Here is a 121,896-nt window from a genome sequence, read left to right on the forward strand (position 1 = left end):
TCTTTGGTGCGCAGGATTCAGTTCCCCACGCCTGCTGCCGCCAATCGCGGCAGAGGCAGAGGCACCGTTAGGGCTGTGGCGGGTCCCTCCTCGCCGGCGGCACCAGGTGCTGCTGAGCTACCGCCAGTTGTTGAGGTGGAGGAGACTGTGGAGTTGGAAGAGCAGGTAGAGGGCGGTGAGGACCGTGCGGCTGGCAGCGATGCAGCCAGGTTCTCCCTCCCTCTGGGGCCCCTTCCCCCTATCCTTTCGCCGCTCAGTGGGGCCCCCCCTCGTGAAGCCCGACACTCTGGTGGGGAGCGGTCTGGCGAGGTGGTGGAGGAGAGGCCTGCCTCTCCGATGCCAGTTGAGCCGGGCCCTTCCTCCGCTGTGGAGGGCGGAAGGGGCGGGTTGGGTGGCAGCAGTGGGCAGGCAGCGGCAGCCCCCCCCCCCCAGGACTGCAGCCACCCTGCGAGAAACGGCCTAGGACGGCGCCCAGGGCTCAGGAGGCCAAGGGCAGTGGTGCATGGGTGCATTTTGAGGTCCCTCAAGATTACCCATTCCACGCCCGCTGTGTCCACTACAGGATGCTTGTCAGCCGTGGAAGGGACCCTGCGCACCTGGGTACGACGCCTATGTGGAGACACCTAGAGCGTCACCACCCAGGTCTCAGGGGACAGGCTGGCAGCGCTAGTGCGCCTTGTGCATCTGCCACTAGGGCGGGCAGCGGCAGTGTGCCAGCCAGCAGGCAGGCTACACTGCCCGTCCAGCGGTGGACGCAGTCCTCGGGCAGCCAGCGTATTGTTCGCGTGGACCATCATCACCTCACCCGCCTCATAGGGGAGATGATTTCCACCGATGACCAGCCGTTTCAGGTGGTCGAGAACAACGGCTTCCGCCGTATTCTCCAATACCTGGCTCCCGAATACGTCATCCCCTCAAGGACGACGTTCAGCCGGAACGTGGTCCCCTCCCTGTACCGCCGGTGCAGGGAGCTCGTGTCGGCCGAGCTGCGTGCAGCTCCGGCCGGGACAAGCGTGCATTTCACGACTGACCTCTGGACCAGTGTCAGTGGGATGCACGCTTCTTTCCTGGCCCTCACTGCCCACTGGTGGGGACCGGAGAGTGAGGGGACCTCCGCGGGCGATGCTTCCGGGTCCGGCGCAGCTCCCGCTGCACTACGGCACAGGTGGGCCGTCCTGCACGTGGAGACGATGGACACGAGGCACACCGCGGAGGAGGTGGCGGCCGTACTCGACCGCCAGATAGAGGAGTGGATTGGCGGGTGTCCACACCTCTCCCGCGGCTTCATTGTCACCGACAATGGAGCCAACGTTACCGCCGCTGTCGAGACAGTCATGGACTGTGTGAACATACGGTGTATGGCACACACGCTCCATCTGACCGTCAGGGACGCCCTTGGCCTTAAGGAGCTGAAGGCGTGCCAGGAGAAGGGGGCCCGCCCCATCGCAGCTGCTGTTTCTGCCACGGCCACGCTTGTGGATAAGTCCCGCAAGCTGGCCGCCCACTTCCACCGCAGCGAGAAGTCCAGGAGACTGCTTCGCCAGAAGCAGGATGACCTTGGCCTTCCTCGCCATCTCATCCCTACGGATGTGGAGACGCGGTGGAACTCCACCTTCCTCCTGTTCCAGCGCCTGTTGGAGCAGGAGAGAGCCCTTGTCGCCCTGGCGAGGGACGAGTCCTTGGATGTCTGCGACTTCTCGAACGCAGAATGGAAGCAGATGTCCGAGGCGGTGTCGGCACTCGAGCCCTTCCAGCTTGCCACGAAGGGCTTGTGTGGCGACACCACTCCCTTGAGCCAGGCGCTGCCCACAGCTGTTGGTCTCGAGAAGCTGATGGGTGAACTCCATATCTCTCTGACCACGCCAGAGGGTCGTGCTCTGGCTGGGAGGCTGAGGTCTGGGGTTGACAAGCGGCTCGTTGATGTGCTGGGAGACAGGGAGGAGTATGTCCTCGCTTGTCTCTGTCACCCAGCCCTCAAGGGCAATGCCGTGAGTGCCGACGACTTGCCCAGGTGGAAGGGCATCCTGGTCGAGAAGGTTAGGGAGGAGGAGGCCGCTAGGGCCCGTAGAGACCAGGGTGTTGGTGGTGGTGCGGGGGCAGCCCTCGCGGGGGCAGCCCTCGCAGCAGCATGGGCGGCCAGCCGGCGTCAGCTTCCCCTTCCCCTCCCTCTTCCCAGTCCAGCAGCGCGGCATCCCAGGCGGCGCCATCGCAGCAGCCATTTGCTACCGACTCGAGATCCGCCCAGTGGTTTCAGCGGTTCTGCTATGGCGCCATGCCTGGTATGCGGGAGGCTCGACCTGCCAGGCCCCCCTCCAGTGCTGAGCAATGCGTTGCGCAGTACTTGGAGGAGCCTGTGGAGGGAGACGGCGTGGACTGCGCACAGTTCTGGGCGAGCCGCCGCCAAGTCTGGCCGGACCTGGCGGTGGTGGCTGTGCGCCTCCTCTCCTGCCCCCCAACCAGTGTCCAGAGCGAGCGGGTGTTTTCACGTGCCGGGGACGTGGTGACACCCTCTCGCTCCCGCTTGGACCCTGGTCTGGTGGAGCAGCTGTTCTTCCTTAAGGTGAACCTCCCCCTGTTGCGCTACCCCAAGCTGCAGTTTGAGACGGGCGAGTGATTACCGTGGGTTGCCCCATGGTTGGTCACCTGCCTGGCTCGACCTCTGCTTATCCCTACCCTCCCCCCTTCCACCTCTAGCTGAGCTGACGTGACAGATGCTGAGCCGTGCCAGCCAGTCGCAGCGTGTAGTGTGCCCACACAGAGATGCAGTTGTAGTAGTAGTTGTAGTGCTGCAACTGGCCAGATGTTTACAATGCCCACGCCCACCTAAAAAGAAACCCAATGCTGACCAGCACAGGCCCTTTATCTATCCACCTGTCAGCATTTGGGGACCTGGCGTGGGCACGGCACACCCCCACAAAGTAGCACAGCCCACGGAGTACTAGACTTAGCGGCAGCGGCGGGTATACGTTCAAAAATGCAGTGTAGATATGTAAATACTAGTAAATAAACATGTAAATGATTTTTTCTTTAAAAACCCCATGTCAAAATCAAGCCTCAAAATTATGCAAAAGAAAGAAAAAAAGGTGACAAAGGGAGAACAAAATGATGAATGCCAAATGAATTGATTTTATTGAAAATGTCACCAGAAATCATGTGTGGGGGGCTTGGTTTACATGGAGAAAATGATTGGGTGATTTTTTGAAATGAAACGAATGAATTATTATCATCTTATGTTCATCTTGATTGTGGTCACTGTTGATGTTGGCTGATGGCAAAAAACCCAAAACCATCAGAATAGCAATGAACTGGCTGCCAACACAACATATTGATTGATAACTGTGCAGGGGGGGAATCGGGTCTGTGTGTGTGTGTGTGTGGTGCAGGCTCAGTCTGTCTCTTCCTGTTGTCTGTCTGTCTGTCTGTCTGTGTGAATGGATGCCTAGCACTGTCTCTGTGTGTGGATGCTTTCTGTGTGTAGTGTGGTGTGTGTCTGTCTACATGTTTTTTTTCCTCCCCCCCATGCCTCCCTCCATCCTTCCCCTCTCATCCTCTCCCCTTCCTCTTCACCACCTTCCATCCTCCCTCCCTTCCAGCCCACCACCGCCTCACCTGCCCCCAACCCCGGTCTGGCAGATGATGAGAGTCTGGTCTCTCCCACCGAAGCACACACGTGAGCACGTGTGTGCACAAATATGTGGCTGACCAACTCTGAGCCGGACCCTCCCCCCTTCAATCCCCTCTACATCCCTCTCCCCCTCCCCTTTCCTCCCCCCTGCCTCCCTGCCTCCCTGCCTGCCTCCCTCCCCCCTCCTAGCTAGCAGCGCACACATACACACACAAAACACCTGTGGTGGCAAACACCACCAGCACACATGCACTCACACTGGTGCCACCACCACCTCTGCCTTGGGCCTCTGTGTCCTTGAGCAGATATGTGGTGGTGGACCAGAGAAGCATTTCTTTCCAGCAAGGCAAAAGGCATGCACTCACTGCACACACACACACACACACGAAGAGGTGAAGACGAGAAGAGGCAACTTCTAGGACCAGCAGCAGCAGGTGAGTGTCGTGTAATTGTGTTGCTTCCCAAGGCCACTGCCCATGCTCAATGCTCAGTCTGCTGAAACTAAAGAACTAGCTACAATCACCCTTCCTCACATGCAGCTCAGCTCAGCTCAGCTCAGCTGCACAGCACACTGACTAACTAGACACTACAGCTGGTGGTAGAAAAAACAGAAGTCTAGATTCTAGAAGATGTCCTGGTGGATTTTAAACTTTCAAATCTGTGCTAGGATTGCCTCGCCCGCCTCCTCCTCCTCCTCCTCCTCCTCCTCCTCCTCCTCCTGCCTGTAATTGTGCCCTCTCCCCTTGCAGTTGCGCCGTCGTGATGGGTTGGTGATGTGCGTGCGCTGTCTACTTGTTAGCTCTCTCCTCCTCATGTTGGCTGGGCTTGCCAGGCACTGGCTGGCAGCAGCTGTTGGCTGTGTGCTAGGCTCAGGCTGTGGCGCGCGTGACTGGACTGGGAATGTTATTGTAGCGGCAACACTGGTTGTGGTGGTAGCAGTAGTAGCTGTTGTTGTTTCTGGGCTGGTGGCTGCTGGCCTGTGCTGACTCTGCGCACTTGGTCTGGTCTGGTCTGGTCATTGGGATGCAGATGTAGGGTGTGTGTGCATCATCCATGGGGAGCATCAGAGCAGAGCAGAGCAGGTTGGCTGGCTTCTGTCTGTCGGGCCTAGTCAGTGGCAGGCACTGAGTGAGGCGGTGGTTTCTTTGGGCATCACGCCACCCATCATGCAGAGCGGCAGGTCTGCTGCTCTGCTGCTCCGCCTCCTGCTTCTTCTCTGTGTGTGCTGCTCTTGTGCTTAGTGTGCTGCTCCGCTGCTGCTGCTGTGCTGGCAGGCAGCACAGCAGTGGCCTTTTTGTTAGATCAGAGAGTGGGTGTTGTCTCTCTGAGTGTCCTCCTCTTACTTGCTTGGATAGGAGTGGTGGTAGTAGGTAGGCATTAAGATGGACTGACTAGGTGTTACGTGTTAGGGCGCCCAGAGAGAGGGGCCAAAAAGATGGGGTGGCAATTGTTGGGTTGCTCCTAGTATTATTGGTGAATTTCTGAAGAAATTTTTTTTTTCCATTGGCTAGAATGGGGGTTCGGGGCTGCCCCAGACCCGCCTCTGTGGGGTGGCAGCACCGCCAAAGTGGGTCCGGGGCCATGGCAAAAATGCCCTCAGTCCCTCCCAGCAATCCCCGTAGAGATAGGAGTGATGGTTCTGTTGTTTTTCTGAGGTGTTCTGAGTGAGTGTGGATTCTGTGATAGCAAATGAGAGTGGATTCATGGTGTCTCATTGGAAATCTCATTAGCTATCATAGAATCTACACTCAGAACACCTCAGAAAAACAACAGAACCATCACTCCTATCTCTACGGGGATTGCAGGGAGGGACTGAGGGCATTTTTGCCATGGCCCCGGACCCACTTTGGGGGTGCTGCCACCCCACAGAGGCGGGTCTGGGGCAGCCCCAAACCCCCATTCTAGGCAATGGAAAAAAAATTTTCTTCAAAAATTCACCAATAATACTAGGAGCAACCAATTGCCTTGGGATTTTTGGGGTGGAGGACACCCATGGGTGGCTACCACCCACCCCAGCTTTTTTGCCCCTAAGGGCTCCACATTGTGAGTTATGGGCAAGAATTAATTTTTTAAAAAAAATTGTAAAAAATCAGAGGAAGGTCCAATCGACTTGAAATTTGGGTGGCAGGTAGAACACAATGTCCCCTTCAAAACCAGCCACTTTTTGTGATCCGAACCGGTTCGGTTCGGATCCGAACCGGTTCGAAACCGGACCGGACCGGGGGGGTGGTCCGGCAAAACCAGAACCGAACCTCCCCGGTCCGGTCCGGACCCGGTCCGGACCCGAACCGAACCGGGAGAACCGGTTTTATGCACATCCCTATTGTGGAGCGAGCGCTCCTGCAAACCTGCTTTTTGCAATCGTGAGTAGCCGCGGCGCACCTTCGCGCCGCTCCTACTCATGAGTAGAAAGCCGCCTCCTGGCTCCGGGGGTCTCCCCAGTATGTCCTGCGCACTCGCACTCGTGCAGGGCATACTGCGGCTTGCGGGGGCCGCACGGAGTCTTGGAGCCGGCCATTGTGTGGGCGGCCGATCCGGCCACCGAGGGGTCCCTGCCTGCTCGTGAGCGGGGAGAGCAGGCTTAGCCCGCTCTTCCCACTCACCAGGAAAACCCGGGTCTCACTGATCATGAGACCCGGTCCATTGTTGCCATATCACTGCAGTACATAGAGGCTATTCACACGCTTGTAGAAAATAGGGCTGGCCTCCGCTAGCCCAATTTCCTACAACCGTGTGAACCACTGGGCTCAGCTGCGAGCCCAGTGGTTCTTGGGTGGGTAACTCGCTCAAGTAGCCCACCCCTTCAATCGGGTTTGTGGAGCAACCACTCCCCAAACCCTGTTTTTGGGATCGTGAGTAGCCGTGGCACGGCTTCGTGCCATGGCTACTCATGAGTAGACCTCTGACCGGGAGGCTTAAAAGCAGCCTCCCGGCTCGGGGGTCTCCCCAGTATGCCCTACACGCTCACACAGGGCATACTAGAGCTTCCGGGGGGCGCGCGTGAGACCTGCCTCAATGTTTTCTGTGTTGTCCTCTGGTGTATTTTCAGAATTGAACGACAATTTGGGGGGTTGTGGTAATAAAATACAATGTTTGGCACCACCAGTCAATCCAGTGTGGACAGGCAATTTAAGGCCTTTCAGAGCGTCTATGCCTTTAACACAGTACTGTACTTTCCATTACTGTACTTTCTATTTACTGGTTCATCCTGTTTTATTTCTTCCTTGTGTTCCTGACCGGGGGTGTGTGTGTGTTAGTGATAAATAGCTTATTATTTTCCCTTGAATAGCCTCTCTTAGCTTCTCCAGGCTCCAGTTCCATTCCTCCAAGGGGGGGCAGGTTCTTGCGTTCTTATTTTCGTTTTAATAGCAAAATAACACGATATTAAAGTGCATTGCAGAATGTCTGTATTAATTCTGCTTCCCAGTAACTGAAGAAACGCTTCCGTAGCACTAAAGGGTCCTAGTAGCCTTAGTCTCTGCATTTCTGAGTGGCTGAACGAAGGATAATTGATTTGGGACTGGCTTGTGTATGTCTATCCAAGGTGTGTTGTAATAGCCCGCGGTTGTACATCTTGTCAGCTTCTTCCTCTGTTTTGGTATAGTGTTGCATATGGATGAGTCAAAAGTGTATACTTCTCACATCAGTGACAAATGAGAAGTGAGCAAAAAAGCAAGGCTCTTCATTCATTTCCTTTCTGTTTTACTTGTTAGGTCAGCTTGCCATGCTGTGTGTTTAAGCAAAACAATGAATAGTAATATAGGAACATAGGAACATAGGAAACTGCCATATACTGAGTCAGACCATTGGTCTATCTAGCTCAGTATTGCCTTCACAGACTGGCAATGGCTTCGTGGTAGCAAGCATGACTTGTCCCCATAGCTAAGCAGGGTCTGCCCTGGTTGCATATGAATGGGAGACTTGATGTGTGAGCACTGCAAGATATTCCCCTCAGGGGATGAAGCTGCTCTGGGAAGAGCAGAAGGTTTCAAGTTCCCTCCTTGGCTTCTCCAAGATAGGGCTGAGAGAGATTCCTGCCTGCAACCTTGGAGAAGCCACTGCCAGTCTGTGAAGGCAATACTGAGCTAGATAATATAGCTGCTTTAAAAGACAGGATAATATGCCTAGAAAACCACAAGGCAGGTATGATACAGATGTGCTTATAAGTAATCTGCTTATAAGTAATTTCAAAGTGACTATGTTTCATGATGCCCCCTTTAAGTGTCCCTTTACGGAATGCAAATCTGGCCCATCAGAAGGCAGAGAGCGCCTTCATTACAGTGCCTGGAGCTGTTTGAAGGCCACATTTGCATAAGTTCTGGATTTTCTCTCACTCATTTGCTTTGAGTTTTTCCTTCCTTCCTTTTTTCCATTTACCCAGCTGCACTTGGTAATGAACCTGACAGCATTAAAAAGTCACTAGAAGTAACCCAGCTGCCTCAAAGTGAGTTCATAGGGAGAGTGACTTTGTAGCTCCTCTCAGTCAGTCCATTAATTGCACATAATGAGGCATTTAGTGACAGAGGGATGGTTGATGAGCCTTAGCTGAAATAACAAGGGCTTGCCAAGAGCTGCATTTTCACTGTCAAGAAGGAACTAGCAGATCCCTGATAATAACTGTGAGAAGAACAAGGCTGTTGAGTCATGGGGCTGTGCACTAACCTATTAGGACATGTCCTGCTCCATATATTGCTGAATACCAGAATGTGACCCTTGGGATTCTTTGAGGGTGCTTCTCCCTCAAAGACTCCCTCTCTGGAGACTGCACTGGGCCTCCAGTGAGATTAAGCTACTCTAATCGAGATGAAGCCATTCCTGCTGATGCCTGCCTCTTCATTGCTTTGGAAGACAATTTGTAAAGGAAAAGAGACTGCAATCTGTTCCAGTTTATGCGTCTCAAACAGCAGAACTATGTTACCACTTGGTCACATACATGTATCTATGGTCACACACATATCTATGCCTTTACATAAGAACAGCCCTGCTGGATCAGACCCAAGACCTATCTAGTTCTGCATCCTATTTCACACAGTGGCCCACCAGATGCCTCTGAGGAACCCACAGGCAGGAGGTGAGGGCATGCTGTCTCTCTTGCTGTTTCTGCCCTGCAACTGGTATTGAGAGGCATCATGCCTCTGAGGCTGGAGGTGGCTTATAGCCACCAGACTAGTAGCCATTAGAACAGCCCTGCTGGATCAGGCCCAAGGCCCATCTAGTCCAGCATCCTGTTTCACACAGTGGCCCACCAGATGCCTCTGGAAGTCTACAGGCAGGAGTTGAGGGCATGCCCTCTCTCCTGCTGTTACTCCTCTGCAACTGGTACTCAGAGGCATCCTGCCTTTGAGGCTGGAAGTGGCCCTCAGACTAGTAGCCATTGACAGACCTCTCCTCCATTAAGCTATCTAAATCCCTCTTAATAAGAACATTATAGACCTGTCCTCCGTGAATTTATCTAAGCCCTTTTTAAAGCCATCCAAACTACTGGCCATCATCCCATCCAATAGCAAAGAATTCCATAGATTAATTATGTGCTATGTGAAAAAGTACTTCCTCTTGTTGGTCCTAAATTTCCTGATCTTCAGTTTCATGTGATGACCCCTCAATGTAACACCAGTGTGCACTTCACTACAGATGTGTAGACCAGCTGTACTGTAGTGCAGGCTGCTTTCCTGTCTCTCTCTGCACACTGGTGGGGGCAGGAGAGAGAGGGAAAACATCTGCTGCTATTGGCAGTGTTTCAAACACATCCTCCCAGGCAGCAAAGCCCAGCTGGGCTCTGTTGCATGTGGAGCCACGGGACACAGACCACACAACAGTAGGGGTGTGCACAAAACCAGCTGGCCCAATTTGGTTCAAGTCCAAACTGGACAAAAGCAGGACCGGGCTGGTTCAGTTTTGCCCTTCATCGAACCCAAGCCCGGTTTGGTTGGGGGAGTCCATGAGTCACACACACACACACACATACTCTCTCTCTCTCTCTCTCTCTCTCTCTCTCTCTCTCTCTCTCTCTCTCTCAAATATATGACCCAGTCACGCAGGGGCCCATTGCGCATGCGTGGTGGCCTCAAAAATGGCTGCCACAATGGGGGAAAGGCCTGGAAAAAGCTGAAGAATGCCCAAACTGGGCCATTTTTGGCACAAGGAAGGTCGGTGAGGGGAGGGGAAACCTCCTCTTTACCAATGGAAAAGTACAAAAAAAAACCCTTCCACGTGCAGCCTACACGTGATGAGAAAACTTGGTAGAGTTGCTGTGCAATCAAACTTGAGATGTGTGTTACACCAGAGTAAACTCCTTTCTAGCCCCCACTTTTCTGAGTTAAAAATCCACTCAAAGAGACTGATTAAAATTGCAAAGAACAAAAAATGAAAAAGAAACTTTATTCAAAATACTACAGAATGTTTCCGTCGGAGGCTTTCCCAGCTTTTAGTTACAGGTAAAAGGAACACTCAGTAGCTGCAAGAACACTTCTAAAAGCATCCTCAGACGATATTGGGGTGGCACACTTTAAAAATTGTGGTCACCCAGTTGCAAAATACATAGATGTATGAAAATACAAAAAGCACTTTTTAAGAGCCAGCATGCTGTAGTGGTTAGAGTGCTGGACTAGGACCAGGGAGACCCGAGTTCAAATCCCCATTCAGCCATGATACTTGCTGGGTGACTCTGGGCCAGTAACTTCTCTCTCAGCCTAACTTACTTCACAGGGTTGTTGTGAGGAGAAAACTTAAGTATGTAAGTTCTGGGCTCCTTGGAGGAAGAGCGGTATATAAAATGTAAACAAAAGAAGAAGAAGAATTTACAGAGGCTTTTGCAACACCCTGTTGGAATGGTGAAGGCTCAGCATTTCTTTGCTTAGTTGCAATACAGATAAAACACCTATAACAGTTGCAGGTAGTATACCGCTCTGGGCTCCTTGGAAGAAGAGCGGGATATAAAATGTAAATGAAATAATAAAAAAAGAAAATACGTTTCTGATGCAAATTGACTAGCAAACTGTTCCCTAGACTAAATCCCCTTTTCCTTGAAAACTCACCCCTCACCTAATGAGCTTCAAGTATCCTGCAATCCTGTCCCTCAAGGATCTGCAGTCCTTTTCAGTAGCCAGCTCCATGGCTACCATCCTGTTGCAAGCCCAGCCTGACTTCAGCTGCCCAAAGGGAAGTTCTCTTCCTGCCACATGGCCCTCAAGGTCCCACCCACCATGTGCTGAGTGACTGATCCCTAGAGGTCAGTCAGGACAGGGTTCACTTCCAGTTCACTCTTTAAGGGAAAAGAGGGGCTGTTCATTACAGAGAGACTTTCTCCTCTCCCCCAACCCCACCCTTGCTACATCCACCACTGCCGCACCCCGGGCAAAGGGGGAAAGTTTCCCCTTAACCCACACACCCCTTCTTGCAGCCTACTGCCACACAGCAGCATTTTGGGGTGTGTGTGCTAAAAACCTTTTTGCCTACGGGCGGGAAAAAGGCTAATCCACCTTTGAATGTGCTGAGGGCTGCAGTTTATGTCCATATGCAGTATGGCACACACTCCATACATGGATGCACTTGGTATCAAGGAGGCAAGGGTGAGGGAGTATTGGGGGCTTCCCCCTGCAGGGGCAGTTGCTGCCACGGCTGCTCTTGTGGACAAGTGCTGCAAGATCACAGCCTACTTCCACCACAGCCGGAAGGGTAGGCAGATGCTCTGGAAGAGGAAGCGTGAGCTCAGTCTACCTTCTCACATTATCCCTGGGCATGCGGTGGAACTCCACTTTGCTCTTCCTCCAGTGCCTGCAGGAGCAAGAGGGAGTCATCCAGGCCCTGACCAGGAACTGTGGCTTGAGAATGTGCAACCTGTCCACTGTGAACTAGAAGCTCATTTCTGAACTGGTCTTGGCACTCGAGCCGTTCCTCCTTGTGACAAGCAGCTTGTGTGCTGAGACAGCAGCTCTGAGCCAGGCTTTGCCCTCTGCTCTTTTCCTGGAGAAGATGAAGGGACAGCTCCAGACCACCCTGACCACTGGGGAGGCAGGTCAATTGAGGCCTGGAGTTGTGAAGTGGCTCAGCACCAGGTTGGGTCAATCGGCAGAGCATGTTTTGGCATCCCTGTGTGACCCAACCATGAAGGGCAATGCCGTCACTCCTGATATGCTGCCCAAGTGAAGGGTCCTCCTGGTTCAAGAGGTCAGGCAGGCAGAGAGGAGATTGGGTCAGAACCAGAAGGAGGGTGCTGGAGAGTCTACTTCTAGTGCATAGTCCATGCCCAGCACCACCACCACTTCTCAGTCCAGCAGCGTGGTGTCCCTGACAGCATCTACGCTGCCAGTGCTTCCACCTGTTCGTTCTATCCCGTGGTTCAAATGGGGTTGGCTTTGTGCCTTGCCAGGGGTACAGGAAGCACCGACTGCTCCATGCAGTGGTGCCTAGCAGAGTGTTCTACATTACCTGCAGGAACCAGTGGTGGTGGACACAATGCCTTGCCCCAAAACGGATCTCATCCAATTTTGGGCAAGGTATCACCAAGTCTGGCCGGACATGGCAATGGTTGCTGGATGGCTTCTCTCCTGCCCCCTGACCAGTTTCCAGAGTGAGAGGTTGTTCTCCATGGCCAGGGATGTGGTGACAGCCCCATCACTCACACTTGGATGGTGGAGCTGCTGGTCTTCCTGAAGGCCAACCTCCCCCTGCTGGGCTATCCTGAGCTGGATGTGGAGGGTGAGTGACTCATGGTCACCCCCACCCACTGCAACACCAACTCATCCTGGCCAACCAACCCAAATGTGCCACAATCTGCCCATTATTGCTACTGACACACACAGACATGCACACACGCTGCCGCCACCAGGCTAGTGATGATGAACTGGTGCCTCAGGGCCAGCACCCATTGGAGGCCATGGTTGCGGCTGGGCAAGGGGTTGGCTTTGAGTTGTGTTGGCACCACCAGGCTTGTGATAATGGACTGCTGCCCCATGGCCAGAAGCCGAGATGCAGCATGGGGTGGGGGGTTGGCTTACTGGCTTTGAATTGTGTTGGTTGCTTTGGTTGGTTGTTGGTTGTTTTGTTGTTGTTTGCTTCTGCAGCACAGCTAGACACATATGCATGTGCACGCACACACATTGTCCCTTGAGGAGTTCTCTGATGTGTGTCAGCCTGCAGGCTTTCAGCACTTCTGCATCTTGCTCTTGGTTTATAAGGCATCATGTTTTACAAAACACACAGGGCTTAAGTCAGGGCTGGCTCCAGATTTCAGGGACCCTTGGCAAATTGTCCTCCATGGGCCCTGAGAGAGTTGCTCTCGTGCCATAAAGTGATCTCCGGAATCAGCAACGAGCTCAGAGCCCAAATGGCAGCTCTGGCTTCAGTCATACCATCATGGCTCTGTCCTGGACCTAATTCTGATAGCAGAATTCAAGATCTAAACATCTACATTTGTAGCTCCTGCTGGCATTTCTTATTCCTCCAGATACTGCAGCTCTCATTCTACATGTAAAGTGGGAATAGAACACATTTCCCCTGCAGATGGGTCTCAGCACTGCTCCGGAGTGCTTCAAAGACATTCACGTCTTCTTTGAAGTGGTCAGGCCATTTTCACAGTTTAGCTACAAGACAGCAACAGTTTCAGTCCGTAATTCCTTCAGGCCCTTGAATCTCTTTTTGGAAACTGGAATGAGGCCCTGAAAACTAAACCTCCCATCGCATGTATTTGTTGACGCTGTTTTTCTTTGCAGTTTGTACCTGCAGGCTAGATGGAGAGGAGGCTGCCTCAGAGCATCTGCAATGCATTTCCCTCACAAATGAGGAATCTCTCGTGTCTGGGATTAGGGGACAGCATCTGTTAATGAGCAATATTAATGGCAGCCATAGCTGGGTTTTTATATTTATACTTTGTTCCATTTCAAAATCTAAGAAGTCTAAATATTAGGGGTTTGAAAACTCTCGTCACTAATCTAAACAGCCAACCTGTATTTTAACATATATGAAGAGAAGCTGTTTAAATTAGCAGCAGCAGCAGCAAAAGACCCATGTCAGATTTCAGCATTGTGTAAGTGTGTGTGATGGGAGTGATTCCAAGGCTCCTCTTGAATATATTCATGATCAAATTGCAGGGGGAGGTGGGGAGCAACACATTTGTGATCCCCGCCCCCACCTTTATATAAATATCTCCTAGGATAACTACATAAATAAAGGGATCTCGCCTTGGTATGCATTGCTAATACACATGCCTGCATAATGGTTTGTAATGATACCTGGTTTATGTAGAAACAATGAATTAGCCTAGTGTTCCTGAGGAATAATCAGGGCTCCTAAACTGTTCTCCTGAGCTGCAGTAGCTTTAGGCCTGCAAGAATTAATAAGTTAATTTTTCTCCCATCAGTACCTTCATGGGATGGAATTGTTAGATAGGACCCAAAATTAGAAGGGTAGAAGAGACAGAATATCATAAACTAGTATGAAGAACAAAGAGCAATTTTTTGTTGGTACACTTTTCAGAAAAATTAATGGAAGAGGATTTAATCTTACACAGGTTATATTTGTATTTATGATTTGGTAATGTCATGTAAGCTGATTTGTTCTACTTTTCTTATCCCAGTTTTACAACTATGCATCTCTAATGCTTAATAAGCATTGAGATTGTCAGCTATGAAGGCAAGGTGAATGCAGCTGGAGTTCCACCTCTGTAGCTTTGAGTTGCTCCCGGCACCTGGAGTTAGAGGCTGGGCTCTCAACAGACCTTTGTGTGCCTGTTGGTTGTGTGCCTGTTGGAGGAACTCTAGAAATGTCATGAATGCTGCCAAAGCAGATGATGCACTCAGGCTGGGTATCTGCCTTCAGGGTGTGGAGAAGAGCAGCTGTTTAGAAGTGCATTTAGAATTGTTCCATTGTGATAATGAGAAACTTGTGATAATGAGTATCACAGATACCTCCCAGCCTTCTTGTGCTCAAAATGTGAGCTGTCCGCCAACCCAGATGCCTCCAAGCATCAACCAGCTGACAGCAAGCAGATGTGCTTAGGAAGCAGACAAATGGCATCTACAACCACCTGCCAACTTTACTAGGTTTGTAGAAAAGTCCTCTTAAGAATATGCATATCTACTACACAAATGGACATTAGCTGGAACTGCTTTCTTGCACACCAAGTTGTTCTTGGTGTCCAAGTAAACCACTCTGTATATGGGTTACAGCATGGAACTCAGTGCTACCAGCCAAAATTCCTTTGTTTTATTTGTATACACCGGGAGGACTGTACAACTTTGGCCCTCCAGCTGTTGTTGGACTCCAACTCCCATCATCCCTAGCCACAGTGGTCAATAGTCAGCGATGAAGGGAGTTGTGGTCCAGCAACAACTGAAAGGCCAAAGTTGTGCAGAGCTGGTATACACAATTAGAGCTGAATGTGTAATGAATACACAAAACAGGTTCCTGCTATCAGCAATTTCTAGCCAGGGCTTTATTGATAATTTCCCATTGATTTTAGGTTTCATTGACTTTAAAGGCGCTGAGGGCTCTTGGCTCATCTCATCTGTGCTGTAGGTACCTATCTCAAAAGGAGATGAGGTTTTCTATCCATGGAACTCACAAGCAGGACAGAGCATCATTCAGATGAATTTTCAGCTGGAAGAACTGTAGGAGAACTGAAGTTAAATGGTACATCCAAGTTACAGAGCAATGATGACTGTGTAAACAGTTTGTGTGCCATAATCTGCCTGGCTGTGAGGAAGCAAAAAGATCATGCACATTGTGTGGTGTAGCCACCATGACATGAAGAAGTGCAGTGCACTTTGGTGGTGGGTGCCCAGGGGCACCTGTGCTTACTGCCTCCCCCACCCCCTAGAGTCCTGGCCCCCCACTGCCACGGCTCTGCCAGGCTGTGCTTGCCCCAACTCCACAACAGCATCGCCCCAATCCCAGCAAGAATGGGTGGCCCCCTGAAGCAGGCATTTCCCAATTTGTTTCTGATTCCTTCTTAGCTGGTTGTAGCTGCTTGTTGATTTTTAGTATATTTTAAATGAAAATTTATTATCACATTATTAGTTTCTTGATTTTAATTTGTTTTCCCCTACTATGGGTTCCCAAGATGGACACTAGATAAATATAAAAAAACAAATATAAAAATGTTCAATCTTTTTTATTTACCACTGACTTCTCTCTGGCATGAACACCGTGAACAATTTCAAATTAATGTAAGCAATTAGTGCAGCACCTTGCTTAGTAATGGGTTTTATCTTGAATATATGCTCAGGAAGCATTGCAATATTAGAGTATCAATTTTCACTTTATTGTTTGTGCTCAGGTGTGTGCATACCTGAATGCAAAATACATGTTTGCCCCCATCACATGGGAAGGGCACATGTTTATAGAACTGGGAATATGTCTCTTTTAAAAGCTCAGGAATGACAGTCATCACTATGAACTAGGAGGTTAATGCAGGTCTCTCAAGTTCTACTACCTGGGGCGGTAGAATGACCTTCCTTCAATGTCAGCAGTGCGTCTTCTTCAGCAGCTTTTCAGAAAGGGTGTAAAACTCACCTTTTCTGGCTGCTGTGCAGTTCAGCAGTATTTTTTTCCTCTTTACTGTTTTGGGGGCTGTCACGTTGCTTTTTGTAGGTTGTTTTTGTTCTGTTTTTATTTTATTGGGTTCTGTAGTGTTTATGTGCTGCTCTGAGTGCTGCCTTAAAAATGGTTATAATATCATAAATCATAGCTAAAGTCAATGTTTACCTTTAGTTGTTTTCAGCCTCACTTAGGCTAGGATGTATGGGAAAGCAGACTTTCTCTTTCAAGGCTAGCGCTGGCAAGCAGCAACTAGGTGTTAACAGGTAGCCTCTTTCCCCCCCATTTTCCTCTTTGGGAAATTCTTGCTTTCTGCAGAAAGCAATAGAAACACATGACACACGAAATAATTGGCCTCTGCTTGAGCCAGTCAGCAGTGTTGTGCAGAAACTGAATCCATGAAAGCTGCCTAGCAAAAGCTGACACACCTCTTCTGAATCCTGTGCATTCTTAATAAAACCAGAGTGCCTGACACTGTTAAAGGATTAAGGCTGGAGAGCCTTTAAACCATCTAAGCACCCCAAAATACAATCAAAATCAAATCCCAAATCCATTATGCAAAGTTGGCATAATAGAGCCCTTTTACCCTGTACCTCCTCTGAGTAGCCATTGCCACACCCCCACTCTCCGTAAGCCCAGTATGATGCCTGAGTGACAGGGCCTATTATAGGGTTCTGTCCTCTGCACAGTCCCAAAGGTGGGGAAGCTTAAGGCTTCAAGGCGGATAAAAGGACTTATATGATGTGCTTATATGATGTGCAATGTTATGATACTGTAGCTCTCCACCCTGGGCTAAACGGGGGGAACTGTGGTAGTGCTGCTTGTGCAGCTGCTGGTTCCGAACAGCATTGGGGCTACTTACAAACTCACAGCAGCTTTGGAGCAGACTTTTAAAAGGACCTATCAGCCAGACATGTGTGCTGAATATTCCTGAGAAGCATCTCTGCTGCTACTGTCATGGGAGTCTGGAGATGTAAGTGCCTGCTACTGCCCAGGCTCCAGAGCCTACCAGATGAGTACCCATGGTTTACTCAAACCCTTTCCTGTCTAAGCTGAATCACTGAGCTGCTGAGCTCCAGGTTGGAGCACTGGACCATGTGGTCCAGAATTGCCTTGAGTGCTCTTTGTGTGGGCCTGCTGTGGGGAGACCTACCCTGGACTGCGCTGGACACTGTTGGAATCCAGAGTCTCTCTGTGGACTTGCCACGGGACCATCCCTGTGCCTGACTGCCTGAGTGCCTTAGTTCCCGAGCAGAACCCTAAACAGACCTGTGAGGCCAGGTCATTCCCTACATGGGCCTGTCACAGGCTAACCCCTGCACCTGAATGCCTGGGAACCCAGTGCTCCCCCTTTGCTAGCTATGGGCATGAGTAGTACCACAGACCTTGATGCCATGCTGGCATCTTGCTGACTCTCCTTGCCCTCACTTGGGCAAAAACTTTGTGAGGACCCCAACTCTTCTCCTGGTAGGAAGCCCTTCCCTTTTGGCATTACACATGAAACAGCAGATAAAGGTAGGTTATAAGCTGCTCTTTCCCCTCCATTCTCTATTCTCTATTCTCTCTCTCTCTCTCTCTCTCTTCCTTCACTTTCTGCCCACATTCCATCACTTGCCAGCCAATAGGCTATTAGAGCCTTCACTCCCCCTCCCTCCTTATCTAGTCCCTGGGAGTTGCCTTCACTTCCAATCAACTGCAACTGCATCAAGACTGCCAAATACCACTTTGTGCCTCTTCTCTATCAATACTCTTTCTTTGCTTCAAAAGCATGTTTACATACTTAAATACTTAAACAATGATTCCATTGTGCAATCTATTGTACAGTCATGGCTGCATGAGAGTTCCCCAGAGTCCTAATTTATCACCTTTAGATTCTCTTTGGAGAACAAAACAAATCCTTTTTTTTTTTAAAGTGCTATAATAATTCATGCTCAATTCAGTTTTGTTAGCACAGTGTTTTGTCAATGCACAATGGATGATACATAGCTTTGTTGTAGAATGGATAACTATGTTGTCCATGGAGCCGGGCATTGTGGAAATAACATATTCACAATTGAATAATTACCATGTGGAGATGTCAACACCATCTTTTATGAAGTCCTTCAATAAATGTCTGTATCATTGGCACATATGCAAAGTAGTTTGAAAAGGATTCTCTAGTGCATTTGAAACATTTATGAATTCTGCAATGCACACATACACAGAGATCTGAAGTGCTGATACTATGTTCCTTCTGTTCCTAATAGTCCTTGTACCACACATCAAGTGTCATGCAATCTGCATTTCCATCCTTCTAATTTGGAAATGGGAAAGAATACCTTCTTTACAGAGGGGCATTTCAGCAGCAACAACAATTTATATACCGCTTTTTAACAAAAGTTTCCAAAACGGTTTAGTTTTTTAGTGCTAACAGTAAATGAATAGCACAGAAAACTGCTATGCAGATTTGCCTATGGTCTATGTTACTAACAACAAGGTACGTGCACCATATGTTCTGCATTTCATCCTCCCTCATCCGCCAGCATGGTCCAGGGATCATATTAAAGTATTGCAGCCTAAAATGTTAAAAGCTGGGTTTGAAGCCTATCAAGAGCCTTAACACTTCAAGCTGTGAGATATCTGCTGCTGTGAGCTAGGCCTGGCCCTAAACAGCACTTTGGGATTTTATAGATGTGCAGAGCCAAAAAATAAACCCAAATGAGTTTATTCTGGAAAGATTTGGATTCCACTGTTAACAATATAAATGTGGGGGTGGATGATATCCCATGCATACTAATATCTGGCATATTTTAGGGGAAAGTTAATCAGAGAAATATGATGAAATATTGAAAGGAAGGAAGCCATTTAGTTTAGAAGGTGGTTCTAAATCATGAACATCAGGAAAAATCAAGAAGCATGGAGACACCCCGCTATTATGGGTGACCCCAGAAAAATTAGCAAAAGGATGCCAACGGCCATTATTGGGAGAGCTATGCTATATACATATTAAGTATTAATTAATATATTGGGGCTGAAAGCAAATAGCAATGATATATACTTATTATATTGGGGAGTAAATGGGGGAGCAAGAAATCTTTTAGGATGGAATTCGAAACTCCATCCTGCTCTTGTCATAACTCTGTCTTGGACAATTCTGTTGCTGCGCCTTTGTAAATACCATCTCCCCCCCCCCACACACACACTATCCAGTTCCACATTTTATATATATGTGGCCTCCTGATGAATATTTATTTGCTCAACGCATTCATGAAATGATGGAATAAATTGGCTGTGTCTTTCCCATCAGAATCTTTCCCACCAGTTGAAGACACTATAGTTTTGGAAAATTGTAAGTTCTCTGCTACTTTACTAATACCTACAAGGACTATTTGTCCTTGTTCAGATAATAGGGGGGAAGAAGGAGCAATCCTGGGAGATGCCAGTTCCATCTTTTGTTTAAAAACAATGAACAGGAAATCTCTACAGTCCAATAGTGAACCTTAATTCATGAATCTTAGTTCAGTAGCCACTTAAGTACTAATAAAGGTTTACAGTTTACAGGGAACATTTGGAAGCAGCATAAAGCATAGCATGGTTATGTTTGGTGGTGGCTGTGGCTGTTTTACCAAAGAATATACCAGACTTGGTAATAAACTTGAACTGGGAATGTGAGTTATTGGAAGCTAAGCCTGCCTGATGTAAACGTAATACTTCTTTATTCAACATACCTGTTCCAGGTGAGCCTTAAAGTAACATCTGTTTACTCAAACAAGAAGAGATGTCACAAAACACTCAAAGGTATTCTGCAGGGTGTCTGTCTTGCTATTTCAAGAAGGTTGAGATCAAATACTTTAACACCCCACTATTGTTGTTGGTTTTTAACATCTTTAAAGGCAGAACCACTGTAACTGAGGAGTTGTAGGGGCTAAAGTGGTTGGGTAGGCGACTAGAAGTGGAGAGAACTTGGTTCAAATCTGACAGGATGCAGCATGTGACCCATTTGAAGACTTATGCAATAGCGGTGCATGCAGCAAAAAAGAGATTTTGGTCTGCACGCATTGTGACTGCAGGTTCACGCTCAGCAGAGCTATCCCGGGTTGTGAGGAGTTTAGTCTTTGCTCCTTCTACTTCAAATCAGTCCCCAGGTTCATTCTGCTGTGACACTTTAAATGGGTTCTTTGCAAACAAGATCTCCTGTATTCGGGCCAACTTGGACTCCACTATTTCTGCAAGGTCTATGGAGAAGGTGTCCAGCAATCCTTCTTGCAGTATTAGCTTGGATCACTTTCAATCTGTGACTCCTTTGGATGTGGACAAGCTGCTTCGGGCGGTGCAGCCTACCACCTGTTCTCTGGATCCTTGCCCAACTTGGCTGCTTCTATCTAGCAGGGAGATTGTTGGAGGTGGCCTAGTTAATATCATAAATACATTGCTGAGGGAGGTTAGGGTGTCTCCTTGTCTGAAGGAGGTGTCAGCAATCTGGCCACCCAGAAGAGAAGTCCAGAAAGATAGTCCACAATACAAACTGGGCTGCAGAAAGGAAACATGGCTCGGAATAGTTCTTTATATCAGGCTCGGGCTGAAAGCTGTTGACATGAGGATTGACAAATGTTGTCCTCCAGCAGCTAACAGAAAGCTGCTGACGTGCTTTATAGTCCAAGCTGATAACTCTCAGCTGGCAGGGATTCAAGGCTTATCAGCCCTCTGCAAGAGGCGTTCACTCCTCCTGATAGTTTCCAGCTGTGCTCTCCACCTTGTGACACGCCATTGCTGTGGAGTCAGTGGAGGTTCCCTGCACAGCTCATCTTCTAGGCTGTCCGTCGCCGTCTCTGCTGCCTCAGACTGCTGTGCCTGCTCTGACTGCTGTGCCTACTCTGAAACATCAGCCAGACCTTCCTCAGTCGTCTCTTGGGAACTGACAGCTGGGCTCTGCCCCTCAGGAATCCCTGCATCGGCTGAAAGGCTGTCAGCTTCCCCTTCCTCCTTGCTATCTGAGATCGAGGGCGTGACAGGAGGCAATGGTTAGACCGCTCCTTAAGAAGCCTTCCCTGGACCCCTTAGCAATGAAGAGTTACAGGCCAATCTCCAATCTCCCTTGGTTGGGCAAGGTGATCGAGAGGGTGGTGGCCAACCAGCTCCAGGCAGTTTTGGAGGAAACTGATTATCTTGACCCAATTCAAACTGGCTTTAGAGCTGCCTATGAGGTTGAGACAGCCTTGGTCAGCCTGATGGATAACCTTTACCGGGGAACCAACAGAGGGAGTATGACTCTGCTGGTTCTTCTGGATCTCTCAGCGGCGCTCAATACCATCGACCATGGTATCCTTCTGGATCACCTGGGGGTGTCGGGGATAGGGGGCACTGCTTTGCAGTGGAGTTCCACTCCACTGCAAAGATTCCAGATGGTGGAGCTTGTTGACAGTTGCTCTTCAAAACAGGAGCTGTTATATGGAATCCCTCAGGCCTCTATTCTGTCACCAATGATTTTCAATATCTACATGAAACCGCTGGGTGAGGTCATCAGGGGATTTGGTGCTGGGTGTTATCAGTATGCTGATGATGCCAAAATATACTAATCCTTTTCATCTTCAGGAAATGGCACTAATTCTCTAAATGCCTGCCTATAGACAGTAATGGGCTGGATGAGGGAGAACAAATTGAAGCTGAATCCAAGCAAGATGGAGGTGCTTATTGTGGGGGTCAGAATCTGAGGGTGAGTCTTCCTGTGCTGGATGGGGTCACACTCCCCCAGAAGGAGCAGGTGTGCAGCTTGGTAGTACTCCTGGACACAGGCTTCACACTGGTATCTCAGGTGGAGGCCATGGCCAGGAGTGCTTTCTATTCGACAGCTGCGCCCATTCCTTGAAGAAGATGGCCTCAAAACAGTGGTGCATCAGCTGGTAACCTCCAGGTTTAACTATTGCAATGCGCTTTACGTGGGGCTGCCTTTGTAAGTATCTCGGAAACTTGTTAGTTCAAAATGTGGCAGCCAGATTGGTCCCTGGGGCATCCTGGAGAGACCATATTATGCCTGTCTTGAAACAATTACAACTCTGGTGACAACTCAGAGGCAGGCCTTCTCTGTAGCTGCTCCTGGGCTATGGAATGCACTCGCAGCAGAAATTCATAATTTGAGTTCATTACTGAGACGGGTCTCGCGATCAGTGAGACCCACTTTTGGCGGTTTTGCAGGGAGAGCAGGTTAAGCCGGCAATCTCTACATGGCTAAGCCCGCTCTCCCCGCAGACGATCTGGGCGGGAGTCCTGGGCAGCCGGATTGGCCTCCCACACAGTTGCCGGCTCCGTAACGGAGCCAGTGGAGGCTGCGGGGCCGATCAGCCCCTGGAAGTGCCAGCATGCCCTGCGTGAGCACGCAAGGCATGCTGGTGAGACCCCCAGAGCCAGGAGGTGGCTTTTCGCCTCCCCTCCAGGGGTCTCCTCATGAGTAGCCACGGCACAGAGCCGCACCGTGGCTACTCATGATTTTAAAAACCGGGTTTGCGGAGCACTCGGTCTGCAAAACCGGTTTTAGGGGAGGGGTATTTAAGTGGGTTAACCGCCTGGGAGCCACCGGGCTCACTTGCGAGCCCGGTGGCTCCCATGACCAGCCAAAATTGGGTTAGGCTCCCCTAGCCCGATTTTGGCTGATCATGGGAATAACTCCACTGTCTTTCAGGAGAGCCCTTAAAACCTATCTGTTTGGCCTAGCCTTCCAGGGTTTTTAAACTGCTGTAAACTGTTTTAAATTATTTTTAATGCTTGCCCTGGTTTTCCAGGGTTTTTAGGTGTTTACATAAGAACATAAGAACAGCCCTGCTGGATCAGGCCCAAGGCCCATCTAGTCCAGCATCCTGTTTCGCACAGTGGCCCACCAGATGCCATTGGGAGCCACAGACAGGAGTTGAGGGCGTGCCCTCTCTCCTGCTATTACTCCCCTGCAACTGGTACTCAGAGGCATCCTGCCTTTGAGGCTGCAGGTGGCCCACAGCCCTCCGACTAGTAGTCATTGATAGACCTCTCCTCCATGAAGTCATCCAAACCCCTCTTAAAGCCATCCAGGTTGTTGGCTGTCACCACATCCTGTGGCAGAGAGTTCCACAAGTGGATCACGCGTTGTGTGAAAAAGTACTTCCGTTTGTTGGTCCTAGACCTCCTGGCAATCAATTTCATGGAGTGACCCCTGGTTCTAGTGTTGTGTGAGAGGGAAAAGAATCTCTCTCCACTTTCTCGACGCCATGCATGATTTTATAGACCTCTATCATGTCTCCCCGCAGTCGTCTTTTTTCTAAACTAAAAAGCCCCAGGTGTTGTAGTCTGTGGAATGTTTAATTGGTTTTATTCTTTTTTTATAGTTTTGATTTTAATTGTTAACTTGTTTTAATAGTTTTTATTCTGTTGTAAACCACCCTGAGCCATTTTGGAAGGGCGGTATATAAATCGAAAAAGCAAACAAACAAACAAACTGCAGGAAAGTGAGATGGGTTCTGGGTTACTTTAACAAGGGCCAGTTAGGAAATAATTCCAGTAACTTGAGTTGCTTAAAATATACAAACATAATCGGATTTTGGGGGGAAAGTGAGATAAGACATTCATCCTTTTTTAAGATGCCCAACTGCATATTTTGGGTGCTTTCATTTACTATTCTGGATTTCTGCATTGACCTGCATGCAGAAGAGAAATCAACCTTTCATTTAAGGAGTTTTCATAGGTTTCACAGAACAAAGTGTTCTTCACCATCTTCCTGAAGGCGATGAGCAACAACATCAAGCAGACCTTCAGGGAGAGGAAGTTCCATAGTCTATGTCCAACTACCAAGAAAGCCTGATCCTAGGTATCCACAATCTTGAGGTTAGATGGTGGTGGGACCCAAAGCAGGGGCTCACCTGATGAACTCAGTTGAGATGCAGACTCGTATGGCATAAGGCTTCCAACAGTCTGGTCCAGACACTTTAGAACTGCCATGGCTACATCCTCAGGATGAAAATGATGAATCCTAGAACCACTTCCACCATTCAGGGATCTAAAGGGAGATTTAGAAAGGGAAAGTGCCTTTTAAATTGAAACCTTGGTTGAGTGCTCCCTCCAGAGTGAAGAGGACATGAGTCAGCCTATCTCCTGCATAGATAAAAGAAGGGGAAGATGAGAGGACAGGACAAGGTGGTGTTGAGGGTGATCTGACCTCATGACAGACATGTCAGGTCTGCAGCCCAACAGAACATGGCACTAGCATGAAGAGGCATATCTAGGGAAAAGAGCACCTAGGGCAAGCACTGAAATTGCAACCCCTGTCCAAACATCTGACACCCATCTTTCAGATAACTTTACTATAATATAAGCTGACAAATACAAGTCAAGCTCATTAATCTTTTAAAATTTCATAAACTATTTAGCAGTGGACGTAGCCAGACCAAAAAATGCTGGAAAACTACAAATTTCATTATGCTGGGGCTCATGAAATACCCAAATACTATGTGGAGGTGTACTTGGAAAACTAAACAGAAGTGCCTGTCTAATTCTCTACTATGCATTGTAGCATCACTATTACATAAGTTTTAAAAATCAATGGAGAATTCGACTTTTCCCTGATACTCTGAAAATAATTAAAGGATATGCCGAGTAAACTGTGTCACTGCTTGGAATAGATTCTAGTAATTCAGAAAGACAGTTAAAATGAGAGAAAGAGAGAAAGAAACTCCCAGTGGGCCTTAATACTAAGGATTTCACACTGATTCAAAGACAAACTCACCATTAATATTATTAAGACATCACTTTTAACTCACTTATCACAAGAAGCAAAGTAAGAGCAAATTAATAGAATCGTAGCACATAAGCTTCAGCTCAGTATTCACAAGCCTTGATTCTCTGTACATAGTGCCAGTCTGAATATGTGTACAGTCACTTATATTATATTAATTTTTTAAAGAAAATCTACCTGTAGACCCTTTGGGGGGCTTCCTAAAGGCCATAGAGGGGTGTCTGCAAAGTTTCCCTCTTTCCCTGCTGGCCTCTACCACCTTACAGGGACCATTTGATCATGTGTGGTGGCCATTTTAAAAAATAATTTTTAAAAAATGGCTGCTGAAAACAAAATGGCCACCGTACATGCTCAAATGGCCTCTGCGTGGCCTAGGGCCTCACAGAGTCAATTTGAGCATGTGAGGTGGCCATTTTGTTTTCGGTGGCCATTTAAAAATAAATTTAATTTTTAAAAAATGATGCCTCCCCCTTCAGGTGGCACCCAAGGCACATGCCCTGCCTGCCCTACCCTAGATACGCCCCTGCTAGCATGGTCCCTCCCTGCAGTGCAACTGTCAGGTTGAGACCATCCAACATTTTAAGCCAGGCACAGGCCTGAGCAAGATAATTTTGGATTCCATCTGTAATGAATATGATTGCATTTACTGAACAGTTTTTAACCTGATTTGGCTCAATTGGTATTCCTTTACTGTGTAACAAAGCTCTTCACTGTGCAGATGGGGGGGTCACACAAACAGGCAGCCCACACACAGCATCTCTTACTGATTTTTCACTCATGCTTTACAGGGGCATATCTAGGGGTAGGGCAGGCAGGGCATGTGCCCCAGGCACCACTTGAAGGGAGGCGCCATTTTGTAAAATTAATTTTAAAAAAATGGCGGCCAAAAACAAAATGGCCACCGTGCATGCTCAAATGGCCTCTGTGAGGCTCTAGGTCATGCCAGGCTTTGCAGAGGCCATTTGAGCATGCGCGGTGGCCATTTTGTTTTCAGTGGCCTTTTAAAAATATATATTTTTAAAAACGGCCACTGCACATGCTCAAATGGTCCCTGCGAGGCCCTAGAGGCCAGCGGGGTGAGGAGGAATCTTTGTAAACCCCCCCAGCCTTTAGGAAGTCCACCAAAGGGGCTATGGGTAAAAATAATAATAATAATAATATAATATAAGACACTGTACACATATTCAGATTGGCACCACTATGTACAGAGAATCAGGGCTTGTGAATACTGAGCTGATGCGTATGAGCTAGGATTGTATTCATTTGCTCTTACTTTGCTTCTTGTGATAAGTGAGTTAAATGTGATGTCTTGCTAATATGGCTATTAATGGTGAGTTTGTCTTTGAATCAATGTGAAACCCTTAATATTAAGGCCCACTGGGAGTTTCTTGCTCTCTTTCTCTCATTTTAACTGTTTTTCTGAAATACTAGAATATATTCCAAGCAGTGACACAGTTTACTCGGCATATCCTTTAATTATTTACAGAGTATCTGGGGAAAGTCAAATTCTCCATTGATTTTTAAAACTTATGTAATGGTGATGCTACAATGCATAGTAGAGAATTAGACAGGCACTTCTGTTTAGTTTTCCAAGTACATCTCCACATAGTATTTGGGTATTTCATGAGCCCCAGCATACTGAAATTTGTAGTTTTCCAGCATTTTTTGGTCTGGCTACGTCCACTGCTAAATAGTTTTTGAAAGATTAAAAGATTAACGAGCCTGACTTGTATTTTTCAGCTGATATTATGGTAAAGTTATCTGAAAGATGGGTGTCAGATGCTTGGACAGGGGGCGCAATTTCAGTGTTTGCCCTAGGCGCTTTTTCCCCTAGATACGCCTCTGATGCTTTATGAGGACAAGCAAAGGTTGTTGTTTTTTCCCCTGTGGCAGAAGGAAGGTAATGCAAAGTGTTGCCCTTATTATTTCACGCTAAGGAGCTAAACATAAGAGCCGAGTTGTCTTTCAGCCTTGAAAAAAAGACACAGAAGAAACAATATTTTTTTTTCCAAAGGTGCATACCAAAGCTGTCTACATACAGTATCTTTCTGTTTCAACAGGCTTTGGAGACTTGACATTCCATCTGATAAAGCACTGCCTTATGACTACTAGAGACTACTAGAGAGAACCATCAATAATTGTTGGCTGTGATTAAATACTATTAATTTTAATAATTTGTTTTAATAACTTTTAATAACTATTTTATACAATTGTTTTTATTGTGTCTTGTGTATTTTAATCGGTGTTTTTGGAAGGGCAATATAGAAATTGAATTAATGATGATGATGATGATGATAATTATTAATAATAATAATAATAATAATACTTTTAAATCTTGTACACTGCCTATAGATGCATATATCAAGTGATATAAAAATATGATTAACTGATAGATAGATAACTCTTCAAAGACCTGTCCTTGAGTGTACTACACAGAAGCAGCCATGGAACATCACCAATAAGAACAATCTGTAATTAATTAAAAGTTGCCCAATGTAATCTGAAAATATGAAGCTGTTTCTACTAAGTCAGATCATTTGTCCATCTTGCTCAGTACTACCTTCTGCTCTTCCCAGAGTGGCTCCATCCCCTGAGGGGAATATCTTACAGTGCTCATACTTCTAGTCTCCCATTCCTATGCAACCAGGGTGGACCCTGCTTAGGTAAGGGGACAAGTCATGCTTGCTACCACAAGACCAGCTCTCCTCTCCTCTACTTGTCCAAAAGTAGTTCTCTGGGGTTTCAGACAGGGGTCTTGACCACGTCTACCTCAAGATGCCAAGGACTGGATCTGGGACCATTTGAATGCAAAGCAAATGCTCTGCTACTGAACTATAGCTCTTCCAATCTTAAATGTGGCTGTAAAATAGTTTAAAACTTAAGGAAACAAAATCAAGTAGATCAATTTTCTTTATAAAAGCATTCAGTGGCAGGGGAGGAAATTTGAGGGCATTTGTGGGGAAAGCTGATACAGATTTCTCAGCAGGGTAAAACAAGATTCATGAATATATGTCCATTGCTTAGTGCAAATGCAGTGGAAGGGGAGTATTTGCTGGGAGACTAGGAGGGAGGGGTGCTTAGTCTTTCCAGCCCCCATGGATTCTCCCTCTAAACATTCTGCTCCATGTTTAAGCTTGCAGCCTGTCTTCCTTCCTGCACATTTGTAGCCCATCTGGGGAAAACAGTTTTTAAAAGTTGTGGAGGGCATTTGCTGGGGAGGATAGGTTAGGTTAGGTGATGGGGGTGTCAACCCTCTTTTCCCACACATCAATTGTTCCCTGCAACACCCCCCCTCCCATTTTTCATTAGGAAGGAGTTGGAAACCCTGTGTTTCCCTTGAAATGTGTAGTTGGGGACCCCAGCTACACATTTCAAGGGATCTTGGGGATGAGACCATATAGCTCAGTAGAAGAGCATCTGCTCTAAATGCAGAGGGCCCCAGGTTCAATCCCTGGCATCGCCAAGCAGGGCTGGAAAGAAACCTGTCTAAAATCTTGGGAGAGCCCCTGCCAGCTGGGTAAACAATACCAAGCTCAATGAGCCACTGATGTGACTTGGTATAAGGCCGTTTCCTGTGTTCTGATGTTCTGGGGGGTGGGGGAGCCATAGCTCAGTCGTAGATCCCCTGCTTTACATACAGAAGAACCCAGGTCCAGTCCAGTGTTCCTTCTAAGGCAGGGCAGCTCAACTTTGGCCCTGCTGCAGATGTTGGCCTACAGTTCCCATAATCCCTGGCTACTGGCCACTATGGCTGGGGATTATGGGAGTTGTAGTCCAAAAACAGCTGGGGGGCCTAAGCTGAGCAGGCATGCTCTAAGGTGAGCACCTCATTATTTCACTCATTGTTGCTCAGACAACCTATCAGAGTAGGGTGTGTGGCCAAACCTGGAGGTCATAATCAGGGTTCCTTCTAAGGAGTGCAGGTGTGCATACACTCACATGTCTTTTGATGTCTGCTCAGTTAATTTTAGATCCCGCTCAGTTTTAACCGGGAAGGTCCCCCTCTGAGTGCATGTTTTAACTGGGAAGGTCCCACTCTGAGTTCTTTTCTGCCCGTATTGCATCTGCGAGTTCTTGTCCAGCGGAGTTGTGAGGGGTTGTGAGGGGACTAGTATCTGCCTCCCCTCCCTTGAATCAGAATTTGGAGCCTCAGTTACCCGCTGTGATGTGTTTAAAGAGTTTTTTGCAGATAAAATCTCTCGGATTCGGGCCGACTTAGATGGCGAATCCACAATTAATTCGATGTCTGAACTGGAGGTGTCTGGCAACTCCTCTTATGTGGTTCGACTGGATCGGTTTCAGTTTGTGACTCCTGAGGACGTGGACAAGCTGTTTGGAACGATGAGGCCTACCACTTGTTCTCTTGACCCTTGTCCAACATGGCTTGTTCTATCTAGCAGGGAGGCTGTTATAGGAGGCCTGGTAGAAATCATGAATGCTTCTCTAAGGGAGGGCAGGATGCCTCCTTGTCAATTATTAGAGGCAATTATTAGACCTCTTCCTAAGAAGCCTGCATTAGATCCCTCAGAGTTGAGCAACTATAGGCCTGTTTCCAACCTCCCATGGTTGGGCAGGGTAATTGAGAAGGTGGTGGCCTCTCAGCTCCAGGCAGTCTTGGGGAAAACTGATTATCTAGACCCATTTCAAACTGGTTTTCGGTTGGGCTATGGGGTGGAGACTGCCTTAGTCAGCCTGATGGATGATCTCCAATTGGGAATTGACAGAGGAAGTGTGACTCTGTTGGTCCTTTTGGATCTCTTGGCAGCTTTCGATACTATCGACCATAGTATCTTTCTGGAACGTCTGAGGGTGTTGGGGGTGGGAGGCACTGTTTTACAGTGGTTCCACTCCTACCTCTTGGACAGATTCTAGATGGTGTCAATTGGTGACTGTTGCTCTTCGAAATCTGAGCTTAAGTATGGTGTCCCTCAAGGCTCCATACTTTCTCCAATGCTCTTTACAATCTACATGAAACCGCTGGGAGAGATCATCATGGGATTTGGAGCAGGGTGTTATCAGTATGCTGATGACACCCAAATCTACTTCTCCATGTCAACTTCTTCAGGAGATGGCATAACTTCCCTAAATGCTTGCCTGGACGCAGTAATGGGCTGGATGAAGGAGAATAAACTGAAACTCAATCCAGATAAGACGGAGGTACTTATTGTGCGGGGTCAGAACTCTAGAGATGATTTTGATCTCCCTGTTCTAGATGGGGTCACACTTACCCAAAAGGAACAGGTTCGCAGTCTGGGAGTACTTCGGGATCCACACCTCTCCCTGGTTTCTCAGGTTGAGGCGGTGGCCAGGGGTGATAGAGTTACACTGGCTGCCAATAGGTTTCCGGGCAAATTACAAAATGCTTGTTAAAGCCCTAAATGGCTTAGGCCCTGGGTATTTAAAAAAATGTCTTCTTCACTATGATCCCCACCGCCCATTGAGATCATCTGGAGAGGTCCGTCTCCAGTTGCCGCCAGCTCGGCTGGTGGCCACACGGGGACGGGCTTTCCCGGTTGCTGCCCTGAGACTGTGGAATGCGCTCCCTACTGAGATACAATCCTCCCCATCTCTGACAATTTTTAGAAAGCATTTGAAAACCTACCTCTTCACCCAAGCTTTTTCTGTTCTTTAAAATTTTAAGGTTTTAATTCGTGGCTGATTTTTAAATTGTTAAATTGTTTTAAGTTTTTGTATATATTTTAACTTGTTTCATACTATTGTAAACCTCCCAGAGATGAAAGTTTGGGGCAGTGTAAAAATGTAATAATAAAATAAAATGTGCATGCACACTGCCTTGATACTTCTTCCCAGAACAAAACTCATTCCACACACAGGTGAATAAACTTAGAGAGAACACTGGTTCAGTCCCTGGCAACATCTCCATGCAGGGCTGGGAAAGACTCCTGCCTGAAATCTTGGAGAGCTGCTGCCAGTCAAGATAATACTGAACTAAGATTAACCAATGGTCTGACTTGGTATAAGGCAGCTTGCTAAATTCCTACATAGTTAAAGCCTCATTCACAAGCCCCTTACATTGTTCTTTGAATCTTCAGGACCTCTTTGAATGGTCTCTGCAGGAGGGAAGCTTTGGCTGGGCAGGTTGATAAAGTCATAAGTAGGAAAGTACTGCAATTGGATATGATTTTACTCCCGGCTTCTCAGCTGAACATGGCACCATAAAAGCCTCATGAATAAGACTGGCTAGTAGACTGGCATCCTGTTGAACAAAGAAATTGAGCAGAACAAAGGATTTCAATGTTAATCAGACAGGATTAGTACTGGGTTGATACACAGTCACTGATACAATACCGTGGCTGAATTGAGTCATTTGTCCTTTTGTCAACTACAAGAGTCTAATGAGTAAGATTGGTGGGCCTTGCATAGATAATTTCTTTTCTGAATAAGGAAGAGTTTTCCAGTTTATCTAGGTCATCCTTTTTGCTGATCTTTGTCTGGTCAGCTTTCTTGATTAGATCACCATCACAGCCTGGTTTTAAATTGTCTAAGCATCAGCCCTAAATTGTGTCTGGTTTACTTTTGGCATGTAATCCTGATTCATAGTTACACTTTACACAGCTCTATCGGAAAGAGAACTTTGCAGGTGGTCATCACTGTAATTTGAATATTTTCCCCTTACGCTCTGGGAAGACACCTCAGCATATGTTTCTATGAGGGACTGTTGGTTTTCTTTTTTTCACCCTATCCTGCAGCTGAAGACAAAGCCATTAAAAGCTGCCTCAGTACTTTGGTGATGCTCTCTGTCCCTCCCATCATTTAGCATTCACATTGTGCTCAGTTAAGTGTGGTAACACTTAATTTACCCATTTGTCATTTTCTTCAGAGTAGCTGAGATTATGAATTAGCAACTGTGAAACCAACTCATTTCAAGATTAAGCTCAATGGTGTGTTTGAGAATTTGTTCTACAGTCTAATTCAGTCCATTTAAAACATTTGTTAAATTAGACACTGTAGATTCAGTTTCTAACATTTGGGAGCCATTCTGTTTCTAGCATTGTCTTAGAGGGGCTATTCAGTAGGGGCAATATAGCAGCTCCCCTGGGCATGCAAAGCCAGCCAAATGGGCAGTCTCAACACATGGCCAAATTCTCTGCCCAGGGCTGGCCCTAGTGTTTTCGGTGCACTAGGCAAAGTTTGGTTTTGGTGCCCACCCCAGATCCCGCCGCAGCCAAGAAATGCAAAACCCTGGCTATAACTTGCCCACACTGATGACCAGCAAATGACTAGCCTGCACTGGTTTCCAGATTCAGTGGGAGAGTTTCCAGTCTGTCATGGGGGCAAAACTCTAGCACTTCAGGGAGGAAAAGAGACCACTATTAATTTGGAAATCCAGCATGAGGCAATTTCTTTTTGAAATGAATGCTGTGGCAGGCAATTCATATTCAAGAGAGGGAGTGCAGCTTACGAAGAGAGCTGGTCTTGTGGTAGCAAGCATGAGTTGTCCCCTTAGCTAAACAGAGTCCACCCTGGATGCATTTGAATGGGAGACGACATGTGAGCACTGTAAGATATTCCCCTCAAGGGATGGAGCCACCCTGGGAAGAGCAGAAGGTTGCCGCTGCCAGTTTGTGAAGACAATACTGAGCTAGACAGACCAATGGTCTGACTCAGTATACGGCAGCTTCCTATGTTCCTATGAGACTAAATGTTTACTGGGTGCTGAGGTGAAATGAGCAATGAAGACTGTGTTTTGGGGGTGTAGAATGTGCAGGCCTTTTGGGGAGCAGGGTGCAGTGTTACATATGGCATTCTTACCCCCACTGTGCAGTACCTCCTGTTTGCAATACAAGAGGGAGAGGGAGAATAATTGACAGTGCTGTATTCTGGCACTCTTTATACACCCCCCCCCCCAAGAATTGGTGCCTTAGGTGATCACTTAGGTCTGCCTAGTGGACAGGAAGCTCCTGTCTCTGCCCCACCCTAGTCTGTGTCCCTCGTGCTGGGTATGAGCTTTCTCTCCCTCCCCTTAAGGTATTGAACCCAACTTTGCCTTGGTAACAGAGCTTCTGCCCCCAACATCCCATCCTACCTTTTGCCTCTCTCTCCAACTGAGTTTAAGACTTGCAGAACTCTCCTTGTAGCAATCAGCTATCTTTGCATATCAGTTCTTGCCTACCCAAAGCTTGTTTGCTTGCATATTTGCCCCAGGCTTATTTTGGTCATTGGGGTTCTCATTTGCAAAGATCAAGCTAGAGATTATTTCTTTGTTTCCATATGCAGGAACAAACCTCACCTTTAAAAAAAAACATTTCAGGTAAAGAATGCTTATCAGAGAGCCAATGCTGATAATGATCTGGCTAGCCTTGCCTGATGGAATTTCCTCTACTTCTTGTGAAATATTGATCCTCCACCTTTGTGTTAACCCATGCTCTCACTTACTCTCTTCTGATGTTATTTGTTATATTTTGTATTATACTGTTCAGTGAACTCAGCTTTTTTTGCTGAGATACAGTTCTCCTCATGTAGTACCCTGTGCTTCCTATGACATGCCTGCTAACCTTCCAACTCTCCTCACTCAGATGCATTTCTAGCATCTGGCTGTGGCTTGCAGGTGCCAGACTATAGTACTATTCCATTTTCTAAAACGTGCTTCTGCAGTGTGCCTTTAGGGGATAATGTCATAGGCCCCATAGCTGAAACCTTGGGCAGACAAAGCTGTGGTTAATCTTTGAAGCCCGGAATCATGGACAGGCAATCCTTCAACTGTGGTTTTGCAACCTGTGGCTTCTGGGCAGAGGAACCCCTCCCTCTTCCTAGTCCACACAGCCTGCATCCCAGCAAGCTCTGTTCCACTCATGTCACCACAGTGAGGCCAAGGCATCAACATGCTAGTGAAGCTACAACCATTGACTATGATGTTAGAGCATGTGCCTTAGATGATCACTTAGGTCTGCCCAGTGGACAGGCGGCTCCTGTCTCTGCCTCACCCTGATCATGCTTTTCTGGCATTGATTGCCCACCCTTGGCAGGGCGAAGACATTTTAACCCTTTCCTCGCACCACTCATAGCACTGCCCTTGCAAAAACTATGGAACCAGACAGTCATGCACAAGCACAATAACTGAAACCACAGGATGGCAAGGGGTACTTTCAAATTGTTATGGGGTTTTGTGGGAGGGATGCTGTACAGTATCTGAGAAATGGGGGCGAGTGAGCCGTCAGCTATTGGCTTGGCGGGTGAAAGAAGGGACGGTGCCCCCTGAGAATTTATGCTGTGTGGTGTCTGCACAGCTGCTCCTGGGACCCAGGGGTGGATATGATGCAAATTAGTTGCTGCTGGTGTTTCTGGGAACTGCTATCTGCCCAGAAAGGCGGTTCCGGGTGAAGCCATTGTACCCACCACCTTTGGGCAAGAGTTACCTGCATTGCAACCCTAAGCCCAACTGGTGGAAACACATTCCACTGCTCCAGTCTTGGATACCTCCTTGTGATTCTTTAACCTCATTTCCTCAGTCAAACCCACCAAAGGACATCCCTGGTCTGTCTCCTTCTGTCCCCTCACATATCCATTTGCCAGTCCCCTCCACCTTGATTTTGGCAGCATGCTGGTGCATTGGCACATCTGACTGACCATGGTTCAATAGCACACTCAAATCGTTGTGTGCTGCCACATTGGCACTGGTACATTTGTGAAGTATCTTGAACCTGAATCCAACAGCATGTAACATGCACGTTGTGGAACATGGGTAGGACATAGGTGTAGAAGGAAGCTGCCTGCATGGAAATAAACCCCCGTGGAGGACCTCATTCTGTGCGAAACCCAGGTTACAGTGGTGGAAGAATTTGGATGCCAGCATGCTGTAGTGGTTAGAGTGCATGACCCTCGAACTCCCAAGCCCCCGCCAGCTCCGTAATGGAGCCAGCAGTCATGTGGGAAACCAATCCAGCCTCCTCACTCAGATGCAAAGTGTTGGGGACTTTCACAAGGAGTGGACTGAGGCTGGAGTTAGTGCATCAAGAGCCACCACACACAGACGGATCCCGGACATGGGCTTCAAATGTCGTATTCCTCTTGTCAAGCCGCTCCTGAACAACAAACAACGTCAGAAGCGTCTTACCTGAGCTCAAGAAAAAAAGAACTGGTCTGTTGCTCAGTGGTCCAAAGTCCTCTTTTCTGATGAGAGCAACTTTTGCATCTCATTTGGAAACCAAGGACCCAGAGTCTGGAGGAAGAATGGAGAGGCACACAATGCAAGATGCTTGAAGTCCAGTGTGAAGTTTCCACAGTCTGTGTTGATTTGGGGAGCCATGTCATCTGCTGGTGTTGGTCCACTGTGCTTCATTAAGTCCAGGGTCAACGCAGCCGTCTATCAGGAGATTTTGGAGCACTTCATGCTTCCTTCCGCAGACGAGCTGTATGGGGATGCTGACTTCATTTTCCAGCAGGACTTGGCACCTGCCCACACTGCCAAAAGTACCAAAACCTGGTTCAATGACCATGGGATTACTGTGCTTGATTGGCCAGCAAACTCGCCTGACCTGAACCCCATAGAGAATCTATGGGGCATTGCCAAGAGAAGGATAAGAGACATGAGACCAAACAATGCAGAAGAGCTGAAGGCCGCTATAGAAGCATCCTGGTCTTCCATAACACCTCAGCAGTGCCACAGGCTGATAGTATCCATGCCACGTTTGAAGGTTCGAATTCGAACCAAACCAGCCATCAGGTTCGAGCTGCAGGTTCGAATTCGAACCAAACAGGGGGTGGTTCGATTTGAACCGGTGAAAACTGGTTTGAACTGGTTAGAACCTCCAAAAGTGGGTGGGGTGGTAGCTGGCACCCATGGGTACCTACCACCCAAGCCCAAAAGCAATCGGACACTTGTACGATTTTTGAAGAATTTTTGAAATATATTTTTTTTCTCATAGGGTATAATGGGACTCGAACCAGCCCATTATTCCCTATTGTGTAGCACCCATGGGTGCCAACAACCACCCAAACCCCGAAGCATTCGGACACCCCTATGATTTTTTATGAATATTTGAAATATTTTTAATTATTTTTCTCATAGGGTATAATGGGACCCAAACCAGCCCACTATCCCCTATTTTGGAGCACCTAGGGGCAAAAATGTGGGAGAGATGGTAGGCACCCAGGGGTGCCTACCACCCACAAAACCCCAAGGCAATTGGACACTCCTCTGATTATTGGTGAATTTTTGAATTTTGTGTATTTTTGAATTCCTCATATGGAATAATGATTACAGCAAATATATAGCTTCATGTCGGGGGGAAAGGGGTGTCCTAGAGCAGAGTGTGGTGGGTGGTAGTGCCCAAACGGTGCAAGGAAGCTATCAGAATTATTTGAAAGGAATTGGGCAAAAGGCTGGTTTTTAAGTGATTTTTGAAGTTTACGCATCTTTAAGGTTTTTCTCCATAAAGAAGCATGGAGGTGTCAACAAATGTATAACTTTACATCGGGGGCAGAGGGGTGGCCTAGAGCAGAGTGTGGTGGGTGGTAGTGCCCAAGGGGAGCAAGGAAGCTATCAGAATTATTTGAAAGGAATTGGGCAAAGGGCTGATTTTTAAGTGATTTTTGAAATTTATGTGTCTTTAAGGTTAGCAATGAGAGTGGATTCATGGTTTGTCATTGAAAATCTTATATGCTACCAAAGAATCTACACTCAGAACACTTCAGAAACAACAAAACCCATTACCCCATGGATTAGCAACCGATGGGGGTAGTTAGCACCCTTGCTCTGGGCCACCCCAGCACCCCACAAGTGTAATGATGGGACTGCTGACACCTCCATTCTTCCCTATGGAGAAAAACCTTAAAGCCACTTGTGGGGTGCTGGGGTGGCCCAGAGTGAGCGGTGGTCTAGTGCACAGAGGTTGCCAACCACTCCCATGGGTTGCTAACCCATGGGGTAGTGGTTTTGTTGTTTCTGAGGGTGCCAGCTACCACCCCACCCACTTTTTGAGGTTCGAACCGGTTCAAAACTGGTTCGAATCTGAACCGAACCAGAGGGTGGTTCGAGCAAAACCAAAACTGAACCACCCCCTCCTGGTTCGAACCTGGTTCGAATTCGAACTGGGCAAATCGGTTTTATGCACATCCCTACCTTGATTTTGAATTTGGAACCATCTGTCACTCGTTGTGATATGTTTAACAACTTTTTTGCTGATAAAATATCTTGTATTCATGCTGAAGTGGACTCCACTGTTACTGCAGAGTCTATCATAGAGGTGCCCAGCAACCCCTCTTGTAGGATTGAATTGTATCATTTTCAGTTTGTTACTTCTGAAGACGTGGACAAACTGCTTCAAACTGTACACCCCACCTTGCTATCTTGACTGTTGCTCTCTTGACCCTTGCCCAACCTCTCTTGACCCTTGCTCTCTTGACCCTTGCCCAACTTGGCTTATTTGATCTGGCAGTCATATTATCAGAGAGGGTCTGGTAAATATCATAAATGCTTCTCTGAAGGAGGGCAGGATGCCTCCTTGTCTTAAGGAGGCTATTATTAGACCTTACTTGAAGAAATCTGCATTGGATCCCTCAGAGTTAGCTAATTACAGACCTGTCTCTAATCTTCCCTGGTTGGGCAACGTGATTGAGCCAGTTGTTGCTTCTCAGCTCCAGGCAGTTTCGGATTACACAGATCATTTAGATCCTTTCCAGACTGGCTTTCGGTGTTGAGACTGCCTTGGTCGGCCTGATGGATGATCTCCAATTGGCGACTGACCTAGAGTGTGTGACTGCTGATCCCTTTGGATCTCTCGATGGCTTTCAATACCATTGGCCATGGTATCCTGCTGTGTCGCTTGAATAAGGTGGGATTGGGTGGCACTGTTTTACAGTGGTTCCTTTCCTACCTCTCTGGCAAATTTCAGATGGTGTCACTTGAAGACTGTTTCTCTGAAAAGCGAGAGCTAAAGTGTGGGGTTCCACAAGGCTCCATACAGTCTCCAATGCTTTTTAACATCTACATGAAACCGCTAGGAAAGAATGTCAGGAAGTTTGGTCTGGGATGCTATAAATATGTTGATGACACCCAGATCTATCAGGAAATGGCATGACCCCCCTTCTAAGTGCCTGCCTGGAGGCAATATTGGGCTGGATGAGAGATAACAGGCTGATGTTGAATCCAAATAAGAGTGAGGTACTATCTGTAGGGGGTGAGGATCCAAGAGATGGTTTAGATCTGCCTGTTCTGGATGGGGTTACACTCCCCATAAAAAATCAGGTTCGTAGTCTGGGAGTGCTCCTGGATCCCAAACTCACCCTGGTTTCTCAGGTTGATGCTGTGGCCAGGAGTGCTTTTTATCAGCTTCTGCTGATACACCAGATACCTCAATTTCTGGAGACAAATGACCTTAAAATGGTGGTACATATTGTCCCTCCTGGCTGGTTAGAACAGCTGGTGAGAATGTTAATTCTTGGCTACAGGAGTTGGTTAACTCTTCGCTACGTAAGAGTTTCATACCAGCAGCCCTTAAAGAGGCGATAGTTTGCCCTCACTTGAAGAAACCCTCCCTGGACCCTGAGGTCCTTGACAACTATAGGCCGATCTCCAACCTCCCTTTTGTAGCAAAGGTGTTAGAGAGGGTTGTATGTGCCCAGCTTGAGAGGGTCTTGGAGAAAACTGGTTATCTTAATTCTTATCAGTCGAGTTTCAGGCCTCGGCATAGCACAGAGACAGCATTGCTCGCTCTGGTAGATGACCTTCTTCGGGACCTTGATGAGGATAGTGTCCCTCTCTCGGTCCTTTTAGATCTCTCAGCGGCTTTTGACACTATCAATCATGCTGTCCTCCTTGAACGCCTGCGTGGGTTGGGTATCGGGGGCACGGTTTTACAGTGGTTCCGTTCTTACCTTAGCGGGCATGTCCAGTCGGTATGCATTGAGGACAGATGCTCTGACTCATGGCCACTCCTTTATGGAGTTCCCCAGGTTCAGTTCTTGCCCCTGTCCTCTTTAACATCCATATGGAGCCACTGGGTCAGGTCATTTCCCAGTTTGGGATGAGATTTCATCAATATGCTGATGGTACTCAGCTGTATATTGCCATCCCAGACCATTCTGGAGATGCTGTTTCTGTGCTTACTTGATGCCTGGAAGCTGTTAAGGTCTGGATGAATCAAAATAAGCTCAGACCAAGACAGAACTACTTTTACTCAGCCCTCGTACTAGCCAACAGCTGGATGTGAACCTTGTTTTAGATGGGGAGGCGCTGCCCCTGAAGGAGCTTGTATGTGATTTGGGGGTCCTTTTGGACTCGCACCTCCTGTTTGAACAGCAGGTGGAGGCTGCAGCCAGAAGTGCGTTTGCCCAGTTCCATTCCCCTTTTTATTTTTTGTTAGTTACTTTAGTTTTATTTAGAATGTAATTTTAATGCTGTCTTGTTTTGCATGTTTTTGTACACCGCCCAGAGTCTTCGGAGTGGGCGGTATATCAAATGTTTCAAATAAATAAATAAGCAAACAAACATGCTTGTAACCTCTAGGCTTGACTACTCTAATGCACTCTATGTGGGGCTGCCTTTGTATGTAGTTTGGAAACTACAATTGGTACAGAATGAGGCAGCCAGACTGGTCTCTGGGTTTACCTGAAGGGACCATATAACACCAATTCTAAAAGAACTGCACTGGTAGCTGATGTGTTTCCAAACGAAATACAAAGTACTGGTTATTACCTACAAAGCCCTTAACGATCCAAGGTATTTAAGAGAGCACCTTCTCTGTCGTGAACCCTGTTGCCGGATGTTAAGATCATCTGGATAGGTCTGGCTGCGGTTGATGCCAACTTGTTTGGTGGTAACTCGGGACCAGGCCTTCTTTATGGCTGCTCCAGGGTTTTGGAACACGCTCCCTGCTGAAATAAGAGCATCTCCTTCTCTGTTTGTTTTTAGGAGGACCCTGAAGACATACCTATTTTCCCAGGCCTTCAACTGAGATCACATTTTAATTTTAATGTGTGTTTTTATTTATAATAATGTTTATCTTTCTATGAATTTTAAATGCTTTATATTATGTTTTAATTCTGTGCATCGCCTAGAGATTTCTATACTAGGCAGTATCTTAAATACATACATAAATACATACACACAGAGAGAGAGAGAGGGGGGGGGCGTAGCTATAATTGAGCGAAAGGGTTCAAAGAACACAGGCCCCTAGCTCCTGAGGGCCCTCCAGCTCCACCCCTCCCTATTTTCTTCATTATCTCCCTCACTCTGGGGGGCTGCCAGAGAGCGAGAGATGAACACAGGCCCCCTCTCCCCTAGCTACGCCCCTGCACACACACACACACAACACACACAACACACCATACGGTGGCGGGGGGGGGGGGAATGTCAGAGTTCTAGAGTAGCCTTCTCTCTGATAAAGTAGTTTTCAGCATGGAGGGAATTTGTTGTGTGAAGCAGTGTATTCAGCCCTATGACCTTTCCAACTGCAGTCTGAAATGGAACACAGGTTTACCTCCTCAGTGAGAACTAGACTTCCAGTGTTGGATTTGGATGAAGACAGATACAAATTCAAATATTCACTTATCTGTAACGCTTACTGGTGGGCTTGGGAAAGTGATTCCTCAGCCTAATTTATCTCATAGAACTGATGCAACTAAAATGCTGCTCTATGATTCCTAACAGAAGGTTGGGGTACAGATGTAACATTGGCCAAATAACTGTGTGTCACAACGGGTGCCCTTGGGCGCCTGTGGACCTTGCACCGGAGGAGCCTCAGAGTTAGGAGGGGAGAGGGTTCACTTTCACCCGGCTCCTGTGGCTACCTCTCTCAGGAGGACTCCACCACTCTCCCTTGATCAGCCCCTCGCTCCCTGCTACCAGTGGCTTAAATAGCTGCTGGCATCCTGCGCAACCCCAGCCCCCTCCGCTCAGGCCTCCGCCCTGCTTTATTAGTCCCTTTTCAATCACCTTGCAGGCAACTGTTCCCAATCCCCGTGTCCCCGCCTCCCTGGCTCACTCCCGCCCCTCCCTATGAGCCGCCTCTTTGACATCATCAAGAGGCGCCTTGCCAGCAGCCTGCTCAGTCAGCCACCTGACGGGAGCCTCCTGTGTCCCTGGCATCCCTATCGGACGCCGGCTGGTCCTTGCCCTGCCACCGCCATCAGGCCTTGCTGCGCCCTCCTCCGGCACAGTCATTGCCCTAGCAAAGACGGTAAGGCCAGCAGGGCCAGCCATGGAGCTGCCTGTCAGACACAGTGTAATATGACTGATATTAATTATGACACCAGTCACGCAAACTACCAACTACTGGGCTTTCTTATAGCAAGGGGGCGTCTACAAAAAATGAAGAACGACTAATTATTAGTGTAGTTACAAATTACTATTACTACTAGTGTGATCATAATTACTAATAATGACCACACTGTGGAGGGAAGTACAGTCCCAACTTCTCCGCTGTCGCAGTGCTTTAAATTATTCAGCAAGATCAGGTTATACACACAGGCTGCCTATACAATCATTTACTCTTATCCTTGCCTTTCCTTGTCTTTCTTTAAATTAGATAGATTGCAAGATTTGGGTGGCTAAGAACTATGGGTGAGATCCTGGCTGCACTGAACGCCTTGGCAACATTCCCATTTACTTGGGTAAGTTCCTGGACTTCTTTCCATGTTTTCCTGGTGTGTTTGCATAGCAGTAAACACAATGAGACCTGAATCCTGGACTATCACCATATTAACAGTAATGCAATAGGTTCCCATACGATTTCTTTCACAGAAGAGGCAGGGCTTGGCATTCAGCCAGGCCTCTGTGCTAATATGGAATGTTTCATTACTTTGTTTTGCCAAAGTAGCTTACTGTTAGCTTACATCTGATTCATGTTAGCTTACATCATGTGGCTCTCACAGCTGGGGAATTTTGTGCTGTTTATCCTCTTGTTTCCTTCCCATCTCGCCTAAGATCAATACACTTAAATAAATAAAATGACTGTGCTCCTGCTGTGTCAGGCATGGAGTTAAGCTTAGTGACCAAAGATTAGTTAAGCCATTTTCTTTATTCTTTTAAGAAATTTAGTGTCAGAGAAACATGACAGATTGGATGCCTGGGAGATGTTATTCTTCTATTTAGCCATGATAAGGAAAAGTGTAGGGGTATCGCCTCAGACTCTGGCCATATAGAACACTGCTTTGAATACCCACTTATCTCAATCATACTGAACATTGATTTTCAGATGCTGAGCACAGGCTAGCAAGCCCACTCAGTTACTGGTTTTCAGTAGTAATACCTGGCATTTGTATAGCACTTCCAAGTGTTCAAAGCACTTCATAGGTATTAACTGGTAATCGTTACAAAAACTCTGTTAAGTAAGTGCTGTTATCAGGGGTGGCTCCCCCATGAGGCAAGGTGAGGTAACAACCTCAGGTGGCAAGCGCAAAATGGGGAGGCAACTGCAGGGACCCTGCCCCACCCTCCGCCATGGGTGTCACCCATCTGGGACCACCTCCAAGCCTCACCTCAGCTGCTACTGCCACCTCCCTGCATGCTTGCCTTCTCATTCTGACTCCACCCCATCTGCCTCACCCCCTGCTTAGGTGGTCCAGATACCAACCCTATTCCCTGTGCGCTGGCCTCACCTCCCAGATGCACTCTGATGCGTCACTGTCTTGTTTGAAGATCCAGCAAGCGGCTAGCTTCTGCTGGTTGCTGCTGCTTTCTCTCCCGCTCTGTCCCTTCAGCACCAATGTTGGGTTTGGAGCAGGAGGGAAAGCTAGCAACAATGAGCCAGTGGGACACTGAAGCTGCTTCTGGATCTGCAAGCAAATATTGGCATGCCAGAGGACAGGGCATGCCTGGCAGGTGAGGCTGGCACCAGGGGAAGAGGTATGGTAGCCAGGCTGTGTAGGTGGGAGTGGGGCAGTGAGAAGGGGCAATATTAGTGCCAGTTCCAGGTGAGGGATGGGGCTAGTGAGGGTGGCTGAGTGGCAGATAGGCTTTGGTTTAAGTGGCACAGCGGAGAATTGACTTGAATAGCAAGCCAGAGGTTGCCAGTTCGAATCCCCACTGGTATGTTTCCCACACTATTGGAAACACCTATATTGGGCAGCAGTGATATAGGAAAGATGCTGAAAGGCATCCTCTCATACTGCGCAGGAGATGGCAATGGTAAACCCCTCCTGTATTCCACCAAAGGAAAACCACAGGGCTCTTTGGTCACCAGAAGTTGACATCGACTCGAAGGCACACTTTTAAGTAGCAAAGGGTGACATGCTAGCTGACTATTATGCCTCTAGAGAGTTCAAGGCAGAGAAAAGAGTCAAACTAGGGACTTCCTGATTTATAGCTCAGTCTCTTATCCACTTCTGTACACCAGCTCTCTTTTCAATGGCTACCACTCAGCAGAAGACTTTTTCATGGTGGTTTCTGCCACAGATGCTAGTGGAACTTGGAACCAGCATTAAACCACCAGCAACACTTTACTGTCACTCTCCAAGCATGAGTTAAAAGGAGAATGTGTTTGGGGTAGAGGTGGGTGTGTTCAGTAGCAGTGACCTGCAGTTGAAACGGATGTGTGCCCTCTTAGAACACTTTTCAGTCATCCAGTTCCTCACATCAAATTGTTTTAACAGTAGGGAATAACTATCATTTGGGTGTGAATAAAAGAAACTCTACTTCTGAGCTGAAGTTGCTTGCAAGAAGAAAAGGACTCTCCCGTGTGGAGTCTCCATCTCTTTAATAGGATTCTGTGGCTGGGTAAAGTCGGAAGTGCATTGCAGACCATTCCCATCAAAGAGTTGAACAGAAGCGGCAGGGAGGCGCTAGCTATTTTCAAGTGCTTAGTAGATCCTATGTTCATTGCAGATTTTCTTTCACATTCATTATACTTCTCTTTCTTTTTAAATAGCTTTTGCATTGAATGAAAAAAGGTTCTCCTACTGGAGCTAGCTACGTCTATTTTGCAAGCTAAGGCTGGAGCACAAGTCATTTTTTTTAAGGACCCCTTGTTTGTGTTGTGGGGGAAGGGGATCACAGCAGTGCTTGTATTGTTAAGACAGATGGGACAAACCTCCTTCTAACATAATACGCTCTGAACATTCTAAATGTTAATAAAACATTAACATTTTTAATTAATATTAACATTAACAAACAACTCATCCAAACTTTATCAGATTTGTCATGGAGTATCTAAGTGTTCAACAGCATAATCTGGCAAAATTTCAGATGGATACATCAAGAAATGGCCAAGTTAAAGCTGTTTTAAATGTTCCCCGTTTGGGGCATTGTCTACAGCATGCAACCTTTTTTTTTTTTTGCACACATTTAGGCTGCATTCAGATGTAATGGCTAACCACAGTTAAATGTGGCAAGGTTGTAACTCTTCTATGCCCAAACATGCAAAACCGCGGTTACAGGCCAAAAGCAACCTCCGGTTTGCCTCCCCAAACTCCAAATTGAAGCTTCAGTTTTCTCTAAGGTTCGCCGCCAACTGAGGTTTTGCCACCAAGAAATTACGTTCAAATGCTGACGCAGCTATAACTGTGGTTTTGCGCTGATTTCCAAACCGCAATCATAGAGGCAGTGGCGCAGACCCACCCAGGAATATGACTCTTCCATACTTTTGGCACTTCTCGCTGGTAGCCTCTCAGAAAACTAGCCCGGTTCCTCCTGTCTGCTGTGTGGCTATGGAGTTGCCAGGCTACAGGGACGCAACCATGCCCCATCCTGGACTGCTCAGCCTGTCAAGCTGCACAGTCGCTTGGGGGCGCCTCCGATTCCCATTCTGTCCCTTGCTCCCCCCTACCTGGCAAGTAGTAGGGCAAGGGCACAGGATGACAGGATGAGAACTAAGTGCTTTGCTCCCTGAGAAGATTGCAGCAGTCATGTATATTCACAAACACTCTAAGTGGCAACATAAGCAGGGACAGAAGTATCACAGTGCCGGGAGGGGACCATTTGGTGTGTATGTATGTGGTGGGGAAGCCGGGTTAGACAGACCTAAGCAGGGAACCTGGAGCAGCAATGTTCCATTCCCCCCCCCCCCACATATAGGTTTGGGAAGGGGGGCCCAGCCCCTTCCCCAAGTGGGGATTTTTGTTCCCTAGTCTTGCTTATAAGAAGATGGCCGTCATTGTGCTGGGGAATGAGCCGGGTATACCACAAACCGCTCTCTCACAAGAGTGGCAGACTAAGGGGAGCGATGGAGAGTGTTCTATGCCGGAAAGCTGCAGGGATGGGTACATGGGTGAGTGCTGGTCTTGGCTACTGCTGACAAGCTGCTGTCAAACCATGCACCCTGCCAGCTCACATGCCCATGTGGGGACGTGTGCCCCTGCTCGTGGCCCCCAAACGTGAGGCCAATGTCCTCGTCTAGCTGGAAATTGGGACTCTCCTTTCCCATGAATCCCCGTGTGGGGAGATCTGCATACAGCACCGTATCAAACCCAGGCCAGGAAGTATGAATGGGTTTAAAGGCCCATACCCAGCCCCTGTATCTACACCATCCACGGGTATGGGCCCCCTAATGGCATGGATAGCCAGCATGAGCAGAGCATGCCTCTCCAGCCGGGGAGCAAATATTGGGGGGGCAGGGCAGCCCCTTCCCCTTTTAGGGGTTCTTGCTCCCTGGGCTTACTCCCAGTCACCAGGGTCAGTAGTGCCCCAGTATCAGGGAAGGGTACTACTACTGTAACGAGCCACCCAACCTGGGACATAGTGCTTAGTCATGAGAGCAAAAGGCAAAAGGGACACCACACACACCGCATGAGGAGAACCATCAGAGGCGGGGGGGGAGGAAAAATTGCCAGGCTAAATTACAACTGATGGCAGAACACCCCCTTCTGCCATGGGCAGTGCTCTCATGAGCATGTCAGGCCATTGGGGCTCTAAATAGAACAAAGTGGCTTTGTGGATGGCAGCCGTGGGGAGGGGTACCCTGGAGACAGTTTTCCACATCTTGGGGACTGCAGCCAAGCTGCTGAAAAATGTGCCACCTGCCAGCCTGTCCACCCATGTGGATATGTGCCCCCCTGCCCGTGCCCCCCAGGGGCAATGCCACCAGCCCGGGGCAGCTAGTAACTGGGGATCCCCTCTCCTACTAATCCCTGCACCAGGAAATCTGCATATGGTGCCAAGCTGGGCTCCGGAATTTTGAATGGGTTTAAAGGTCCATGCCACGGCCTGGTGTCCTCTTCAGCCATGCAAGTGCAAATGCTTTGGGTTGGGGTGCTATTGGCAGGGTTTGGAAGGCAGCCCCCCAACAGAGATTCCTGAACAGTCAAGTTCTATTCTTTTCACAGAAAGGTTAGGGAAGGGGGGGCAGGCCCTTCCCCTTTTGGGGGTTTGTGCCCCCCCAAGCTTACTCATGATCAAAGCACCTGGGTCAGTACTGTGTGAACGGAAATCTTTCCCCCCCAAAGATATAGCTACTCAACCCAGGGCGAACTGGCCAGGCATGAGAGGGACAAGCCATGGGGACACCCCCATACAACTCACAAGAAGGACCATTAGAGGGGAGGGGAGAGAATTGCCCGGAGAAATCTGATATGAATACAAATGGCAAAAAAATCCCCTTCTCCCACTAACACCTCCCTCACGAGTGTGTCAGGCCATGGGTGCTCTAAATAGAGCCAGGTTGCTGTGTGCAGGTGAGCCACAGGAAAGGGTACCCTGGAGACTGTTTTCCTGGTCTTGGTGACTGCAGACAAGCTGCTGCAAAACTGTGCCCCCTGCCAGCCCACCCACCCATATGTAAATATGCACCATTGCCATTGTCTCATATTGGCTATCCCTCTGTCCCACTGTCCCGATGTGGCCAAAAAATGGGGGCTCACCTCTCCCATGATTCCCTGAGCCTGGAGATCTGCATATGGTGCAATGATGAGACGGGCCCAGAAACATGATTGCGTTCAAAGGTCCACTTGTCTGCATATGGCGTACAGATGGAGCAGACCCTGGATTTTTAAATTTGCGTAAATGTACATCCTGTTAGCCCACTCCATGGCTGCGCCATGAGGGTGTCAAGATCTCCTCTGGGGTGTGTAAAAGGCTTCAGAGGGATTTGGGGGGAGGGAGATAGTGGAGAATCAATTCTATTTTTTACCATAGAGAGTTGGGCCCCCCGCTAAAATGGGGCCTTCTTGGGTTCATTGGTGGTTAAGTGGGCTGGCTCAGCTTGTGAGCTTGCAATCTGTGGGGTGGGGATTGCCCTTCAATGGGCACAGCACAGCACAGCCATATTCCCAGTAGATGAGAGGGCCAGCCCGCTTGGCAGCAAGCTACCAAACAGCAGATTTCAGATGGTTCTGCACAGACTGCTTTGCCGGGGTCACCCCTCACTACATATTCCCTGGATATGGGACAGGTGGGACAGACCCCCCCGCCCTTTGCCCTTCTCCATCTGCTTATCCCGTACTAGCAAATATGGATTTCCCCCTCCCCTCCCACAATGAAAGCGGGGTTTCACCAATCACCAGGCCCTCAAACCACCCAAGATTTTATGCTTGTTTGGTGCTTTCGGGGTATGGGGCTACTTGGGGGGCTGGCGGTGCCATCACTGGCAGAAGAAGCACTAGCATCGCAGGACATTTAAAGGGCTCAAAATACCCTTTCCCTGTTGTGGGTGGTCATAGTGCTCCGAAAATGCACTATCACGCTCAGCACATCCTCATGGAGATTGTGGCCAATTGCAGCAGAGCCACTGATGTGGTGATGCTTTGCTCACAATCTGGCCGTGGAGCTGGCTGGGATCGACCTCGGAGGCTGAGCATCAGGGAGGGGCTCTCCTCTCCTCTAACTGGATTTTGGCCACAGACATTTGGTGAACGTCTGTGGCGCAGTTTGGAGTTAGAAATTGGAACCTCGGCTACCTTTAATTGTGGTTAGCCATTACGTCTGAACCAGGCCTTAATGTATTTTGAGTTTCTTGCCCATTTAAATGCATCCAAAAAATGGATAGGAATAACAGAGGTGTTGCCCTTGTATTTCCATGAAGTTATTCACTTTTAAAGTCCCCAGAGCATTTTTCTGATAAGAACAAACCACCAGTAATGCTAAAAATGCAAGGTTTGTGCCTGATTTGACTTTTCCCTAAACAAATTTGTGCTCTGAGATTAAGAGCCCCCCAGATTAAGAGTGGGGGGAGACAGCTTTCCAGTAATCAAAGTCTAGTGCTGGCATGTCAATAATGTATCTTAACATGTTTTTTTCTTGCAAACAATGCTACGGAGGAAGGGGCTAAAAACATTGTCAAGGGTGTAAATATTCCTTGTAGCCTCTTATTCTTCTCCAAATACTGCAGACCTCCTGTTGAAATTCTCATACCTTGGACTGCATAATAACGTCATTGAATGCTTGGAATTAATCAATGCTAATACTGTATTATTATTTGTCTAAGCAGTACCCTTCCGGGCAAATCATCCCATTTATTTCTCTCAGATTGTTTAGGGAATAAAAGTGTTTCTCATTGCAAAGGTATCAGAATCTGGTCCTTCATTTGGAGGATGCAGCAGACTGGGGGTGGGGGGAGGAGCAGACTCTGTTGACATACAGATACTTTGGCAGTCAGCAACACAAGGAAGAAGGCACAAGAAAGGACACGACAGTTACACAAACCTTTTTATGAAATATTAACAATGGTGGATTCTTTCCCCCAGAGCGTGGCAGTGCTCCTTTCAATAGGCTGACAGATTCCAACATAAAGATGCCAGTAGGTTAAAAGCTCATTTCTGCTGTTGTTGAATTGGAACCACATGAAATGAAATAAAGGAAGCAAAAGCACACTGGAGCTCCCAATCATATTGCAGCACCAAGCCAGCCTCAAATAACACAGCAAAGCTTCTCTCTGCGGATGATGTGCTGGTGAAAACTTCCAGATACATTCCCTGCTTTCCATAATGCCTGTAGGCTGCCCTGCTGCTGCCGTGCTTTCAGCCAGACCAAAGCAAAACTGCAAGAGTAAAAGGAAATGGTCGCCCTGCTACAGCTTAATTGGAGCCAGGCCTCAGGGATGAAATCTGTTGGAATGATGCCAGAACCTAGTTCTGGAATATGCCAGGTAATAAAGTATGTCTCTGAGCATGTGCAGATCACCTTCTCCTCACCACTGTATAAATACAACCAGCAGCACAGAATAAACAAATGGCAGCTGTTTACTCATATGGAATAAGTTAAAGTTGTGTGTTCAGGTACCCTACTGAGACAGAGGTCTAGAGCCTATCTCTTTCCCTAGTTACCCCAGTGTCTTGGTGCATGTGTGTGAATGCAAATGTGCATACAGACTAGGATTGCCATATTCAAGCCTCCCAAATCCGGGTGGCCTAATTTGCATATTATGCAAATTATACAGCAGCTAACGCTATTTATTTATTTATTTATTTATGCTTTCCCCTCCTTCTCTGCCCTCCCATGTGATAGGATCCAGAGTAAAATCTGAGCAATCCAGGCAGGGCATTTGAAATCCATGTAAATCTGGGTGGAATTTAGCAGCTGGGTGGAGGAGCCAAAATCTGGGGGCTACCCTAAATTCCAGGCTACATGGCAACTCTGATATAGACTGAGGCTTTCCCCACTAATATTGCTGATTGAAGCAGGCCAGGTAAGTCAGTTTTGGTGGAAGGGGGGAAAGGGAGTTTGCCCATTTCCCAACAGTCTTTCCAAGTGCAGCCTCTTTATTTTGTCCCATTCAGTGCAGCAGAAGCCATAGATACTGGCTTGGCTGTCAGGCTATATATTTCTGACTTATGCTCTAGATTCCATTTTTAAGACCCCATTTATGCATTATTTTCAGAGGCATTGTTGTCCCTGTCTCTGTGGTTATATCTGTGCTACTTATGTAATGCATATCTTTCTAATATGACCTAAGCAAATTTTATCATTGTATTATTCTTGTGCTGCCTGCCCCATTAGAAGGTATACCATGAATATGGTACGTAAGTGCAAGCCAACCCAATAACCATGTTAGTGGGAAATGCACATTATCCTAGTGCAGGGAAATCAGTCACATAGATGAGCAACAGTTACGGTAACATGTAAGACAGGCTTTAGTTTATACGGCAACTTAATGCTAGTGTGTGACAAAGGGTGGCTTCAGATGTTACTTGGAACCTTGGTTGAAACCTAACTCCAGGCAACCTCCCTCAGATCTGGGAGCTACCCTCCAATTGCTGCATGAGTGCCTACTTCCTTTCTGGGTTAGAATGCTGAGACTGGACACAATGTCTGAATCGACCAATCTCGGCTTCCTATATGCTTCATAGAACCAAATATCTGAACCTCACTTCAGCGTTGGGTTCGGATCTTGGGTTCCTTGAAGCAAATAGGTAAGGATAAGCCAAGATTGGTGAGTTTGGACATTGTGACCAATCTGGATATATTCTAATCTCGGAAGGAAGTAGGCAAGGATGGGAGGCAGAAGCATGCACTCACCGGGCTGAGGGAGGTTTCACTGGGCTTTAACCAAAGCTTCAGCTGAGGTTGTGTATGATATCTGAAGCTTGCCAAAGAGACAGAAAGTGAGAGACAGTGATCACCTAATTGCTGGGGATTTGAGATAGAAAGCCCCATTTCAAGACTCCAGTTACTTGGCTTGGTTGCATCACTGCCAAAGGCTAAAATCCTGCATCCAGGGCTAGCCCTACCATGCAGCAGAGTGAAGCAATTTGCTTTAGGTGGTGGATTTGGGGGAGCAGAAGATTTTGGGGTGTCACCCCTGCTCACTCACCTCTTTGCTCCTGCCATGTCTAGCACCATCACAGAGGTCACTCTGGCCCACATCAGTGGGTGGCACTCCTCCTCCACTCCCTGCCTTCTCCTTTTCTTCCTTTTCCTCCTTTTCTCTTTCCAAAACTGAGCACAAAAAGGGAGGCGCAGGAGCAGGTGCAGCAGCACAGCCACCTGCCTGCCTGCCTGCTAGCTGAGTGCAGCATAGCTGCCTGTCCCTGCTGCCATTGTCATCACACTGCTGCTGCTGCCAGGCAGCTGACAGAGATGCTTGCAGCACTGCAGTCAGGCACAGCAGTGTTCATGTCTGTTCTTGCCACCTGGCTGGCAGAAAAAGGCATGGGTGGCATAGCAGAAGCCGCAGCTGAACAGTGTGCAGCAGCCCCTTACCTGGCCACCCTTCAGGCCAAGCAATTACCTAGGAAGTTGCCTTCTACCACATCAGACCATTGGTCCATCTAGCTCAGTATTGTCTACACAGTCTGGCAGCGGCTTCTCCAAGGTTACAGGCAAGAGTCTCTCCCAGCCCTATCTGGAGATGCTAGGGAGGGAAATGTGAACCTTCTGCATGCAAGCCTGCAGGTGCTCTTCCCAGAGTGACCCTGTCCCCTAAGGGGAAATATCTTACAATGCTCACACATGTAGTCTCCCATCCAAATGCAAACATAAGCAGACCCTGCTTAGCAAAGGGGACAATTCATGCCTGCTGCCACAAGACCAGCTCTCCTCAGTTGCCGAACCAAGCAGCCAGGTAAGAGCAAGCATGTTACAGAGTGTGGAAGTCTTTAGAGTGTATGGGACAGAGGAGCAGCATTTGGTACTCTGATCTAGGCATCAACATCTGTGGGCCTTTAATGCTTACACCCAAAGAAAATGTGGAGTTCAACTCTGGGAGCTAACACGGCTACCTGTTTTTAAAGAGTTCCCGGAATATCAGCAGCAGGGAGTGTATATAACCCAGTCAACTCTGCAGCCCTCCCTGGGTGCTCCCTATGCCCTTTCCTGTGCTGCAGCTTACTGTGGTAATAAGAGAATTCTTCTAACTTGGGGTTGGGTTAATAAGTTAAAATGCAGAGACTTAATCCCTGCTGCTAAATCAGAATGTAATTCAGCTTATAACCAAGGCCCAATCCATGTGAATTACAATCACTTTAAATATATCCAGGAGTGGCCTGGATTTAACATCCTCCCAAGAGGCCCTAAAAAAAGAAACTGGGACACTCTGAAACACTGTGCCAGGTGAATTTGTGTGGCGAGGAAATCACATTTGCAGGTGTCAGGGCGCTTTGCACGGAGAGAGAGGTCAGAGTCAGGTTGGGTTGTTTTCCATAATCAACCTGTATGGGACGCACAGCCGGGTGAAGCGAAGGGTGCTTAGAATTCCAGAGCAAGGCATCTGTACGTCTCATGCAAGAGCTTATCCGCCAGTGAGGGGGATGCTGCTGGCATACATGCTACGGTTTTGATCTTTAATTTAGACTGTTTATCCCAAGAGGTTCCCCAAGCTTTAAAATAAAATGTTTCAGCCCCTTTGTTTGCCTTGCAGCAGCTGGTTTCTGTGAGAATGCTTGTATATTCCAAGATACAGCAGGGTTTGAGGGGTGGGGGGAAGAGGGCTCTTGACTGGCTGATAACTGCTTCAAATATTCTGAATTTTCTCTCCAGAAAGGCACTTTTGTGTAGGGAAACTGCATGTAGATCACTATGTGGGGTTTTTTTTCTATAGCACTTTTCTGTGGAGAAAATTCATAACATATGAAGTTATCCTATAATTATTGGTTGGTTACTTAGAGTTGGAATAATGACATGTAATCTACATTTCTTTCTAGTTGAACCTCACACTTTGATATGCCATGGTGTAGCAGTAGCTCTTTTCCCCATGCTGATCTTCCTAGGGTGTGGACGAGCAGTGATCAATATGCAAATTGGCCCCAATACTGTACATTATTTGTGGATACCACTTGCAGTTCATGGCCATTTGGCTTCACTGTTCATATTTTCTCTCTCCATATCTCTGTGTGCCCCAATACTGTGCATTATTTGTGGGTAATCAGTGGTCAAAGACAATCAGAGTAGCAATCACCTACAAACATGTTTGTGCAGATGCACTCTAGGTATCCAAACCAATTATTCTTGCCTAGAAGTCCATTTTTCGGCTCCTGCACAACATGGATGTACGAGAAAGACAACTTCTAGAGGAGTAGCTGTCTTAATCTGTTGCAACAGGAAGGAAGGGAAGGGAAGAAGGAAGGACGGAAGAAGGAAGGAAAGAAGATTTATAGGACATATTTATTGTGGCATACACTTTGATGGACTAGAACCCACTTCTTCAAGTGCATGAAGTGTTTCACACACACATACTAACAACATACACAAAAGAAATACAGATATGGAGGGGGGGAATATAAACAGTGAAGCCAAATGGCCATGAACTGCAAGAGGAATCAGTCCTATTTAGGCAAGAGCTTCCTTCATAAGATCCATGAAGTGGACAGGGAAGGCAGAGGGAATAAATGAGATCAGATAATGAAAAGACGTGCTGATAGCTGGGGTGTGAACCATTACAATACATTATCTAAATGTAGTCTGCATCTGCATCTGCATTTGCATTTGTATAGGTTCCGCTGAGACTGTCTCTAATTACTACAATCCTCAGCCATTTTGTAATTCTATAGTGAAGACAGGAGGGGTGGCCATAGACGCAATTGTCTATTGTTAGTGCTGACCATAAACATAAGAAAGTACTAAACTGAGAGGAATTTTGTTGCCTTTTTTTTAGTCTGCAGACTGGATTTCCTGGTTATTTCTGAAGCCTTATGGGCTCTTCCAGATGGTGATATATTCCAACTTCAGTGCAAATTATGACAATAAATAAAATGAGAAATCCACATTACATACAAGGACATTGCATAATATTCTTAGCACCATCTTCTGGCAATCTGTAGCAATCTGTGAATAAATGGTGTGTGTGTTTTTAAGTTAGAACAAACAGTGTTTGAAAAGGCACTGTTTATCAATGGATTGCTGCATACTGTCAGCAGATTGTGCTAAGAATATTACATCCTTGTATGTCATGTGGGTTTCTTGTTTTATTGATAGTCTAATTTGCACTGAAGTTGGTATATATCACCGTCAGGTACAGCCCTATCTCATATTAGTTTGGTAACACTGACAGTTGCTTATAGGAAGCCATGCAAAAAGCATGGCCTTTATCATTGCTGTGATTTTACAGCACTAGATCATTGTCACCAAAGCAGAAACAAAGACACAAGTGAATCCTCTTTCAAACTCAGGCTGTCTGATGTGTGTGGGAAGTGGGTGGGTGGGTGGGTGAGATGTTATCAAGCTTTTAAATTTTTTAATAATTGCAACAAAAATGCTTCCTGATTTAGGAAGGGAGAAATAAACTATTCAGTGTTAATCCTGAAATACAGCAGTTGGGAAAAGGTGGATATGAACGATACGTTATTCATATTGTGGAGATAGGGTACTGAAGATGAAGTAGAATAGATTTCAGTCAGGGGCATAACTGCAATTGAACAAGGGTGGGGTGCTAATGTCCCTGGACCTTGAAGGAGGGTGGGGCCTGCCAGCTGAATGATAATTTGCCATTTCCTCTCCTCCTGGTCCCTTGGAGGAGGAAGAGGAAGAGGAGGGAGGAGGCTGGAGGAGGATGTGGCGGCAGCAAGGGCCCATCTTCACTTTGTGACCCATAAAGTAAAGTTGTGCCGTCAAGTCGGTGTGGACTCCTGGCGACCACAGAGCCATGTGGTTTTCTTTGGTAGAATACAGGAGGGGTTTACCATCACCATCTCCCATGCAGTATGAAATGATGCCCACTCCAATCTTGCTATGCCCGTGGTTTCAGTAACCCTGCAATGCAACCTAATGTTGCTATTTTCCTGTTATAATGGGAGCCTAATGAAGAGAGTGGCTTACAATAACCCTGTGTTGTCGTCCAGCATCATTAGTGGTATATTGCAGGCAGAAGGGAGGCAGGCCTATGGCAGAGTGACTTATGACAAACAAACTCCAAACACATGGATTCAGTCATGTTGTGTGGTTACCACTCAGAGATGGATGGAAATACCAAATAATACCAGAAAGTGGCAGAGGGATTGGGATGTAGTGTTTTGCTGTCACTACAGTCCTGACCCTAACCCTCATGACATCTGTCTAGATTCAGAACTGAAGACTCATTTTGTTGCTGACCTGGAAAGTTTCACAAAGGATTCTACTTTGTTCCTTGGGGACAATATTTGGGAAGGAAAGTAGGCAGTAGCTCAAATAGACCGGGTTCCTTGATGACTCTTTAGGCCATGGTAAAGGAGAACTGGCAGAGTCTTGCAGCCTGTGAATTTCCTTGTTCCTTGGGGGAAAACCTGTTTTCATTTTTAGCCTAACCTTTGTAGGGTGAATAGAAGCATTCCAAATGGCTCAACATTGCATAAATGTCTTGTTCTTGGTTTCCCCCAAAAATATATTCAGACAGCAGGGTTTTTTTTAAAAAAACCAAACAAACAGGCTTCTTCTACACAGCCTTCTGGCCACTTTCCATGTCAGACAGACCTATTTATCTATTCCAGGGATTTCAACAGGGGCTACTAGTGCCCCTAGAGGCATTTGAAGGGCTCCCAGGAGGTATTCAGAGCCCTCCCCACCTCCGTCCTCCCATGCTGCAGCTGTGCTATTTTTTGCCCACCTGAGAATTGTGGGCTTGAAGCTGACATGTCCTCAGTAATTTTTCTGCCACAGAAGTGGAGGGAGGGAGATGAAGATCTTCCTCCTCTCTTCCTGATTGGCATTCCCCTCCCCTCAGTCTGATTGACAGGCTTCAGAAAATTAGCACTGAGTATTCCCATTGAAATAGGATAAGTAAACCTGTCTCATTAATTTCACTAAGACTTCTTTTCATAACTTAGTGTGGGTGTGAGCCAGTGACTGTAGTAGCCTGTCTTCCGAACTGTACCCCATAACTGTAATACTTACATTTCTGTTTTTATGTATATATTAGTACGACCTTTAAGTTTGCTAGCATTCCTCCTATACCTCAAGGTGACCATGCACTCTCCCTTCACTCCTTGCTAGCTGATGACCAGAAGAGCTGTTTTGCCTGCGTAACAAATACATATAAATACATGGGAAATGGTGCACTAAATATCTTCATTTGTCTATCTCATTCAGTATCCTTGAATTTGTATTTTTCAGGGTTCTTGGCATCCTCAAAACATGTTATAGTGTTGCTGCCAAGAACCCTGAAAAATACAAATTCAAGGATACTGAATGAGATAGTCAAATGTTTGTTTCTCCATCATCCTGTGAAAGTCTGAACCTTCTGTTTCTAATAGTATCCAAGAAAACTGCCAAAGTTCTTTGGTTGATGACCATTCTCTCTCTCTCTCTCTCTCTCTCTCTCTCTCTCTCTCACACACACACACACACACACACACACACACACACACCTCTTTATGGGATAAATGAGCTGAAGGTTTGAGATAGAAGGGGTACACCTATTAAGGAACCCCTGATGTATTTTGTCCCAGTAACTATGCTCACAGCTCATCACTAGGGCTTCAAAAACTCCAACAGCAAGTAAATATTATCATAAAGTATAGCACTGGCTTGCGAGGGTTAGAACCATGTTGGAGACAAATAATTTTACTGTATTATTGCTATAGTATGTTTGTGTGTGTGTGTGTGTGTGTGTGTTGTGTGTGTGTGTGTTCTGATAGTCGTTCCATGGTCCAGAACTGGAGGTTCTTTAATAACTGGACTGCAGGACTGCCTTCCTCAACACATTTACTGGGGAGTAATTTCCATTGAATATAATTGTACTAATTTCTGAGTAAACATGCATAAGATTGTGCTGGTAATTACAAGAGTAGTAATAAACAAACATTCATTAAAAACTGGTTATTTTGTCAATATACAGGCCTTGGTCACTGTGAATTAAATAAAAAATAAGGTTTGCCCATAGCAAGAGTCTCTTTCTTTATTATTTAGGTTGAAACTCTATTGATGGATGGGCTGCATTTCTGAGATCAAAAAATGTTCATATAAGCTACTGATATAGCATCTCAGAAACCAAATAAGCATCTCATAAAATAATCATAAAAACTGTATTATGAAATAAAATATTGCTGCCTATCTATGATGGAAGGATCTATCTCCAAACACTACATGGGCCTCCTTTGCTGCCTGAAAGTATTTGCTAAATGAGCAAAGATGACAATCATTCTGATATGTTTCTTATCCTTGGGTCCCATGAGATAAGCTATCTTTGAGGAAGAATTAGGAAACAAGTATTTTCTGTTACTGAGAGAATCCATTTATCCCTTTCTCCCCTATAAAATTCACTCTCCAGGAAATAATGTTCTAGATTTTCTATTACCCTTTTATTGCAAGGGCAGACAGAATATGAGGATGGAAGACCTTTCTACCTGCAGTCCGTTTGGATGATAAAGATAATTCAGAATCCAAGTCTGATCAGTGCAACTCTCAGAGCACACGGGAATTGACAGTATTCCCTTTCAAAAGCTGATTTAAATACTTGCAATTTTTGGATATTTTAGAAATATGGGCATAAACAAGGGACTCTTAAGCAGCTATGCCCCCGATGTATTTCATGCAGCACAACCTATGCATGATTATTCAGAAATAAATCTCACTAAGTTCAATGGGGCTTACTCTCTAATAAGTGTTTCTCTGTGTACCCTGTCTGGATGCTTTGACTGACCAAGACAATCATCTAATTTTCCATGGAGGCTTGTTTGTTTTTACATGCTGTATCCATCTTTTATTTTACAAGAAAGCTCCAGGTGGGACATGCTAAATTTAAAATTATTTGGATACATCAACAGAATAACAAAACCATGTTAATACCAGGGTAGGATTCAGGGAAACCCCGTATCAGCAGAAACACAAAGTAAAAAGAACACCATCTGCAGTAATCCATCACTAATAGCCTCTCAAAACAGTCAGGTCTTCACCAAAATGTCAACATGGATGGTGCTAGGCAAGCTTGCCCGGGGAGAAAAAGGCCTTGTCTTTCATGGCCATCCACCAAGCCTCAGTGGCTGAGGAGACCAAAACCTCTGATGATGCTGATTGGAGTATATGAGAGAGAACAACTGGAGAAGGCAGTCCTTAAATAATTAGATCTCTCTCGGTTTCGTGCCTTAAGTATAAGAACCAGCATCTGGAATTGGGCCTGGAAATTAAGAAGATGCAATGCCAGATTTATACACTGACAGCCTATGATGGGCTTGTCTTCCCAGAGGCAGGAGACACATCGTAGGAGACACACTGTGAAGACAACCGGGAAGGGGAAATACAGCCCCTTTTATTACTTCACAGAAATGTACCACTCTTTTCTCTGAGGTGAATCTTCTCAGGCTTGGCTTGTTAATTTCACAGCCATCCTCCATGGTGTCTAGAGAGAGGATCTTCATCTGTGGATGGGCACTGTCCGCCCCCTCTCTGTCACCTAGCAGATTACCTCTCCCTGTAGTATAACTCCTAGGGTTTCAGCTTGTTTTTTTAACACCAACAAAAACCTAGCCCTCTTCTACTACCAGGTTCTACCAGGGCCAGTTGTGGCCAAGCCATCACCCTTTGGGGGAATGGCCCCTAGATCCTGCTCCCCTTCCAGTTCGCTGGTTTTCTTCCTCCCACCAATCACACAACCTCACACCTGACATGTGCGCTCTCTCTTGCTCGCTCTCTCTCTCTCTCTCTCTCACACACACACACACATATCTTAGCAGGTCATTTTTTCAGGGATATTTTGGGACAATTGAAGTTTCTAGGCATTTTTCTAGGGCAGCCCCATACAGAGAGCCTTGCATAACTCAGAGAACGATCTGAGTTATTCAATGGTCTTCCACTTTTATTGCACTCAGTTTATCCCTTCCTACTTGCATTATTCTGAATTCTCCTGGTACATTATATTGCATCTTTAAATTACTCCTATTTCAGCGGTGTCTGTTCTCTGCAGGAGGGACCACTTGTTATGATCTGTACTGCTCATTTTAATCTGAAAAACAGGCTTGTAAAAGTGGGCTAATAAACACATATAAATACTGAGAAACCCCTATACAATCATGATTAGCAGCTGAAATTGTGGGTGTTGCTTAGCACTTTCTGAAATGATATTATAATATTACAGCCCTTGAAATGATGTCTTAGAAATAAGTGGGATGTTATTAATTTAATTTTGATATTTAAGGACAGCATCCCTTTATAATTGTGCATTGTTATGCATTATTTGTGTTGACATTAAATCTTAGTTGAAATACCAACTATTTATGTCAGGCTCCCATGAATTTCCATTTCACTGTATAAAATAAGGACAGATACATTTTATCTGACTTGGAGTTATCTGCCTAAAGAATGGAATCTTGAAGTAGACCAAAGACTGGTTAGTTAGGGCTGTGGTGGTTGGGAAATGCACCATTCTCAGAATCTGGAACATTTCTATTTCACAGTAAAATTTTCACCCTATTTTGAAGTCTGGCTGGGAGACATGTTAAGTATGACAGTCAAGGGGGGGGGGGACTTTTAAGGCTACATGAAACTATTTTAAAATATGGTTAATAGTTTTGGATTTATTTGAAACAATTCTGAATATTCTTGGATTCCAAGGTCAGATTGGTCAATTCCCCCTTTCCCCTTCTTCCCCTGTGGATTCTCTGTGTGTGTGTTTGGTGCATTGATCTATTGTTTATTAATTGATTAATGGAATAGTATTATAAGTTCACGAACTATAGGAGGGAGAGGTAGGAGATGGGGAATGTGGGGTTTTTGTCCATTCTGTTATTGTAATTACTGAAAAATTCAATAAAATCTAAATAGTAATGGGGAAAAGGAACATTTTTAGCCAGTGTGGTTGCAAAATAACTGAGTCGTATGCAGCATCCTACATGGATGTTGTATCACATGGGCAGCTTTGTGTGAAGCAGCTTCCCAAGCGATCTTCTGGATTATTTCACTGCAATACCAGCCAACAAGGTGGTGGATAATTGCTGCTACCTCTGTTGTTTTCCTTTTGTAGGACGAGAGGAACCGCTGCAAACAGTTTGCGGCCAGGATCATAAGAACAGATACCCAAGTGTGTAACACATGTCCGATACCAGTGTTAATAAAAGCTTGCACTAGATTCAGTGGTTAAGCAGAATTCCTGATTCTGTCCAGAATGTGCCTACAAATGGTTGCTAGTTCTTCCCACTTGCATTAGCTGGCATCAGCTAAATGGAAGCTCTTTTTGTGGCACCTTTGGCTGCCATTTCTGTGAGAGTTACGACAGTGAAAGGAGGTTTGGAACGTGTTGTGGCATTATGTCTGGTTTCCAGTGGCAGAAAACCAGGAGCTGTAATTAGCTCCCTGGCAATCCTCACTCTGATTCAAATGTCAACCAAGATAACAGAGAAAAAGAAAAGACAAATGAATCTTTTTTAGCTTAAACATGGGTTGCTACAACACCCACCACATTGCTCTTCTCTTCAGAGAAGTGTTTTGCTTGCCTTTGATCAATGCCTTGTCAGGACTGATTTGCCTCCACAGTCATCTTGCTGCCACACAATGGTGCCCTGCATAAAATTCCTTCACAATTCCAACAGTGTCTCAGGAGATAGCTAATTAACAACCCTGAGAGATATGAAAGCTCCAAAGACTGAGATAGTTATGATATGCTAGATTTATAAAGTGCCTTACATAATATATTCATTAATCAAGTTTCCACACTTTGGCAGAAAGAATTAGTTCTGTCTAATACAAGAGTGAGCAGAGGTGCCGAATAAAGTAATGTATTAAATGGCATACTTCTCAGGCCATTGGCTATGGACAAATATCTATGCCTAAATATTGACAAGATAATAGCCTCTGCCTAAAAGGTCAATTGGGCAATTTCTTCTCCCTTTCACTCAAATTTTCAGGGTGAATCATATTTAAAACTGTCCATAACCCCTAACTAGGCTGTGGGTCTATCTGCATATTCTGCATATTCAATTTCACAGAGTAGTTATCAACTGAGAAATATTTCAGATTTATTAATTATCTGCCTAGCAGATTTAGTAATCAACTTTCTAATCAAAAGAAAGGCTGACATTCTGAGCATAGAAGTGCCAGTGCAACAAGAGAGCAGCCTAACAGAACTTCCAAACTAACTGCACCAATGTTCCAGGGAAGCAGAAAGTTTTGATGCCCTCTCCTTTTCCAGGAAGCCCTCTGTGCCAGCCAAAAAATATGTCCATGAGGGCTGTGCAATCCTTCAGGCCATATTTCTGGGTGACATAGAGGGTCTTGGGGAAGGCAAGAGTGTCCAGAATTGCTGCACCAGAGTAGTTAGTCTGGAAGTGCTGCTAGACTCCTCTCTTGCTGCACCTGTCTTGCGCTGAATGTCGGCCACAGTTTACCACAAATAAAATTAAAAGACAGTGAACAATATCCATAGTCACAGACAAAGGTGTAGAAATTAAAAATCCTTTAAAAGGCACAGGAGAGTCACACGCAGAATGCAGGTTATCTAATGCAAGCAGATTACTAGCTCATGGATGACCAGTGGCAGGTCTGTACTCTCAAGAAGGGGACGCAGATGACTCAACAGTAATCTGATAACTCCTAGCCATAGTCACTGCCTAAGAGTCTAGGATCAGTGACCAAATCTAGGAGTACCTCAGACAGCACATCTGCTCATTCCAGTAGAGTATGACTCCATCATGATCTGGCAGACTGATTGGCATTTGCACTAGTGGGATTCAGCATGAGTTTGTTTACAGTCATTCAATCTGAAACAGCATGTAGACATCTATCCAGGGAATATATCATTGCTTCTAAATTTAAGGGAAAAGAATGATAAAGCTGGGCTTCAGCAGCACTCCACTCCAAACTAATGATCACTCTCTCCCAGCAGTTTGTTTGTTTGTTTATTCGATTTATACACCACCCTTCCAAAAATGGCTCAGGATGGTTTACATCAAAATAAGAACAATTAAAATCAAAAATATAAAAACAGCATAAAATCAATTAACATTTAAACATTTAAACAGTTAAAAACCCTGGAGAACCAGGCCTAACATTTACAGCAGTTTAAAAACCCTGGAAGGCCAGGCCAAACAGATAGGTTTTAAGGGCTCTCCTGAAGGCCAATAATGAACTCAAATTATGGATTTCTGTCGGGAGTGCATTCCATAGCCCAGGAGCAACTACTGAGAAGGCCTGCCTATGAGTCCAGACGAACTGGTGGTAACTGGAGACGGACCTCCTCAGTTGACCTTAACGTGCGGCGGGGCTCTTGCATTTCAACATCATATAGATGTTGAAAAATATTGGGGACAAGATGGAATCCTGCAACACTGCCAAGGAGTGGGGAAACAGTCATCAAGTACTACCTTCTGACACCAACTGTTGGACAGAAATGGAATTACAGTTGGATTACAGTAGTACTGGGATAATACAGTAGGATTACAATAACTTGCCTCTAGTGCTGATCCAGTTTAGGTTGGTTTGATGGTCTTAGGTTGATTTGATGGTCTGTATCAAAAGCCAGAAGAATCAACTGGGTTACATTTGTCTGTCACCTTCTAGATACAGATAATTGAATAAAACCAGAAAGCAGTGTTATACCCCCAAATGGAATGCTGTAGATGGGCAGATAATCATTTTAGTCCTCTGCATCCTAAAGTGTTTTTTTAATGGAGACTAAATTACAATCTCCATCAAAGGGCATGCAACTTTCCACCAAAGAGGCATTGATGATGGCAATAAATAATGCAAGGCACAAATCTTCTACTGCAAGCTTTAATAAACTTAGAGGAGCAAGGCTGACACACATAAGTTATGGACCAAATCATATCAAGCAACCTTGCCTACTTCCTCAAGGGAAACCAACTGAAACTGACCCTAGCAACGTTGAGGAAGGAGAGCAGCAAATGATTATCTTAAACAACTCTGACTAGTTGTCCTGTGACTAGGAACTAGTTTTAATTTTATTTAAGCAAAGGAAAATAACCACAAAGGGTTAAGAGGATGAAGCTTCTTTCTGTAAATTGTTGTGCTTCAATGTCTTTCTGTCATGCCCATTTTCTAATGAGAGATCCTGGATTGTCCTAGTCCTTTAATCCTAGTAGAGATTCATTTCCTTCTTTCTGAATAATGAACTCTTAGCTGATTAGCTGAAACAAGGTAGAAATTCAAGTAGAAAATGAAGAAAATATTCTCTTAGGAAGGTTGTATGTGAAATGATGCTGATTCTTACCTTTCTGATATGACCTTTCCATTTGAAATGGATCTTGGCACATATTTTGCATTAATATTGGACTATGATTGCACTGTACATTTCCTTTTTCTAACTTACCTGTCTTTGATGTGAAATAAACCCATCAGTTTCAAGGTGTCATAAAAAAGAACCTTGTGGCATCCTAAAGACTAACGGATTTATTGTTGCATAGGTTTCTGTGAACTAGAGCCCATCTGATGATGAACAAGACTCTTTTGTATTTGCTGTAACAGATTAACATATCAATCCCCCCTGGAAGCTTTTCCTACAAAACCGAAGCCCCCAGTGAATGCAGGCACATGCTCAGGGTTGCATCACTTATTATTTTTAGAAAAAGCTAGCTTGTATTTTTGCCTATATTAACTAGCTGCATACTGATCCACAACTGTCATATGGCTATCAAAAACAGATACTTGCATGCCAGGCATATGCTATAAAATACACACTTTCCCCCCAAGACAAATGAATAGCAATGTCAACAAATGTCTTGTAAGAAGTGGCCCACCGGGGTCCTTCTAAATTTCAAGAGCCAAGAATCTAGAGGCAGACTGCACTTTATGCTTGTCACAGGGATACTGACAAAATGAGAATCCTATAGCAAGTTCTCCCCATACCTGCTACAACAGCTATGAGTGAGGTTGTGATTTAACCCACCTTTGCTCCTTGCCATTGCCTGGAAGCAGGTAAGTTCACAATGTGATAATGCTATTATCACATTGACCTTATGGCAAGGATGTAGAGAACTCATTGGCAGCAGCTAATACAGGGTACCTGGAGGTAGGGATTCCACACAGGGCCGTGGCAGATCTGAGTGCAGCATTGTATCCTGAGCAGTCAGTCCTCTTTGCAGCTGCTCTAACAATTCTCTGGTCTGTAGTTAGAAGGACGTTCGTGCCCTGGGGAGTGGGGGAAGGCTTGTAAGTCTGGATTCTGTAAAAGAGATTCTCACAGGTAATTTTTTTTTTTTTTTAATGCCTAGGCTCAAAGCTGGCAGTGTGCTAATTAAAAATCTGCCGCAATGTAAATGATTTAAATATGCAGATTAGAATTTATCTGGTTCTTAAAAGGTGCTTTCCCCTAAATAGGTTTCAGGGCAGAGTCTATGATAGAAGATGCGCTTGGTGTTTCTAATATCCAAGTCACTATCAGTAGAAACTCGTAAATCAAGTCAAGGCTATATTTGAGGTACAAAGGCAGTGTAAATTTTTGCTGAGGATCATCCCTGGAGACAAATGCTTCCTGCATTATTTAAAAGCACCCCTGATGAATCCTTGTTAATAAGGCTGGATCTCTCACTCAGCCCAGCCCACCAGCCAGCAGGCAAAGCAAAGCGATTCCCCTTCTGTACTTGCAACGCTTCTGTACTCGCTGCTGTAAACTGGGCCTGTTGCATCCAAGTGCAAATGATTTCAGGTCCCATTTCTATCACAGGCTGCACTGCCCTCCAAAATCTCATAATCACCTGCCAGATATATGTCCAGTCTAAATCAGAAGATACATCAGGGATTCTAGCTGATTCAAATAGCATTTCTGAAACAATCTATAGTGAGAAATGTCATTTTTCTATTTTGTTAACTTACATGACGTTTGGTTTACAAGGAATGGATCTGGGTTAACCACTATTTAAAATCAATGTACATTCTAAGGCAGGGGTAGACAAGCTTGGTTCTAGAGCTGTTGTTGAACTATAACTCCCTTCATCCCCAACCACAATAAATTGTGGCTATGGATGATTGGATTTGTAGTTCAGCAACAGCTGCATGCCCAAGATTGTCTACCACTGTTCCAAAGCAAGGCTGCATAAACTGTCTAACAGTACTAATAGCATCATGGTAGGTATGACTTCACTTTATCTCAAGCTTCCACTAACAGGATCATTGGGTGCCTCACACAACTGACACTGGAGAGCAAGGAACTATAGTTGCATTTGCAATAGCTACTGCCTGGGAGCAATTGACTGATGTGCATAATAATATGAAAGTGGCAGAGTACCAAGCGACCTAATGAAGCAGCGGGTAAATGCTTGACTAACAATCAGAAGGTTGCCAGTTCGAATCCCTGCTGGTATCCCCACTTATATTGGGGCAGCAGTGATATAGGAAGATGCTGAAAAGGCATCATCTCATTCTATGCGGGAGGAGGCAATGGTAAACCCCTCTTGTATTCTACCAAAGAAAACCACAGGGCTCTGTGGGCACCAGGAGTCGAAATCGACTTGATGGCACACTTTACTTTACTTAGCAGAGTACCAAGCTAAAGATTCCCCTGTCCCCACATTAACAATAACAAGATGTTTTTTGCTTTCAGTTCTGGCTCCTTTTTATCAACAGTTTCCCCAGAGCATCCTGGTTCTCTAGACTAGAAATATGCCACTTCTTTGAAGGTATCTTTACTCCATAGGGGAGCTGTTACAAAGAGCAAAGACTAGCAAAGAGTTGGTGACAACTGAAGGCCTTCATGTCTCCCAAGAGCCCCCCCCCTTCTTGGACGGGAAGGGAAACCCCCCCCCCTTCTTGGACGGGAAGGGAAACCCGCTTCCTGAAGAGGTACCCAAGCCTGTCTCTCCTCCTCGTCAGGAGTGAGGCCCCAAGCAACAAGGTGTGTGCTCCACCTTCAGAGTCGGAGATCAGCCATGGCTCAGTGTCACCCCAGGGACCTGGGGGCACTGGAAGGGGCTCTAGGGAAGGGGCCAGAACACTAACAAGAGGCCCCTGATATCAGTGCTCCAGGATACTCTAAGGGAGCGGCTGACTCCAGCTCCAGTGGATCCAGGGAGCAGTCATTCAGGTAAAGGATCCAGGACGGAACAGACTCCCCCCTTCTTCTGGTTCTGTCTTCCCTAGGCTGGTGCCTGGGTGAACACACTTTAACTGTTCTAGGTTCTCTTTCTCTCCCTGTCCTGGAAGGGAAGGAGGCTCAAGAGTAAGAGGAAGTTCTGCCTCACTGTTTCCCCTGCCATAGGCGTTACTGGGGGGGCAGGCAGGGCACGTGCCCTAGGCGCCACTGAGGTGGGGGTGCCACACCAGTTCCTGCCACCCCCACCCCATTGCCCTCCTGCCCAGCCCCAGGGCCCCTCAGCCACTTGCCTACAGCTCCGGCTGATAGGCAAGGCCTAGGATCGGCAAGGCCTGCAAACTGTAGAGCTCTTCTCTCCCCGCCTCTCAGCTGATCGGCGGGTGGGCGGGGCTTCCAGAGAGGCCTCTGAGTAGGCCTCCCTGAAGCCTGTACTTGGCAGGCCCCAGCAAGCCAGGAAGGAGGAAGCAGGCAGAGTTCTCTGCAGCAGTAGCAGACCCTCTGCCCAGACCATCTAGCACAGCTTTTGCAAGGTAGGCTGTGAATTCCTTTTTTGTGGGCCCCCCCTCCCATAGGAATCTGCTTGCCATAGGGCTTTGATATGGGGGTGGGGCGAGACTGAGAAGTCTCTGAATATTTAATTTAAAAGAGACTGGAAAATGTGCTGGCTTTAAAAACAAAAACTATCTAAAAAGGCCTATAAGTGGCTTGTTTCAGGGCAGAAAATTACAAAAACTTCTGGAACAAGTATATTTTATTTATTTTCATTCATTCATTCATTCATCCTCTCTAATAAAACGCTTGGTGTCCGTCCGTGGACGGACACCAAGCGTGCGTTCGTGCCTCAACTGTTCTGAGCATGCTCAGAACAGTCCAAGAGAGACACGACCGCCAGCACCCGGCGGCCATGTTGGGCGGCCACAAACGGCCGCCCCGAAGAAGCCGGGACTGCGGAGGAGGGAGAGACTGGCTGAGGCGGCGGCAGAGCCGCCACCTCGGCCATTAGCGGCGGCAAAGGACCGAGCGCCAGGAGCCACCAAACATCTTGGGTGGCCAGAAAGAGCCGCCCCAGGAAGACAGGAATGGGCCCGGGCAGCGGAGGGCCCGGCCAGAGCCGCGGGCCGCGGCGGGTGGCGGGCCCGCCAGAGCCCTGGGTGGCTGGCCCGGCCGGAGACACGGGCCGTGGTGGGTGGCGGGAGGGGGAATGGCGGCGGGGGTCCAGACCGGCCCAGGGAGACGAAAATGCTGCCGCCGCCGAAGTCCCACCCTCCCTTCCTCCCTCCCAACTTCCGAAACCACCTTACCCCGCCCGTGACAGTTGAGGAAAGGAAGAGCTCAATTGAAGAGGGAAAGAGGAGCTCGCAAGCAGTGCTCCTCCCTCTACAAAGGCTCTGCCCGAACTGGCGCTTTAGGCGGAAAGGATGCAAGAGGCGTCCTTTCCGCCCCAAGCGCCAGTTCGGAAAGAGGCTTTGTAGAGGGAGGAGCACTGCTTGCGAGCTCCTCTTTCCCTCTTCAATTGAGCTCTTCCTTTCCTCAACTGTCACAGGCCGGGTAAGGTGGTTTCGGAAGTTGGGAGGGAGGGAGGGAGGGTGGGACTTCGGCGGCAACGGCGGCGGCAATACTTTAAAAAAAAAAGGGAGAGGAAAAGGCTAGCGCCCGTTATTATAACGGGCTTCAAAATACTAGTTCATTCATAAATGCACTTATGTTCAAGTTGTTTTGCAACCCAGAAGGTCTGAGTGAGAACTGTGAAGCATGTGTTGTGCTTTTATTTTATTTTATTTTATTTTATTTTATTTTATTTTTCTTGTGTGTGAACTGCTCCCCAATAACTTGCAGGGAATTCAGGGTAAATCTGGCCAACATGTGAATGCAGCACCTCCATTCCAGAGGAGATGTGTGTTAAAGAGCTTTAAAAGCCTTGTGTGAAAAACCTCCTGGAATCAAAATTTACTGAATTTGTTCAGAATTCTGAAAAAACAAACATAGGCTCACCCTGCATGGCTGAAAGTCTCCTTTGCTAATCTGCATTTTAATAATTAACATTGCTAGTGTGTTCTAGGCATAAAAAGTAGCACAAATATATAGTACTCAATGTATATCACTATATACTGTGAAGTGTGCATGTGTGTATTCAGTGAAATGTATTTCCAGGCAGCATACCTATTTTGAAATATCAGACTTAAATCCTTGGGGGCCTGGGGTGTGTGGAGGCCCTGGACTTTGAGTGGCTGGGCGCCCATTTTAAAATCAAATCTTGGCCCATTCCAACCTTGCTATGCCCCTGGCGGTCACTACACATGGGTTTCTGCACACCTGCACAGAATAAACTTCCATGTAGAAAATGTGTCTCTTGTAAATTGACCCTGAATTTCCCATCCATGACTGGGATATCTGAGAGTTAGAGTCAATAATAAAAGAACAGCACACTCCTTGTGACAGGAAGGGGCAAATTACAATGATTTCTTCGTCTGGCAGGGGCTGGTTTTGGCCCTGGCAGAACTTGGCTGTCTGCTCCTGTTGCAAATTCCTCTGTCTAGTGTGGCAAACTAATGTATCCTCCTCCCTCTTGGTGTCAAAGTAAGCACTAGTGTGGTGAATGCACATATACCCCATCATGAGCCAACAGTCATCATAAGACAAAGGCTGGCAGGAATCATTCACTGGTTTATAGACACACACACACCCCACCACCTTCTTCTTCCCCTATTTTGCTAGTGGCTATTTGGGCAGGTGATCCTCTAGGACAAAGTCATGTTTTTTAAAGAATGAGATGAGACAGAGAAAATGACACTTGGAATCCTCGCATAACTCCTGACTGTTGTTCTAAGTCTTTTACAGAGGTGGCTCATGTTTTCAAATTTTGATCAACAACCATGTCTAGATGGTACAGTGTTCCTTTTAACAGGGATTTCCAGATATTGTTGACTACAAGTCCCATCATTTCTGTTTGGACAGGGGCGCAATTTCAGTGCTTTCCCTAGGTGCTATTTTCCCTAGTTACGCCTCTGTCCCCTGCTCTGCCAAATCTGCCATTCCTGTTTCTAGCAGCTGTGGTTCAATACATGTCTTGTTGATGCTGCAAGGCAGCCTGGATTGTTGGAGGGAGATGGACTGAGCAAACGGATATGGGGTAAAGGGAGTGGCTGTTTGCTTTGGAACCTTGCACTTTGGTCTGTAGAATCTCATTTTCACAGACTCTGTCAGTGAAAATAATGTGAGGACACAATCTGTACCTCACACCTTTTCCTACCACTAGTTATCCCTGATTAGACAATCAATTTCCTGTTTCCCCCTCAAGGAAGTTAATGGATAATTAAAGAAGTATTAACATTCTTGCAATTAGTTTGAAGAAATGTTTTCTGAATCAGAATCAAGCTTTATTATGGTCAGAGACCAGCATAAAATTACACAAATTACATAAAATTACAGCAATAAAATTAAATGAAGGTAATACTGGAGAAAGGTTACATGTTGATGGAGGTGATTGCAAATATGATGATACCTATTGTGAAAAGGCTAAGATTTAAAATAATTACAATTTAAAAAGAGACAAGCCACTAAAAAGAACTAAAACTGCTAAACATACTTTCCCATAATAAAATGCACAGAAAAGATAGAAGGGGAATTTAAATAGTAGTAGTAATATAGCTGAAAATGATTTCATATGTGGTAAAGAGCTAGAATTAAAATTAAGAATGGTTAAAACTATAATGGTTAAATGTTTCCTTGTAAACATTGTAAATTAAGAATGGTTAAAACTATAATGGTTAAATGTTTCCTGATGTATCTCATTCACATCATTGTAAGAACCATTTTCCTTCATAGCAAAGCTTTTTCCTGCAAATAAACAAGAGTTTTGTACATAATCACCCATGCATCATAGATATATCTTCTAGTGTCCTTTGTAGAGTGGGTCTTGTGCCTGGACGTCAATAGTCCTGGCTATGGTCAGGTTTCCAAAAGCAGCAAACTTAGGTGGTTAGAATGCTGAGGTGACAGAATGACTTACTACTGCAGGATGGAGGCGGAGGAAGCCATATTTGAATGTTCCCCACGTTTTGTTTTTTAAAGCCTCAAAAATAGAAAAAAAGCAAAGGCAGTTTCTATCCTAGCCTATGTTGGATGTCTATTTGGAAGGAATTTTTAACATAGTGGGACATTTAAAACAAATAGTTTCTAGCTAGAATGAATGGATGCTCTATGTTCCACTTCTTTCAACAACCAAGTCACGCTAAAGGTTTAGAATAAACTCCATTTGATGTATTTGATTACAGTTCTTGAAAATCTCGTTTATCGACTATACTATTGTCATTACGATTTTGAAGGGGATATGCATGATTGCCATCTGTTTTCAAGAGGGGAAATTGTAATGAAAATATCTCAGTTCGGATACTGCCTTAGGGCCTCTTCCCATGTGCTATGAATTTGGTTTTTATCAGACTACTGTAAACACAATTGAGTTCTAAAAGGGTAATGTTATAACCCTCACCATGAGTCTGACCCTGAGGAGACAGAACCAGCTATAGACCCAGTCCCAGTTCCAAACACTGCCAGAGTCTGAAAGAGCTCCAGAATTAAAGCCCCTATAAACAGCAACCGCAGAGCTTTTGCCCCCAGAAATGGCACCCTCATAACCTGAGCCCCCCGGAGAGCTGGCTCTTCCCACACTGCTTCTCTCTCTGAAATCTACATTCCAGCGCTGGCTAGGGATGTGCAGGAACCTGTTTGGAAGCCCTTTAAAGAGCCCCCAAACCGGTTTGAGCAACCAGCTGTTTGGCAGGTTTGAAGGGGGGGTTGCACTTTAAGGGTGGGGGAGGGTGCACTTACCCCTCCCTCTGCTTTCCCCTGCCAGCGCTCCATTTTTTAAGGCTCCTTCAAGGTGTTAGCATACCTCCCTGTCGCCCTGTCCCCTCCTTGCCCGAAAGTACCTGGAAGTACCGGGCGTGCATACCCGCCCAACATGTTCACAAGTGAGTGAGTGCATGTGCCCGGCGTGTGCACATGTGCCCGGTACTTCCCAGCATAGAACTGAGCCAGCATAGCATAGTGGTCAGAGTGTTGGACTAGGACCGGGAAGACCCAGGTTCGAATCCCCATTCGACCATGAAACTCACTGGGTGACTCTGGGCCAGTCATGTATCTCTCAGCCTAACATACCTCACAGGGTTGTTGTGAGGATAAACAGAACCATGTTGACTGGCTACATGCAGAAGCTCAGCGTATCCCTCCCCCGAGAGAGCGTGTCCTCTCTTGCTGGACCCCCCCCCACTGCATGTTAAGCATCATCCCCCTATTCTTATCCCACATATTTATTTCTCCACTCCACCCCCCCACCCGGTTTCTAAAGCACCTGACAGGTCATAATCACACTCGGCCACCCAGCACAGTACGGACCAGCAGCTACCACTCCACTCAGGATGGACTAAAGAGGATTTGGGGGCCCGTGGGGTGAGCGGAGGCCCTGGACTTCAGCCCCGGAGTCCAAGGACAAGAGCACCACTGCCCTCCCCTCAGCCTGACTGACAGGCTTCAGGAGTACTCCTATTGAAATTAATTGGACAAGTAAACTTGTCTTATCCTCTATAATAAAGTCCCTGGTGTGCGTCCGTGTCTTCGTTGGATTGTGTGTGCCCCTGTCTCCCTCGGCTGTTCTGGGCATGCGCGGACACACCAAGGGAGACACGACCACCGGCACCAGGCGGCCATGTTGGCGGCGGCAACGCGACTGGACAAGCCGGGGGAAGGGTAGAGGCGGCGGCAACAGGACCGGCCATGCCACGGGGAGGGTAGGGGCGGGATCGGCGGACAACACTCTGGGCGGCGGCGGCGGCGGCTCCACACGACCGGACAAAACGGGGGGAGGGTAGCGGCGGCGGCTAGAAGACCGGCCATGCCGCGGGGAGGGTAGAGGCAGATCGGCGGGCAACACTCTGGGTGGTGGCAGCGGGTCCAGCCCAGCCACAAACACACCGAGGCAACACGACCGGGCAAGCCGGGGGGAGGGTAGAGGCGGCGGCAGGAGGACCGGCCATGCCGCGGGGAGGGTAGAGGTGGGATCAGCGGACAACACTCTGGGCGGCAAACACATCAAACGGCACACAAAGTAACACACAAGCACCCCCCCCCAAAACTGACCAAAGCTCCATACATACATGTGAAAAGCTACACAACCCTGCTAGCGCCCGTTATTTTAACGGGCTTAAAATTACTAATTAATTTCAATAAGACCGCTTTTGAGCAACTTTGTATGAATGTGAGCCAATGACTGGAGTAGACTTCTCTCTCTCTCATTCTCTCACACACACTCATACGCTCTCACAATGGGGTAACTGAGCTCCTGGAGGATCCTCTTTAGGTCCAAATGGAGCCAGCAAATGATTGGTCAACTTTACACTGTGAAGGCTGAGCCATGCACGCAGAAGCTAGTTGGAATATTGGGAGGAAGCAGCACATATTGAGAATAATCCACTTCTAAAGAGTGGATTATTCCCAGCTGATGGTATTCAAGGTTAGGAGGCCTAGGAGAATAGGCCTTTCTTTTCACATTTGTGTTCCAGTTAGTATTGGCAACTCCTACTGAAGCTATTCTTGGTGGATCCCCAACCTGCAATATTAACCCAGGGGAAGGGCCTGCCTGCTTCTCAAAGAAGTTTAAATAGCAAAATGAATGACAAAATGGTTCTCTGCCCCCAGATGACTCTCCTCAAGAAAGATTCTGGTTTTTCAAAAACAAAAAACCTGATCTATGCTTATAACAGTAGTACATGTATATATCATTTACACATATCTGTTTTTATAAGCTTGCAGTAGAATAAAATATCCACCTTATTTTGCTGTTTTGCAAAGGCTTATAGATTCAAAACTGAAAATTACTCATTCTCCTTTAACTCACCAATGATACATTTTTTGGTAGTCTGTCCTTTTTTGTTGTATCAAAATAAGATTTTGTAAAATGAGTCATGGGGAGTCGTTTTAAAAGATACCCTTTTGCCCTGCCACTGACGTGCTTGCTTATTCTTAAATCCTTTTAAAATGTGGTAAATCCAGGTATGGTTTGAAATCATATTGTCTGCATTTTGGTGTCTTTTCCATCTTGGAGGTTCTTTTGGCAAGGTAAACCTAATCGGTGTTTTTGTAAGGAAGAAGTTCTATTTGTCCATTTGACTGAATTTGAATAACTTCTTGATCACACTTAGTGGTATTCAAAGGTATACAACCCCTGAATCTGCATGATTCACATTACTGCCGTCATACCTAAGAGCTAACAACAGACCTCTCTTTCTCTATTAATTTGTCTAATCCATGTTTATATCCTCTAAACTGTGCTAAGTTGGTGTGCGTGTCTCCTTGGATGGACCTGCCAGTAAGGAATTATGGATCTTTGAGGAGGGTGTTAGAGACCATAGGAAGCTGTCTTCTATTGTGCTTTTGTTTTTATATTTGTGTGTATCATAGGAGAGACTTTATCTTTAGGAAATATGGGAACTGGTGTTCAATATGGAGCATAGGAAGCTGCCATATACTGAGTCAGACCATTGGTTTATCTAGCTCAGTATTGTCTTCACAGCCTGGCAGCGGATTCTCCAAGGTTGTAGGTAGGAATCTCTCTCAGCCCTATCTTGGAGAAGCCAGTGAGGGAACTTGAAACCTTCTGCTTTTCCCAGAGTGACTCTGTCCCCTAGGGGAATATCTTACAGTGCTCACACTTCTAGTTTCCCTTTCATATGCAACCAGGGTGGACCCTGCTTAGCTAAGGGAACAAGTCTTGCTTGCTATCACAAGACCTCCTCTCCTCTCCTCTCCTCCTCTCCTCTCCTCTCCTAATATTATGGAGAATAATAGTATTTCTATTATCTTTTTGAGTGTTAAAAGTACTTCAATTTCAAGAAGTACTTCCATTTCTTGAAATACAATTTCAAGAACCATGATAAAAGTTAATAACAACAACAACAACCTTATTTGTTAGCCACCCCATCATAAATTGTTCTCTGGGTGGCTCACAACAGAGGATTAATACATACAATAAAAACACATAACACATTAAATCATTAACAGACAACAAAAGTGAAAATAACCTACTGTACCTAACCTACTGTAAAGTAGGCTAGTTGAGGCAATGGAGTTAAGTGATATCAGCTGGCTACCTACAGTTCATGCAGATGCTATACTACTACCATTTGATAAAAACATAAAGACTATATTATTTTGATTCACAAATAATAATCCCAAAAAATGCAATAGTGACTCTATAGAAATATGATTAAAAATAATCAGACTTAAAAAAATATATGCATTGGCACATTTAATATAGACTGTAGATCATGTAAACACTGTTGTAGTGAGGTGACAAAAAACCCACATTGGTCCCACCAATTTCAGACTTCACCAGCCACCACTGCCTGAGCTGCTGGCTTGTGGCAGAAGAGGTACACTTGTTACAAAATGCTGGGAACCCCTGTACTAAATCATTCCACTGTGTGGGTAGACCAAGAGGTCATTCTCACATCCAGGCAGGGTGGTGAGGAAGGCTGCAGAAGCTTGCCTTCCCAACAGACGATCGCTAAAGACTGCACGAGACCTCAAAGATGATCGCCAAGGACTGTCTGGGCGCACACATCGCACATCCAGACAGTCTGCCATTGCCCCAGGGAGTACAGATGAGTGGGGACTGGGACATGTCGTCCTGGTCCCTGGAAATTCCACAATGCACTGTGCAAGTGCACAGTACATGTGGGGATCCCCCCAGCAACACTGGCACTGGCAGATGACCAAATAAACACAGTTAAGGGAGCTTGCTTTCTTAATGCCGTTTAAGAGGTGGGCTCCCTAGGTGAGTTTGCTGCTGAAGCGCCACTGAGAGCCAGTCAGCTCCTGCAGGTTCTCACAGGTAACCAAGCCCACAATTAGCTGCCCTAGCCTGGTCTTGGCTGCTCGTGATAACAGCCTCCAAGACTATTTTGCACTCCCATTGAGACATCTCAAAGTAATCTCTCCCCCCCACCACCACCACACAGATGCTCATTTTACATATGGTGCCACCTAATGGTGCACTGGGGAAATAACTTGCCTAGGGAGCAAGAGGTTGCCGATTCGAATCCCCACTGATATGTTTCCCAGACTATGGGAAACACCTATATTGGGCAGCAGCAATATAGGGAAATGCTGAAAGGCATCATCTCATACTGCGAGTGAGATGGCAACGGTAAACCCGTCCTGTATTCTGTCAAAGAAAACCACATGGCTCTGTGGTCACCAGGAGTTGACATCGACTCGATGGCATAACTATACTTTACTTTACCAAAATGTACTGTATAAGTGGCACAGCGGGGAGATGCTTGACTAACAAGCAGAAGGTTGCCAGTTCGAATCACTGCTAGTATGTTTTGCAGACCATGGGAAAACACCTATATTGGGCAGCAGCGATATAGGAAGATGCTGAAAGGCATCGTCTCATACTGTGTGGGAGGAGGCAATGGTAAACCCCTCCTGTATTCTCCCAAAGAAAACCATAGGGCTCTGTGGGCGCCAGGAGTCGAAATCGACTTGGTGGCACACTTTACCTTTACTGTATAGACATAGGGGAGTAATTATACATTATGTATGTTTTACTGGTATAGTTCCATAGTTTGGGGCTTGTCAAGATTCCACAGTATTTTGTTCAACTGCTTGTTTTCTTCCTTCTTTTCTCCCCCCGACCCCCACGCCCCATTATGGTCCTGTGACATCGTTTAGCAGACTGGTAAGTTTAAAAATAAATCAAATTCTACCCTTCTCTTTTAAAAGGGTGAAAGTGTGTGTGAAAGAGGTATTCCTGAGATTAAAAGTAATTTACATAAGTGTACCAATTCGCTTGCTACAGTCTGAATTGCACTTACTGTATAGCAAGTGTGATCCGTTATAAACAGTCCCAGCAGCAATAGTCCTGGGGCCCCATTTTAAATTCATGTTACTATTTCTGAAGGGAATATCTGTGGAGCACTAAGGTAACCCATGGCAACCATCTGTTAAACTGCAATTCACACTGCCTGGTTTTATCACAGAGGTAGTGAGTTATTCAGAGCCGTGTGTGTGTGTGTGTGTGTGTGTGTGTGTGTGTGTGTGTGTGTGTGTGCGTGCGCGCGGGGTGGGGAGAGGGAGGGAGGGAGAATGGTGGTGCAGGAGGGGAGATCAGTAATAGACTCCTCCATATGTAGGTAGCACAGTCACCATCATATAGCAACTTTGCATTTAGTTGAATGGACCCATTCATAGCTGATAGTTCACGCTGTCTTTGTTCATAATTTGCTTCTAAATATAGCCATATTTCAAAACTGTAAAATGAATTTCAAGTTTTTCTAGCTGTGTTTCCTGCTCTTTAATGAGTAGGATCCTTCTCTGAAATACTGAACAATGTGGAAAACATTGGGAGAGTACTAAATATGCAAAATTCACAAAGCACTGTTTCCACACTGATAATTATTCTTGCCTATTGTCTGTGTTTCCTCTAAGGACAAATCATCTGCAGGAGAAATGTAATGTTCCTTCAGCTTTCTAAGTCTGTGTCAATGAAAGGTTGAGATTGGGCTTCATTGTACTTGTCAATGCACCGTTCTCCACAAGATACGCAATGAGGTTGTTCACACAACCTTTGAGAGCGCCAGGGAGGGACCTACTTTCCTCCCAGATGATGTCGGATCATCTGCACTGAGGAATCCTTCCATGAGTCAGGTGCTATCGGCACCCAGTTCTTTTACCTGGGTAAAAGGGTGCGCACACGTCCTTTCACCCAGGTAAATGGTCGGGTAAAAATCTAGGGCTACCTGTGAGGGCAGCACCGGCATTGGCCTCGATCCTGGTGCTTCACACGAGCATCCCTACCCGGGTAGGGCTGCTCATATGAACAGCCTTATAGTTGTTTTTTTAATTCACCCCTCACAAATCTGGATTCAACAGAATCCTGGAAGAGGGTCAGGTAAGGATGCCTGCCTTTCCCACACTAGACCTCATTAGGCCTAGCACGCCAATATCCTCTCCTGTTGGCAGTGAAGGACAACATCAACCACATGGTCAATTAAGCCAAGTTATTGTCATGTTACTGCCCCCATGGAAGAGGGAGAACATACTTCTCTGTTCCTTTTTATTAGCAGCAGTATTGATAACTGGGGATGGGGCTGAGCCTATTGAGGAGTCCAGATTTTTCCCCACATTAGAACCAACAGAATTTGTCCATCCCTTAGTACAGGTGGCTCATTCTATGTAGAGGAATGTTGTGACAACTTGGTACCTATATTATGGGCACGATTCATTGGCACTTCCAGTCCAGCTCTAAAGCAATAAACTGCCAGCAGGGGAAGCTCCTATGCAGGCATGCCCATAAAGACAAGGGCTTCAACATATGTGACTTTTTATTCTGGCTCCTCCAGTGACCAATTTACATTAAGTGTTGCACATGGTGTAGGAATGGTTGTACCATTTCTGGCTGGAGGTAGGAACTCTGATGACTATCCCATTCCAAACATTTCAGAAAATATGCTAATATATCACATTGGATCCCCTCGGTAAAGGGCCAGCCCAATACAAAAATTTTGGAAGCACAAGACAAAATACAGCAACTAACCTAGCATAAAATCAGTACTGACACGATTATTTAAGCTTTCTGGGTTTTTTTTAATTATTTATAGCCATTTGTACATACAGAACCGCCTATCATTTCTCTTAGATGGACAAGCACAAACCCTGTGGACCATTTTGCAACCCAATGGCAATTGTAGCATCAGATCTATCCCTTTTAACAAGGCTCAGTTAAGTGGGGTTTCCTCTGTGTTTAATGCCCCTCCCTTCCTTGTAATCTACTTAAGTTCTTTCTATAAGCTCATCATTCTAGTAATATTTCAGTTACTGGCAGCATTTTATACGGGCCATACAGCGTGCTGAAGAGCAACACCCAACGGCTCTCCTCAATCTAATCCCAAACACAAAAATTAGGGGGGAAATTCAGACAAATACATGCACGGTAATCAAATCACACTTTACGAGCACCACACATGCACAGTACATAAATAAATAATTTAATTGGATTGTGTACTATGGTGCACATGCAAGATGATGTGGACTCCCCGCCCCCGCCCCCACCCCCGGGTGTTCTGGTGCAGGCAAGCAAAACAGTTTCACAGGGTTCAGTTCCTGCTTGCTGCTTCGAACAATGCTGGATTATTCCTGGGCAGTGCACATATGCAAGGAAATGTTTTCTATTTGGCATTCAATTTGTTTTCATTGCTTAAATTTCCCATTTGTTATTCATTCAATAAAATAACATTTGCTTCAAATGACACACACACACACACACACACAATTTTTCATTACCTCCTTTGTTATAATGAAGGGGAGGTGGGGGGTTTACCTTGTAGGATGGCAGAGCAGCAGGATCTTTTTAAAAAACTGTTTTTAAAGTGTAAAAGGAATGCCATAGCTCCTATTAGTGGCTTCAGTCCTGGTGGCAGCCATAGTTGTTTTTGTTTTTCCAGAATGCCCAAGAGGTTGCATCAGTCTGGGGCATTTTGTGGGGGGAGACATGATGCAAGAGGCAGCCATCAGGACAAGTGCAGATACTCCATTTGTACATTAAAAAGTGAAGGAGAAGGAGGAGAAGACTCGCTTCTGTAAAGGTAAAGTGTGCCATCAAGTCAATTTTGACTCCTGGCTCTCACAGAGCCCTGTGGTTTTCTTTTGGTAGAATAAATTATACACAATATTGCTATGTGCCTGCTTTTCACTTCCGAGTGGTTAGAAGTTTCAGAGATGAAGTGCTACACAGGCTCTGAAGACTTACAGTATAAGGGCTATGCACACCGTCATCAACATGAAGTTAGGAGGCAGCAAACCCAGTTGTTAATAATCATGAGAACCCAAGCAAAAACCTCCAACTCAGATTGTTCAAATGTGGGTATCCCAGCTTCTGTTCCTTGTTCTTTGCCAAGGTAGGAGGGCGAAAGGAACTGCTCTACCTCGTGATTGTGTGGGTCTATTTGCTGTTTCCAGGAGTCCCTGGGAGCAAACCATCATGTTTGTGAAAGAGAGCTGTGGCTAGAAGGGCTGCCATCTGTGTATGTGCCGCTCTGCACATGGTCCTTCAGTAGGGCCTTCATGACCAACCAGGGGACAGCTGATGTAATGAGGGTTCCCGGTCTCTTGGTATCACAGTGAATGCTAGGATAGCTCTTCGCATCCTCAGAGGCTTCGGCTCCTGATTTCAAATATGGGGACCACAGGTGCCTGGATCGTCTGGATGCTGAAACTGCAGATCCAAACAGTGGGTCTGCTCATCTGTGAAGACCAGGTGGGAGCTCTTCCCCCGCCCCCGCCACCCACAAACCACCCCCATATAATTGTGTGCAAGGCCCTATAGTGTCTTGGTAGTACCTTATTAATTTGCAAACATGCCTGTTGAGCATTAGATGGAGTTGAAAGAGCAGCAAACTCTTACAAGTCAGCAACAAGTTACATCAGATTCCAGAGAGCAAACCCTGCACCCTAAAGATGCTTCAGTTTTCAGCCCAGCTTTCCATTCCAGCTTCTCCAAAACTCAGTATGTGCCTGTTGTACACAGAAGCTGCCTGAGACAGCTGTTTTCTTTTCATTGACCACTCATGCACCTGTCTGGGATGGGGAAAGGAAGCCACCTCACACTCTCCCATCAGCCTCTCCCATCAATTTAAGAATGTATGCTGGATCTTTGAACCTTAAGAAACAGGAACTGGCCTCTGGAACCATGAGCCAGAGTAGGCCAGGTAATATTCATGACTGCACACTCATTCCAATATTTACCCAAACAGAGCATGCAAAAAAGAAAAAGTGCTAATGCAAACATAGTGCCACCCTTGTTCAGTCCTTTCCTTGAAACTTGGTCCCTCCTGGCTGCCCAAAAATTCAACGCCCCCCACCCCATCACCCAAGTAGATAGGAGCAGGGGTGGCCCAAGATACTACGGCAGCAGAAACAAGGCTCCAGATGTTGCCTTGGCTCTTGTCAAGTGGTGGACAGTCCTCTTTCAAAACAGATCCTGGCAACCCCTGAAAGGGGTACATGGGTGAAAAGGAGGGAGGGTTGCCAGCAGCCTTCTCTTCTCTCCTTCTGTTTCTTCCAAGGGTTACAAGGAGTGTGAGAGGCGCTAGTCTCAAGGAGCTACTCTGAGAGCAGCAGGGGGCATCGTGCCACCCTGCTGGTGCCCCAATAATCTGCTGCCCGAGGCAACTGCCTCGCCTTGCCTCATGAAAGGGCCACCTTTGGATAGGAGGCATCCACAGTCAGGGTCATCTGCCTCCCGATTTGGAAGCAGAAAGAGGGGAAGCAGCACCCTCTTAGCTTTGCTATGTTCCCCTCATCAGCATAGAACTATTTATCCTTTGCTGCCATGTCGCTTTACAGATCATGCTGGCTATCATTTGCAGGCTCCCCGTAGTCACACATTTGGCAAGCTCTTTGAAACTGGTCCTGCATGGTGAGAAGATCTAAGGGGACTGACACAGAGGAAAGTGTTAGTGTCACCAACTCCTAGGAAGTGGAAAAACACAAAACCGTAGTTCTCCTCAAAGAGCCTGCTGAGATAATAGCAGCTTTCATGGAGATGCCACAGTGAAGTGAGGTAGAAGGTTCTGTTTTAAGACTGTTTTTCATTATTTGACTACTGCTCTGTTTTGGCTGATTATATCATTAAAAACATAGGCCATGTGTGGGTGCTTTGCACAGATTATTAGTTCGCATGAGCTGGCCCTTCAGATACCATTCAGTACCCTATTTATTATTATTATTTAAATGTTTGTGTATTTCATGCCCTGTATCAAATTCGCAATGCATCCTTAGGACATTTTATCTTTTCTGCATGCTTTCTGGTTTAAATATTTCCACTCTCATGTACAGTGGCACTGAAAGGTCTTTCCTTGTGGTAGTGCAGTCTCAAAGTCATGTATGGCCTAATCTGTTCAAAACTAGCACTCTGAAATGTTCCCAGAAGATGTTGTGGAACCAGTGCAAATGTTTAAACACTATCTTGGTATGATGTGCTGAGCTGTCAGTGGACACCCCCTCCCACACTCAGGAGGTGCACTCTGTAGCCCCCAAATAGTCTGCAAAGGCAGGTTCACATAGGGCAGGTTCACACAATCACAAAAATCATGGCTGGTTGGTTACCCACATTGACTTGATCGTGTGAATCTGCGCCATACCAGGAATCTTGGTTTCCGTCCTGGGGCGAAAACCAAGATCAGGCATCTAGGATCCCAAACAGGATGACTGATCTCTGGATTCTCCAAACCACGATTCAGCTGATTATCGTTCCACTCTCCCTCCACAGGTTCAATGAACACATGGAGACTTAACTCCCATTACACACAAACATGTAACAAAAGCCAGATGAAAGTTTCAAGAGGTAGATTTAGAGCAGATGAGAGGTGGGATGGATGGAAGAAAATGCTCAACCCTTTCTCCACCCACCACTTCTCTGTTCCAAATTGCTCTCCCTTTTCCTCCCTACAGAGTTCCAAACATGTTTGGAAAAGCAGACTTATTTGGAACCCCATGGTGAGCAAAGTGGCTTGGGGCTTTGGAGAAGAGAATCAGAGTTTGAGGAAAGGATTATGAATGTCATAGGAACATAAGAAGCTGCCATATAGCAAGTCAGACCATTGGTCCATCTAGCTCAGTATTGTCTACACAGACTAGCAGCAGCTTCTCCAAAGTTGCAGGCAGGAATCTCTCTCAGTCCTATCTTGGGGATGCCAGGAGGGAACTTGGAATCTTCAGCATGCAAGCATGCAGATGCTCTTCCCAGAGTGGCTCCATCCCCTAAGGGGAATATCTTACAGTGCTCACACATGTAACCTCCCATTCATATGCAACCAAGGCAGACCCTGCTTAGCAAAGGGGACAAGTCATGCTTGCTGCCACCAGACCAGCTCCTCCTCCTCCTCACTGCTTCTCTGCTACAAATCCCTCTCCCTCTCCCAATGCCTCACATAAGGCTTCGGTTAAACACTTATGTGTAGCATGTAGTTAGGCCCTGAAGAGAATGCCATAATTTGACTAGATGTTGTAGAGCCCCAGGCCACACTGGGCAACACTGTTGACAGCCCTGATCTAAGACTGGACGACAATAGTCTGGAGAAGTCTTGAGTTCCATTCCATTTGACCACAGATTTCTAGGCTGACCTTGAGTAAATCATATTAATTCTCTCAGTGCCTCAATTGCCCTTGAAGGAACGGTGGGATAATAGGTTTCTCTCACACAGGGATAATAGGTTTCTCTCTCACTGTGCTGTTGTGAGGATAAATACATTAAAGAATAAGAGGCATTCATATATACAGCAATAATTGAGCTACAATGTGTGAGGCACAAAGGAAAGTGTACAGGAGACACTGGTACCAATCTAGAATACCCCAAAGACAGTGAAGCTAATACAGAGTATTAAGTAGTAATAGGAGATAAATGGGTACAGTGCCCTGTGGCAGCAGCACGGGAGACATAGAGGATGGCAGGGAAGGGTAGGCTGAAGGAAGCTAGAGTTTTCTAAATCTCCCGTGGATGCATGAATCTGGCTGAAAGAGTTTGAGTAGAACTGGCAGCGACAGCTGCTGCTGTGATCTTGGCTTGGCTAGTCTCTCATCCTCCAGTTGCAATCAATACCTACCCTCTCAGCATCAGAATGGAGTCGGGTGTGTTCAGCAAAACTACACATCTTCATAATAGAAGTTTGGGAACTCCTGCATTTATAGAGTGCCTGGTGTATATTATATGACTGGCTAAAGAAGTCTCATGCAGGAGATCCCTGGGATTCCGTTGCATTTTTAATACTAGAAATGGAAATGGGGAACATGATTCTCTCCCTAGGAACAGGAATGACGACGCATGGGCCTTGGGTAGAGTGTGCCTTCTTCCGCCACCCTGTGCTTGTTTCAACCCTCACCCCTAGTCCTCAGAGTAGATGGGCTGGGATCGGTGCTTTCTCTAAGAAGAGAGTGAGCATATATGCCTTATTAATTACAGTTATTGTACCAGACCAATTTGTCAGCTTAGAGTGTGTCTCAAGATCAGTCTCTTCTGTTTTCCAAATAACCATTAATATTTGCCCTGTCTGTAGCAGTGGGAGACAATTATCCTGAGACAAGACTGCACTGAACTGATACAATCTCTTAATTATACGGTGCTCTGTAATACAGCATATCATTACTATAGTAATAACAGAAGAAGTGAATCCTCTAACAAAAGTGATACTCCAATCCTTAGAAAATGCCTCCAGATATTTGAGATTCATCCTGCACAAGTTGACACCTGGAGAAATGAAACCCTGCTATGTCCTTTGTGTCTAGTATGCCCATAGTAGAGCAAGGCAGTGGCTTTATATCACAGGATACTGACCCGCCAACTTATTCTGCTTTTTGCTTTGGCTTCTGTCCCATAAACAATTCTAAGGTCCCCTTTTACGGAATTAACTCAAACTGCTTGACAAATCAATTTTAATTCCAGTATCAGTCCTTACTGTGAAAATGACATGCCTCTGAAATACCAAACAATGTCAGCAGAATAAGTAGAATAAAATATAGGGCTCTGCAACCAGACGTGGTGGTGCAGCGGGGAACCAGCTTGCCTAGAGTGCAAGAGGCTGTTCATTCAAATCTCCGCCAATGTGCTTTCCTGACTGTGCCTAGTAAATATATCTGTAGTCACCTATATTAGGCAGCAGCGATATAGGGAGGTGCTGAAGGGATCGTCTCATACCACGTGGGAGGAGGCACTGGTAAACCACTCCTGTATTCTACCAAGAAAATCACATGGATAGACAAATCTATGTGACTGCTAGGAGTCGACACCGACTCGATGGCACAACCTCTCCTTTCTGCATGTTGATTCTGGGGATAATATTATGGAATTCACTCCCATGAGTTGTTAGAACACAGGTTGCTACATCTGGAATTAAGATCACAACTGGTATCAACAACTCCTTCATGCAGATGCACAATGCAGATGAACACATGCACGTTAGAATGCCCAGTCAGTCAATGCATATCTCCAAGTACCTGTGGCAATGAAGAACTTTATTAGGCTATTCTCACGTGCAGTAGAAACTGGGCTAAGGGAGCCCAGACTGGTTTCCAGTGCGTATGTGAACCGCCGGGAGCCACACGGCTCCCGGTGGCAAGCTCGCTTAATTTCCCCCTCCTTAAACGAGGTTAGTGGAGTTAGCACTCTGCTAAACCCGTTTGACTGCTGCTGTGGTGCGGCTCCATGCCTTGGCGACTCATGAGGAGACCCCTGACCGGGAGGCTACAACAAGCCTCCTAGCGTCAGGGTGCTCCCCAGAATGCCCCACACACTCACGCGGGGCATTCTGGGACTTCCGGGAGCCGTGCGGGCGGCTGATCCGGCAGCCCAGGGTGAGCTGCATGCTCATGTGTGGGGAGAGCAGGTCAAGCCCACTCTCCCCACAAACCCCCTGCAGGCTCTCCACACTGCTCGTGTGGAGAGCCTCTGTAAGTGTAAGCACAGACTGAATTAATACTGATTTCTTCCCCATTCAGGAATTCATCCATCCTCTGTGTCAAGGTGAGATCACATCCTGTGTTACTCATAGGATAACGTGGCAGTTATCACTAAGCAATCTGAACATGCTGAAATTGCCATACAATGTGATGAGTCATCACGAATCACTTATTTTTATCACATTATGCAAAAAGAGAGAGAGAGAGACTGAAACTCAAAGGTGATAAGCTGCTCTTAGATTGCCTTTCACCTCTTGTGTGATATTAGCACATAATTAAACAGGTTAACTCACCTTTAACTCAGTTTGACAGACTCCTAATACTATATGCATATACAATCTGGGGATGGGGCCATGTCTCGGGGTGGAGCATCTGCTTAGTATGCAGAAGGTCCCAACATCCCCAGGTAGAGCTAAGAAAGCCCTAGAGAGGCACTGCCAGTCAGAGCACATAATGCTGACTGACATACTGTGCAGCGTTCTGTGAGTATTGTAACAGTATGCGTACAGTTGCACATTTTGCACAAATGCAAAAATTGTGCAAACAAACATTGCGCAAACACAGTTGCACAATGGTATGGCCAATATTTGTAATGGCTGCACTACTGTACAACTGCATGCACAATTTTTGCTTGTATGCATCTGTATGCAAATTGTGTTACAATGTGAATGGAATATTGCCACTGAGCTCAATGGACCAATGGTCAGACTCAGTAGATGGCAGCTTCCTAAACTAGGTTTTTCAAAGTTCATCCAAAATCCATTACTAAGTGTTTAAAAATCAGGAGAAGCTGGAGATTAGGTGTGCTTGGAAAGTTTTCTTCCTAATATGTGGTGGCTAGTTTGTGGTGACTTAAGTCAGACTAGTCCTTCACCTCAATGCATTTTAAAGAGTTGTACTTCCAACTGAAAGTGCCTCTTTAGAAAAAGCAGCTCAGGGGGACCAATATTTATTGCAACCAGGGTGCTGTGGGAAGGTTAACTACACAAAGAAGCTATTCATGCAACGGTGTGAAAGCAGGCTAATACAGCCCAGCCTGCTTTCACGCAGTCATGAAAAACACTGAGCTCACGGACGAGCCCGGTTGTTCTCTGGCAGCTAACCTGCCTAAAACCTCCTCCTCTTAACCCAGGTTAGTGGAACGAGCGCTCCGCAAACTTGGGTTTGGGGGTTGTGAGATGCCATGGCTCATCTTCGCAACACGGCAACTCGCAAGGAGACCCCCCAACTGGGAAGCTCCATCAAGCCTCCTGGCCTGGGGGTCTCCCAAGCATGCCTTGTGCACTCAGGCGGCATGCTGGGAGTTCTGGGGCCAGGTGGCCCCTGATCCCCGCCGTCCCTACTGGCTACGTGATGGAGCTGGTAGTTGTGTGGGCAGCCAATCCAGCCACCAAGGGTGAGCGCTCTCCTCGCACTAACCCTCCCGGTGTGTCACACTAATCGTGTGAAGCGCCTCACTGTTGTGAATTTTGCTTCAGATAGCCACTATGAAGGTAAATAGCAGCTTTCTGGGGGCCATTTTCACTTTGCAAATGGTGTGAGGGGAAAGAGTAAACCTTCTCCTCTCCACATGTAATGTTCTCAGTCAGGATTTGGCTCTTCCACAGCTGTTTTCTAGCATAACAGAGGCACTTCTAGTTGTAAGCCTCTTTAAAATGCATTTAGGTGAAGATTTAATTTGACCTTCAATTGTGAGGGAAAGGTATTCTCTGCTTATTAGTATTCACATTCCAAGTACTGCTATCTAAAAACAGGTTCCAAGGATAATCCTGTTTGTCTCATTCCAATTCACCACCAAAAAACAAAAACAAAAAAATGGGGGGGAGGGGAAAAACATTAACTGGAGGGAGTAATAGATGTCAATATACAATCTCATCCATTATGGTTTGTATCAGTTTATATCAGGGGTGGCCAGCCTGAAGCTCTCCAGCTGTTGTTGGACTAGAACAGCTGGAAAGCCTCAGGTTGGTCAATCCTGGCTTACATCCATCCTTTGTCATGAGAAAAGCAGTCCATACATAACTGATTAATCATACATCGGCACAAATATTGTAATTGCAAGTTTAGAAAACCAGCATTTCCAATGCAGGGAATGCAGAAATAAACTGGATGATTCATTCAGTCACAAATGGAAGTCAACAATATGATAATATTGTGATTAAGAAACCAGTTGTTCTGGTAAGAACTAATCTGCCTACTTTCTTTTCACTGTGTCTACAAGTGGACTAAATTTGGTTCAAATCAAGGTCCAGAAGTTAGATCTCTTGCACCTCAAATGTTCATGCATCCACCATCTTGAATCAGGATGTATGACATCATTACAAACTACACCATTAAGGTGTCCCTGTGTGTCACTCACTACAACTGTATCAAATGTGGTTCAAATCGGTTAGACAGTCTTCAAGTTAGTACACTTGCACCTCAAAAGTTCATACGTCCACCATCTTGGATTGGGGTCGATGACATCACCACAAACTACAGCACTGAGGTTTCCTGATGTGCCCCTACAGCTGTAGCAAATTTGGTTCAAATTGGTTAGACAGTCCACAAGTTAGTGTACCTGCGCCTCAGAAGTTTACATGTCTGCCATCTTGAATTAGGTTGGATGACATTGTCACAATCTATGCTATTGCGGTATCCCTATGTATCCCTACATCTGTAGCAAATTTGGTTCAAATCAGTCAAGCGGTTTACAAGTTAGCCCACTTGGGCCTCCAGAGCTTATGCATATGCCATCTTGAATTGGTGTGGATGACATCATCACAAACTATGCCATTGAAGTGTCCCTGTTTCACTCACTGCAACAATACGTAATTTGGTTCAAATGGGTTAGACAGTCCATAAATTAGCCCACTTGCACCTCAGATGTTCACGTGGCCACCATCTTGAATTGGAGTGGATGACATCATCATCACACCAAACCATTAAAGCATCCCTATGTGTCCCTACAATTGTAGCAAATTTTGTTCAAATCAGTTAAGTGGTTCACAAGTTAGCCCACTTGCGCCTCAAAAGTTTACGTGTCCACCATCTTGGATCGGGGTGGATGACATCATCACAAACTATGCCGTTGAGGTGTCCCTATGTGTCCCTACAACTGTACCCAATTTGGTTCATATTGGTCCAGGCATTGCAAAGTTGATAGTGGGGGACACAAGGACACACACACACACACACACACACACAGAATGCCGGGTGATCTCATAAGCCTACTAGAAAGTAGGCTTAAAATAATAGTCGTTGACCTCTAGACTAATGAAGCAGCAGTGCTACTGGTATAGCACCAGAGCTGGTGAAAAGTTCCAGACATGGTGCTTGCATGGAGAGCAGGAATTTTGACAACCTCTCCTTCCCCTGAAGCACTCTGTGCCACCTGCAAGTATGTGCCCGAGGACTGCACAACTCTCAGGGTTATATTTTTGGGTGGCACAGAGTACTTCCAGGGAAGGTTGTCAATCTTTGCTCTTCTCCCCACCCCCCACTGCATGGGCAGTGGAGCTGAGCCAGTTGAACTCTTCCCCCAAAGCACTTGTGTCCGAATGTCAGCCTGTGAATTTGCAAATGAGCTGCACAAGCCACAGAAAGTGGAACCTGCTTCCAATCTGTGGCTTGGAGGATCCTAAGAACTGAAAGTGGAATTGCACTCCCACAGTGAGGCTTACAAAAGGTTCCTGGCTCCTCCCTGAAAAGCCAATCCCATGGATTTGAGAGCCTCTGGAGTATTAGTATTAATAATAATAATAATAATAATAATAATAATAATAATAATAATAAATAATTCGATTTCTATTTTCCTTCCCAAAATGGCTCAGGGCGGTTTACACAGAGAAATAATAAATAAATAAGATGGCTCCCTGTCCTCAAAGGGCTCACATTCTTTAAAAAAAACCCACAAGATAGACCCCAGCAACAGTCACTGGAGGTACTGTGCTGGGGGTCGATAGGGCCAGTTACTTAGTATGTGAAGTGGCACGGGAAGGAGCTACAGCCTGGAATGGGAAACTGAAGGAAACTGAGACCCTCCCCTGCATGAACAGAAGTGCCCTCCACTCACACAAAGGGTCATTTGAATCAAAGCCAAGAAATGCACAGACATCTTGTTCCTGTGTGTTTCCCATAGTGGTCTATCCAGGGGTCCCTGATGCAAGCATGCTCTACATGTGCACGGCCAGATCTTCTTCACATTTGCACTTCTGTTGAATTGCAAACTATATTATCATCACAGGCAAGTTTAAAAGGAGTTGTGTCCATTCAGCTGACATTGGGGAAGGAGGCTGCTGAAACAAACATGCAAACACATAGTTATGAGTTTACAACCCCTAGCACAAGTAGCAGGAACACCGGCAATGTATTTATTTACTACATTTATATTCCGCTCTTCCTCCAAGGGCAGTGCACATGGTTATGTTTATCCCCACAACAAACATGTGAGGTAGGTTAGGCTGAAAGTAACTGGCCCAGAGTCACCCAGGGAGTATCATGGCTGAGTGGGGATTTGAACTCTGATCTCCCCGTAGTGCAACACTCTAATCACTACACCACACTGGCAATATTTGTGTAAATGATTACAGTATGAGGTGATAGGCTGAGTTACAAGATAAAGAACTGAGGTTAAATATTTGGAAATATTTTACACATCAGTGATGAAGATAAGCATCACTGGTTTTTAATAGCTAGATAAAGAAAAGAAGCAAAGATGGTTGAGGAATAACAATGTATTTCTGCTACATGTTTGCCTCTTATTTCCTTATCATGTATAGCCATTTTTAATGATCTTTCCCTCCCCAGGAACGTAGGAACATAGGAAGCTGCCATATACTGAGTCAGACCATAGGTCCATCTCTCTCAGTATTGTCTACACAGACTGGCAGCGGCTTCTCCAAGGTTGCAGGCAGGAATCTCTCTCAGCCCTATCTTGGAGATGCCAGGGAAGGAACTTGGAGCTTAGATGCTCTTCCCAGAGTGGCTTCATCCCCAAGGGGAATATAGGAAGCCCTCTCTGCCACTGCACAACCCTCAGGTACATATTTTGGAGTGGCACAAAGGGCTTCTTGGGGGTAAGGGACACTGTCTGCCACTTTCCCACTGCACCAGTCCAGTTAGTTGGGGTGCGGTTAGTTTCTATTAGGCTTCTCTCTCACTGCAACAGTGCACCCTTGCTCTGTATGTCAGCCATTATTTTTAGATAACGTACACATGTCAAAGCAGGCATACTCTTCAAAGAGACACTCCCATCTGCGAAAAAGAAAAGGAGGAATGCCTCTATTAAGATGGCCCCTGTCTTCTGCAGCAATTATAAGAACTTGTGTTAGCCTTAATAATTGTGTTTCAGTCTGCTATCTGAATAACTGAAGGTGCCACTTTAGTTGATTAAAATGTTCAAATCAACTAGATGCAGACTTGATTTCAATGGGATTGAGTCACAGTGAACTTCTGTTGGATTGTGGCCACTCTATGGTAGTGCCTTTGATTGTTAAGGCTGCACATGAGAAAGGGCTTAGCTTCTTGGAGTTGTAAGCCAACTCTATGAAGAGCAGACACAGCTTGAGGAGGTGAGCAAACTTTTCTAAACAGAACAACATCTAGCCTTTTCCTCCTTCAAACTAACAAGAGGAGGGGAGATTTTGAGGGGCTGGTTTCTCTTTAAGGGATAAGTGTGTGTGTGTGTGTGTGTGTGTGTGTGTGTGTGTGTGTGTGTGTGTGTGTTACTTCCCAAGGCTAGCATTTGCTAGGGCTAGCAAACTCCAGTGTTTTTGTTTGTCCCTGCCTAGAGGGGGTGGAGTCAGCTAGGGCTAGGGGAGGCCCCACATTCCTTTGACACACGTCGTGTGTCTCAGTTGGAAGCCTTCTCTTTACATAAGAGGTGAAGGCCCGAGAGAATAGCGAACAGAACACAGTGAACAGGGATAGCAAACAGGACGTTGGAGTTTTGCAGGAGTTTAACAGGAAATGTGCGGGGGAGCCTAGAACAAGCCCCTGTGATCACAAGGAGCCCAGTGGAGAAGAGAACGTAAGTACAAATCCCTCCCTCATATTCTTGAGAAAGGCTGTTTGGACAGTTAAATAGCTGACCATTACAGCTGAGATCTATCCTTCTAATAAACTATCTCTAAATGTTGTAAACAGCCAACAAAACCAGTATGAAAATAGAAGGTCAGCAGGCGAGGGGGCACTTCCCAGTGTATTGCACAGAGTGCCATATGTATGACAATTTGCTCCATGGGCAGAAGTCATGGCTGTGTACTCGGTGCAAGGAGCTCCTGGCTCTCAGGGAACAAGTTCGTTCCCTTGAGAACAAGGTGCGGATCTGGAGAAACTCTGAGAGACAGAGAGGCATGCAGATGAGACCTTCAGAGATGTAGTCTAGGCATCCCACTCCAGGGCTGATAGCTCCTCTGCTGTCAGGGAAAATGAAGGTCTCAAGCAAGGAGAACATCGGTCTGAGGAAGAGGGAAATGCTCCTTTAGAAGGGACCCCTTTAGTGGAAGATAAGCCCATATCCTTTAGCACAGGGGATACTCCTCCAGGGGGTAGGGACTTCCCTGTAGTGGGTGATTCGATCATTAGAGGTATAGAGAGATGGGTTTGTGACCTGCGTGTTGACCGCTCGGTGACTTGCCTGCCTAGTGCAAAGGTTGCGGACATCTCACAGCATCTAGATAGGCTCTTAGGCAGTGCTAGGGAGGAGACAGCTGTCGTGGTGCACATCAGCACCAACGCTGTGGGGAAATATAGTCAGGAGGTCCTGGAAGCCAAATTTAGGCTGATAGGTAGTGTATTAAAGTCCAGGACCTACAAGGTAGCATTCTCAGAAATGCTACCTGTTCCACATGCAGGTACAGTGAGACAGGCAGAGCTGAGGGGTTTCAATGCGTGGATGAGACGTTGGTGCCGGGAGGAGGGGTTTAGATTTGTTAGGCACTGGGATACATTTTGGGGCAAGCAAGGCCTGTACAAAAGGGACAGGCTGCACTTGAACCAAGATGGAACCAGACTGCTGGCGCTTAAAACCAAAAAGCTTGCAGAGCAGCTTTTAAAATGATGCCTGGGGGAAAGCGGACAGGAGCTGGGCAGTATCTGGTTCAGCAAATGCCATCCTTTAAAGTGTGAGGGGGCAAAGGATTCAGATAAAACAGAAGGGGACAGAGCAGAACCACATAAAGAGCAGACAGAAGGCTGTGCCAGCTGCTCAAAGAGTCAAAAGAAAGATAGCATACATCAGGTGAGAGCTTCAGAGTATAGGTGCTTATATGCCAATGCCAGAAGCCTCCGAGCCAAGATTGGTGAGCTGGAGTGCTTATTTGTTAACACAGAAATAGATATAGTGGGCATAACAGAAACATGGTGGAACAGTGAGAACCAGTGGAACACTGTTATCCCTGGATATAAACTCTATAGAAGGGACAGAGAGGGGTGCCTTGGAGGTGGAGTAGCATTGTATGTTAAAGAAGGGATAGAATCAAACAAGCTAGAAAACCTAGGTGGACTGGAGTCCTCCACGGAAACCTTGTGGGTAACAATACAAGGCCGGAAAGGAAACGTGCTACTGGGGACGTGGTATCTCCCTCCAGATCAAAACGCTGACAGTGACAGCGAGTTGCAGCAGGAAATCTGGGAAGCGTCAATGAGAGGCACAGCTGTAATAATTGGTGACTTCAATTACCCACACACAGACTGGATAAATTCACAGTCAGGTAATGAGAGAGAGGTCAAATTTTTAGATACGCTGAATGACTGTGCCCTAGAACAGTTGATCTTGGAACCAACCAGAGAGAAGGCAACCTTGGACTTAATCCAGACCCAGGACCTGGTGCGTGATGTCAGTGTCATTGACCCTTTAGGGAACAGTGACCATAGTGCGATCAAATTCAGCATACATGTGGGGAGAGAATCACCAAGGAAGTCAAACATTTTGAATTTCAGAAGAGGAAACTTCTCCAAAATGAGGAGTATGATGAAAAGAAAGCTGGAAGAGAAAATCAGGAAAGTCACTTTGCTCCAGAATGCATGGAGTTTATGCAAAACCACAGTACTAGAAGCCCAGTTAGATTGTATACCCAAAAGGAGGAAAGGTACCACTAAGTCCAGGAGGATGCCAGCATGGCTAACAGGAAGCCATAAAAGGGAAAAAGACTTCCTTCTGAAATTGGAAGGCCTGTCCAAAAGAAGAGAACAGAAAGGAACACAAACTGGCAAAAGAAATGCAAGGTGACAATAAGGGAGGCAAAAAGAGAGTTTGAGGAACATTATTCTAAAAGTATCAAGGGGAATATAAAAAACTTCTTTAAATACATCTGAAGCAGGAAACTTGCCAGGGAAGCGGTTGAACCATTAGACAATGAGGGAGTGAAAGGCATTATTAAGGAGGATATGAAGGTTGCAAAGAAGCTAAATGAGTTCTTTGTGCCCATCTTCACGGCAGAGGATACTGAGCATATACCTGTTCCTGAACCAGGCTTTTCGGTGATGGAGGCTAAAGAACTGAGTAAGATAGAAGTGACAAGAGATGATGTTCTGAACAGTCTGGAAAAATTGAATAACAAATTGCCAGGGCCAGATGGCATTCATCCAAGAGTCCTCAAAGAACTCAAATGTGAAATTGCCAATCTCCTTGCTAAAATATATAACTTATCCCTGCAATCAGGCTCTGTACCGGAGGACTGGAAGGTAGCAAATGTAACACCGATTTCAAAAAGGGATACAGGGGTGATCTGGGAAATTACAGGCCGGTTATCTTAAAATCCGTTCCAGGCAAATTGATGGAAAGCATCTTCAAGGATAAAATTGTAAGGCACATAAAAGAACAGGCCCTGCTGGGAGTGAACCAGCATGAGTTCCGCAAAGGTAAATCTTGCCTCACAAACCTTTTGGAGTTCTTTGAGAGTGTCAACAAGTGTGTGGATCAAGGTGATCCAGTTAACATAGTATACCTGGACTTTCAAAAAGGTTTTTGACAAAGTTCCTCATCAAAGACTTCTGAGGAAACGTAGCGGTCATGGGATAAGGGGACAAGTACATGTGTGGATTGCTAACTGGTTGAAAGACAGGAAACAAAGGGTAGGTATAAATGGAAAGTTTTCACAATGGAGGGAAGTAAGAAGTGGGTCCTCCAGGGAACCGTACTGGGACTGGTGCTTTTAAAATTATTCATAAATGATCTAGAAGTAGGGGTAAGCAGCGAGGCCGCCCAATTTGCAGATGATACCAAACTCTTTCGGATAGTGAAATCTAAAACGGATTGTGAGCAGCTCCAAAAGGATCTCTCCAAACTGGGTGAGTGGGCGACACAATATCAAATGCAGTTCAATGTTGGAAAGTGTAAAGTGATGCGCATTGGGACGAAAAACCCCAACCAAGTATACGCTGATGGCATCTGCGCTGTCGGTGACTGACAGGAGAGGGATCTTGAGGTCATGGTGGACAGCTCATTGAAAGTGTCGACTCAGTGTGAGGCAGCTGTGTAAAAGGCCAATTCCATGCTAGGGATCATTAGGAAGAGGATTGAAAAGAAAACAGCTAATATTATAATGCCCTTATACAAAACTATGATGCGGCTACACCTGGAGTACTGCACACAATTCTGGTCACCACATCTAAAAAAGGACATTGTAGAACTGGACAAGGTGCAGAACTGGGCAGCCAAGATGATCAGGGGCCTAGAGAACCTTTCTTATGAGGCTAGGCTACAACACCTGGGACTATTTAGTTTAGAAAAAAGACGACTGCGGGGAGACATGATAGAGGTCTATAAAATCATGCATGGTGTAGAGAAAGTGGATAGAGAGAAATTCTTCTCCCTCTCACATAACAATAGAACCAGGGGCCATCCCATGAAATTGATTGCCAGGAAATCTAGGACCAACACACGGAAGTACTTTTTCACACAACGCATCATCAACTTGTGGAATTCTCTGTCTCAAGATGTGGTGACAGCCTAGATGGCTTTAAGAGGGGTTTGGACAACTTCATGGAGGAGAGGTCTATCATCGGCTACTATTTGGAGGGCTATAGGCCACTTCCAGCCTCAAAGGCAAGATACCTCTGAGTACCAGTTGCAGGGGAGTAATAGCAGGAGAGAGGGCATGCCCTCAACTTCTGCCTGTGGCTTCCAGCTGCATCAGGTGAGCTACTGTGTGAAACAGGATGCTGGACTAGATGGGCCTTGGGCCTGATCCAGCAGGGCTGTTCTTACGTTCTTATGTTCTTTAGAACACAACCAGCTTTTCTCCAGTCTGCATTCACAGCTGCTGTGTCTATGGAATTCATTTTGCATTCCCTTCCCTGAGCCTACACAAGCTTGTTCACTGCAATTTGTTATAACTTCACATTGTTTTATTTGTTCCTGCACATAGAAATATTAAGTTTTATTTTTGCCTAAACCTTTTCTAACAGGGAAGGAAAATATTTGGAGCTGTCAAGTCATGGAGTAAACTCAGTGCCTGACAACCTTGCTGAAATGATAAAATTACATTCATGCCAGCATAAAATATGAAGATGTGCTACATTTATTTATACAATGCAAGTCAAAGAGATGGAGGGAGGGATTGAATGTCGGGTGATTTATATTTTAAAAAACCCAATCTTGTTGATCTTTGATATCATATCTAACATTTTCTATCATTTGTCTTCATTGTCTCCCAGTGTGTGCCAAAATGATGAAATATATAATAAACGGAGATGAGCGACAGCATTCAAAAGCACAAGGATAACCTAAAAACATGGCGTTGATCAAAATTGAATGTAGGACCATTTCTGACATGTTTTGCTCCTGCTATGATTTCTGTGTATTCATGTCAATGCTTGGAAATGGGCCTTTTTGTCCTTAGGAACAGGCCAATGATCTAACAATTCATTGCTTTTTTAAAAACCCTCATCCAGTCGCGATTTTTTACACAAAGTAGAACTTCCTACTCCTGAGTAGTCCCATTGGATCCCCCTCAAAAAAACTTTTTTAGGCAACAGAACCCACAATAATTTAACATATTCCAGAGGAGTGCAGCCCTGACTCCCACATCCCAAGCATGGTGCCCTGTGTGACTGCACGGCTCACTGAGAATGTGAGCTCTCAGCTAAGAAAAACGAGCACTTCAAACCCACATTAATGGGGATACATACTTCAACAGCTCTTTCCCCAGCATTTCAGATGAAAGGACACGCTGTGACTGATCTAAAGACAATCTGGGAGTTCATCAAGTACATTCTACAGGGCGTTTTCCAGATTGCACGCTGCCACATGTCCCATAAGTGCCCCTCCGTATTGCCAGTGTTTTGACATCATGCTTGCTGCGCTGTCAGCAGGGTGCCGTCCATATATCTGATGCCTTGTTTTGAATTTTAATGATGCGTTATGGCCCTATAACGTGGTAATCACATTGTAGGAAGGTAGCTGTATTATTATAGGGAGGTGTTTTTTTTAGGGAGTAGCTGTATTTTTTCCGTTTAGCGAGGCTTGCAACAGAGTTTATGCATTGCAGCATGTTGCAGTATGGACAGTTACACACACACACACACACACACTCATTCTTGCTTCCTCCTCCCCCTTGCCGTGGGGAGAGAAACAGGCAGGGAGGAATCTCAGTTTTTCCCTTCTTTTCTCCCCATAGATCCCAAACCCCTCACCTCCCTCTTCTTCTGCTTGCTTCCAAGATAACTTGAGCTTGTCAACACAGAAGGGGAGGGGAGTACAGCTGAGCAGATTTCTGAATCCAACCCTTTCTAGTGCACTTTTTACTGAAGAGGAAGCCCACTGAACTAAATAATTTACTTCTGTTCTACTTACTACAAGGCAAATGGCAGGGAGAGCCCTTTCACTTACTAAAAGGAAGCCCATTGAACTGAATCATGATTCATTTACTTCTGTGCAATCTCACAGCCTCCACCTCCTCCCTCCTATTTATTTCATTTCATTTCTCTGTAGGCGTGTCATTTCCTGTCTTCCCCACTTGCTGGTTCGCCACAGGATTCCCTTTCGCTCCCCCCACAATAAACAGTTCCCTTGTTTTGTCACTCTAAAGGATCTCCTAACACGCCCCACTCCCCCTCTTTTTTAACCCCCCCCCATGTTTTCTTGTGCAAAACTGGAATGATGTAAGACAAAATTAGATTTTTGTTTTGGAACAGTGCTTTCCCCCTGCTGGCGGATTTGTTCAGGACAGCTATAAACTTGGCGGCATTGTTCCCTCTAACAAGGATTCTCAGATGTTGTTAACTACAACTCCCAGAATCCCCAGCTGCAGGGTTATGGGAGTTGTAGTCAACATCTGGGAATCCCTGTGAGAAGGAACACTGCTTGGCAGAGGGTGGGTGAGTTATCCCTCACCACAATTCTCTGATGGCAGGTTCAGATGAACATTGCCCTGCAAATGCAAGTACATCAGGTCTGTGGAAAGAACACACTTGAAAAAATGAGTCTGTAAGGACTTTTTAAAATGTTGTCAGAGATGGGGTGGGGAGGCTCTTATTTCAGTAGGGAGCACATTCCAGAATCTTGGAACAGCAACAGAGAAGGCCTGTCCCCATGTAGCCACCAGACAAACAGGCGGCTACTGCAAATGAACCTCTCCAGATGATCTCAATGGCCAATGGGGCTCGTGACGAAAAAGATGTTCTCTTAAATTCCCTTGGCCTAAGCTGTTTAGGGCTTTATAGGTTATAACCAGGAGGAGGACCTTGTTGCCCAGAAATATATTGATAGCCAGTGTAGTTCTTTTTGTATAGGAGCCCTACATAGAGTACATTGCAGTAGTCAAGGTGGGAAGTTACCAGCATATGTACCATTGTTCTCAGTGAGGTAGTTTATCTCAAGAAATTGACACAGCTGGCGTATCAGCAAACAAGGTCCAGGTATCTGTAATGGTTGTCAGCTTGGCAATCATTCTTCTCTCCTGCCATGTGGCTTTGTCATTGAACCTTAAATGATGTGCAATGTCCTCAAATCATTAAGTTGCATCATGGCACAGAAGTAGGAAGGCCCCAAATGTGCTGCCCACAGTGTGCCCACACCCACAGATGACCTCTTCCAGAGGTTTCATGTAGATGTTAAACAGCATAGGGGCCAGAATAGAACCTTGTGGCACCCCATAGGCCCAAGGGGTGAAGCAGGCATCCCCCAGCACCACCTTCTGAATATAATGCCACTGTATAACTGTGCCCCCAAGTCCCAACCTGCAGAAACAACCCAGAAGGATACCATGGTCATCCAAGAAGGCGACCAAGGCAGTTTCCATCCTGTATCCAGGCTGGAAGCCAGACTGGAAGGGATCTAAGTCATCAGATTCATCCAGTAATCAGATTCATCTAGCCCATTATTGTCTTTAAAAAAGCAACTATTTCACCAATACATAAAGAAGAAAATACCATATAGGGACAAACTGGACATAATAGTGGCATGATCCAAGACATCATGCCACATTTCCATACATACTATGCAACACTGAGTCTGCCTTGCAATGGAGCATTTGTGCAGTTGTGCAAGAGCGCTGTTGATCAAGATTGGAGAATTGCACATTGCAATTGCACAACAGAGGGTCATTATTTCCACTGGCCGTCTGTCATGGAACTCTATTTGCGCAATTCCTCAGACTTGCACAAGAAGGCAGATGGAGCACTGAGCAGTATGTCAGCCGCTATTATTGTATTGTATGATTTATGTCCCACCTATCTATTCAGATGCATATTCAAGGCTGTTCACAGTTAGAGAAATAATACAATAATAATTATGAACTAAAAATACAATTAAAATGATCAAAAACAGCAATAAAAGGGGGGAAACACAAAGAGGTCAGAACAAATATTTCAGTAAACCTTATTTGGGTATCTGGAGGGTTGCCTGTTTTCCAATTTCTCAAAATAAGTCTCTCGGGCACTAGAAAGTCATGACTCAGCCATTGCTGCTGCTCATACAAGAGGTCCCAAGTTGTGAGCGCTATATATGAGAAAAGCCATGAAGGAAAAAGAAATGGAGTTCTTGAAGGCAGGCTGGAAAACATGAACATTCCATGGCAGAATGTCATCGTAATAGGACCGTTTCAGAGCACACGTGTTAATGAAACTGTATTCAGTGCCAGCGCAGCCCCTTATAGATAGTCAAACTGGATATAATCATGTGGAGTAGCAGTACTGCAGCAGCAGGCAGCAGCCCAAGACATACAGGTTTCTTTAAATATTTGAAGAGGGCCTAAAGTTGTCCACTTGAGCCCTTTATGCAATCAGAAAAAGGGCCCAATGGACAACAAGTGGCTGGCTCCCAATAGGGTGCAGTGAACTGCTGATCTAAGCAACAGCCCTTTAAACTCTGTCAGTGCAGCTTGCAAAGGTTCTGTGGTTACTAAGAGCAGTGGTGCACTTAAGTAATTTTGAAGCCTGAACCTTTCCCTGCTACCGCCATTGGACACAATATGCCCCCACCCACCCACACACACACAAGTTAAGCATCATCACCTAAAGGCCTTTGGAACACACCCCTCCCCCACTGCCTTGATAGGAAGCTGCCTGATACTGAGTCATACCCTGGGTCCATCTAGCTCAGTATATTCTCTGCACTGACTGGCAGCAGCTCTCCAGAAGTTCAGAGGCCCTATCCCCGCCCTATCTGATGATGCCATGGATTGAACCTGGTTACCTGAGACCCACCTCTGCAGGCAAAGCATGTGCTATTTTACAGAACTTGAGCCCCATCCCTAACAGACAAACCTATACAACAGTTAACACAGATTAGAGATTCTAACATAAAACACCGGATAGCAGAACTGCACAAACAACTGGTCAAAAGGAACCATGCTGGTGATGAACACCAAGGCTGAAAGATAAGTGATCAGCACAAGGCCAGCCATGGTAGAATTTTTTTTTAAACTTCCTCTTGTTAAATTATTGTGAATCATCAGCTTTCTGATGATCTACCTAATGACCTACCTAATGCCTGCCTGCTTCTGCTTTAGCATGCCACAGGGCTCTTTGTTTTTTCAGCAGCCCCTCTGCTCTGTTTCTCACCCTCTCCCATCCTGTGCTGCTCTTCTACTTTAGATGTTAGCCAGTCCTCAGCACCAGTGTGCCATCTAATGTACTTCATCCATATGCAGAGTGAGTTTTGTTCTGGGCAGCAGTATCAAGGCAACGCGTGCAAATTTTGTGTGCCACTATAGATACGTGTGTGTGTGTGTGTGTGCACGCACACACACACACACACTCTTTCTCTTTCTGTTATCACAAATAGGAAAGAAATGAAAAAATGTATTTTGCCATTTTTCCTTTCTTCCACATTTGCAAGTATATCTCAACCAACTGATGGAGAACAGATTCAGTCCTGAACACAAAATCTCTTGAGTTCATCCCAGTGAACACAGGTTTTCTATGGAGTCAGTGCACATAAGATTCCATAGGTAGAATCTTCATAGGTTCCATGAAGAACCACTATTGAATGGTGTGTGTGTGTGTGTGTGTGTGTGTGTGTGTGTTTAGTTTGCGCCAACCAACCTTAATAATGTTTAGCCACTCTACTACTTGTTTCGTAGCTAAAATGAGTTCAGTCTCCTTTGTCTCCTGCACTCAGTACCCCACACAGTTAAAAGCCAGTGTGGTGTACTGTTTTTAGAGTGATGGATGAGAACTGGGTTCAAATCCTTCCATATTCAGCCAGGAAGCTTAGGGGATAACCTTAAACGAGATACTCTCTCTCATCCCAACCCACCTTACAGGATTGTTGTAAGAATAAAAGTAGGAGGAAAAAATCATACACACACTACCCTGAGCTACTTAAAGGAAGGGCAAGGTACAAGTGTCAGAAGAAAACACACATATGCACACAACATGTATACATGTGCACACAACATATGCATATTTATGTTGACCTTTAGCCATGACTTCCATAAAGTCATCCCACTCAATGCCATTTTTGCCAGACAGAAAAAGTCACTCACTAGGAGAGAAAGGCAGCAAATAAATAAATAAATAAATAAATAAATAAATAAATAAATAAATAAACCCCATCAACTGATTTGCAAAGTCTTGTTTTGATACAAGACTTAAAAAACAAACCAGCTCTTTTACTCAGCAGCTTTAGCCCCTTATCGAATGGATGACTCAGCCTGCAAGATCCCAAAGTTGAACACCTCCACTCCACTTAACTGCTGCCTCTGTGTCCTCCCTTTTTTCCTTTCTTGTGGTATCTGGCTGGCTCCCCCTTTACTTGCTAGTTCCTTCTTCATCCTGCTTTCCCTCCTTCCCTCTCCATTCAGCCTCTCATACCTTGCTTCCCCCAGCCCCTTTAACGACCCCTTTCTCATCTCCCCCTTTCCCTCCCCGGTTGTTCTCCCTACCTCAATGTTTGCTTTTTTAAATTCCGGTTTCTTTTGCCTTCCTCTGTTCTTGTGAGTCAGAAGCCAGTACCAATGCAGGCAGCTTCCAGCCAGCAGCTCGTCAAACCTCCACCACTCCCTCTCGCCACCGCTGTGGCTGCTGCCTGCCTCATGAATGCTGTTCCTCGGTTTCCCTCATGAATGCTGCTGCTGCCTGCCTCATGAATGTCTGTTCTCAGTCTCTCCTCTTGCACAAGTGAGTGAGTGAAAGTCTGTGCACAGACCCCGGCCGGAGCAGCTGTGCTGGAAGGCAGGCAAGCAAGCAGGTGCCTGGTACTGCAGCTGGGCTGCATGGCCAGCTGGCCGGCCAGCCACACAAACACACACACACACACACACACACACACCAGAAGAGAGACCAGGGACTGGTGATGGGGACAATATATTTGGTGGTGTGTCCCCCCCCCCACCCGCAGATCTTGCCTTGCATGGCCACCTGCCAGTTGCAGTGGAGCAACATGGGTGCTTGCCACCACGGAAGGACATCTAGGCCCCCAGGGAGATAGCAATAGCAATAGCACTTACATTTATATACCGCTTTATAGCCAGAGCTCTCTAAGTGGTTTACAATGATTTAGCATATTGCCCCCAACATTCTGGGTACTCTGGGATGTTTGGAGGCCACCCCACCCTACAGAGGACCAGACCAGGCCTGGGCCTGGAGGTCTGGTCCAAAGAGCGCCCCTTAGAGGAGTATAACAAGCCATGTCAGCAGGATTAAAAGGGGCTTGGAAGCAGTGAGCATGCCTGTCACTTAGATCAGGGGCTCACTGCACAGTGTATGAGCCTTTCTTCAAGTATGAACCTTTCTTCGGGTAGGCTTCCGTCAGCTCTAAATACACACACATACAGGTCAGCCTACCACTATGAATTTGCTCTGTACCTTTTGAACAAGGATCTCATTTGTCTGAACTACACAGAGTTCTGCATGTTAGCTGTACTGATGTCCAACATGTATGAAAAAATAGCATTAATGAAAATTCCGAAGTAGAACAAGGAATTGATTGTAAGAGATTTTCATTGATTAGGCAATATAAGACTTAGCAGATTTTATCCCCAGATTTCTTATGGTCAATTTAGAAAGTTTTATCGCTTCTCCTGTTTTTTCTTTTTCTCTTTCTTTCTTTTTTTGCTTTAAATGTAAGGCAAAGCGTATTATCTCTTAACATTATCCTCAGAAATGTATAAAGAGATGAATAGATTCGGGGACTGGTCAGAGAATATTGGATCATTTACTCTTAAGTCATAATTTCTATAATGGAAGCGTGTCATCTGAAAGTTTATGTCTGGAGAGATAATCAATATATAATGTTTATATTAGCTTTCCATCATGAGATATGGCACCTGATTGGTGATGCATGAAGAATCTACAGGGTCATTCTGAGTCTGCTCATGGAATCAATTATATCCTGGGTTAACTGCTCTGAATTTACTTCAGCTTCAGATCAGTTTACATGTTAAGTGGGTTAGCTAAAGAATGAAGAGAATCAGTCTCTCTTGTTAAGATGAGGAACTTTTTGTCAACCTCCTTTAATCCTAGTATAAGGTCTAATATAAACAGTTTGCTAGGTATTCATCTCTGTTGGATGGTGTTTATAGTTTAATAAAGACATGTGTGAAAGTCTGAATATATTAAGCATATAGATAGGAATTGCTTCAAGTTCACCACCACTGAATCTTTATTGTCTAAGCAAGACCTGTGTTAAGACTGCAGTTTGGCTCATGCTATGCAGTTTTGGTGATGTTTAAGTTCATAGGCTGACATCCTGACTAACAAAGCACTAGTGCAACAAGAGAAACATTGGTGCTTTTGAAAAGTTCGATTAACTCAGCTCTACTGCTGGGAACAAATTTCAGTGACCTGCCCTTCCCCAGAAAGTGCTCTGTGCCACCCAAAAATATTCCCTGATGGTCTCACAGCCCTTGGGGACATATTTTTGAGTGATACAGAGGGCTTTTCAGTTAGGGGAAGTAAGTGAAACCCCCCCCCCTTTCATACACATAGAGGCTGTGCACACAAGCAACCCTACCCAGCACTGGGATCAAGGCTGACCCTGGAGCTGCCTCACCCAGTATCTATCTATCTATCTATCTATCTATCTATCTATCTATCTATCTCGCTATTTTTATACTGTCTGATATGTACATCTCTAGGTGGTGTGCAACATTTAAAATAATAATTAAAAGTTAACACAGATTAAGATACACAAGACACAATAAAAACAATAGTATAAAACTGTTATTAAAACAATTAAAATTACTAAAATGAATTCTAATTAAAAGCTTGCAAAAACAGGAGAGTCTGAGGGTTTTCCTGAAAACAAACAGAGAAGGAAATGCTCTTATTTCAGAAGGGAGCATATTCCAAAGCCCTGGGGCAGCCACAGAGAAAGCCCGGTCCTGGGTCAACACCAAACAAGCTGGTGGCAACCATAACAGGACCTTTTACCTGTGTTATAGGGCACGGGCACACCCTTTACCGCAGATCCAGGGTTGTGTGTATGCTCAGGCTGCGTGCCTGAGTCAGGTGCCTAGAGTGCCCATCTCCCCAATGCACCTGCTTGTCACACAGTGCATTGTGGGATTCCTGGATTCGGCATGCAGCCCGATCATACACAGAATCAGGTGCCTAGAGCATCACATGGTGCATTGTGAGATTCCTGGAGTTCAGAAAAAGAGTCCCAGGCTCCAGAGATCCATGCTGCATGGAGCAGCACAGATCACGTGCCAAAGACGAAAGCATCACTCATCTGGGGAGGAGGTAGTTTCATCCCTGTGTTCCCCCCAGCCTACCCTCTGCTGCATGAACGGTCATGTGCATGGCCTTACGTTCTAGTGCTGGTGCAGTGTTGGCCAGAAACTCTTTAGAAGCACAGGTGCCACACTGGTATTTCTCCTGTTGTACCACTGCTTTGTTCATCAGGATGTCAGTATTCTTCACCATAGGAAGCATTTTCCTTGTGTGTTTAAATGTAGTTCTATTTTTAAAATATTCAGCCCAGTGTTAGGCAAGTTTAAACCTTTTTATTTCAGTGACACACTTACTTGGGACTAAGCCCCTAGAACTCAATGGGACTTACTTCTGAGAAAACATGCATAGAATTGAAGTGTTAAGTCTACCTCCCTCTCTCTGAATTGTGACCATAGTTATCTGACTAATGCCTTCCAGATAATGATGTAATAACTCCTCAGACTCAAGCTGGGGCACTATTATGGATGCCAAAATCCACACTTACCCAATGTAAGCCCACCACACCATTTGCTTTAGAGTCAGCTTGAATCTAAAAAAAATTTTTTTTGAAGAAGCCTTTTATCCAAACCAACCCTCTCTCATCCGACTCCTTAAACCTGTTTTGTTTCAGCTCCAGTAGGGTGGGGTGGGGTGGGGATCCAACTTTATACCCCGCTCTTTCTCCTGGTAAAATCATGGCAGCTACATGTGGTTCCCAGGTAGTCTCCCATCCATACACCAGCACAACTTCGTCCTGCTTAGCTTCAACAATGTATCTTATCAAATAGGTGCCTTCAGGTAATACATTGAAATTCTTCTCCTGAAATCTAATTAGATTCTGGCTAATTAGAGACTGTCTATGAGGTAGAGCAGGAGTTCCCAACAAGGGGTACCAGTATCCCTAGATGTACTTGAAGGGCTCCCAGGGGGCTACTCACAGGGGGGCTACTCAGAACTCTTCTGCCTCCTCACACACTGCAGCTTTAATTATATTATGTATATGTATGTACATACGTATGTGATACACGCACAGAATCTCTATGGGGTACCTGAGCTGAAGGTTTGCCACAGAAGGAGTATACTTGTTTAAAAAAAGGTTGGGCTGCCCTGTACTAGATAGTCTCTTGGCAAAATCAGGAGCTCTTCATTCACCTTCTTTAATCTAAGTATAAGGTCTCACCTGAATGCAGAATCTGTTTTTGTGTACATGTTTGGGGGTGGATCTAAAAATGACTGGAATGCAGTGGCCTTCCATCATAATTTTGGACTGAAGTTCCTCCCTTTCATGCAAATAATTTGTTTGAGTTGATGAAGCCTGAAAACATAAAGTATTTCTGGATTTTCTGATTTGCTTGACTTTGGGTGTCACACTTCGGTTCAAGACAGACAAATGATTCTAATTTAAATAATCTGCATGGTTTACTTGAGAGCATGTCGTAGGGACTGATGGGCAATGTATAGTCTTTTTGCTTTAGCACTTGCTACAAAGCATGGTCAAAGTCCATGACCAGAATTTTGGTCAAGTTCCAAAAACTCAGAATTTTGCAGTTAAAGAGATGATGGTATTCCTAGGGACAGAGAACTGTGGCATAACTGCCGGGTCACACGCATATTAGTGAGGGGGGAGAAAGAATACTGATTTTTAACAAGGTGTTCTAGTAAGAACTAATCTGTTTACTTTCATTTCACTATCTCTACAACTGGACTAAATTTGGTTCAAATCAAAGTCCACAAGTTAGAACTCTAGCACCTCAAATGTTTACACATCTGCCGTCTTGGATTGGGGTGGATGACATCATTACAAACTACACCATTGAGGTGTCCCTGTGTGTCACTCAATACAACTGTACCTCATTTGGTTCAAATCGGTTAGAAAGTCCACAAGTGAGCCCAGTTGCATCTCAAACCTTTATGCATCACTATGTTGAATCAGGGTGGATTACATCATCACAAACTATGCCATTGGGGCATCCCTATGTGTCCCTACAGCTGTAGCAAATTTGGTTCACTGCAGTCAGAAAGTCCACAAGTCAGCCCACTTGTGTCTCAAATGTTTATGTGTCTGCCATCTTGAATTGGGGAGGAGGACATCATCACAAACTACATAGCTGAGGTGTCCCTTTGTGTCCCTACAGCTGTAGCAAATTTGGTTCAAATCAGTTAAGCGGTTCACAAGTTAGCCCACTTGCACCTCAAAAGTGCACACGTCCGCCATATTGAATGTGGGTAGATGACATCATCACAAACTATGCCGTTGAGGTGTCCCTATGTGTTCCTACAACTGTACTCAGTTTGGTTCATTTTGGTCCAGGCATTGCAAAGTTAATATGCGGAACCTATACAGATGCAGATGTAGACTGCATTTAGATAATGTATTGTAATGGTTCACACTGCAGCTATCAACATGTCTTTTCATTATCTCATCTCATTTATTCCCTCTGCCTTCCCTGTCCACTTCATGGATCTCTTGCTCTTGCCTAAATAAGACTGATTCCTCTTGCAGTTCATGGTCATTTTGCTTCACTTTATATATTTTTCTCTATATCTGTGTGTCTTTTGTGTATGTTGTAGTGTGTGTATGAGAAACACTTCATGCACTTGAAGTGGGTTCTAGTCCATCAAAGCATTTACCACAATAAATCTGTCTTACAAGTCTCTTTTCCTTTCCTTTCCTTTCCTTTCCTTCCTGTTGCAACAGATTAAGACAGCTGTTTCTCTGGAAGTTGTCCTTTTCGTGCATCCAACATTGTGCAGGAGCCGAAAAATGGACTTCTAGGCAAGAATAATTGGTTTGGATACTTAGAGTGCATCTGCACAAACATGTTTGTAGGTGATTGCTACTCTGATTGTATTTGACCACTGATTACCCACAAATAATGCACAGTATTGGGGCACACAGAGATATGGCGAAAAATATATAAACAGTGAAGCCAAATAGCCATGAACTGCAAGTGGTATCCACAAATAATGTACCGTATTGGGGCCAGTTTGCATATTGATCACTGCTCGTCCACACCCTAGGAAGATCAGCATGGAGAAAAGAGCTACTGCTACACCATGGCATATCAAAGTGTGAGGTTCAACTAGAAAGAAATGTAGATTACATGACATTATTCCAACTCTGAGAAACCAATCAATAATTATAGGATAACTTCATATGTTATGAATTTTCTTTACAGAAAAATGCTAAAGAAAAAACCCCACATGATGATCTACATGTAGTTTCCGTGCTTTTCCCTACACAAAAGTGCCTTTCTGGAGAGAAAATTCAGAATATCTGAAGCAGTTATCAGACAGTCAGAGCTCCCCCTCCCCACCTCCTCAAATCCTGCTGTATCTTGGAATATACAAGCATTCTCACAGAAACCAGCTGCTGCAAGGCAAACAAAAGGGCTGAAACATGTTATTTTAAAGCTTAGGGAACCTCTTGGGATAAACAGTCTAAATTATCAGTCCTATTTAGGCAAGAGCTGCCTTCATCAGGGCACACACATGGACACACGGAATGCCGGGTGATCTCACAAGCCTACTGGAAAGTAGGCTAAAAACAAAGCTGTAATGGAATTCATAATTCATCCCATTGCAAAAGAGGAGGATTTGCAGATAAGTGCAGGATTTTTAAAACTTCTTAATAAGTTTCTAAGACCATCTTACTCACAGTTCACATGCTCCATTAGATGTCCATCCTCCTTCCTAGCACTATTTGACTATCTGGCCAATGCTGAGTGTCAGGGGTGTAACAAGGCTGGAGTGGGCCCAGAGACAAAATTTTAAAATGAGCCCCTCGTTGATACACACATACAAGAAGGGAGGCAAGGAGGGAGGCAGGGAGGGAGGGTCGAGAGACAGAGAGAGAGATACTAGCCAGGTCAAAGGAAGAAATACGAAGGAAGGATCATAATGAAGGAAGCTCTGCGGGTTTGGGGGAGTCATGTGACTTGCCTCTGGGGGGGCCCTCAAGGCGTGGGGGCCCCCAGGCAGCTGCCTCCCCTTGCCTAATAGTAGTTACGCCCCTGCTGAGAGTGGACCTCACACAATTTTCACAGCGCCAGCCATCACTTGAATTCTGAGAAAAGCCCCTCCCTTTACTACTTAAAAGTGCTGACCAGCAGGTGGCACTGTGAAAATCGTGTGAGGTCTGTGTTCAGCTTTAAAATTCTAGCAGCTTTAATATTCCTACATTTTTGTACTGTCTGGAGAGACTTTGGAACAGCCATGCTGTGGAACAGCCACTTGTAAAACCATGGGTTATGAAAAGGTTGTAAAGACTTGGCTTTTTACCCAGGCTTTTACATAATCGTTTTTACTGCTGCTTCTGGGTGTTTTTATTTCTTGTATTGTTTTATGCTTGTTTTTATATGTTTTTATACTCTTAGCATGTTGTTTTTATTGTGTTTTTATTGTATGTTTTTAACTTTTGTAAACCACCTTGGGGCTATATTTTAACGAAAGGCGGTATAAAAATGCAAAAATAAATAAATAAAAAATAAATAAATAAAGGTATGAAATTACTGTGCTGTTGCAGGCGTCCTCTGTTTTTTCACCATTTATTGTCCTAGAAGTTTGGCTGAAACAGACTCAGAGAGGTGTTTTCCCTCCTTTGCAACATATTCTACACAGTGCTGATTTGAGTAGAAGGACATCACAGCAAGAGCCATTATACAGATAATAAAGATTATGCCCCAGTATGTTCCTTGATGTGTCTAGAGAAATCACAACCAATTCACCTCCTCCTGCCATTACTGAAATTTGTCCCTGGAAATGTATATACAGAACCTTATACCAGGAGATCTCCAGTGCTCATCAGTAGAGCTCTTTTTTCATCACACTCAGAATGTGGTTGATTTCACATTTTCAAGGAGCTATAGCTTCTTGAACTGCACATTTAATGCTAATTAGTACAAAGGTTCATTTTATGAACCCATTCATTAAACTGAAAGTGTGTTTATTTTATGTTACTTGTACTGAGCATATTTCATGACTAGCACAAAATAATTAACTAGGACATGATCCAGCCAAAGTGAAGCACTTTTAATCTCTATGGCTGACATCCAGAGCAATAAACTGCATGTGGGAGGACATTGCACTAACCAGTTGTACTAAGTCTGGAGTGTGCGTTCCAAACTAGAGGTATTCAAGTGCAAATCTGCTTGCAGTTGTGCAACAGTTGCATAACTACAGCACACATTGTTTGTTCAGTTGGAACTTTTTTCTTTCTTTTTTTGCAGGAGCACTACAACGCAATTCTGCAAATCCCTGTTTTTACAACAGCCATCTGTTTGTGCTTGTGCAACAGTGCTCATTATGCATGTGGTTCCTTGCGCTGGATGTCAACCTTTGATTTCAAAAGGAAAGATTTAGGTGCATGCTTAACTCTCCTATTTAAATCAGTGGAACACACAAGTGCATCAGTACTGGCTGGATAGTGCCCCTAATATTTAAAATTTCTCAACTTAGTTACATTCTTGTGCCAGTCTTTTCTAGTCCTCAGTTGAGAGAAAGGTCCATGTGCACAATGCAATGTTGTCAGAACATGAGAAAGCTTTCACCGTTCTGCTGCATACTTTTCAGAATCATTTTTATGGTGAATAATATATTCTGTATGAGCCCTTTGTGATCTGTAGTCTAGAATTGGCTGGTTTCTGCTTATCAAGAATAATATCCTTCTACAGAGTCAGGGCAAAATCACTTGTTTCATGCAACACAGGAAACTTGTGAAGTTGGGCATCCCATTTTGCAGGCAAATACCTTCGGGCTTGAAAGAGATTTTCACAATCCCATGGCTGTATGAACCACAATTATTGAATAATGGATGTGATGCAGAAAAGCATTTTGGATGCACGCTTGCACCCCAAACCTGGGTTAAGTGGCTGGCTACCTAAGAGGGCTCGCTGCTGTGTGGCTTCCGGCGGTTCTCACGCACAGCGAAAACCGGGCTGGGCTTCCCTAGCCCAGTTTCGCTGCTTGTGAGAACAGCTTCAGAGAGTGCCATGATATTCAAGGAAAGGTTAGAATTATAGTGCTGGCAAAGATTGTTTGGACCAAAAAGGAAAGTTTGGAAAGATTGGGGCATCATTAGGGGCTAACTATATGTCATAGGTAAACATGTATAAAGAGTCCTATTCCATTCTTTTCTCTCCCCCTGCTTTTTAAATTTCAGCAAAGAGATTCTGAGTGGAAGTGGAGACACACAGGCATGGTAAGGGTAGAGCACCCTTTTTCTTCTGACCTTTCTCTGCTCAAACTTTTTCCCTCCTGTGGCTGTTACATTATTTATACAAATAGACTGGAGCTCTGTTATGCATATTTATGCATAATGTATAATTAGTCCCTTAGATTGCTGTCCATCCCATCCCTTACTTTGCCCATGGTTTTCTGCCTTTATTTTATTTTGTAAAACATCGTTTTGCTTTATCTTACCATCTTATTTGCTATTTTCCTTAAATTTAGAAATCTTTTCAATTTTTTATTTATTCCTAGTTTGCAGTTTCTCTCTCACATATTGGAGGATTTTCAAAGGATGTGTCCCTTTGAGAATCTGAAGATCATTCAAACAAATATTAAGATTGCAAAGAAGAGTAGTTAAGTTATAGGTGGAAGAAGCGTGTGTGCATGTGAAGACCAGCAGAGAGGAAGAGGGAGAGTCCATCCACTTCCCACCCAGTGCTGCCTGGAGTGAGAGACCAGGTGGTTGCTGGGGTTCCTTCTGCTGTTGCCTGCCTGCTTCTGCTTTCCCTGTGGGGCTGCAGCTTCAGGGTAACATCTGTGGGAAGTGTGGGCAGGATTGGGACCAGCCCCCAGAGGGACTCAGCTGTTCCTCTGTTCACCTGCTCAGTTTTGGGCTTTATAGGAAGGCTCCTTGTGGTGGCGGGCCTGCCACCAGTGGGGTCGTCACCAAAGGGGTGACACCAAAGGGGGTTGCCCCCTTGGGGGAGAATGAGGGCGAGGGCTAGAGGGCTTCTGTTTAATCAGTTTTAAGCTGTTTTGGACATGGGTTGAAGTTACTGTAATGTGTTTGGGTTCATCTGGAGATGGGGGGACAGGGGGTGCCTTTGTTGACTATGGAGCAGCTATCCCAGTGGTGGTGGGGAATATAAGAAGTAACGTTGGCAGGTCAGCAGGCCGTTCCAGGGGAAGGGTAGTCAGAAATTTAATAGCTGTATTCCGGCTGTCCTACCAGCTCTTTGACCTTGGGGAGCACTGCCAACAACCCACATAGACTTACCCTGCTCCTCTATAACGTCAGGTTAGTCCAAAATAAACCTGAACTCATCCATGATTTGATCATGGATGAAGGGGCTGACCTGGTATGTATTAACGAGACTTGGTTGGGGGAGGCTAGTGGTCCAGTTTGGTCCCAGCTTCTCCCTCCAGGCTATTCTGTAGAGGAGCAGGTGAGGGGACGTGGGCAGGGAGGTGGAGTGGCTATGGTCTATAACATCTCCCTTACCAGGGTCCCTGTTAGGGTATCGTACCATATTGAATGTGTGTACTTAAGTATGGGGACCAGGGATAGAATGGGACTTCTGTTGGTGTCCCGATCACCCTGCTGCCCAACGGAATCCCTTACTGAGCTCACGGACTTGGTTGTGGAACTTGCGTTGGAGTCTCCCAGACTTTTGGTGCTGGGGGACTTCAATGTTCATTTCGGGACCAATCTGTCTGAGGTAGCTCAGGAGTTCATAGCGGCCATGACAACTATGGGCCTATCCCAGGTGGTCTCTGGACCAACCGACGCATATTGCAGGTCACACACTTGATTTGGTCTTTCACTCTGATCAGAGTGGTGTTCCATGGGTGGTGACTCCTGTGATTTCCCCATTGTCATGGATGGACCATCACCTGGTTAAGGTTGGACTTACAACCACTTCCCACCTCTGCAGGGGTGAAGGGTCTATTAGAATGGTCCGCCCGAAGAGGTTATTGGATCCAGTAAGATTCCAAGAAACCTTGGAGGGATTCAATGTTGGCTTTGCCGGTAATCCTGTTGATGCTCTGGTGGTAAACTGGAACAACTTGCTCACCAGGGATGTAGACACGATTGCTCCCAAGTGTCCCCTCTGACCCGCTTCAAAATTGGTCCCTTGGTGTACGGAAGATCTACGGGGGCTGAAGCGGCAAGGTAGGCGACTGGAGAGCAAGTGGAGAAAGACTCAACTCTAATCCGACAAATTGCGACATAGAGCACATCTAAAGATCTGTGCTCAGGCAATATGTGTGGCAAAGAGGCAATTCTTTTCTGCCCGTATTGCCTCTGTGAATTCACGTCCAGTAGAGTTGTTCAGGATTGTGAGGGGACTAGTATCTGCTCCCCTTCCCTTGAACCAGAATTTGGAGTCATCAGTTACCTGCTGCGATGTGTTTAAAGAATGTTTTGCAGATAAAATCTCTCTGATTCGGGCTGACCTAGATGGAGACCCCACAATTAATTTGATGTCTGAACTGGAGGTGCCCAACAACTCCTCTTATGTGATTTGACTGGATCGGTTTCAGTTTGTGACTCCTGAGGATGTGGACAAGCTGCTTGTAGCAGTGAGGCGCTCCCTGCTGAGATATGATCCTCCCCATCTCTGGCAATTTTCAAAAAACACCTGAAAACCCATCTTTTCACCCAAGCTCTCTCAGCTTCCTAATTTTTTTTTAGATTTTAATCTCTGGTTTATTTTTAAATTGTTAAATTGTTTTAAGTTTTTTGTACATGTTTTTAACTTGTTTTATGCTATTGTTAATCTCCCAGAGATGAAGGTTTGGAGCGTTATACACATTTGATAAATAAATAAGTACATACATACATACAGACATACAACATGCAAGGCTTACAATAGCTTCTGACAGCAATGTGGTGAGGAACAAGAATGAAATTGTATATTCAGAAACAAAATGCCTAAGTTACTACCTGGTTGTACATATTACACTCAGAGTTGTGACATGGTGTACTTTTTCACCCTTTCAGAGAATGCTTATAGGTGAAGTGAGGATTCTTATCCAATTTAGGGATTATGAGTAAGAAACTCTTAGTTAATTAAGCAGTATACAGGCACATGTTCTTGTGCTGCCAGTTCTGCCATTTCCCCACTAAAATAATTGCAAAGGTTTTGTGAGAAATGTCTGGCTTTTACTGAGCTAGATGTATGATAGGGCTTGCCCGGATAGCTGCTGTCTTCATGGATGGTTTAGTATAGCAGTGTCAAACAAGAAATGACAAAGTACAAAAGAAAAAGAGGCAATTTTGAGTGGGGCCTCATAAAATTGTCACTCTGTTCACCTGCCATTCTGGGACAAGCTATATATTACATAGGGAATCTGTGATTGGATTTCTGGAATATTTTTTCTATCTCTTAAAAACAGCTGAATGCCTGTATGTTTCCCCCTCTGCAGCTGACAGCACTTAGAGGAGGTTGGTTGTATTTATTTATTTTTCAAATTTGTATACTGCCCCAAATGTCCATGTCTGGGAGTTTGTGACTGAGGCCATGGTAGAGTGGGAAAGGGTTAAGCCCCATGGGTCCTCCCATGGCTGTTTAAAAAATTAAAAATAAAAAAATAAAAAAGCCAGTTATGCAGTAGATCTCCCACATAACCTAGTCTGTCATTTGAACTAGCAGAAGTTTGAATGGAGATTATCACAAGACCCTGTGTGGCTTCCAGCTGAATCTGAGTGTATGATACCCCCAAATGCCACCATCTGGAAGAGGTCTTAGAATGTCTTATATGCTACCATTATAGGAGACCCCAGTTTTCCGTGGTTTCGCAGATCATGGTTTAATCATGGATCTGTGGATGGGTCTTGGAGACCCTGTTTCTTTATCTGTGGCAAGAAATATAGGCAATTTTTGCCTATCCATGGTTCCTGAGTGGCCGGAAATGATTTCTGATATCATCTCTGGCTGCCGTTTGAAAGCACAGAGCCATTTTGTGGTTCTTTTCTGTTAAGAAAACAAAAACAAATTTGAAAAATTAGAGGATTTGGGGAGCATTCCTGGAGAACAAGGTACTATGCTTTTCTGGCTCCTTCCTGCTTTTTTGACAATTTTGTTAGAATAAGAAACCTAACCCATGGATTCAAGGGTGTAACAAGGTTGGAGTGGGCACAGACACAAAATTTTAAAATGTCCCCCTTGTCACTGCCTTCCATTAAAAATTTTAAAAAATTATCCAAGGAAGCTCGGGTGGGCGTTGGGTGGGGGAGACATGTCTCGGGGGGGAGGCCTCGAGGCAGGGGGGCCCGAGACAATGGTCTCTCCTTGCCCTATTTTAGCTACACCCCACCTGGATTCCTATAGGGGTAAGGTTTCTTTTTGTGGTTTCCATATTCATGCTAATTGGTGGGAATGGAACCCCCGCAAATAACGACGGCCTCCTGTAGATTTCCATGTAAGCCATTTTTAAAGGTAAAGGTAAAGTGTGCCATCAAATTGGTGTCAACTCCTGGTGCCCACAGAGCCCTGTGGTTGCCTTTGGTAGAATACAGGAGGGGTTTACCATTGTCTCCTCCCGCACAGTTTGAGATGATGCCTTTCAGCATCTTCCTATATCATTGCTGCCCAATATAGGTGTTTCCCATAGTCTGGGAAACTATGTAGTCTGGGAAACATACCAGCAGGGATTCAAACTGGCAACCTCTGGCTTGCTAGTCAAGTCATTTCCCACTCCTCCATTAGGTGGCTAAGCCATTTTTAAGGCCTTTTAAATGCTAAATCTGGTTTCCTGGGTGCTCAAGATCTTGCTTGGTTGGTTTAAAATGTGTGTTGGATTCCAGATATGCTGGAGTTAATTTCCAATACTTCTGAATCCATGTTGTGAATTGCATGTGATCTGCCAACACTTGGACAGTTCATCTGAACCAGCCCCATAGTCTCATACCAAGGAGGCTTCTGGGAAGAAATGGTGATTGTTTGCATGTCTCAACCCCCTTCCTCCCACCCAGTACCTAAAAATTTTCAGAAATGGACCCCTCACTTTCTCTGCATGAGAATTTGGTGGAGAGAATGGAAAGGCATTTCAGATCAGCTCTAGTTCAGGCAAAAAGAGCCCACAGTTTAGGCAACAAGTGAAAGAGGCTTTAGAAAGAGTTGCTCATCTCCCAGTGGAATTTGGCTTGCTCCCCGGGGCTCTGTAATCTCTGATTTGCTTCTCCTGGTGTGTCCTCTACAAACACAAAGCAGGCATGGTGCAGTGCATTCTGTCCAAATCTAATCCCATTTTCCTTTTGGCACTTGAGAGAGGACATGACAGAACCTCATGCAAGTTCTGTCCTCAGTTCTTCTCTTTAGGGCCTACTCTTAGGGAAGGAATTACATTTGCTCCTAGAAACAGATTCTGTGCATCCTTTTCAGTGTGGCCAACCTACAGTCAGTCTGTGTGACTCTGCATTATGTTCGAAAAGCACACATCTTATTCTCTGTTTTCTTTTCTCTTTGCCTGTCTATCTTTCTTCCATGCAGAGCCACTGTCAGTTCCAAGGCATTTTCTCCTCTGCAGCATTTGCTATTTTGGAACCGATATTTCTCTGTGTGCATTCCTCCTGGCAGGTGCTGTGTTGTTTGCAACAAATACTGAACAGCTTCCTAAAAAGAAATATCCAATTTTCCTTTCTACAAAATGCTGTATGAAATGAAAACTTTTGACAAGCCCCTTGATTGCACATTGACCTCTTGGCCCTTAAAAAAAAAATCTTCCTTTTCTTCTTCAATGCTTTGTTTAGATTTAAGCAAACCATGGAACAATTCCTAAGGGACCAGTGGTTGTCCTGTTCTTCTGCAATGAACACTGAACAGCATCCAATGGAGGGAGGGTAAAAAATGGCAGTTCCCATCCTCCAAAGTACTATTTGGAATAAAGATTTCCAGCCCAACCCAGCTTGTATATGAATCTGACGAATATTTATATACCACTTTCAACAAAAAGTTCCTGAAGTGGTTTAGATAGATAGATAGATAGATAGATAGATAGATAGATAGATAGATAGATTAGATAGATAGATAGATAGATATTAAATTAAATGGCTCCCTGTCCCCAAAGGGCTCACAATCTAAAATAGAAACATAGATACCAGCAACAGCCACTGGAGGGATGCTGTGCTGGGGATGGATAGGGCTAGTTGCTCTCCCCCTGATCAACAAAGAAAACTTTAAAAAGGTGCCTCTTTGCTCAGTTAGCAGGGGCCTGCTGATATAGAAGTGGGCTTCCTTGCGCTTAACCCCAATTGTACAGGGAACTGAGAGAGCAATTGGATCCTGCATGCACAGTTCCTCTTTCCAGTCCAACAGCAGTGGCTTCAGGGGGAGCCATTTTAAGAAGTTAAAATTTAACAAATAAGCTGTTTGGCAAGATGGTTTTGGAACAGGATTCAGTTCCCCATTTCCCCTTCCCCACTAAACAGCTAATTGGCAGGTTTTAAACCTTTTTGCTCCATGCGTACTCTGTTGGATTGGGGCAACTGGGTTCAGAAACGGCAGCCCACTATTGTAAAATTAGTGGCAGCAACCAACAGCTTTTTCTGTTATAGCCCCAAGATTGCAGAACCACCTGCCACAAGAAATCTGTTAGATCTGGAAGCTTGGAAACCTTTTGATTCAGATCAGTTTTTGATGGCTGAAAATACTAGTTACAGCTGCAATTGCTGCTTACCACTTCTGTTTAAAATGGCTACTTGACTGGTTTCTTTATTTTATATTTGCTATCTGGTTGATTATTTTGTTCCTTGCATTGGACATATATTATTGAATGATGGATTCCATGCCCCCACCCCCATAAATACATGCATACATCTTGTGGCCACAATTCAATGCTGAATAAGCATACTTGAGCCCACTGATCTGAATGGGCAAAAATGCATGACCTCCTGTTTTTGTTTTGTTTTTCAAAGCTCAACATATACTGAATGTGGCAAGGGTGCCGCTAGAGCAGCCTGTCTGTCTCAAAATGATATTGTATCTTAACCCTTATAAATGGAATTCTAACTTAGGCTACAGTCCTGATTACCTTTACTAATCCCACTAAACTCAGTGGGGCTTCTGATTAAACAGTGCTTAGAATCACATTATCAATGTCTCTGATTTGGGGCAGCTGGTTTTGGAATTTGTCACACAGATTTTTCAGTGTTGGCTCCCCCCCCTCCCCATAGTGGAAGCTATGCTTAACCCACTAAATATTTTCTTTGTGTGTTTGCAGCCACAGATGTACCTCAGAATTTGGGAGAATTACTTTCTAGGAAACTGCAACCTTATTATATTGAGAATGGACTGGAAAACAGACTAAACAGGACTTCGCTGATGCTAAAATAAAATGAAAGGGGAGCAGCACTTTTTTTGGTAAAACTCCCATCAGCTGCTATGATGTTGTGTGATGCAAAGAATCATGCTGGGGGCACGATGCTGAACTATTTAATTTAATTTATTTATTTATTTATCTATCAAATTTGTATACCACCCAAAACATATGTCTCTCTTCACTTATTTAGAATCCGCCCCTTCTAAATTGGTTTTGTGATATCATTTGTTTATATAGTGTTGTGATATCTTCACATTGAATACATGATCCCTGATTAGCTAGGATCATACAATATATCCAAGAAGAAGATGCAGGTTTTTAAAGAATAGCAGTAGCCTTAAAAAGCTGCCAATCAATTAGTGAATAATCTCCAAACAGCCAGTGAAAAAGCTAAGCAAAGTGGGATTCAGGGGGTCACTGGAAATCACTAACCTTTCATCCTGAAAACATTCATGGAAGAACATTTGGTATAGCCCTACTAAAAGCTTCTGTCTTTTTTTTTGCTGATACCATACGATTGTGGTTAACAGAACGTAGCTAATTTGGGTACTTTTCTCTTATGAGATGGAAATACCAAATCCTTTCAGACTACTAGGAATAGAAGGTCACAACATATACTATTCTATTAGAAAGACTAATTCTACTGGGTTCAGAATAATGGTTTATAATGGACATCCTTATATCAATGTCATAAATTATTATTGAGCTCCACTCATGTAACGTATTGAACATGGAAGCAAATATAGGATATGTCTTTCTTGCTCATGGATTTATTAATGTGCAGACATCATAATAATTTAAGCCTAAAGTCGACAGGATTGTTAGCTTGCCAGAAGTGTTACTTATTAATAAGGGAGGGCGTCTTAAAATTATTATCTGGATCTACTATTTTGCTTATTTCCCCTGAACATTTTGTGTCATTTAAAATCAATGTTTTCTAATGCTTGATTGAGGAAAATCATACCACAAAGAACAACAATGTAAGGAAATGTTACATTGGAGAATCCCATAGAAAGCTGTAAGGGTTGGCCTTTTTAAGCACACTGAGCCCTTCTGTTCTTAGCTTCTTGAGCAGGATTTGGTCCTTGGCATGAGGTGGTCATGCATGTGTGGACATCATATACTGAATTGAGCCTCAGTACAGCTATTATCACTCTACTGCAAACCAACAAACAGCTACAAGTGCAATGTTGTGCAAAAATAACAGCATGCACACATCCACTTTGCCGTTTGGGGACTGAAAGTCAGCTGAAAAGATCATGTGAACAAGCCCTAATTTTCAACAGCCCCTGAGAACTGACTGTAATACACTTTGCAAACTGCTGGAAAGAAGAATAGAACAAATTAGAAAATGAAGAAACAGTCCAAGTCACTGTAATTTGTCACAGACTGGGTAAATGCAACAAGCGTGGGGGGGAAGGACAATCATCTGTAGAAATCTGCCATCTCTCTATAAGGGTTAGTTCCACATGTTCAGGTCCACTTTTCTAAAATTCTATCACACTAGTGTAACAAAGAAATAGAATAGGACTTTGCAAATAACAACAGGTTGTAATTATTTTGGGTCACTGGAATCATTTATCTACCACCACAGTATTTTTTCTGTGTGCACCACTTTACTTTCTCCCCCAACCTGATAAAATATTGGTTGTAAAATGAACTTTCCAACAGATTATACTTCTTGGCCCTGTATTCCGCTCCCCGGCATGCTAGCCTGATCTTGTGTAATCAGTTGGCACAGAATGTTCAAACTGGCCCCTAATTGTGCAGTTTAAACCATGATTTAAATGGTCTGAACCTGCCTCTGTCATGATACGTGCTGATCCAAATGGGGCCCATTCTGAGTCAGCAGAAATGGGAGGGTTTTGAAAAAAATATTTTTAGGAAGTAAGCGCACAAGATTCTCAAAAAAATAGGAAGTGGCTGGTTAGTGGTGACAGACTTGTAAGAACAACTGTGTTCTGTGTCTGTTTCTTTTGTGGGGTTGTTTTTGGCAGTTATGCATAGATGATAATTCTCAAGCTGGGAGATCCTGATTTATCTGTATGGGGGTTCTCTGTGATGCATTCAGATAAACATGGGGTTTCTGAGACTAGGCATTGCCATGTGCATTATGTGAAGGGAACAGAGGAAGAAACACATTTATTTATTTTATTATTTATTTTACATATTTTTATACCACCCAAAACTTACGTCTCTGGGAGGTTTACAACAAGATAAAAACAACATTGAAACATTAGTTAAAAACAAAAAACCAAGAAATTTAAAAGACAATTTAAAATTTTTAAAACAATATTCTAAAACAACATTAAAAACAATCAAAACATGAGCTCTAGTCTAGACCTGCTCCTTATCTTAGAGCAGAAAGTATCATCTGAACAAACCTTAACAATGTTACAAACAAACCTTAACAAACAATTCACAATTTTATTTTATTTTTTGCTGTTGCTGCTGTAAGAATTATATCAGTACTCAGTTGCTTAATTAAAAATAGAGATATTTTTTCTCCAACTTAGATCATGGTAAGATCTCTCTACATATCAGAGTCATGGAATGGACATTTTTAGGATAAGTGCTCACTTGGGTTTCTTTGTAGCTACTAATGGTAATGCAACAACTCTCTGGCTATTCTTGGGCCATCTAGGAGCAGTTTTATGTGCTAACATTTCCAGAGATAAATGGATTTGGTTTGTTTAGAACGGCTTCACTAGGTGTTATACTGTCCTTTGGCTTCTGAATAGATTCTTTAACCACTGCTTTTTTAGCAATAGGAAGAACAAAAGGATTGCCGTTGAAGAGAAATCCTGCTATGAAGCAGCAAGGAAAGAAAGCCAGGAGCATGGCAGCACTAAAACCTATGCAAGGGAGGAAATCTGCTTTCTTTTCAGATCACTGAAAATGATACATGGTGGTTTCTTTTTTCCTCCCTGGGGCCACAGGTGAAGGAAACCAATGAGAATGCCAAGAGAAAAGAGAATCAGGCACCATTCCAGAGGGAGGATTCTACTTTCAAATGATATCAGAAAACCTATGAAATGCATAACCTTGGTGCCCTGGAGATGTGTTAAAAGGTTTATTCATATAGGTAAAACTCCATCTTATACATATGAATAACGGTTTCTTCTAGAATCCTTTACAGATTCTCTGTGCAGAATATATGTTCTTGCTCTGTAGAGATTATTGGAACCAGTAATACTGTTTTCTGCTCTCAAGGAAGTTGCTGCCTTCCTTGCCACAAGCAGGATGGCTTTGTGCTGTATATTCAGCAGTGCCATTTATTGATCATGGCTCGGTACCCACAAAATTTTAGAAATTCCTTTAAAAGCATCTATCATATGAACTTTATTTTATTTGCTTTTTCAGGACTTTAGGTGAACCACATATTCAAACTTAAATGATCCAGAGATCCCCAGCACTGACATACTGGGCCATTTTGTTTGTTTGTTTGAAACCAACAGCAGGCGCTCATGCTACTGGCATTATAAACTCTCCTCATTTTCTAAAGCAACTTGTCAAGGAGATGCTTTAGAGTAAAAATAATCAGAGGCCTCTGAATCATGGCTTTATCTGCAAACCATAAGGCTACATTTTATCTGAACACAAAAATTACTTGGCAGGATGAGATCATGGTCCATCTAGTAAACAATCTGTTTCTAACAGTGGCTGGTCTTTGGAAGCTAACAAACAGGATATAAAGATGATGGCCTAACCACTTTGTTTATCTCCGGTATCCGATACTTAAAGGCAGAGTTGGGACATAGCAAAGTCTGCAAATTACGTTCCCAATGAAAGTATGAAGTACACAATTTTACTTCTCAAAACCAGTTCCTGACTTGCCTGAGATTCTCCACCCCAGCTTGTCACTGACAATTGAAGCTGGGCAGAGAATCCAGGGGTGATTTTGGAGCCTGGACCTAAAGGCCTTTGAAGCCCACCCCCTCCCCCGGAGGCCCCACCTACAAGTTAACCATCATCACCTAAAGGCCTCTGGAGCCCCCCCTCCCCCCGTGTTAAGCATCATCATCCCCCCCACACACACCATGACACATGCATTACTTTTTAACACATGAATTATTGATGGCACAAATAGCAATTGAACTCACAATAATGTAAGAACATAAACAGGTATATTTCTGCAAATGATGTTAATTAGCTCTTTCTCTTTTGCAATTCTTCTCAAAACTTCCTCATTGGTAATTCTATCTACCCATGATATTCTTAATACATCAATATACCCAGAGCTCAAAAGAATCACTTTGTCCATATTCTGTTTCCAAGCTTCCATTCCGTAAAGCAAACAGATGCAACACCTCACCATTCGAATTTTCAGTTCTATACTGAAATCCCTATTACGATGTTTCATTTTAACAAAAGCTGCTCTTGCCACTTCAATCCTGGTGTTTATTTCTTATGTACTGTCATTGTGTTCATTTAACCATGTTCCCAAGTATTTATAATGTGAAGCTCTTTTAATTCGGGTGTTGTTGATTGCTGGATTTGTTGCAATGGGAAGTCCTTTGCTGATGACCATATACTTAGTTTTTCGCAAATTCATTCTCAACTATATTCCTTTGACCCCAAAGCACAACTCCAACTACTCACCACATATGAGTGTGGTGAATGTGATATGAAGCTAGGATGTAACTGCTTCTCTCTCTCTCTCTTTTATGAAGCTTCAATAAAATAACACTAGTGTTAGAAATGCCAAGCTTCTGTTTGATTCCTTCCCCTCTCCTGCTAAGAAAAATGTAACAGGAGGGAACGTTTACAATGTTTACCAAATATAAAACTTGAGAGGAAATATTAGCATTCATTTTGCCCCTATGTGTGCTGCACCCTAGGTGGACGCATCACTTGTCTATCCTTGTCCTGGCTTTGCTTAAAGGTATAGTGCCGCTGAACATGTTAGTTCCATTAAGCTGTTCTGGCTAAAAGCTGCTAATAGTTGCATCTCCCATGAGTGTTTCTATTTATTTTATTTTAAAAAACTGTTCAACCCAATAGTTATTCCTAGATCCCACAGTAGTGAATTCCATAAGTTAATTGTATGTTACGTGAAGAAGAACTTCATCTGTCTTGAACCTACTGGCAATCAATTCCATTACTGGCAATCTATTCCATTGCCTACTGGCCATTGCCTACTGGCAATCAATTCCATTCTAGCCTATGGTGTGCAAAGAAGAGAAACAAGATTTTGTGCAATTAGTTTATGAGTCTATAAGAAAAATCACAAACCATAACACTTGCTATATGAATTATAAGCAAAAGCAACACTAACATTTACACTGTTCTTATCCAGCACCAGCAACAGGCTTGTCAGAACTTTAGCACCGAGAATACATTTGTCAGTTCCTTATATTGATAGTGTTATCTCCGTTTTTTGGGAGGCGGGATGGATTCCTTCATCACTCTCCATGGTATGAATGAAT

The 121,896-nt window shown here is 45.3% G+C and overlaps 3 long non-coding RNA genes across 3 annotated transcripts; 2 read left to right on the forward strand and 1 right to left on the reverse strand.

The window, feature by feature from the left end:
* Positions 1–40,912: 40,912 nt before the first annotated feature.
* LOC128348859 (uncharacterized) lies at positions 40,913–59,620 on the forward strand. Its single transcript, XR_008318390.1, has 3 exons — positions 40,913–41,032; positions 41,381–41,465; positions 59,585–59,620. It is a non-coding gene; the product is annotated as an uncharacterized LOC128348859 (long non-coding RNA).
* Positions 59,621–61,686: 2,066 nt separating this feature from the next.
* On the reverse strand, positions 61,687–106,985 carry LOC128348856 (uncharacterized). The gene is made up of 3 exons (XR_008318388.1): positions 106,854–106,985; positions 63,461–63,702; positions 61,687–62,702 (listed from the first exon to the last, which is right to left on the reverse strand). It is a non-coding gene; the product is annotated as an uncharacterized LOC128348856 (long non-coding RNA).
* A 2,383-nt stretch (positions 106,986–109,368) lies between these two features.
* LOC128348857 (uncharacterized) lies at positions 109,369–121,159 on the forward strand. Its single transcript, XR_008318389.1, has 3 exons — positions 109,369–109,394; positions 116,369–116,508; positions 119,233–121,159. It is a non-coding gene; the product is annotated as an uncharacterized LOC128348857 (long non-coding RNA).
* Positions 121,160–121,896: the final 737 nt, after the last annotated feature.

Source organism: Hemicordylus capensis, chromosome 3, assembly GCF_027244095.1.
Source record: "Hemicordylus capensis ecotype Gifberg chromosome 3, rHemCap1.1.pri, whole genome shotgun sequence".
In the NCBI taxonomy this organism is placed as follows: domain Eukaryota; kingdom Metazoa; phylum Chordata; class Lepidosauria; order Squamata; family Cordylidae; genus Hemicordylus; species Hemicordylus capensis.